General features: G+C 41.2%; 1 protein-coding gene, 1 non-coding gene and 2 pseudogenes across 3 annotated transcripts; 2 read left to right on the forward strand and 2 right to left on the reverse strand.

Moving 5' to 3' along the window:
* The first annotated feature begins 6141 nt into the window (after nt 1–6141).
* Nucleotides 6142–7875, forward strand: LOC118574727 (annotated as a pseudogene).
* Nucleotides 7876–19534: 11659 nt separating this feature from the next.
* On the reverse strand, nt 19535–100812 carry Snx12 (sorting nexin 12). 2 transcript variants are annotated; one of them, XM_036174228.1, is made up of 6 exons: nt 100516–100812; nt 94068–94163; nt 92431–92555; nt 91795–91885; nt 21062–21104; nt 19535–19565 (listed from the first exon to the last, which is right to left on the reverse strand). In XM_036174228.1, the coding sequence occupies exons 1-5, from the start codon at nt 100678–100680 to the stop codon at nt 21081–21083; spliced, it is 501 nt and encodes a 166-aa protein (XP_036030121.1). In that variant the 5' UTR covers nt 100681–100812; the 3' UTR covers nt 19535–19565; nt 21062–21080. The 2 variants fall into 2 exon arrangements, with proteins under 2 accessions (XP_036030121.1, XP_036030122.1); XM_036174229.1 differs by having other exon boundaries at nt 19549–19578.
* Nucleotides 21300–21430, reverse strand: LOC118574889. The gene has a single exon (XR_004943771.1). It is a non-coding gene; the product is annotated as a small nucleolar RNA SNORA72 (small nucleolar RNA).
* Nucleotides 100813–115710: 14898 nt separating the features above from the next.
* On the forward strand, nt 115711–116551 carry LOC118574728 (annotated as a pseudogene).
* The last annotated feature ends 2119 nt before the right edge of the window (nt 116552–118670 follow it).

Genomic DNA, 118670 nt, shown 5'->3' on the forward strand with positions numbered 1-118670 from the left:
CAGACTTCCCAGTGCAGCTTGTTTGGTGCCATGGAGCTCCACCCTCCTCTCATTAACCTCTTGCCTATGGAAGGAAGCCACTAGACACATTGGTTCCCCGGAGTGAACGCTGGTAGATTCACACCTCAGTTTGCTGTTGGGACCATAGGAGGAGGGGTAGGAAAGGAATTTTAGGAACAGGGGAGCTCCTGCCCAAAGGCAGCTTCATAAACTAAGTCAAAGGAGAAGTTACTTGGCACAAGGCCTGACCTGTTATGCAACCATCTTCATTAGACTTCCTGTTCAGGGAGAGACCCAGCAAACAAATAGATCTCCAGGCATAAAAGGATGAAATTTCTTCCCTCCCTCCCTTTCTCCCTCCCTCCCTCCCTCCCTCCCTCCCTCCCTTCCTCTCTTTCTTTCTTTAGATAGGGTCTTACTCAGTAGTCCAGGCTGGGATTTTTTTGTTTTTGTGTTTTTAGGATTTTATTTGTTTGTTTACAGTGTTCTGCCTGAATGTGTCCCTGCAGGCCAGAAGAGGGTACCAGATCTCATTACAAGTGGTTGTGAGCCACCATGTGGTTGCTGGGAATTGAACTCAGGACCTCTGGAAGAGCAGTCAGTGCTCTTAACCTCTCAGCCATCTCTCCAGCCCCTGGGCTGGTTTTGAACTCAGAGTGTTCCTTCTTCAGCATTCTGAGTGCTCCAATTGCAAGCCTTGTGTCACAAAGCCCAGTTCTTTCATTTTTAAATATAAAGTAACAGACCACCAGATATATAGTGGCAAACAGCATCATGGAAAGGACAAAGTAAGGAGAATTAACCACAGAAAGACTAGAGACTTTAGAAAAGAGACTAGTATTAGGGCCTACTAAGCAGACAGGGAGAGAAATGACCCATATGCAGATATATATTATACTACCAGTCAGCCACACTGTTCATGATAGCCAGGAAATGGAAGTAGCTTCAATGCCCATCAATAGATGAATGAATAAAGAAAATGTAGTACATATTCACAATGGAATTTTACTTAGCTATAGAGAAAAAAGAAATCATGATATTTGCAGGTAAATAGTGGAACTGGAGATTGTCATGTTTAGCAAAATAAGTCAAACTCAGAAAGATAAACATATCTGTTCTTTCACATGCAGAACTTGGATTGGTGTGTGTGTGTGTGTGTGTGTGTGTGTGTCCTGAAATTAAAAATCATGGGAGGGGAAGAAAGTATCTTAAGGGACAGATGAGGAGAGGGCAAGGAGAGCCAGGAGGGATAGGGAAAATGAGGACTAGCGCTGGGAAGGTGACAAATCAGAGCAAGGATAATTACAAACTTACTGTGTATGAAGATGCACTGTTGAAACCTGTCATGTTATATACTAACTTAAAAGTCAATTTTAAAAATACTTTTAAGGGCTGGAGAGATGCCTTAGAGTTAAGAATGCTTGCTGCCCAAGCCCTGCACCTCTCCTGAGCAAAACAGCAAAGTAGGCCCTGGTGGTGTGGGTGAGGGTGGCCTGGCCCTTAAGGGCATGAGAACAGGAGAAGTGGTCCTGCTCCTTGCTTCGGACTGCATTGGGTGAACTAGCCAGGTAGTGATGATGAGGGAAAGCTGGTGGGCTGACCAGTCCAGCAACTACCCAAGCCCAGAACCAGGTCTACGAGGTAGCCCACCCCAACACCCACTGAATATGAACTACTGGAGCATGTGAAGGGGCCAGACCTGCAGATCCAAAGCTGCAGGATCTCCATGACACAGGATATCCAAGAGGAGCCCCAGTGAGAGCCTATTATCAATAGTGTAGCAGAAGCCAGAGGCTTCGAGCCAGACCAATGAATCATGGCAATGAACACTTACAAGATGTATGGACTAAAGGGGAAACTGTGTGACTCATTGGGCCACACTACAGCTTCCATGCTGAGATAGTTTTGTTTTGTTTCATTTTTGTTTGGTTGTTTTTGTTTTTGTTTTATTTTATTTTGGGGGGAGGTTGCAAGGGCATAGGGCAGATATGAAGGGATGGGGAGATGAACGGCATCAGGATCCATGATGTGAAATCCAACACACACACACACACACACACACACACACACACACACACACACACATCAATAAAAAGTTTTTTTTAAAAAAAGCTTGCTGCTAATTTGTAAGCGTTTAGATCCTAGTACCCCTCAGGCAGCTCACAAATGCCTGTAATTCCAGCTCCAACTGACAATCTCTTTTGGCCTCCACAGATACCCATACAAACAGGTATACAGACTGACAGGCAGACAGGCAGAAATGAATGAATGAATGAATGAATGAATGAATGAATGAAAACAAAAATGCTTTTATGGGCTGGAGAGATGGCTTCCAAAGGTCCTAAGTTCAATTCCTAGCAACCACATGGGACCATCTGTAGTAAGATCTGATGCCCTCTTCTGGCCTGTAGGCAAACATGCAGGCAGAACACTATATACATAACCAATAAATAAATCTTTAAAAAAATGTTTTTAAATCAGGAAGAGGAAACTGTAACTACATTCAGAAATAAAAAAGTTGATTACCCCTAAAGAAACAAAAATTAAGGGCCGGGTATATGGCTCAATAGAATTCCTGCCTGGTGGAAGCCCAAGGCCCTGGGTTCAACCCTCAGCACAACAAAAAAAGAAACGAAATCAGAATTCTCACTAGCAAAATTGGATGTTAGACTATTTTAAAGCTGTGAGGAAAATTATTCTGAGCAGCTGCAATACTTTTTCCTAGGGAGACATGAACAGATGTCTGTTCCCTCCTACAGGTCACCAATGACAGACCAGAGTAACAGTTTCACAGAAGTCCAACTTGGTGAACCAGTCAGTTTCTTGGGGCTATTTAAAGGAGAGTGGGTGGTGGGTTACTTACCGGGGCATAGGTGACTCAAAAGCAGCTACCTCACTGAAAAGTCTCACCTCATCATGAGTGAGGACATCAAGAAAGCAACGACAGTTATGCTCCTGTCTTTAATCTTCTGCCTGTCTACTCTAGCACTCCCTTCTTCGGCTAACACGCAGCTAGGAGGCAGGATGGAAGTGTTAAAAGGCCATTACCATTACCACAGACCTAGTAATCATAATATTTGCTCTGTTTATGTCAGCCATGACTGTGGGTCTGAAGTTACCCCTGCTCCATGGTAGGATGGTCTTGCATGCCTAGAGTAAAAAGCTATGCTTGTGAAAACGGGCATTTTTACAGCAGGGACCTCAGAAACAGGCAGTACCATTCTTATGCTTGGCCAGAAGCCTAAAATATCTTTGTTCTGTACTGGCCATAGGCCAGAAATACCAGAAGTGTTGGGAGTGTCTAGTTTGTAGTCTGGTCACTTGTTATCTTTCTTCTCCTTTTACACAGTTACCCAGAAGCTGTGTGAGTGTGACCAAAACTCCAGTGTAGACATTCATCCCCTTGAAGAACTTTGGATCTGGCTATCTGAATTTTCATGGTGGAAATGGGCTATATCTATTATAATCTTAGTAGTTATGCTACTAATCTTTGAACCTTGTCTTTGTTAGGGTTTTCTATTGCTGTGAAGAGACATCATGACCATGGCAACTCTTACAAAGGAAAACATTTAATTGGGGTGGCTCTCTTATACTTCAGAGTTTTAGTCCATTATCGTCATGGTGGAAAGCAAGGCAGCTTGCAGGCAGACATGGTGTTGGAGCTGAGAATCCTTACATCTTGATCCAAAGGCAACAGGAAGTGAACTGAGACACAGTGTGGTTTGAGCATATAAGAGACCTCAAAGCCTGCCTCCACCCACAGTGACACACTTCTTCTAACAAAGCCACACTTACTCTAACAAAACCACACCTCCTAATAGTGCCACTCCCTTTGGGCCATTCTCTTTCAAACCACCACACTTGTGTACTCAACAGCTGTCTTAATTTTATGTCTTTTGATCTGGTGGTCCTGCTGCAATGTAACTCCTTGATCACCATCCAAGGCATAAAAGTTAGCCAGAGTGGAGACCCTAAGTCAGTGGTTCTCAACCTGTGGGTCGAGACTCTTTCACTGGGGTGTGGTGGGTATTGTGTTCCCTGAATTATTGTGTGTTCCCTGAAATAAACATATCTGGGGTCAGAGAACAGACAGCCACTAGAACAGAGCCAAAAATGGTGGCTAGAAAATGGGAAGAGTAAGCCATAGCAGAAGTTGGGCGGTGGTGGTGCACCACGCCTTTAATCCCAGCACTTGGGAGGCAGAGCTAGCCGGATCTCTGAGTTCAAGGCCACTTTAGAAACAGCTAAACATGGTGACCCACCCTTTAATTCCAGAAACCCAACCTTTAGTCCCAGGGAGTGGGGGCAGAAAGAGAAAGGTATATAAGGCGTGAGGACCAGGAACTAGAAGAGTAAAACATGCAGTTAGTTAAGCATTTGGTTGGTTAAGCGTTCAGGCTTTGGAGCAACACAGTTCAGCTGAGATTCATGTGGAGGAGGACTCAGAAGCTTCCAGCCTGAGGAAAAAGGATCACCTGAGGAACTAGCAAGGTGAGATAGCTGTGGCTTGTTCTGCTTCTCTGATCTTCCAGCATTCACCCCAATAACTGGCCTCGGGTTTGTTCTTATTAATAAGAACTCTTTAAGATTCATACTACACTGGGGTCACCTAAGACCATAAAAAAACACAGCTATTTACATTACAATTCATAACAGTAGCGAAATTACAGTTATGAAGTAGCAACAAAAGTAGTTTTATGGCTGTGGGTCACCACAATATGAGGAACTGTAGTAAAGGGTCACATCAACAGGAATGTTGAGAAGTGCTGGTATCATTGAGTCTTGAGGTAGATCTCATGGGAACTCACAAACTCTAGACCAACAGCTGTGGAGCTGGCATGGAACCAAACTAGACCCTCTGCATGTGTGAGACAGTTGTACAGCTTGGTCTGTTTGAGGGGACCCTGGCAATGGCATCAGGATCTATACCTGGTGTATGAGCTGGCTTTCTGGAGCCCATTCCCTATGGTGGGATGCCTTGCTCAGCCTCAGTGCAGAAAGGAGTGGCTTGGTCCTGCCCCAACTTGGTATGCCAGCCTTACCCTTTTGGAGGAGTGGATGGGGAGTAGGGATGGGAGGTGGGGGGGGAGCAAGAGGAGGGATGGGAAGGGGAACTGTGGTTAGAATACAAAATGAAAAAAATTTAATAAATTAGGGGCTGGAGAGATGGCTCAGAGGTTAAGAGCACTGGCTGCTCTTCCAGAGTTCAATTCCCAGTAACCACATGGTGGCTCACAACCATCTGTAATGAGATCTGGTTCCCTCTTCTGGTGTGCAGGCAGAACACTGTATACATAATAAATGAATAAATCTTTTAAAAAAATTTTTAATAAATTAAAAAATAAAGTAAAATACCATAAAAAATAGATGAAAGTATTGGAGCTTTGTTGAGGCCCATTAAGGGCAAGTGACTTCCTCCCGTTTGAAAATAAATGGAATCTGAGTTCTGTCTCTGCTCCAAAGATTAGAACATAATATATCATTGCCTCCACCCTTAAGTGTTAATCTAGCGGGGCCTGTCAATCAACTGTCCAAGAGACTGTCCCACAAGAAAGCCCATTCACCTGAAGATAAGCTAGGGAAATGGGAGGAAAAATTACCTTCCTTAATGATACAGTTGCTTGCTTACAGGGCTTCTTGTCACATGGCATTGCTAAGCCTGTCTGCCTTTCTGAGTTCTAACTAAAAAGAAACACAACTTTCCTTTCTTTTCAGTTTTATGTATTTATTTTTATGTATATGAGTGCTCCATTGACTTTTTGCCAGAAAAGGGCATAGATCTAATATAGATGGTTATTAGCCACCATGTGGTTGCTGGGAATTGAACTCAGGACCTCTGGAAGAACAGCTAGTGCTCTTAATTGCTGAGCTGTCTTTCCAGCCCATTTTCCTTCTTTCTATCTCTTATGGATACCAGCCAAAAGCCTAAGCATGCTCTAACATGCTAGCTTTCTGGACCCTAACTCAAAATATATAAAATACGACTCTCCTTTCTGAAACTCCCTCCCCCTAGAAGCTACCAAGATTTACAGCTTGCTTCATCTGTTGTTTTGCTTTCAAACTCTAGTAAAACAGTCCTCAAGCTTTCTTGTGAGTCCATTTAAAATGATTTTAACAAGATTAAGAACTTGCTGTGCGAAATCCACTGCTGCTGAGGAGAGGAGCGTCAACTGCAGCACCATGGTCTATTGGAATCTGGAACACTGGAATGATGGAAATGTTTCCATTACAAAGCAGCTGAACTGAAGAACCTTGAGGGCTATGTGGGATTTGCTAACCTCCCAAATCAAGTCTACAGAAAATCAGTGAAAAGAGGATTTGAATTCACACTTATGGTAGTAGGTGAATCTGGACTGAGAAAGTCAACATTAATCAACTCATTGTTCCTCACAGATTTATATTCTCCAGAGTATCCAGGGCTGTACAGGTGGAGCAATCCAAAGTCTTAATCAAAGAAGGTGGCGTTCAGTTGCTGCTGACAATAGTTGATACCCCAGGATTTGGAGATGCAGTGGATATTAGTAATTGCTGGCAGCCTGTCATCGACTACATTGATAGTAAATTTGAGGATTACTTAAATGCAGAATCTCGAATGAATAGACATCAGATGCCCAATAACAAGGTTCAATGTTGTTTATACTTCATCACTCCTTCAGGACATGGTCTTAAACCATTGAATATTGAATTTATGAAACGTTTGCATGAAAAAGTGAATATCACCCCACTAATTGTCAAAGCAGACACACTCACACCAGAGGAATGCCAACAGTTTAAAAAACAGATAATGAGCCGGGCGGTGGTGACGCATGCCTTTAATCCCAGCAGGCACATCTCTGTGAGTTCGAGGCCAGCCTGGTGTACAAAGCAAGATCCAGGACAGGCTATAGAGCTACACAGAGAAACCCTGTCTCGAAAAACAAACAAAAAACCCATATAATGAAAGAAATTTAAGAACATAAAATTAAAATATATGAATTTCCAGAAACAGATGATGAAGAAGAGAATAAGTTGTTTAAGAAGATAAAGGATCGGTTGGGGATTTAGTTCAGTGGTAGAACGCTTGCCTAGCAAGCGCAAGGCCCTGGGTTCAGTCCTAAGCTCTGACAAACAAAAGAAGATAAAGGATCATTTACCTCTTGCTGTGGTAGGTAGTAATACTATCATTGAAGTTAATAGCAAAGGAGTCAGAGGAAGGCAGTATCCCTAGGGTGTGGCTGAAGTTTAAAATGGTGAACATTGTGATTTTACAATTCTAAATATGTCAGGCTGGAGAGATGGCTCAGAGGTTAAGAGCACTGACTGTTCTTCCAGAGGTCCTGAGTTCAATTCCCAGACACCACATGGTGGCTCACAACCATCTGTAATGAGATCTGGCGCCCTCTTCTGTATACTAAATAAACAAATCTTTAAAAAAAAATTTACAAAATTAAAAAAGAAAAATAAATATGTTGATAAGAACACATATGCAGGATTTGAAAGATGTTACTAATAATGTATGCTAGAGAACTGCAGAAGCAGAAACCTAGCAGCAGTGACTTACAACGGGGTGGATAACAACAAGAATAAAGGACAATTTACTAAGAGCCCTCTGGCACAGATGGAAGAAGAAAGGAGGGAACACGTAGCCAAGATGAAGAAGATGGAGATGGAGCAGGTGTTTGAGATGACGGTCAAAGCAAAAGTTCAGAAACTGAAGGACTCTGAAGCAGAGCTCCAGCGGTGCCATGAGCAAATGAAATGAATTTAGAAGCACAACACAAAGAATCAGAGGGGAAATGTCGTCAGTTTGAAGAAGAGAAAGCAAACTGGGAAGCTCAACTATGCATTTTAGAGCAAAGAACAAGAAGAAAGGCAAGATCTCTTAAACTCTGTTGACCACCAGTTATGTATTAGTTGCCAATATGCCAGCTTGGACATCAGTGTTTGTTGGATCCGTTTGACCAATTTGTACCAATTTTATCCATAATGATGGATTTAACAGCATGACAAAAACTAACTTTTTGTTGTTGTTGTTCTCGAAGGCGATTAAGATGCCTTGAATTGTCTAGGATATTATGTACTTAGAAATTAACAGTTGTAAGTACCTTTCTACATTTTCTTTTTTCTCTTTTAAATTAAAAAGAAGTCTTCGGTTTAATGCAAGAAAGCATTGTACTGTTGTACAATCATGTTCTGGTGGGTTGATTGTTTACAGAATATTCTAAAATAAAAGGACTCGGGAAGGTTTTCAATGAGGATAAATTGCCATAATATTATGCAAGCTGTGATTCTCTATGATAATTATAATACAGAGGTTCCATTCGATGCAGCCTATACAATAATGTATTTAGTCTAACACAGTGGACCCTAGTTTTGGACACTTCCATTGTTTAAAAGTACACATGGAAAGACCTATACGCTCACAGTGCACCGAGAGCTTTTTACAGCAGCCTTTTTATTGTCGTTGTTTGTTTCGGATTCTTTAATGTATACCTATTATTCTCATTTAGTGCCCTTTAGCCAGAACCTCACTACTGCTTCATTTTTGTAGTAACATTTAATTTAGGTATTTTCCATATATTGTCCCTGCTAAATAGAATATAGCATCTTTCATATGGTAGGAACCAACAAGGAAACTTTCCTTTAACTCCCTTTTTACACTTTCTGGTAAGTAGCAGGAGGAGAAATGCATTTATAGATCATTTCTAGGCAAATCGTGACGCTAACGACCAACCTGTTTCTACCTATACTCAGTTTTTTGTTTTACTAGAAATGGGAATCATGGCCTCTTGAAATAAAAAGTCACTGTTCTGCATTTAGCTGTATCCATATATTGCATGCCTGTATTTTGTTTGTATTGTAAAAATATTCACATAATAAACAATGTTGTGATGTAACAAACAAAAAAAGAACCCACAAAAGGAAACCATAGGACCGGCAAGATGGTTGTCATGTAAGTCTGGCAACCTGAGTTTGAGCCTCAGAAGTCACACAAAGGTGAGTGGAAGAGCAACCCCACAAAGTTGTTCTCACTGCCATGTATGTGATGAAGCATGCAGGCAAACATGCCTCAAGCACACACACACACACACACACACACACACACACACACACACACGCACACGCACACGCACACACGCACACACAGTGACAATGACACCAAAAAGGAAACCCCAGAAGGCAGGGAGACAGCTTTGGAGCCTGCCCTGTCCCAGCCATCGAAATCGTGAATTCACACCAGCTCTGCCTCCGGGCTCTGGGCCCACACATAGGTCCCTACCACCTAGGGCTTATCTTTTGGCAACTAACAGATTCTGGGAAGGGGTGAGGCACATAATCCAGTTGTATACACAGTGTTCTGACAGTTAGTTCCAAAGCCTAGGTCACACAAACAGCCCTACTTAAACTCTGTGGAACACAAAATAAAGCAAAAACTAGTAAGTATGGAAAAAAAGATTTGTAAGGAAGAGTGGAGAGATGGCAGAAGCGGGAAGAGAAACCAGAATGCATTGTACAGACCTGTGAAATTATCAAAGAAAAATTAATAAAAACTTATTTAAGCCGGGCGGTGATGGTGCATGCCTATAATCCCAGTACACGGGAGGCAAACAAAAATGAATATAAAGAGGGACCACAAATTTCTTAGTGACAGTACTAAACTTGAACTTAGAATTTTTTTTCGAGACAGGGTTTCTCTGTGTAGCTTTGAGCCTTTCCTGGAACTCGATTGGTAGCCCAGGCTGGCCTCGAATTTACAGAGATCTGCCTGGTTCTGCCTCCTGAGTGTTGGGATTAAAGGTGTGCACCACTGCTGCTGCTGCTGCCGCCGCCACCACCATCACCCACCTTGAACTTAGAATTTAAATTTCAACCACATTATTAATCAAGTTGAGTACAAAAGGTTATTTTCTAAAATATAAAGACACAGCTGGGTGGCAGTGGTGCACGCCTTTAATCTAAACACTCCGGAGTCAGAGGCAGGTGAATCTCTGCGAGTTTGAGGACAGCCTGGTCTACTGGTCTACAGAGTTAGTTCTAGGACAGCCAGAGCTGTTATATAGAGAAAACTTGTCTGGAAAAAAAAAAAGTAAAGACACAAAGAGCATCTATTCTTTCTGAGTATGTTATTAAAAATGCACTATTTTGTTTTGTTTTTAGAGTCAAGGTCTCCTTGTATGACATTCCTGGCTGTCCTGGAACTCACTTTGCAGACCAGGCTGGCCTCAAACTCAGAGATTCACTGGCTTCTGTCTCCTGAGTGCTGGGATTAACGGTGTGTGCCACTATACCTGTTTAAAGATGTACTCTTACAAAAGCAGGGTAAATATCAGAAAGAAAAATATAGGGAACAAGAAAATGCAGACTTAACTCAAATCCAGTGAGAAAAACAAAATTTCAGGGCAACAGCTGTGAAGCAGGCTTGGAACACAACCAGAAAGATTGTATCCTAAGAACGAGATAGATTGGAGGCAGAAATGATGGTTCAGGCCTGTAAGACCAGTACTCAGGATGCTAAAGAAGGAGGACTGCCTTGGTTATAGTGAGTTCCAGGCCAGCCAGAGTCCAGTAAAACCCTATCTCAAAAATAGATGAACAAAAAGAAATGAAATAGATTTCAACCAACGGATACACTGAGTAGAAAATTAGAAGCATGTCCAAGGCTTGAGACTGAATGCTAGAGCTGCAAAAAGGAACTGAATACATATTCACCTTTTCTCAAAAAGAAAATACAAAAGGCAACCAAAAGCTTCAGTTAAAAAGAAGCAAACAAGCAGGCATGGTGGTGCATGCCTTTAATCCCAGCACTTGGGAGGCAGAGCCCACCACCAACAACAACAACCACCACCACCACCACCATCACCCACCATCACCCACCACCACCAACAACAACCACCACCACCACCACCATCACCCACCACTACCACCACCACCACCACCAACAACAACAACCATCACCACCACCATCACCCACCACCACCACCACCAACAACAACCACCATCACCACCACCACCATCACCCACCACTACCACCAACAACAACAACCATAACAACAACAACCACCACCACCACCACCACCACCACCATCACCCACCACTACCACCACCACCAACAACAACAACAACCATCACCACCACCACCACCACCACCACCACCACCATCACCCACCACCACCACCAACAACCACCACCACCACCACCATCACCCACCACTACCACCACCACCAACAACAACAACAACAACCATAACAACAACAACCACCATCACCACCACCACCATCACCCACCACCACCACCACCACCACCAAGGTTCAGGGATCAAAGCAGAGCTGAGGCAGAAAGACTGTGAGAGTCAGCTATGAAACAGTGTTTTCTGAACACAAGAGGCCTGTTGCACACATGCACTCACAGTGGCCGTGACAGCATGCACAAGATTATGCCAATCAAAATTCCAGCATGGACGTGGAAGGGTTTATAAAGTTCCACCCCTAGCCGAGGAGCTATTGCAGTGGCTGCTGGGGGAGGAAAAGTCAGTTTTCTTCAGGGATATGACTTAAGGGTATATGAACAGTACAGGGAGCTGGGAGAACTGGAGGATGGATTTGATCAAAGCACATTGTATGAAATTCTCAAAAAGATGAAGATGAGATGAAGGAGAAAGCAAGAGGGAGATTGGTTGCAATAATCCCTAAAACATTAAAAAATAAAATCAAAACAAAAATCTCCAACATATAAAGTGAAATTTCTTTTTTAAAATTGATTTATTTTTATTTTATGTGCATTGGTGGTTTGCCTGCATTATGTCCACGTGAGGGTGTCAGATCCCCTGGAACTGGAGCCACAGAGTTGTGAGCTGCCACGTGGTTGCTGGGAATGGAACCAGGATCCTTGGAAGAACAGCCAATGCTCTTAACCACTGAGCCATCTCTCCAGTGGTGTTTTTTGTTTGTTTGTTTCATTTTTTGTTTTGTTTTGGTTTTTTGCCTGCATGTGTGGGATGGGACTACATACAGGCAGTACCGAAAATGGCCAGAAGAGGGCGTCAGATTTCCTTGAATTGAGTTACACAGCAACTAGACTTACAGTCATCTCTCCAGAGATGAGCCATCTTTCCAGCTCCTACTTTCTCCATGGGGGAGGAGAGAGGCTGGAACTTGCTACTAGATCAGGCTAGCTTTGACTCACAAAGATCCATCTGCCTTTGCTTCCTGAGTACTGGAGTTAAAGGCATATACCACCAAAGGTGTGGACCACCAAGGCTGTCCCCTTTTTAAGAGAAGTTCTTGCTATGCAGCCCAGGCTAGCTTCAAATTCCTGACGCTTCTGCCTCTGTCTCCCAGGTGATGTGGTTACATTGTGCCTAACTTGCTTTCTGTTTTTATTAAGCTATTAAGGAGTGAGGATATTTTAAAAACTATAACACCTCCACAAACCTGCCAAGAACCTTCCTATCAATTAATTTTAATTGAAATATTATACTTTTAAAATATTTTAAAAATAAACTTTTAAAGTCAGGTGTAGTAGCTCATGTTTATAATCCCGGCAATTGTGAGGCAGAGGCAGGAGGATCAGAAGTTTAAGGCTATCCTCGACTACACAGTGAGTTTAAGGCTAGCCTAGGCTACATGATACCCTATCTCAAAAATTTAAAAAAAATACTAATACTAATACTACTAATAAAGAAAAAAATAAAGAGGTCCAAAACAGAATATCTGCTATAGAAAACCCCAAAACCCATGGACCATAACTGTCACAAAGCTAGGTAACAAGAGCATTTAGCCTAAATATGTGGAAGGGTACAAGGCATCAATAGCTGTAAAACAGATGTGATATTAGCCATGTGTGAAAGGAAACAGGAGGAAGCAAAGAACATGCCACAAATCCCAGGGGCTGAATTGAGGGGAATTTTGCATATTCCAGTAGCTGGTGTGACCTAAAGGGTTTCAAAAAAAAAATCCATGTCTGCATCAGTGTGGGCCCTGTGAACTCTCCACACTAACCAGCCAGGAGCAGAGGACACTGCTGGAAACAGAATCCAGATTCAGCAGTATAAAAAGTGGCCCAAATGCCTGGGAGAGGAGAGCTCCCAGGTCTCTGAGAAAGGAAGTCACATTTTTGAGAACTACACAAGAGCAACAGAAGAGGGAGCTAGAAACCACGAAAACGGAAAAGCTGTTGTGACCCTAGCCTCCATCCTTCTGAACATTTCAAAAAAGAGGTAATGGCACCGACCTCTAATTCTGGCACCCAGAAGGCAGAGACAGGAGAATTGCAAGGTCAAGGCAAGCCCGGACTTCATAAGAAGACCTTGTCTCAAAAGGTCAAAATAAATAAACACATAAATCTGTAAACTCATGTGAAAACAAGCAACAGTATTTATTAGAAGAGAAAAGATAATGAGGACAATTCACTTTGACAGTCAACAACATAGTGAAAGTACACGATTATGAGACATGAAAACTTTAGCCTGCCGTCTCAAACAAGTCCAAACTAGACAAAGGAAAGGGATAGAAGATGTGAAAGAAGTCAAGACCGAAAAACTAAAGCAGCAGGTAATCTATAGGGTTAAGGAAAGACTTGGAAAGAAGGGGAAATAGAAATGAATTCTGAGCCAGAAAGAAGAGCAAATTAACCCTGATGTAAACAGAAGCTAAGAAGACGGAACTGTATAAATCCAGAAGGAAGCAAATGAAGCGATGAAAAGGGCTTGGGACTCAAAGACCATCTTAGCACTTGGGACACTGGGGCTGCGTCCCAGACCCTACTGCCCCCTACAAAAATGAAGAGGAAAAAGGAAACCAAATATAGAGAGAAGAAAAGAAAAGCAGGAGGGTGGAACAAAGGAAGTCATGTATAGAAGAAGGACAAATACTGTGTTTTGTTTGTGGATCCTAGAACCCTTTATAGAGAATATGTGTGTGTGTTTATATTCTCTCTCTCTCTCTCTCTCTCTCTCTCTCTCTCTGTGTGTGTGTGTGTGTGTGTTTGTGTGCGTGCGCAGTCCTTGCTGTGGGTTTTTAGGGAATATATATATATGTATGTATGTATTTATATATAATATATATTTATATATGGCACAAAAGCAGGATGGAGAATAGGAAAAGGGAGAAAATGGATGCAAAGGGGTAAGGAGAAGGGAGCTTAAAGGGATGGAAAGGGAGGCTGAATATGATCAATGCACATGGTATAGTTGAAAGAAATAGTCTATACAAAACACAATATATGCACAATAAATGCACAGCCATAAAACATGAAAACAAAGCTGGTGTGGTAGCCCATGGCTGCAATTCCAGCACTTGGGAGGCTAAGGCAGGAGAATCAACACAAGTTTGAGGCCAGCCTGGGATATATGGGGAGTTCCGGGACAGCCTGGACAATAGAGTAATCCTGTCTCAAAACATAAAATTAAAAGTTTAAAAAGGCAGAAGAGTAGAGGCTACAAGAAAGCTTTCCTGAAATAACTTGGAACAAAGACTTGAAAACAAGTTTAAAAAGCAAGTATTTGATTTTTGGGGAGAGATTTTCTATGTAGGTGAGGAGAACAAAGAAAACCAGCCAGTTATCAGATATATTGACAATGATGTTTAACACTGGAAGAAACAGACAACAACAGATTCATCTTGGATAGGGAAGGGAGTCAAAAGCCCTCCCCGTGGCGGCTAATAGTTGCTTCTGTGATGCAACCACTGGTAAGTTGTTGGTGATCTAGTAAATAGCCCCATCCATGCTCCTGTGAGCAAGCCCAATTAGCCTCAGTAGGTCACACACACTAAATAAAACATAGCAGAAGAAAAAACATGGAAGTAGGAGGAGAATTTGTTGGGTAGAAGGAAGGGGATGAGAGGGATCATGCGGTGTGAAACTGACCAAAATACATTACACATATGCTTGACATTATCAAAGAGTAAAAAAGAAATTGTTGACCCGGAAGTTAAAAAAAAAAATAACAATTTTCATTTGGAGCCAAACTGTTATGAGCTGAATTGCATCCTCTCACCAAACCAAAAAAGTTCACATGTTGAAGCCTTAACCCCCAGCATCTCAGAATGAGCGAATATCTGAAGACAAGGCCTTTAAGCAGTGATTGAGTCTGAATGAGTCTCTTCCATCTGACAGCAGTCCCGAAGAGGAGGAGGGCTGAGGGTGGAGCTCAGTCTTGCAGCGCTGGCCTAGCATTCCAGAGGCTTTACGTTATATCCACATATGGTCAAAACAATTTTTAAAGGAGGTGATTCATACACATAAAGACACCACAAGCCTGCCAGGGCAGCATCTAGTTGAAATTGCAAGGCTAGCCTGGGCTACCCAGCAATGTTCAGTCTGAAACAATAAATAGACAAAATGTATCTGTCAGGGGGAAAGGCTGTGTGACACAGAGCAAGAAGGCAGCCATCTGCCAACCAAGGCTAGATGCCTCAGAGAAATCAAATCTGCCAACACCCGCCCTTGGTCTTCTAGCCTCCAGCCCTGAGAAACACATTCTGCTGTTTACGTCACCCAGTCTCTAGTGTTTTGTTTGTTTGTTTTTTTTTTTTATGACATCCCCAGCTAAATAATATTCGATGAGAGAGTCTACAAGCTTGTCAACATGCACTCACTCAGGAAATACTGCTCTAGTGACCCCTTCCTAAGCAATCTGCTACAGAACCAATTCTAGAAAAATAAAAACGGTGAGAAAACATAGACAAAGGACTGTTTGTGAGCATTAGATAAATTAGAAATAAAAACGCACATAGATCCACGTTGAACTGAGATTCAGTGATGGCTGTCGGTGTGAAAGCGCAGTTTGCAACAACTGCATATGGAGTTCAGGTGCAGACAGGGTGCAAACAGGTCCTGTGGTTTTGCTGGCCTGCTAGTGGTGGGAGCGTGAATATTCTGTTCTGAGACAGTTGTGCATGACATGGCATATGCAAGCGCATAACAATATGATCATTTAAGCCTATTATCTCCTATATTTGTGGATTCTCGAGTAGGAAAGAAAGGAGATTGAGAGGTGAGACATCTCAGAAAAACCCCCAAGACCTGACTTTGGAAAAAAAACCACTCATCAATATCTCCTGTACTATTTTTCCTTAAAAGGTTTGAAACACTGATCAACTCAGTACCTACGAGTATTGCTACTAGCATCCAGACAGACAGTGGCCTTGAGATGCCATTTCCCACAAAACAGAAATCAGGCCTTTTTAGAGAAGTGATTTTCAGGTCTATGCCAGGAAATGTATAAAATGAGCCTGAAGCATCAATTTTGTTCCATTTCTGAGTTCATTGTGACTGCTTTTTATATTATTGACATTTTTAGAATAGAAAAAAACAAGTAACTATTTTGAAAAAAAATTGAAGAGAAAAGGCAAACATTTACACTGCTTTCCCTTAATAAACTATACCCTTAGCCAACCAAATAATAGATGTTTTTCTTTTTCCTAGAAAATGAATGATGAGTAATAGAATTCCAATGTCACCATGCTACAACCCTTAATGACTAAATGGACTTAGGCTTTAAGCAGCAAATGGCTACTAATAGCCCAGAGAGAAGAGTAAACATTGTGTGCCTTCTGCTAAGAGAATACAAAGACCATCTTTGCACTAGTCTTCCAAAAGCCTCCTACCCGAACCTGATAAAATAAATTACAAATATAAAGACAAAAATACAAGTCAGCCATGACAGTGAGTGCCTGGAATCCTAACACTGGGGACATGGAGGCAGGAGGATCAGTTCAAGGTTCTCCTCGGCTACATGAGATCCTGTCTTAAAACAATAACAAAACAAGAAAATAAAGTAGAGGAGCTGGCACACTAGCTCAGCGGGTAAAGGCAGCTACCATGTGAGCCTGCTCACCTGAGTCTGAGTCCCCAGAACATGTAAAGGTAGGAGAAGAGATCTCATTCCACAAAGTTGTCCTCTGGCCTCCACAAGTGCCACGTGTGGCATGTATGCATCATTTGTACACACCATAATAATAACCTTTAAAAATATTTAAAGAAAATACAGTATGGAGAAAATATGGCAATTTAGATCATGAGGAGACAGTCAACAAAATCCAGACTTGGAGAAGGTTCTAGAGGTCAATTTCCCAGTTTCTTCAGTAAACAAGTTGTCAGAGAGAACAGCTGGAAAGGTATTGGGAGTGTGGCTCAGGGCTCTCTATGGAGCTTACCCAAGCACACGGGAGACACCGCTTCCATCCTCAGCACTGTGATTAAAGAAAAAGAAAGGCCAGTGTGGTGGTGCACACCTTTGATCCTAGCACTCAAGAGGCAGAGACAGTGGATCTCTGTGAGTTCGAGGCTAGCCAGGCCTACAGCGTGTGTTCTAGAACAGCCAAGGCTACACAGTGAGACTGTCTCAAAAATAGAGTTGGGGCTTAGGGGAAGAAAGACAAAAATATATTAGTAAGTGTACAGGCGATCAGAAGGCTAGGGCAAAGGACACTGCCCTGATTTGTTTGATATTTTAATTTAAAAATTAGATCTAGGCTGGAGACATGACTCAGCAGAGGACTAGAGTTTGGTTCCCAGGACCTATGTGGCAGTGTAATTCTAGCATTGATAACCTCTCCTGTCTCCATAAGCACCAGACACTCACATGGTGCACAGACATACATTCAGGCACTCAACTATACACATAAAAATTTTTTAAAAAATCAGTCTTTTAAAAATTAGATCCATATACACTGGTATTAGAAGATATCCAAATTCTATAGTTTGTTTGTTTTTTTAATCAGAACAGTATGTTCAGTATGCTCAAATTTTCATTTAATAAAATAAATAAAACTATGCATATTGGGATTATGCAAAGAGACTGCATATAAATATGCAGCAGTCAGCAGAGCTATTCTCAGGGCTGCCTTTACAGAGGAGTTCTTTTCGAAGTGTGACTTGCTATAATGCCTATTGGAAATCTAATGAGCACGTTTTACTTTTGTAATTAGCAAAAATGCTGAAGGAAGGGCAGATGGAGGAAGATGAGAAAGGGAGGGAGTGGAATAAGGAAAAAGAAAGTTTCTTAGCTCTTAAGAACCTTCCAGATTAATAGTCCGGTGTGGTGGCGCACGCCTTTAATCCCAGCACTAGGGAGACAGAGGCAGGCGGATTTCTGTGAGTTCGAGGCCAGCCTTGGTCTACAGAGCAAGATCCAGGAAAGGCGCAAAGCTACACACAGAAACCCTGTCTCAAAACAAACAAACAAAAGAACCAAAACAAAACCAAAAGAAAAAAAAAAGAAGCGCTCAGATTATAAAGTGAGGCGTTCCCCTGACTTGACCACACAACTCAATGAAACAGTGAGAAGCATGTCCTAAAGCAATCCTCAGTGCTTTGCTTCTATGTTTAAAATCCATCACCCATTAAAATTTACAACGTGACCTGGGAATTGCTGTCCTGTGAGAGGCGCTTGTCTAGCATGTGCATGGCCTGGCGCTACAAAAACTCTAAAAGCACTACAATTCAACCATCCTTCTTCACACATGGATTTCTGACTAGGGGTGTGTGTGTGAGAGAGAGAGAAAATCAGGACTCAAACCCAGCCACTGCTTCAAGTTTCAGCAGCTCTTTTCTTTACCTTTGATGCGCTGAGGGAGGAGACAACACCCTTATCTTTCTGTTTATCATATATGCCAGGGGCTCTCAAGAGTGCAGTCCCCAAACCCGCATAAACAAACTCTTAGGCCCCATCCAGATCCACCAAGTAGGAATTTCTCTTCTGATAAGCTCTCTAGCAGCATTGCCAGATAAGATACAGGACAGTGAAGTTGGAAATTCAAGTTTGTGATGAATTTCTACCAAAAATATCTGCAGCAATTGGAACACACTTATATTCAAATTTCATGGAACATCCTGTTTTTTTTTTTCTTTTTGGTTAGTTGTTTTTTTCAACTTGCCTTTCAGGGTACTGTGACCATGTTTAGGGGCTAGGGTAGAGGAAGGGCGAGATGCTTGCTTGTGTTCACACCGGCACAACTACATTTCGTTTGTTAAAAGAATGGAATTCCACAAATATGACTGTCATCTCCTTAAGACAGAAGACCCATGACAAGGAAGCAGAGATGTGGGGACAGAGCGAGTCAGCCTCAGGGCCTAGGGTAAAGTTTAGAAGCAGAAGGGACCTGGATTTTACCAGAAAATTAAAACATACTGAGTGACCAGCTCCAGACCTCATAAAGTTCTGTCTCCACACCAGGACAACTATGGATGATCTAGGTTAGACAATGGAGTTGGGGGGACACCAGAGAAAGGACAAAATATACTTTAAATTTCTGCTTGTTTGTTTATTCATTTGTTTCAGGAAGGGTCTTGATATGAACCCAAACTGGCTTCGAAGTCATTATGTAGTGCAGGCTAGCCTTAAACTGGAGAGCCTCCTGTTTCTACCTCCCAAGTGATGGCATTTCAAGCATGCATGAGTACACCTGTTTGGAAAACAGAACTTTTTAAAAAAATTTTATTTTATGTGCACTGATGTTTTGCCATGGGTGTCCGGTCCCCTGGAACTGGAATTACAGACAGTTGTGAGCTGCCAAGTAGTTGCTGGGAATTGAACCTGGGTCCTCTGGAACAGCCATCAGAGCTCTGAGCCATCTCTGCAGCCCCTGGAAAACAGAACTGTTAATAGAGTAAGAAGACTATATAAGACACAGGGAAAAGGCTGACTTAAAATTGGCCAAGGTCAATTGGTGCTCCCACCAGGCTGACCATCACTGACTCTGGGTAAAAACTAGAGAAGAGACACTCCTTAGAGGGCAGAGAGAGAGGCTCCTGGGCAGTCCTGTCCCTGTCTAAGGCAGTAGTTCCCAATCAGGGGAGATTTTAACCCTGGCAATGTCTGTAGACATTTTTGGTTGTCAAAGCGTGGAATGGGCATCTTAGAGACATCCTGAGATACTGTTCAACATTACCCCACAGCCCCAGACGGCCCCCTCTACAGAGAATTATCCAGTTGCAAATGTCAAGTTCCAAGTCCCGGAAACTACTCTAAAGCACGTTAACACAGACAAAGAGCCGCCGCCGCCTTCACACTGCCTGCCTCATCTCCCTCATCTCTCAGCCCAAGACCAGGCTGTCCTCTCCCGTGAGAATCAGCTATGTATGCACATTCCTGTAAATCAGAAGGCTGATAATGAGCTCTCTCTCTCTCTCTCTCTCTCTCTCTCTCTCTCTCTCTCTCTCTCTCTCTCAGTTCTAATCTGCAAAATGTGGGTAAAAATACTTAACTCATAGGGTTGTTGCAGAGATTAAATGAGTAATTTAACAGTTAAAATTCCGACATCTATTGAGCGCCTACACTGTGTGCCAGGTACTCAGAGCCCACACATAGTCGTTGCTAGTGAGGACTTTGGTGAGGTTTAGAGCACACAGCAGATTTTCAAATAGAAGCTAATCTCATCACCCATACTCTTCCTCTCCCTTATTAGACAGAGACCTAATCCTCTTGTTTCCTTCCCAGAGAGTAGACGGAACAGTAGAATTATACCTTATTTAGAAGAGCTACCTGAATCTGTGCTATTTGTTAAGGTCTCCCATCATTAGTTCCAAACACAGCACCAAAGCTACCATGCCATATGTATTTACTTCGCTTGACAATTTCATATATATGTATGTCTATAAATAAAATGAGTGGTTATACACATGTCTTTTTCACTCCCAGGACTCTTTCTCAATCTCTTCACTCCCAGGCTGAACCCCTTCTTCTTCCCAACAAGTCTCCCAGACATTGCTCTGATTTAAAAAAAATAATAATTTAATTTTAAAATTAGGTCTAGGCCAGAGAGCTGGCTCAGCAGTCAAGGGCACTGCTGCTCTTGCAGAGGACCAGAGTGTGGTTTCCCCCTCCTCCTCTCACGTCTTGTGGGGGAGGGGACTCAGTCACCAACACATTGTTCTTAATCATCAAAAGAAGCTGGGGTCTGGGAGGGCCGCTCAGTGACAGAGTGCCTGGCTCCGGTTTGTTTTATTTCGTTTGTGTAAACAGTGTACCCGCCAGAGCTCTTTTATCGAAGCACACGCTCCCTCTTTCTCCTTTATTTCTTTTTAAACAAGCCCTGGGAAGTTTTATCAAAGGCAAATTAACATTTTTTGCATGGTTTACCTTTTAGCAATCTGTTCTGTCATGCTTCTAATATCACAATCACCTAGAAAAAGAAAAACAGTCATTTTACAATTCACTCACCTGCAACTGGCATTCAAATTTCCTACAGTGGCTATACATTCTTTACTCAAGACAACTGATTCTACGCAAATCATTGCAGCAGCTGCATTGTCAATAACTTAGAATGTTAGCCACCATATGGTCGCAGGGGAGGTGATCAGACAATCAATCAGACCTGGTTTATCACCAGAATTTATAATACCGCACCTAGGGAAACAACTAGGTCTGGGGATTCTCCATGACCTTAGCACAGTCAATGTTCAGCCTGTCCTGATTTCTAGCAGATCAGAAGAGCGAGGATGTTTGCAGTCAGTATTTCAAATGAGCTAAAACTTTTCCCCCCTTGAGGATTCTGCTCACTGTTACTGTGTGCAGTGTCTGACTCCTCTTTAATGGCCCTCACTGCTTCAGCAGCCATGATTTCCTTGGCCTCATCCTCACATGAGCTTCTTTTCTGGGCAGTCCTTACCATAAACTCAGTATGTTCATAATTCAATTCCCAACAAGGTCCTTTACAGAACAAGGAAGTCAAGTTGCTATAAGTAAGGAAATCTGTTCTACTAAAGAAATAGAAATAATGGCCGGGTGGTGGTGGCACACACCTTTAATCCCAGCACTCCGGAGACAGAGCCAGGTGGATCTCTGAGTTCGAGGCCAGCCTGGGCTACCAAGTGAGTCCCAGGAAAAGCGCAAAGCTACACAGAGAAACCCTGTCTCGGAAAACCAAAAAAAAAAAAAAAAAGAAAAGAAAAGAAAAGAATAATGTGGTGTTTCTCATAAATTTAATGAAAACGATAATATCCAGTGTTGGTGAAAATTCGTGGAGACAGGCACTTTTACACTGTTGATAGAAATATGAGCCTCTGTAACCTTTTAAAAAATAATCTGGTAATGCCCATTAAAGTTTAAAATGCATACATATATCCCTTACATACTTGGACCTTAAGCACGCATGTACAAATATGTCTGTGGCAACAGGAAACTGAAGGTAAATAATACTATGCTATGAATTAAGAGATGTGATTGGGTTGGGATTTAACTCAGTGGTAGAGTGCTTGCCTAGCAAGCACAAGGCCCTGGGTTAGATCCTCAGCTCAAAAAAAAAAAAAAAAGGAGGAGGAGATGTGATTAACTCAGCCTGCATCACTGAGGAAATGCCCAAATTAACAGCACATTATTCTTGACCCTACAGTTTATTTCAAGTTTTGCCAGTAACAATACTGCTGCAATCAATATCCCTTCTATTGGTGATTTTCTTTCTATAGCATGTATGTTAAATTGTGGTATCTTTACCTATAATACAGTACACAATTATTAGAAAGCTCAGTTTATAGAGTGCTTGTCTAGCTTGCAGGAAGCCCTGGAGTTGATCCCTAGCATTACATAAACTGGTGATGGTGGTGCATAGCCCAAGACTCAGGAGGTGAAGGCAATAGGATCAGGAGTTCAAAGCCATCATTGGCTTGCTTCATAGTGAGTTTGAGGCCAGCCTGGGTTACACAAGAACTTGTCTCAAAAACAGAAACAACAAAGAGAGGTTGGAGATATGGGTTAGTTGGGAAGAGTGCTCATTGCACAATGGTGAGGACTGGTATTTGGATACCAGCACCCATCTAACAAGCCAGGCATTAGGTGTATGCTTGTAATCCCCACTATGAGGCAGCCAGAGACAGGAACATCACTGGGGCTTGTTGGATTCCAGCCCTAGGACAAAATGTGAGCCTTAGATTCAAGGAGAGACCCCACCTCAAAGAAATATGCAGAGTAATAGAAGAGAGCATCAATGTCCTCTTCTGGCCTTCATGGGCACACATTGGCTGAATGTCTGCAGACAAACACATATATACACTCACATAGACACATTTACATATACATAAAAATAAGTGAACGAAAGAATCTTTTTAAAGTCAATGTCAGGGGCTGCATGCAGGCAGGTATGTGTAAGTTTTAGGCCAGCTAGGGCTACATAGGGATACTCTATCTCTGAATAATAAATAAATAAATATCTTCTTAGATAAAGTTTTTATTACAGAGAAGCACATGTCAAGCCACATCACAATGAATCTTCATAACACAAAACAAAGACAAAGTCTTGAAGTGACTCAGAGAAATACTGCATCACTTACAGAGCTCCCCAGTCTGAATGAGAGTACATCTCTCATCTGAAGCTGTGCGGGACATAATGAAGTGGACCATTTTCCAAGTGCAGGAGCAAATGAACTTTCAGAAAACAGCAGAAGCCACGATGAACTTAGAACTGTGTCCAAATGTAGAAAACTGTAACTGTACCCTCAAAAAAAAAATGATAAGGGTAGGCGTAAAGGGTTAAGAGCAGGCTAAAAGGGCAAGAAAATGAAGGGGTGCTAAATTATAACCCAAAGTCCATGCTGATATAAAGAAATGATTGTTGTGCTGAACAGACAAAAGGACAGACAGACCAATACATTCATACACACATGCATGCATGGGGGAGAAAGAAGAGAGCAATGTTCCATTCTAATAGTATCTATAGACACTCCTCCCTCAAAGAAATCAAGTGTGACTCTGTTCCTTCACTTTGCATGTACATACTTGCTTCCAAAAGTTTAGTATTAGAGAGGAGTATCTGTGATGACAATAAAGTCTGACAAAACTTCCTCAGCCAGCTTACAAAGCTCAACACTGACAGTAGCAGGGTCTTTCGAAAGTAGGTATCCTTGACACGACATGGCGAAAATTTGTCTACCTCCGTAGTCTTCCCCAAGTCCATAACTCAGTCTAATGGTGACAAATGCATCAGACAAATTCCATTATTTTACAAAACAACTGACAAGTAGTCACTGAAAACATCAAAGTTTAAAAAATAAATGTGTGAGAAACGGTCACAATCCAGAGGCGCCAAGGAAACACAGTGACTAAATGTATGCATTGTTCTGGATAGTATGTCAGAACAGATAAAAAATAACAGATGAAAACTAAGGGACCCTAAGGGCTAAGGAGATGACTCTGTGGGGAGAAGCGCTCGTAACACACGTATGAGGACATGAGTTCAAGTCCTCTCTGTAAAAGGCCAGTCTGTACGTGCCTGTAACCCAGTGCTGTGCGTGCTGGAAACAGGACTGCTGGGTGGCCTCCAGCCTAGCTCTGAGTTCTGTGAGAGACCCTGTCTAAGGGAACAAGGTGGAGAATGATCATGACATCGGACAACCACTTCTAATCTCTACAGAAAGTTGTCCTCTGGCCTCTACTTCTGTCCTGTGGCTTGCACGCACCCTCACACCACAACACCGCTCCCCACAACACAATAATAATTTATTTTAAATTAAAATTTTAAAAACACCATAAATAGGTAAGATGTAGTGATGTAAGCCTAGAATCCAGCACTTGGAAAAAAAAAAAACCTAAAAAATCCACAGGAAAATAAGGAAAGAGAAACAGAAGAAACAGAAACAGGAAATGAGTACTAAAATGCCAGACTCCAGGAGTAACATACTAACAATTACCATTGTGAGTTTGTGTTCTCCCAAAATGGATGTTGAAGTCTTAACCTTAGAACCTTTCAAAGGGACCTCTTGTGGAAATAGAGTCTTTGCAGATACAGTCAAGTTACAGTGAAGCCATTATGGGGCTGGAGAAACGGCTCTACCATTAAGGGCACTTGCTGCTTTTGTAGAGGACACAGGTTCAGTTCCCAGCACTTGCATGGTGGTTCACAACCATCTTTAACTCCAGAAAAGGGATGCTATGCCCTCTTCTGATCTCCATTGACACCAGGTCCACTTGAGGTGTAAAAACACACATGCAGGCAAAACACACACACACACACACACACACACACACACACACACACACACACACACTTAGAAACTAAAATAAATGCTAATGGAGCTGTTAGGGTGAGTCCTAATCTAACAAAGCTGATTTCTTTACAAGAAGGTGGAAGTCTGAAGAAGTCGAAAGGACAGGAGAGTGCCATGTGAAGACAGATGCAGAGGAAAGATGGTCCTGTGAGGACAGGACAGAGGCTGCAATTAAGCTGCTGTAAGTTGGGGAACACCTGCGGCTAACCCACCAGAAGTAGGACCATGAAAAGAAAGGTCCTCCTCCAGAGGCTCTGGGCGGAGGATGGCCCTGCCCACAACTCAGGCTCCAGAACTGTGACAGGATAACCATCATTTTATGGCTCTTGTCACTGCAACCTTAGGTTACTGATACGATTACCTAAAATGCAAATGGCCTGATTAAAATACAGATATTGATAGACTAAATTTAAAAAGTCATAAGCCAAATATGCCATTTGCTGGAAAGTCACTTTAAATGTAGTATAGCCAGTTTGAAGAAAGAGAGGCAAAAAGCTGTCTCCTACAGAAAAGTGAGGTAAGTTGGTATAGAATGACCTAGAGCATATCCACTGCAGATGGTCAGCTGGGGAAATCAAGTCGCAGGGGATTTTACATGTCTGTATAAAAGAAATAACCTCAATTTTATATGAAAATATCCATTATTGGGGCTGGAGAGATGGCTCAGCAATTGAGAGCACTTGGCTGCTCTTGCAGAGGACCCAGGGTCAGTTCCCAGCACCCAGACAGTTCACCACTAATTGTTTATACCTCGAGCAGGGGAATCCTGCCTCAGGCCTCCATGGCCACCTACACTCACATGCACATACCCACATACAGGCACACACAAGCACATAAACAAAAATAAAGTAAATCTTAAAAAAAGAGAATACCCATTATCAAAACCACATACTTTTTTTTTTTTCCTGAGACAGAGTTTCTCTGTATCACAGTTCTGGCTATCCTGGAACTCACTCTGTAGACCAGGCTGGCCTTGAACTCACAGAGATCCACCTACCTCTGCCTCCCTAGTGGAGTGCTGGGATTAAAGGCGTGCACTATTACTACTGCCTGGCTTTTCAAAATCACATGCTTTTTACATATGCATATACACACTCATAAAGACTATGTCAAAGGCCATATATATTGGTTTCCTCAATGTTACAAGTGGACGGTAGGAGGATGCAAAAGAGGACACATCATGATGAAGATGGCAATTATGATTATTATTACTTTGTAACTAGGAGCACACTAGCCTTTTTTTTTTTTTTTGAGACAAGAACTTATGTAAATCGGGCTGCCTGGAGCTTGCAGCAATCCTCTTCCCCTGCCTCTTGAGTGCTGGAATTGCACGCATGTGCCGCCATGATGGGCAGATTTGAATAATGTTATGGTTTCCGGTGGCTTGTATCAGGACAAATAAGCATATAATGCCAAGGAGAAATACAGAAGTAGAGATTGTGTTTCTCAAGCTGCTGCTTTGCTGAACTTTCTGTTTGTTTGGTTGGTTGGTTCATTGGTTGTTGTTCTTTGGTTTGAGACAGGGTTTCTCTGTGTAGCTCTGGCTGTCCTGGAACTCACAGAGATCCGCCTGCCTCTGCCTCCCGAGTGCTGGGATTAAAGGCGTGCGCCACTAAACCAGTCTGCTTTGCTGAACTTTTGATAAAATTCTTTCTGTCCTTATGAAGATATTTTAAATTGTTAGTGAGGAGTTCAAAGTCACCAGGGCGATAGGACTTCTTGTTACAGCTGCTTAAGGAAGTCTATTCCAGCTGTGTTAGGCACCTGGTTATTTGCATATTTTCCCAGTTCCTGTCTCTTTTTTATATTGAAAAGATAACTGTGGGAGATCTTTTACACACAATCTGTCTTTTGCATGTCTCACGCTATATTTACAAGAAAGGGAAGAGACATTAACTTGATCATCTTGTATCTTTGGATTGTTTTAATTGTTACAGTGAGAATATACTGGAGTTTTAATCAGAAATAAAATTGAAGTTAACAAAAACAAATGAACAGAAAAGCCTGCCTTTCCTCATGCACGTACTTTTGCTCTTTTCCCTGTGTTAGTAATAGTGTCATCACCAGTGTCAAGAGAGACTATGACTCCAGGTCACTCCTGTGATCTTCCACCCTTCCTTATTAGTCACCAAATCCAGATTCTAGATATAAATATCCCTACTTCCTCTAATTAACCGTAAGTCCTAGCCTAAATCTCTTTTAAAATCCCTTCCATTCTTTACTGCCCTTGCCAATAAGGCTTTTTTCATTTAGAAGTTTGTCATCTCTGGGTATTTCAATAGCCTTTGATGTAATCTCCGTTACTCCTCTGCTTAATCTCTTTCAATAATGCACTCAGCAATGGCTTTCTAAAAGTGTCCATGTATACAAAGTACAGCAATACATATACTATTATTATTTTAATAGTTTCTCTTTAATGTTATAAATAAAATATATCACAAGTTCATGACGCCAAAGATAAGACATGAAGGCAAAATACAGTAAGTGAAGTTGGGAAAGCACTGCTTTACAGTGTAGGCTAAGAACTGTCTGGTAGTCCCAACTCACCTTCTCACTGCCACCTTCAGGAACATTCCTGAACATTCCTTTTAGTTAGAGAAGGCCTTTGGACTGCTCCTGAACATCCCATATTCTTTCTTCCTTCTCTTCCATTTGTCCTCATGTTCTTCACTCCAATTCCTGCCTACTAAACATTTCATTATGCTTTACTGTTCAGCCCAAAGCCAAGCCTGATGAGACAGCCCTGTTATCCTAGTTACCCAGGAAGCAGAGGCAGGAGGATCACAAGTACCCGGGGAACTTAATGATATCTGTCTTAAAGCTTTTTTTATTTTTTATTTTTTTAACTTTTTTTTTAAGGCTAAGGATATAGCTTGGTGGAAGGGTGCTTACCGAGTATGCATGAGACCCCAGGTTCTCTTCCCAGTACTGACTGTTCTCTCCTCCCAAAAAATTTAGCCCATATATTTTTTCCCCTGAGGATTTTTCTTCAGACACTGTCCAGCTCACATACTGTTTCCCCAAGACTTACACTTCATAACATGGTCATTATTTGTTTACATGTGTCCCCTCCCCACAAAATTATAAATTCCTCCTGGACAAGGACTGTACTTTACTCAACTTTTATCTTTAAAGTCTTGCAATATACCTGGCATAAATTATTACCACCATGCAGGGTAAAATGACATTTCAGTCAATGACAGATGCAGGTGTGATGGCTATGCTGTGCATCCCACCTACGCAATAGGCTCTGGGATGCAGGTTTGTGGAAGCACACAATGTTGACACAATGACGAAGCGTTTCTCAGATTGCACTCCCATTCACTGTCACCTGAGTATCCTCTCAAATGTTAAGTTGAACGAAAAGATCAAAGTCTGGAATCTAGAGCCAAAGACAGGTTGTTCCCCAAAGGCAACCTGTGTTGTGTGTTATTATATTGCCAAAAAAGGCAAATTTCAGTAGGGATTAACTGCAGGTCAGTATGAAGTTTCTTTTATGGATTATGAAAATTTTGGAAAGTGATGATACCTATGCATATACTAAAATACATTAAATTACGTATGTGAAGTGTATGAACTGTATAGTATACAGAGTGTATCTCAACAAGGCTGATATTTAAAAAATGGGGGGAGGGAATCAAGCGGGGCAGTGAGACAGGAGGATCCCTGTGAGTTTGAGGCCACCCTGGTCTACAGATTGAGTTCCAGGATAGTCAGGGTTACACAGAGAAACCCTATCTCCAAAAAAACTCTACAAATCACTTTAAAATGTTTAATTATGTATATGGGTGTAAATACGTGTACCTGAGTGCCAGTGCCTGAGTGAGGCATCAGATCCATTGGAACTGGAGTTACCAGCAGTTAGTTGTAGGCTGCTTAATGTGAGTGCTGGGAGCCAAACTCAGGTCCTCTGCAAGAGCTCTTAATCCATGAGTCATCCCTCAAGCTTCATAAAAAGATTTTTTTTTTAAAGCAATGTAGCTCCAGTGAGATGGCTCAGCAGATAAAGGCACTTGCCACCAACCTGATGGCCTAAATTCTGTCCCTGGAACCCACATGGTGGAAACAGAGAACCAACTCCTGCAAATTGTCTCCTGACCTCTACACATGTGCACCCCCCAAGAAATAAATAAGTGAAAATTTTAATTAAAAATACAATAAAGATCAATTACATAATAACAAAGAGGGGGTAAGTAATTTTAAAAGTAGAGCCTGGCCTGCTTGCTCAAGCCTGGAACCCTAGCTACTAAGGAGACTAAGGCAGGAGGACCACAAGTTGAAGGCTTGCCTGCCTGGATTACCTGAGTAAAAATTTCAGACCAGGCTGAGTAATGGAGAAGGATGCCATCTTAAAGTCAAAACTAAAACTATCTGAGGATGTAGGTCAGTGCTAGAGTACTTGCTTAGCATATACAAGTCCCTAACACACAAAACATTAGCATATAGGACTTGAGAGACGGCTTGACGAGTAAATGCTCTTGCCATCAAGGCTGAAGAGCACAATTTTGTCCCTGGGACCCACATGGTACAAGGAGAGAAGTGACTCCCACAAATTGTGGGACAAATTGTCTTCTGACTGCCACATGCATGTTCTTGCGTGCGCGTGCGCGCGCACACACACACACACACACACACACACACTAAATAAATGTAACAAATATCTTATAATATTAGCATATAATTATTATATAATTAAAATAATGGACTTCATTATTACATTATCATATATGCATATAATTCAATTTGATCATATTCACTCTGAGGACAACTCAAGACTCAAAGTGAGAGAAAGCATGTGATATCTGTTTTTCTGCATTTGGCTTATTTCATTTAACATGATGATCCACCCAATTTCCTAAAAGTAACAACTTTTTTCTCTGTAAAAAATTGATAATAATAATTTGGAGAGATGACCAAGAGCATTTGCTACTCTTGCAGGTTCTCAACACCCACTTGGTTACTCTGTAATTATGTAACTCCAGTTCCAGAACACCCAATGCCCTCTTCTGGACTATGGGGTGCACAGACATATCTACAGGCAAAATAATCATACACATAAAATAAAAAGTAAAACAATTTTAAAGGATTTATTTTATGTATGTAAGTACTTTGCCTGCATGTATGTCTGTGTATTATGTAATGCAGTCCCTATAGCAATCAGAAGAAAGTGTTGGAGTTATAGATGGTTGTGAGCTACCATGTGGGAGCCAGGAATCAAACTCATGTCCTCTGCCAGAGCAGCCAGTGTTCTTAACCACTGAGCCATTTCTCTAGCTCCATTAAAAATATGTTGAAATTAATTTAGTGTGCGTGTGCATGCATGTGAGTGTATGTGCCCATGTTCACAAGTGTACATATGTGTGCATATGCATGTAGAAACCAAAGGTCATCTTCAGCAATCATTCCTCAGGAGCTAGTCACCATATTTCTTGAGACAGGGTCTCTCACTGGAACCCGAGGCTTGCTGATTAGGTTAGGTTGGCTGGCCAGTGAGCCTCAAGGACCCTCCTGTCTCTTCCTTTCTAGGACAGAGACTACAAGCCTGTGCTGCCATGCCCAACTTTTTTTTACATGGGTGCTGTGGATGGAACTTGGGTTCTCATGTTTGTGTGGCAAGCACCTTACCAACTAAGTGATCTCCCCAGCCCCCTGTTTTTCTTCATAGCTGAATAAATTAAAACCCCATTGTGTATAGGTACCACATTTTTATTCATTCATTTGTTAATGTGTACCAAGGCTGATTTCATATATTGGTTATTGTGAATAATATCACAATAAACACAAATGTGAAGATAATTCTCTTGTGCATTGACCTGGATTCCTTTGGGTGTATTCTCAGTGATGGTGGACACTGAGTGGGCAATGCCATTAGGTAGTCCTTTCTGGAAGCTTGTGAAGAATCTCCATCCTCATTTTCATAGAGGTTAGACTAATTAGTAGTCCTATCCACCATGTATATAGTTCATTTTCTCTGCATCCTCCTCAGCACTTGTTTCTTGTTTTCTTGATGACAGCCAGTCTGACTGGGGTGACATAAATCTCAATGAAGTTTTGTTGTCCATTTCTCTGACAGCTAAACATGTTGAACACTTCCCCTGTGTTTTTTGGCTGTCTTTACTTTTTCATTTGAAAAGTTATTTTGCCCATTTGTTGATGGGACAACTTGGTTGGATTTTTAGTGTTTAAATTTTTAGAGTTCATTATAAACTCAAGATTTTTATTCTGTCAGATGTGTAGCTAGCAAAGATTTCCTCCTATTCTGCTGGCTGTCTCTTCACTGCTGACTGTTTCCTTTATTGTACAGAAGCCTTCAAATTTCATGCAATCCCATTTCGGCAATTCTTGCTAATATTTCCTGAGCTATCAGACTCCTATTCAGAAAGTCATTGCCTATGCCTATGTTTTCTTCCAGAAGTTTCAAATCCTTAGACATAGTTAGGAATGTCAATTTTGAGTTATTATTGTATGTGTGGTTTGCTTGCATGCATGTCTTTGCACTATGTGCATGCCTGGTGCTCATGGAAGCCAGAAGAAGGCATGAGATCCCCTACTTGGAGTTACGGATGGTTGTGAGTTGCCCATCGTGGTGCTGAGAATTGAACCCAGGTCCTGTGAAAGAGCGGCTAATGCTCTTAACCACTGAACTATCTCTCCAGACTCAGAAATTTCCATTTTAAAAGTATCATTTGGGAAAAAAAATCAACTGGAAAATATGATGATGTGTTATACATATTGTTTACATTTAACTCCATTTGCTATCATCTTAAACTGGCATGAATATTGGAAGTAAGAATAAACATCTATCTTTTTGTTATTTTCAGTGTGTCCTTATGAGTATAGATTGATATATCCTAAAATAAGAACTTAATAAAGAAAGGAAATCCCTTTTGTCTATGCATAAAACATTTCAAGCCTCACATTAAAGTATTCAATTTATTTTGAATTGAGTTTTGCACAGGCTGAAAAAATAGGGATCCGGTTTCAATTTTCTACATCAAGTCAATTTTTACAGGCAATTTTTTTCTCCAGAGAAGATATAAAAACATTCAAGAAATGCATGAAAAGATACTTAACACACCTAGCCATTAAGAAAATGCAAATCTGAGGCACAATTACAGACTTCTCAACTAGGGTTGCTATGACCAGACACATACCAAGTGAAAATGCAGAGAAATTGGACTCTAGAAGTTTCTGGTGGGGTATAAAGTGGTACAGCTGCCTGGGGAAAGACAAGTTACTCCAAGAATTAACATGAAGACCTGGCAATTCACCAGGTGGTGGTGGCGCACGCTTTTAATCCCAGGACTCAGGAGGCAGAGCCAGGCAGATCTCTGTGAGTTCGAGGCCAGCCTGGTCTACAGAGTGAGTTCCAGGAAAGGTGCAAAGCTACACAGAGAAACCCTGTCTCGAAAAACCAAAAGACCTGGCAATTCCATTTCATGTGTATAAAAGACTTGAAAGCAGGTATTCAAAGAAAACTTTAAGCAAATATGCTCAGAAACAATATTCACAATAGCTGAAAGGTGGAGACAACTCAAATGCTGATCAGTGGATAATTGGCATGTTATTCATCATGGGCTGGTTGATAGACACTATAACACAGATGAACTTTGAAAGCGCCATGCTAACAGAAAGAAGCAAATCAAAAGACCAGATACTGCATGATTCTATTTATACGAAATATCCAGAACAGGTAAATCCACAGAAACAGAAAACAGATCAGTGGTTGCTAGCGTCCAAGGGCAGGGTGAAATGAGGAATGATACAAAGTTTCCATTTGGAATGATAAAAAATGTTCCAGAACTAAACAGAGATAACGGTTCCACAGCACTGAATATATTTATATTTTTATGCTACTGGATTGTACCCTTAAATCAGTTAAAAAAAGAAAATCTGACCTGCAAGAACGTTATAAGAAAGCATTAGAAATAATCAAATGTAAATGAAATTTCGGCTTAATTATGGCACAGAGTGGAAAATAACTGCATGTAGGATCTAATTAGTTAGATCTGGTACTACATTCAGCATGATTATAAGGGGTGGAGTAGTGATGAGTGGGAAGGAGATAAGAGTGAATAGAATGCATTATGTTCATGTATGAAATTGTCAAAGAAGAACATTAGTCAAATATAAACTGTAAAAATCACTTCTACAGAGCCGGGCAGTGGTGGCACATGCCTTTAGTCCCAGCACTAGGAAGGCAGAGACACAGAGGCAAGCAGATCTCTAAATTCGAGGCCAGCCTGGTTTACAGAGTGAGTCCCAGGACTGCCAGGGCTATGCACAGAAACCCTGTCTCAAAACAAAAACCAAACAAACAATAAATTCACTTCTACAGATAGTTAATCTCAGTTCTTAGCCAACAGTTGTTATTAAAATGTCAGTAAGCGATTCTTTTTCCAAGTTCTTAGCTTCCTGCCATACTCATTAGGACACCAAGCAAAGCTCCATGCTATTCATTAATCAGTTCCCAGCAAAAAGTATTAGACACTCACATGGAGTAGCAAGAAGAAAAAAGTGAAATCCTTGAAACAGATAGCTATGGCTATGCTTTCAACCCTAGAAGGACAGACAATGAAAGTGTGAGACTTCTTGGTGATTCCCATGGTAAATGATATTAGTAGTCAGAAATCTACTGTTGGGATCACCAAACAAATGCTGTAAATGTTTGAGTTGGGAAACAGATATCAGCCTTTCTTTCTCCCCTCCCCCTCCCTCTTTCCCTCCCTTCCTTCCTTCCTTCCTTTTTTCCTTTTCTTCTGTGCCAGGGTTATCTGAAACCCAACCCAACGTCTTTGCCTCCCAATTGCTGGGATTACAGGCATGCCCACTAAACCTGAATTCTTTTCTGTTATGTTCCTTAAAATTTGTAAAATAAATGTGATAACTATTACAACAGGACAAATCTAAACAGTTAAAGTTATCAAAAATGGTTGTTTTTAATGGTACATAACATAGCTTCATTTTCCACTAGTCATGGAAGTCAACATCTTTTAAAACGCAAGGAAAGACTTCGTAGTTCACCAGAAGTAGTCTCTATTTGTTTGTATCTCCTTCCCTTTTGCCTGCTTCCTGGTTCCATTCCACTCTGGACAACCTAAGCCCTGGAAGAATCTATCAGGGATAGTCTTCCTGCAGTTTGATTCCATCCATCATCCTCTTTCTAGATCCTCCACACCTTTCCCCTACTACAGACATACTTAACCTCTTCCCATTTGAAACTTAAAATGTGAATTCCACACTATTTGATATTGGTGAAATTATTAAGGCCACTCCACGTAGTTAAAAGGGAGGTTTATCTTGTGGGGTAGCTTACAAATGAAGGGATAGGTTGCAGGGTCTGGGAAAGGTATGGAGCAGTCCAGCGGTGTTCTCTGGAGAACTCTGCTTGGTCTACCTCCAGCATCCAGGGTCCTGGAATCGAGATCCTTCCCCTTTGGATCCTGGCATGACCATTATCGAAGCCTCAATGGGGGTTGGAACTTCCAGATCAAAGCTGGAATAGCTACCTACTACATCTCCCCCTTTTGTCTAAATAAGAAGGTTCTAACCTAATACAAGACTATATACAAAGAAATGGTTATCAAATATTGTCCAGGAGTAATGAGGGATAATGACCTAGATAAGATGGATGAGATAAGATATATGGTTGTAACTATAACTGCTAGTCTTCAATCTTATCAAAGAACTGAGAAGGAATATAATACCTGAGAAATGGGAGAAGGACACAAGCAACTTTCAGGAGTCTTGCAAGAGTAGACAGAGACAGCTGGCAGCCTGGACAGTCACATAATGTTTCTCAGCATCATGGTGCATTCAAATTGGCTACAGGCCTAGAGTATCTGACAGACCATTTTCAGAAGCAGGAATTCTGAAAGACCATCTTACCCTGTCTTGGCAGAGTACAGTGGTCGCTTTCCTTGTGTCCTACTTGTCCAGAATGGACAGCATTTGTACTGTCAGCAGTTGAGGCAAGGGCAGTACTTTGCCCAATAGGCCATTTTGTGCCAAGAAGACAAACTTCCAAATGGAAATTTCTTAGAAGCCCAACATTCTCTCGGGATCAAATTGGTGTTGCCAGGAGCAATTGTGTCTCATGTCAACAGGATTCTAAGTTATTTAAATGCCATATTCTCTAGGTCCATGAAGTGTTTGAAGACTACCTGTCCATCCAACCTATGTATCTATAAATTTGGATAAGTCTTATCTACCTAAACAACCTAAGGACTAAGGCTTCATGTAAACAAGGCAAACAGTCTATAAGCAAATGTACAGTAAAAGGACAATGACTTTAAAATTGTGACAATACACAAAATATCTTTAAGAGGTAGGAATGTATAGTGCAATATGCAATATGATAATAATCCTAAACAGAATATCTTAAACAGAAGTAGAGCACACATACAGTATAACAGATATAAATTTCACTTCAAACTACTACTCTTTTTCCTTCCTTTTCTTCATAGTCAGATTTCTGGAGTGACTGGTCGGTATTCACTATCCTTTCCCTAATTTGTCCTTCTCCCTTTTCCATTGAGTCACTGCATCGCAGTCTGGTTCCTGCTGTAACATTATCAAACTATAACATAAGCCAGAAGTGGTGGCACACACACACACACACACACACACACACACACACACACACACACACACACACACACACCTGTAAGCTTAGCACTTGGTAGGCTGGGGCTGGAGGATCATTTTAAGTTCTAGGTCAAGCTGGACTGTAGGGCTGTAATAGTGAGTCTAGTATGGCCTGGACTACATTGTGAGACCCTGTCTAAAAAATTCAGAGAGAGAGAGAAAGAGACAGAGACACAGAAGAGAGAAAGAAGGAAGGGAGGGAGGGAGGAAGGGAGGAAGGGAAAGAAAAGAAAAGAAAGAAAGAAAGAAAGAAAGAAAGAAAGAAGGAAGGAAGGAAGGAAGGAAGGAAGGAAGGAAGGAAGGAAGGAAGGAAGGAAGGAAGGAAAGGAAAGGAAGGAAGGAAGGAAGGAAAGGAAAGGAAGGAAGGAAGGAAGGAAAGAAAGGAAGGAAGGAAAGAAGGAAAGAAAAAGAAAGAAGAGAGAAAGAGAAAGAAAGAAGGGAGGGAAGGAAGCAAAGAAGGAAGGAAGAAAAGAAAGAAAGGCAGGCAAAGACTTCTTAGGGCTGAACTCACTGGCCCACATTTATAGAGTCTAGGGCAGCTGGTTGACCTTGTTTCCTAAAAGTTCTTACTGTCTCCTCATTCTCCTATCTTTTCTCTCCCAGTCAGAAGGTCTCCCCTCAATTCTTACTCATTGGGATTCACCAGGATTATGCCCTGGTCTCTCTTATCTTCTCCAAACAAGTTCAACTGTCATCTAACACTGATGGATTGCAAACTGTTTAATAACAGCCCCAAACTCTTGCTTCACTTCCAGACATTCCCAAATAACTGTTAAGCATCTTGACGTACAGGCTACAAAGGTAGCTTAAGCTCCACCATTCCAAAATCACCTTTGTCTTCTCTCTCCACAAACCATCAGATTCCTAATTACATTCTTCTTTTCAAACTAGATTTTGGTTTTGCCTCTACTACCCTGTCTTTAGAACCCTGCACAAGTCAGCAGCATATCGTCCTAATTATTGTAACCCGTGTCATTCCATCAAGCCTGCCCTTCGCCCTGGTTGAAGCTCTTTGCTTGGACAACACCTGCTATCTAGCAGTCCCATCAATCTTTTCCCATTCAACTTCCACAACTGTTTTCAAAATTATCTTTGATTTACTTATTATAAAAGCAAATCCACCCTTTTGAGTCTTTGGTGCCCACCAGAAAACAGATGCCTTGGTTTAGCATATTGGGATTCAGCTATGTCTGTGAGCTTCAATCATAATGACTATCAGTCCCTGAATACTGACTTTCTCACTGGTCCACAAACACACCACACACTCTCTCATATGCCTCCCTGTCTTCACATACTGCATTCCCTCTTCTTTTCTTTTTTACTCATCCTTTAATATGTGCCTTCTTGACAAACAACCTAGCTATCATCAAGCAGTTTTTCTAAGCAAGTTATCTTCATTAACTTCTTTAATCTTCAACCAATACTGTGAGGTGATTACCATCATGGTGGCCATTTACAAATGGAACCATATAGTTGGGGGGGGGTAAAAGTTTCCATCTAGTAAGTGGAAGGATTTTGAAATACATCTTGAAAACTTGAACCTTTAACCAGGGTGCTACAGGCAACATGCACTACCTCCAGTTGACTACTGTTTTCTACTATCCCATAGACTCTGTTCACTCCTCTGTAATGAGTTACCACAGTGGGATATAATATCCCCACCCGCACTTTTTTTGATGCTAGGGATCAAAATCAAGGCCTTGTGTGTGCTAAACAAATACTCTGCCACTGAGTTACATTTGCAGCTGAGAATGTACTGTTTCTGTTCAAATGACATCAGCTCCCACTATACTGTAAGTAAGATATGGTAATACAAACAAAGTCTTACTAATGTTTGTATCCTAATGCATTTAATACATTATAGTACATGCAGTACATTCAATAAATGTTCATCGTGTAAATGAATTCTAAAACATTTCTCTGACAGTATGTTTGTTTTCTGCCTTGCTTTTGCCTCTGCTAGCTGTATCCTTTCAATATTCACTCAACTATAAACACTGAATGCTAACAAAACTGAGTTCCTATGAAGGGATCATCAGAAGAATGGATCAAGGTCTTTCCTTTAGAATCTTGCTTCTTGGATTAGCAGCCTATCTCACTGACATCTCTTCTTCAACCTATTTATGTTCACAAGCCTTTGCCCATCTTTTAAAAAATAGTGTTCTTTCAATCATGCCCTTTTGTCTAGGTAGTACCCGCTTTTTCTATTGACCTTTCCTTTTGCCAAACTTCTTCAAGGTTAATCTGTATTTCCATACCTCCCAATTGCTTTAAAAGTTGGAAACAGCTTATGAACAAAAAGGATAACAAAGAATATGATAAAAATCATGTTTATACAGCTCAGTTTACCAAATTTCATTCCTGTTTTTAAAAGATTTATTCTTATTTCATATGCATGGGTGCTTTGCCTGGACTATATATGGTGTGTTTGTGCACTGTGTATGCATGATGCCCACCCAAAGGGGCAAGAAGAGGCCTCCAGATCCCATGCAGCTGAAGTTACTGGCAGTTGTGAGCTGTCATGTGGGTGCTGGGAATTGAACCTGGGTCCTCTGGAAGAGCAGCCAGTGCTCTTAACCACTGAGCCATTTCTTCAGCCCCTTGCTGCTATTTTTATTTAAATTAAAACACAATTGAGGCTGCAGATATACTTCAATGGTAAAGTGCTTGCCTAGCATGTGCAAGGCTCTAGGTTCAATTCCCAGCACCACAAAAACACAACTGCCTCTGTGTACTTGTCCTTTCTGGTCCTCGTCCCTCCCTCCCCAGAGATTGTCACTCTCAGGCTTTGGTATTTTTTATTTAAGTCCATGTTCTGTATTTATACTTCACCTATAGTACATATGTCTAAAACAATACATAGTTATAGGAGATGTGGAAGGTCCCAATGAATTACGAGTCTTTGAATCCACACTTTTGAGTAGTCTAGTTCCTTGACAGCTCTGGAGTTGGTCATGTGATTTGCTTTGGCCAATGAGATGTCTGCAAATATGATGTACACTTAGGCTTGGAAAGCACTTGTGCATTAGGGCTTGCCCTTTTAAAACATTGCCATCCTATGTTTAGGTTCAAACTTTCTGGAGAGGCACCATAGCTGACAGCCTGTTAACTGTCGTATATACAAATGAGGTTATATTAAATCATTCAGCCTCCATCAAGCCTCCATCAGACTGTAATGGCATGAGCAAGCCTAGGCAAGACAACAGAAAGGCCCAAATGGGCCTATTGAAATTATCTGCAGAATTTTGAGCAAACAAATGTTTTATGTGGCTAAATCTGGAGGTGGTTCAGCTTTATCTTTAGAATCGTATTAAATATATCATGTTATGATTTATTTGTTGTTTTTTGTTGAGACAAGGTCTTTACTGTATAGCCTCAGCTAGCCTGGATCTCCCTATGTAGACCAAGCTGATAGCAAACAGAGATCAGCCTGTTGGGTTTAAAGGAAGGTGTGTGACATCACATCAAACATTTCATGATTTTATATACAACTATAGTTCACTTGAAACTAGCTTCCTCCATTTGAATACATCACAATTTGTCCACCTTCTAATGTACATTAGTGCTTCTAGTTTCTTCCTGGTGAAAGCAGTATTGTCATGGATACTTTTCTGTGGATTCTTTGGCACTAGGAATGGACTTAGTTGGTTGAGAGGTGAAGACATAGTCAACTTTTTCTCCGAGTAGGTGTCAAATTGCTTTCATAATTAGTTGTGCAGGTCCCCCAAAGTCCTTATCAGTAATTTAAGAAAACCAAAACTTTTCTGAAAAAAATCTAAAGTATTTTTCATAAGTTTGACCTTTTTACTTTGTTTAGAATGTTGAACATAGTCCAGGACTAGAGATGCAAGTAAGTGATAGAGCAGGCAGGAGGTCTTGAGCATGACTCCAGCATAGAAAAAATCCTTACCACAGTCAAAGCTGTCAGTCTCTTTCCTGGCTGATTTTCACCTTCCTCTCCAACCCACTATAAAGTAGGCTCTAAGTCACACCATTCTAATAAAACTTCTCCATAAAGTCCACAACTTGTTGTTGTTCATTTTTCTTATTCTTTTTATCAATAACTATTTAAAAGCCCAGTCTCTTAGGCATTTCCCAGCACAGCAGACTGACTGATTGGCCTCTATGGCAGCCATCCTATTCACTCTACCTACCCGAGCCACTGGTCTCCCTAGGTTTCTTCTCTTTTTAGTGTATGCATTGGGTATGGTGTGGGGAAGAGAAGGCATGTGCCTTAGCAACACAAGCAGAGCTTAGAGAACGACTCCGTGGAGTTTCTCTTTCCACATATACATGGGTTCCCAGAATCAACCTCAGCTCACCAAACTTCAAGACCAAGTGTCTTTATCTGAGGAGCTTTCCCCTGACCCTAGGGTTTTCTATTTCCTCGCCTTCAAGTTGTTCATCTAATCTAAATTGTTCAGTAGTGTCTAATCTGCTAATCCCAACAAGTATATCGCTTTCCTCAGGCATGGTATTCACTATCTCTAGAAGTTGGCTTTTGATTGTTTGGTGGGTTTTGATATTTTGAGACAAGGTTTCTTGTAGCCCACAGTGACCTTGAACTCATTTATGTAGCCAAGGTTAGCCCTGAGCTACTCATCTTTCTGCTTCTACAGGTGTGTACCAACATGCCCTTTTTAGAAGTTTGATTTATATTTTATATCCTCCATATGATCTCATGGTCACGTCTCCCTGTACTTTATTAACATAGGGAACACACTCATAATTAGTTCAATGTTATGGTCAGCTGATTCCATCATGAATTTTCTTCCTGGGTAATTTATTAATTCACTTTGCTTATAATTATGGAGAACATTCCCTTGATTTGCATACCTAATAATTTGTTCCTGGTTGTCAAACAGTGAATTTTATGGCTTTGGGTGCTTTTCATTACTATTCCTTTAAATATATTTGAGATTGGTTCTGAGATGCAGTTAGGTTCCTTGAAAACAATTTCTTGTGAGACTGTTTTTAAGTTTTGTTAAACAAGCCCAGAGCAACCTTTGACCTAGAGCAAACGTGTTCCTACTCTTCTAAGTACTCAAACTAATGCCCTGTGCACTGCACTCTCAGATCTGCTCCGTTCTGGTTCATTCCCTGCTCTCAGGTCATTACTTCATGTGTTGAGGCACTCCCTGCTGAATACTGTAGTAGCTCTTAGGAAGGTATATTTGATTTCCCTCCTTTATTTTATGCCCTTTGAATTCTAGCTCTCGAACTTACCTGAATGAATTCTGAAATCTGTCTCCCAATCATGAATGGTAGGTGTTAGCCAGGCTCCCCTTCCCTGAGTTGTGGCTTCATGTATTTTGTCCAGGTTTAGAGTTAAAGTCAAAGAGTAATTCAGTCTTTGTTACTTACTCCATCCTAAGTACAAGCATCAGTTCTTACCCTTCTGAAAAGATTATATTGACTGTGGAAAAACAAAGAATTGGAGAGGCAAAGGCAGAACCAGGAAGGGTAAGCTACAGTCATCATCCAGGGAAGAAAGGATTAGCTTGAACTAGACTGGTGACAGCAGAGATGTAAAGAAATGGATTTTAGATACATTTCTGTGTGCATCCCGAGAGTGCCAACTGTGCCCGTTATGTACCACATAATATATGGCCTCTGTCCATGGGAATTGACAATTTAGTCAATTGGGGCTAAGATCTGGTTGTGTTATCCTCAAGTCTTTTTGCAGCTTTTCATTGCTTAAAAATCAAGTTAAGCCACATTAATATATCATTCAAGATTCTCCATGTACTTTAAAAATATTTTATGTTGTTTTTCTTTAGGTATGTATACATGCATGTGTGTATGTGCATGCACACATACATGTGAAACCCAGAGGTTAACACTGGGTATCTTCCTCAGCTGCTCTTCACCTTCAATTTGTACTTTAAAAAATGTTGAAACTTTTTTCAGAATTTTAAAATTTATTTTTGATAAGGGACATATGGTAGTACATATCTTTCATCCCAACACTCAGGAGGCAGAGGAAGGCATATCTCTATTATAATTTCAATGCCATTCTACTTTAAATAGCAAATCCCCAGGCCAGTCAAGGCTATATAACGAGACCCTGTCTCAAAAGGACAAAAAGCAGTATTCTTTGACAATTTTATGCTCATTTTCTTTTCTCAACACCCCCTCAAGACAGGGTTTCTCTGTGTAGCTCTGGATGTCCTGGAACTCACTCTGTATATCAGGCTGGCCTTGAAATCACAGAGACCTGCCTGTCTCTGCCTCCTGAGTGCTGGGATTAAAGGTGTGTGCCACCACTGCCTGGCCTTCAAGCTGGTTTTCAGTGTATCTTTATCATATCCAACCCAAATATCCCTTCCCACTCTCCATACCCCCTCCCCAATATTTCCTCTCCCACCTTCATGTCTTCTTCTTTTTTTTTTTGTATTAATACTGCCTATATGTACATGGGCATGGGGCCATTCACCAGAGCATGAGCAACCTACAGCAGCCACACCCAAGGAAAAATAGTTTCTCTTCCCCAGCAGCCATCAACTGCTAATAGCTCCTCAGGGGTGGAGCCATACCTACAATGGAATGATCTTGTGCAGCTCTTGTAGGAACTTACAGATACTGTGTATTCCTAAACGCAACAGCCATGTTATGTTCGTAAGACAGCACACCTTTTCATCCTCTGGCTCTAATGTTCTTTCTTCCTTCTCTTCTGTGATGTTCCCTGAGTCTTGGAGGGTTGATATAAATGTCCCCCTTCAGAGCTGAGCACACAACTGTCACTTGTCTCAGCACTTTGACTAGTTCTGAGTCTTTACACTGACCATTGCCCACTTCTCTGACCAATGTTGAGAGCAGCACAAAATCTATAGGTGTGATGGTTTGAATCAGAATGCCCCCCCATAGGCTTGTGTATTTGAATGCTTGGTCACTAGGGAGTGGCACTATTTGAAAGGATTAGGAAGTGTGGCCTTATTGGAGGAAGTATGTCACTAGGAGTGGGCCTTGAGGTTTCAAAACCTTACAACAAACCCGGTGGCTCTCTTCTTCTGTTGCCATGCTTCCCACTATGATAATGGACTAAACTTCTGAAATTACAAGCAAGTCCCAATTAAATGCTTTCTTTTATAAGAGTTGCCTTGGTTATAGTGTCTCATCACAGCAATAGAACAATGACTAAGACAATGAGTATAAACATAAACATTTAAAAGGCAGTTTGACAACATGTCCATTTAGCAAAATAGAACAGGTTCTGTCCTAGGGACTGTAACCTCTGCAGCCACAGGCTTTTGATCAGGCTTACAGTACCAGATTTGAATTTCCTCCTGTTGATCAACTATCATATTCAACCAGAAAGTGGCTGATAACCCCCCTGTAACAGTCATGCCATACTGTGCCATTAGGCACATCCTGCCTGGCAGATCAGGACAGTAGCATGCATGGTCCACCACTGGACAACTCCACTGATGACTGCATTAGCTAAGATTTCTATTGCTGTAATAAACACCATGACCAAAAGCAAGTTGGGAAAGAAAGGGTTTATTTTACTTAGGTTTCCACATTGCTGTTCATCACTGTAGGAAGTCAGGGCAGGAACTCAAACAGGGCAGGAACCTGAAGGCAGGAGCTGATGAAGAGGCCATGGAGGAGTGCTACTTACTGGCTTGCTTCACATGGCTTGCTCAGCCTGCTTTCTTATACAACCCAGGATCACCAACCAAGGCTGGTAATGCCCACAATGGGCTAGGCCCTCCCACATCAATTACTAATTAAGACAACGCTCTACAAGCTTGGGTACAACCTGATCTTATAGCAGCACTTTCTCAATGGAGGTTCCTTCTCTCAGATGACTGCAGCTTGTGTCAAGTTGACACAAAACTAGCCAGCACAATGACTTTCTTCCCTAGGAGTTTGCATAGCAACTCCCAGCACTATGAAAGCTTGCCAGCAAGAAGGAAGGAGGCATGTTAATCCCGGTACTAGCAGTCTAGAACATGGGGCCTTAAGCATGGGGCAGAGGGTGGGTACACTGGACATTTTCTGTACATACTATCAACATTTGTGCTCTGACCAGGATGTCCATTTCCCTGAGCCTACCGCAGGAAAGATTTTGCCATTCCTATGGGTTGAAAGCATTGGGATCCTTGACATGGCCTTGGCCATGTCAGCACACATTCACTCAGGACTTTTCTCACTTAGAGCTTCATCTGTTCCCCACATCTGTGTTAATTTGGTGGTCTCTGGGACCTATCTAACTAATAACTCATACAAAGGTAATCCCACACTGCCACTGAAAATTTCATTTAATAACTCATGTATTCTGGGGGAAGCATTGCCCATGCATGTAGAGTACCTCCATTTGAACTCCATTAAAATATACTTTTTAAAAAAGATTATATATTTATTTATTTAGAAGAGAATATCAGATCTCATTACAGATGGTTGTGAGCCACCATGTGGGTGCTGGGAATTGAACTCAGGACCTCTGGAAGAGCAGCTAGTGCTCTTAACCTCTGAGTCATCTCTCCAGCCCTTAAAATATACTTTAAAGCATTTGTTATTTGTTATTTTATGTGAATGAGTGTTTTGCCTGAATGTATGTTTTTGGACCATGTGTGTGTGGCGCCCACAGAAGCTGGAAAAGAGTGACAGATCCCCTAGAACTGGAGTTACAGTTGGTTGTGAACCACCATGTGGGTGCTGGGAACAGATCCTGGATCCTCTGAAAGGGCAGCCCATGCTCTTAACTGCTGAGCCATCTCTCCAGCCCCACAACTCTCCTTCCAATTCACATTTTTAGAGATTTATTTTTCATTATGTGTAGGTGCTGTGTGTGCGTGTACGTGTAGGTGACCATGTAGGCCAGAGGCACTGCATTTCTTGGAGCTGAAGTCATAGTTATGAGCTACCTGATGTGGCTGCTGGATTCCAGGGTTCTCTGGAAAAGCAGCAAGTTCTTTTAACCACTGAAGCATCTCTCTAGCCCCTTTAGTTATATTTTTAAAATTAGCTTTTAAAGTATTGAGTTCCTTTCTTTTTCTTCTCTTTCATTTTTTGTTTTTTCAAGATATAGTTTCTTTTTAACTAGCTCTATAGACCAGGATGGCCTCAAACTCAGATATTCACCTGTCTCTGCTCCTCTGGGTGCTGAGATTAAAGGAGTGTGCCACCACCACCTAGCTTCTCTTTTTCTTTCTTTCCTTTTTGATAAATAAAATCACCTTATTCTAATTAGCTTACAAATAAAAACATCACATAGCTAGTTTAGTGAACCCACTCAAAAACTTGCCCGCTCCCAAATTCCATAGATCGCAGCAAATTTCCATACAGTTAGAATGGCCATTCTAAAGCAATGGAGCTTCGCTTCGAGTTTTACACTTTCATTATTAATTTTTATTCACTTATCCACCATAATAAAAGAAAAATACAATAGATTTGAAACTAGAAAAAGAAGTTTCTCTAAGGCCTTTTCATATATGTCTAGCTTGAGTTAATCAATCCTCTACTTCCTCCTCCCCCAACCTCATCCCTATCTAAACCTTGAGCCTCGAGTAGTCTCCCCTTTAATACCACGTGTTCTACTATCCTGTCTCCCAAGTCATGCCTCTCCCCATCATTTTCTAGTTCCCTGACCTCTACAGACACTCCAAATTAAGCACATAAATATAATCATTTGAAGCTAGGACCCACATATGAGAAAGAACATGTAGCATTTGTATTGATAGGCCTGGGTTACCCCACTCACGGTGACTTTTCTAGTTCTATCTATTTTCCTGCCTATTTCATTTTTCTTTATAGCTGAAGAAATTTCTGTTGTGTATATGTATGATATTTTCCTTATACATTCATCAGTTGACAGGCATCTAGGCTGACTCCATTTCCTTCCTCTTGTGAGTAGATAGAGCAGCAATGAATATGGATGTACAAATATCCCTGCTGTAAGACACAAAGTCCTTTGGGCATATGCCCAAGTACTTATCTGAGTCATATGGCAGTTCTGTTTGTAGCTTTTTGAGAAAGCTCTATGCTGATTTCCATAATGGCTACACTAGTTTACACTATCAACAAGAGTGTATAAGGGTTCCCCTTTCCCTGACCCCTTGTCAGCATTTTGTGTCATCTGGTTTTGTTTTGTTGTTGTTTTGTTTGATGATAGTCATTCTGACTGAGGTGAAATGGAAACTCAGAGCACTTTTAATTTACATTTCCCTGGTGACTACTGATGCTAAGCATTTGTTTGTTTGTTTTTTTCTTTTTCTTTCCTTTCTTTCTTTTTGTTTTTTTTGAGACAGGGTCTCTCTGTGTAGCTTTGGTGCCTGTCCTAGATCTCGATCTGTAGACCAGGCTGGCCTCAAACTCACAAAGATCTGCCTAGCTCTGCCTCCCGAGGGCTGGGATTAAAGGAAATGAGCCAGCGTATCAGGCTTGTTTGTTTTCTTGACGGTTAATTTCTTGAGTTCTTTCTTTATTTCAGATACTAATCCTCCTGTGGATGTACAGCTAGAAAAGATTTTCTTCCATTCTGTAGGCTGTTTCTTTATTGACAATTTCCTTTGGTGTTTAAAACTTTGGGGGGAGGGGCTAAAGAGATGGCTTAGCAGTTGAAGAGCACTGACTGTTCTTCCAAAGGACCTGGGTTCAATTCCCAGCACCCACATGACAACTGACAACTGTAACTCTAAGATCTGACACCCTCACACAGACATGCATGCAGGTGGAACACTAATGCACATAAAATAATAATAATAATAATAAATGAAAAATAAATAAAGCTTTTGTTTGTTTAGTTTCAAGACAGGGTTTCTCTATGTAGCCCTGGCTGGAACTTGCTTTGTAGACCAGGCTGGCCTAGAACTTACAAAGTTCCAATTGCCTCTGCTCCCAAGTGCTGGGACTAAAGGCATGCACCACCATGACCAGCTAAAAGCCTTTTTTTTTTTAAGAAAAAGATTTATTTTTATTATTTTAAAGTATGTGTGTGCACCTATGACTATGCATGGGTATGTGCATGTGAGAGCAGGTACCCTTAGAATCTTAAAGAGGGTATCAGATCTCCTGGAGTTGGAGTTACAAGCTATTATGAGTCACCTGACAGGGTGCTAAGAATTGAACTTGGGTCCTCTGTAAAAGCAGTATATGTCCTTAACTACCAAGCCATCTCTCCAGTCCCTGTTGAAAAGCTTTTTAATTTCATGAGTTCACATTTGTTGATTATTGGCCTTATTTCCTGAGTGACTGGAGTCATATCCAGAAAGTCCTTACCTATGCCTGTATCTTGACACATACTCCCTAGTTTTTCTTCTAGCAATTTCAGGGGTTCAGGCCCTTTGTTGAGACCTTTGATCCTTTTGGAGTTGAATTTCATGTATGGTGAAAGATAAAGGACCTAGTTCCTTTGTTTCTATATGCATATATCCAGGTTTCCCAACATCATTGTTTTGAAAATGTGCTTTTTTTCTCCAAAATCAGGTGGCTGTAATTGTGTGTCCCTGTATCTGGATCCATGATTTCTTTCTGAGCATGTCTGTCATTGGCATATAGGAAAAGTACTGACTTTTGTACATTAACTTTGCTCAGAGTGTTTATCAGTTCTAAGAGTTTCCTGGTGGAGTCTTCAGGGGCTCTTGAGTATAGAGTCCATATCATCTCCAAATAGAGATATTTTGACTTCTAACCTATTTATTTTTTGGTTTTGGTTTTTCAAGACAGGTTTCTCTGTGTAATCCTAGTTGTCCTAGAACTCGCTCTGTAGACCAGGTTGGCCTCAAACTCAGCGATCCACCTGCCTCTGCCTCCTGAGTGCTGGGATTAAAGGTGTGCACCACCACCACCAGGCTTCCTTTTCTATTTGAATACCTTTTGTTTGCCTATTGCTCTAGCATAGACTTCAAGCACTATATTGTATAGAAGTAGAGAGAGTAGACTCTCTGTCTTGTTTCTGATCCTTAGTAGGAATGCTTTGAGTTTTTCTCCATTCAGTATGATGTTGACTGTATGTCTGTCACATATAGCTTTTATTATGTTGAGATGTATTATTATTTACTCTGAGTTTCTGGGGAATTTTTTCTATGAAGGGATGTTAGACTATGTCAAAAAGCCTTTTCTTGGCAGGTCCATGAATCCCCAGGGGAGTCTTTGCCCTGGAGGAGATGGGAATGGAGGGCAGGGGCTGGGGGGAACGTAGGGGAGGGAGGGGGAGGACAGTGGAACCCATGGCTGATATGTAAAATTTTTTAAAACACAAATATAATTTTTAAAAAAGCCTTTTCTTGGACTATCAAAATGACCATGTGATTTCTGTCCTTGAGTTCATTTATGAAATTTATAACATTTATTAATTTACATATATTGAACTATACCTACATCTCTGAAATAAAGCAAACATGACTGTGGTGAATGCTCTTGTGGGTGTCTATTGTTTGAAACAGGGTCTCACTATGTGGCCTTGAACTCAGAGATCCACCTGGCTCTGCATCCCGAGTGCTGGGATTAAAGACATGCACCACCATGCTCAGCCTGTGAATAATCTTTTTTTTTTTTTTTTTTTTTTTTTTGGTTTTTTGAGACAGGGTTTCTCTATGTAGCTTTGCGCCTTTCCTGGAACTCACTTGGTATCCCAGGCTGGCCTCAAACTCACAGAGATCCACCTGGCTCTGCCTCCCGAGTGCTGGGATTAAAGGCGTGCACCACCACCGCCCGGCTGTGAATAATCTTTTTTAAATGTGTTCTTGAACTTTTTTTGCTCAGGGTATCTCATTAAACCTAAAACTCACTAATTCAGCTCTATAGGGTAGTCCATCTGTTTCTACTTCTCCAGCGCTGGGGTTACAGGGGCTCATTACCAAGCCTGGATTTTGACATGGATGCTGGAGATCCAAACTCGAGTCCTCATGCTTGCACTTCACCCACTGAGCCATATTCCCAGACACTAGAATATTTTAATAACATATTCTATTTAATATAAAATGCCCCCAAATACTGTAATTTTAACATGGAAGCAATATAAATAGTTACTTTCACATTTTAAAGGTCTTTGAAATGCTCTGCATTATAATTTTAAAATACAAGCAATGTGAAAAATAAGAATAAATTACTAATCTTGCATTCTCTTTTCTAGGTCATTGAAATGTTATATGTTATCAAGGAAACACTGCATGTAAATTATATATTAGTTATTCTAATGTTTTTCCTTCTAAATTGAAATACAGCATGTTATCACTAAAAATAGAAATAATAAAATAAATTATTTTACTAATTTTTGATTCTTTTCTTTAAGTCTCTATAGTTTTTCATTTCAATGAGTAAGCAACAGGAACAAAATTAAGTTAAATTACTCTTTAAATCATCCTGAAATATCATATTTTACCATTTCAATCTGGAAAATTATAAATATATTATTAATTACCTTTACATTATTCTTTCTTACTGTCTTCAAAATACAACCTTCACTTCAACAAGAGAAGACTATATACAAATTACCATTTGTTTTCAATTATTTTTTTGCCATTAAGTCATGGAAATACAGCATTGACAGCATTTAACATATAAGTGATAGTAACAATTTGGATTCTTTTACGTTGTTTTTAATGTATCATAACAATTCAATGCATAAATAGTATGTCAGTTAACTAGTGATTCTATAGCCTTTGTTTCTTACTAAGCCTTGCATATAGAATGTATCTCTATGCATTTGGGAGTGGACAGATTCTAGGGCTCCATGGTAAACAGGACAACAATCTAATGGAAGAACAAGTACACATAAAATGACTCATGCCATGAAGAAAATCCACAGAATGCATGCACTAAAAGGGAGCAGATGCAAGAAAAGAAAGAGAGCCGGGCAGTGGTGGCACATGCCTTTAGTCCCAGCACTCAGGAGGCAGAAGCAGGTGCATCTCTGTTGAGTTCAAAGCCAGCCTGGTCTACAGAGTGAGTTCCAGGACAGCTAGGGCAGTTACACAGAAAAACCAAAACCAACATTAAAAAAAAAAAGAAAAAAAAAAAAACAAGAACTAGGAGAGATAAAGGAAGTGTTAGTGTTAGACCATGATGCACTACTACTGTTTCTTCTTAACCCATCTGGTACCCTTACTCCCTTGCTCAAGGAACCACAACAGCTTTTTAGCTTCATTGGTGAGTCAAAAATCCTTAGCTTGTCTTTTAAAGGCTCCCATTATCTGCTCTACTATCATTCTCCCCTTATTTCCTGTTCTTCTCATGCTTGTAACTGTCATTACACTTAAACCAATTCCTCATTCTTCCTGGATCACACCAGATACATTCCCAACTCCAAGCCTTTCTGCTGTGAGATATTCTGTATGTTAAATGTGTTGCTCTGATTGGTTAATAAATAAAACACTGATTGGCCAGTGTCCAGGCAGGAAGTACAGGCAGGACAAGGAGAGAGGAGAATTCTGGGAAGTGGAAGGCTGAGGCAGAGAGATGCTGTCAGCCACCACCATAAAAAGCGAGATGTAAGGTACCAGTAAGCCACATGCCACATGGTAACTTATAGACTAATAGAAATGGGTTAATTTAAGATATAAGAACTAGATAACAAGAAGCCTGTCATGGCCATACAGTTTGTAAGCAATATAAGTCTCTGTGTGTTTACTTGGTTGGGTCTAAGCGGTTGTGGGACTGGCAGGTGAGAGATTTGTCCTGACCATAGGCCAGACAGGACTGGAGAAATCTCCAGCTACACCTTTCTCCATATTATTTATACTTCTGAGAATATCTTCCTATGATGGTCCTCTGGGTCTTAATAAAGTTCTAGCTATTTACTATCCTTCTAATTACTATAACCTTGAGAACAGAATATATCTCAAATTATAGAAGGCCCCAAATTACCTTGCTAAGCACTGTGCATAAAGAACCCAAATAAGTATTTTCCAAAACTGATGAGTATATAAATTCATATTATTTAATGAACATGATAACAATTTTCCTTTACTAGCTCCTTGTTCTGTGCCCATTTCTTCAGTTCTATTATAAAAATAGTGACCATTTACCTATCTCACTTAAAGTTGTTGTGAAAATAAGGTTCCCAGTTTTAGCACTGTTATCACTGTCCAAATTTGTTTTACTGCTGGTAATCTCATTATTAGTTAATAGTGTACTCACTGACCTATGCTCCTAACTAGAGCCCTTTAAGGTTTTAAGCATTTCAATGCCATCTAGTAGCTGTACGCTATTATTAACTCCCATTTACATTGTCCATGCTCACTTAGCAAACACCTATAGATTGTTCCGAAGAACTACCTCTCCAAGCTGGGCAGTAGTGATAATCCTAGCACTGAGGAGGCAGAGGCAGGCAGATCTCTGTGAGTTCAAAGCCAGCCTGGTCTACAGAGAGAGATCCAGGACAGGTTCCAAAGCTACACAAGAAACTCTGTTTCGGAAAATAAATAAATAAATAACTACCTCTCTAGATTAACCACCTGCTTTTTGTTGTTGTTCAAGCCCACCATTCTTCCTTGAGAAGCCAACTGTCTAAAATCTCTCCACCTCTGATATTTCTATTCCCATTCTTTCTTCACACTATACCTAAACATCTAAAATGCACTTTGTTTTTCCCTTTAAAACACCTCAATGGCGGGAGCTGGAGATGTGGCTTAGCAGTTAATAGTACTTGCTGCTCTTCCAAAGGACACAAGTTCCTAGCTCCCACATGACTGCTCACAATTGCCTTAGCTCCAGCTCCAGGGGATCTGACATCTTCTTTTGGCCCCCACGGTCATACACACACTCTTCAACAGCTACCAATTATACAGCACAGTACAGCATGTGAGGCTCTTTTGTGCTCTGACCTTTGGCTATCCAATTTTATCATCTATTAATTTCTTATTCTAGTCCTGTAGTGAGTTACAGCACTGTAATTTCACTTGCAAGGCTGTGGAGGTGTAGCATACTGATAGAATATTTGCCTAGCATGTACAAAGCCTTGGGTTCCATCCCAATCATGGCAAAAAATTATAGCCAGGTACTGATGGTACATGCCTTTAAGCACAGCAGAGGCAAAGGTAGAAAAATCTCTATGAGTTTGAGGCCAGCTTGGTCTACATAGAGAGTTCCAGGCCAGCCTAGGCTATATAGTGAAACCCTGCCTAAATAAAGTAAGATAAATAACATATTCATGTACATACATAATTTTTCCACAGGCACCAGTCATGCACATGGTGTATAGATGTGTATGCAAGCAAATCTCTCATCCACATAAAATAAATCTGTTTTAAAAAAATTAAGGCTGGGCATGATGGGGCATGCCTTTAATCCCAGCACTCAGGAGGCAGAGGCAGGCGGATCTCTGTGAGTTTGAGAAAAGGCTCCAAAGCTACACAGAGAAACCGTGTCTCAAAAAACAAAACAAAAACAAAAAACAAACAATAACAAAAAAAGATTCTTGCCTAATAAGCACTGGAGCCACACTGCTTAGGCTGAAATCTGGGCATAGTCACTTCATAGCTGTGTGGTTTCAAGCAAATTATTTACCTTTCTATGTGCCAATTTCCTCATCTGTAAAATGGAGGCTAACTATAGTAACACTTCATGAAAATAAATCAAAACATGTAAGCACTGAGAATAATGGCAAGCATATAACAGATGCTCAACAAATGGCATTTGCTGTATCTTGTCTTGTTGATGATGATATTTGAGTGTAGTGGCACACGCCTTTAATCCCCCAGCATGGGGGGGGGGCAGAGATCTCTGAGTTTGAAGACAGTCTGGTTTACAGATCTAGCCAGAGCTACACAGAGAAACCCTGTCTCAAAACAAAATAAAACAAACAGTGTGAATATTTAGGAAGCAAAACAGTCCAGTTGATCCTTAGAAATACTACACTGAGACTCTTTTTTGATACTGAAGCTGAACCCAGAGCCTTGCTCAGGCAAAGCAGGTACTCTACCACTAATTAATACCATGTACCCCTAAATTGAACCTTAAAAGAAAATACTCACCATGTGTTGGTGGCGCACGCCTTTAATCCCAGCACTCAGGAGGCAGAGGCAGGTGGATCTCTGTGAGTTCAAGGCCAGCCTGGTCTATGGAGTAAGTTCCAGGACAGGCTCCAATGCTACAGAGAAACAGTGTCTCGAAAAACAAAGAAACAAAAACAAACAAACAAAAATACTCAAAGCCATGAGTACAGAAAATCCTTCCTATAGAGAAGACATAAATGAGACAACAAAAGAAACAAAGATGGAAGTCTCCTTTAAATATTAACCTGGTATTCCAACCTTTGCCTTTTCCTTCAGGTAATCCTTAATCTCCCTAAGCAATCTCATATAGTCCCACCTTTTAAACCATCACCTAAATCCTGACCAGTATTACATTTCTGCTTTCTGCTTTCATCTCACTCCTGAGTTTCAGATTCTTATATCCAATGTCTGATTCGTATTTCTTCTGGGATATCTCTAAATATGTCTTAATTGAAATTATTATCACCATGATCACAAATCTGTTTCTCTGGTATTCCTTACTTCAGCTGATAGCACCATTTTCCCCTAAGTCAAGCCAGAAACCTAGAAGCCATCTTCTAGCAATCCACTGGCAAGGATGTGGAGGAGAGTCAATGCTTAAATATTGTTGTTAGTGAGAATACGATCTTGTACGGCCAGTGTGGAAAATAGTACGTATGCTCCTCCAATATTAAAAATACAAGTCTTGTATGATCCACTACTGAGTACAGATCACAAAGAACTGAAATCAGTATGCTGAAGAGATCATTTCTGTGTTCACTGTAGCGTTCTTTCACTGTGTCCAAGATGGGGAAATCACTGGAGTGTCCATCAGTGCATAAAAGGAAGATATGCTGTTTGCATATGCAATGGAATATTATTTAGCTTTTATAAAGAACAAAATCCTGTCATAAGCATCAACACAGATGGACTTAAAGGGTATTATGTGACCTGAAATAAACCAGGCATAGAAAGACAAATATAAGACAACTATTGAATGATCCCAATTATATGTCAAATCTAAATATGTTGAATCAAAGAAATAGAGTAAAATACATAATCTGGGGGTAGGTACACTGAGGAAGAGTTGGTCAAAGGACAAATAGGAATATGTTCAAGAGATCTATTGCATATCATGGTGGCTACTGTTAATAGTTCTTTATTGTATAACTATGCCTCAAACAGGTGGCAAGTGACAACTAACACCCAAGTCTGTCCTCCGGCCTCCAAAACTATATGTGGCACATGTGCTCATACTCACACACATGAGTATGTACACATATGTACTATACACACACACACACACACACACACACACACACACACCCCAAATGATACAAGTCAAAAAGGAATAGCTGGTGGAGAAAGATCATAAAGGAAAGAGAAAAATGACCATCAAGAGCAAAGACAAAAAGTGCTTTTCTCCCCAGACAGTGGTGGCACATGCCTTTAATCCCAGCACTCCAGAGGCAGAGGTAGACAGATCTCTATGAGTTCGAGTCTAGCCTGGTCTACAGAACGAGATCCAGGATAGCCAGGTATACAGAGAGAAACCCTGTCTCAAAAATAAAAAAAACAAAACAAAACAAAACAACAACAACAAAAAAAAACAGTTTTAAAATAATCAGATTCTTGTAACAACAAAAATCCTTGTAGGATTTTTCTTTCATCTTTATTATGTTTATTTATTTATCTCTTTGTGTATATATGTGTTTTTAGATGTGTGCGAGCAGGTGTACCATTGACCATATATGAAAGTCAGAGGACAAGCTATGGAAGTCAGTTCTATCCTTCTACCATGTGGACCCTGGGGGTCAAACTCAGGTCATCAGGCACCTTTATGCAATATATATATAATTTCACAAAAAAAAATGCAGTTCCGCCATGTGTTCATACCTGTAACCCCAGCACTTACTAGGCAGAAGCAGGGTTACAGCAAATTCAAGGCCACTGGTATACATAACGAGATTCTACCTCAAAACTAAAGAAGCCACATTTCACTTCCTCCTTTGCAATCTAGCTAGTGGAGTCTAGCTTTCCCCGCCCACGGAGCTTCTTGAGGATTTAATTATTTAGGTTCCCTATGATGATTTAAACAGCCTACACTCTGTTCAGATGTGTGGCCTAATGAATTCTAGCCAAAGAGTGATCTGCACTGACTACTGAGAAAACTTTCCTTTCATATTCTAATAATCATCTGTTTTCAATTAGTGTTATCTGTCTACTTAACCACTTTGTCATTTTCTCAAAATTCAAGCTCCAAGAAAAACAAAATCACCAAAAATACTCATAGTAAATGCTAACTAAAAATGTAAATGTTCAAATATGATTCTGGCCAGGCATGGTGGCACATGCTTTAATCCTATCATTCACGACACAGAAGCAGAAGGTTTAAGAGTTTATGCTAGCCTCAGATACACAATGTGTTTAAGGCCAGTCTCTGTTATATGAGGCCCTACCTAAAAAAAAAAAAATGCCATTCTGGGACCAGAAATGTAGCTCAGTAGTAGAGACTGTGCTTAACATACAAGAGACCCTGAGTTCAAGACACAGTATAAATGAATATTACCATATAAAGGATCTAATTTCTTTTTTGCTTGTTTGTTTTTTCAAGACAGGGTTTCTCTGTGTAGCCCAGATGTCCTGAAACTCACTTTGTAGACCAGGCAGGCCTTGAACTCACAGAGATCTGTCTGAGTCTGTGTCCTGCTGGGATTAGAGGTGTGGGCTATGCCTCTAATCTAATTTCTTACAAACTCAGGAAACAAATCTGATTGCCTTCCTTCAAATGGGCCAAATTCCCACTAACTGTAGACTGGTCTGCAAGAGGTTCTCTCCCTGAAAGCTCTCCAAGCTGCTCCGAGAAGATATGCTTATTGCATATCTACCTGTGAGTAGTTCATCACCCAACAGGACCACCATGTTCCCTCTTCTTTCCCCTGCCTGATGATAGTAGCAATGTGTTGAGCTCTGAGTGTGTGGCAGGCACCACGCTATGTGATTTACATGCTTTTTTATTTAATTATTACTACAACCATCTAAGCATGAGGGAATTTTCTTAAATCTTAGAGATATAATTATCATCTCTAGCTAGCATTTCATGAGAGAGACTTCATTACACTTATCAAGCTCTGCCCATTTTAACTTCAAAGCATATTTCCTTTCTATTTAACCTTGCCTTCACAGATATTTTTATTACTGTTCAACCTAGTTTTCTTCATTCTTGAAGTCCAGCCAGACTTCAAAACAGATTCAGTTCTCCCAGTTCTCGAAGTGCTTATACTGCATGAATACCACTCTCCTGGATTCCAGCACAAGCCTCAGGGCTCTCTCCCCTGCTGGACTCTGTGTCCCAGGCCTTTACTCCTCCTCTAGGCTCGAAGATTCCTATCTATAGTTTTCCATATTTTCCTTCTTTGCTGTTTTCTTTCACATTCTTTTTAGAGGCCAGGTCCTGTATAACTAGTCCATACAGACTACTCACCTGGCGCCAACAGAGCAAAACAGATTGCCTCACAAACTGGAATTCAAACTGCCCAAGAGCTCAGTATCACAGGTCACAAATAAGAGACAGATGCACAAGCCAGAGATTTTTGCTATTTCTTTTTCTGATGACTTCTAAACTAGAGAATGACTATTACATCAATTATTTTAACCCTCAAACGCCTCCATATTGTTTCAGAATAGAATTCAATTTAAGAAGTCCCTCCCCAACATAGTAATAAATAGTTGTTCTGCTGTTGTGAACCAGCATCAAATATACAGTATTAATATAGAAAGTTACAAAGCTCTTTTCCAGAAAATCTACTCCTCTCATACTCTCTAATGCTAACAGTCATGCACTTCAATATCAAATTATTCCAATGTTCATTCAGCCCATAGTCAATGGCAGCATGGAGAAAATGTTATCAGATTACCATCATGGCAATTTATCATCTTAAGGTTTTCATAGCTGGAGCTCTACATCAGTCTGATTATTGCTTTACATTTGGTCTTCTTGGCTTCTAGCTATGTACCTTATTTACATATCAATACCATTATAGAAAATATAGTTGGGGAGATTAAGATCCAAACCTACACACTGCAGCAAATCCTACACAGCCCTCTATATATTGTGAGTTGCAAACAGCCCTGGAAAAGAATAGTAAAAAAGATTATTCTAAAATGTCAATATATTTTAAAGTTCTAATTTTCCAATTAAAATAGATCAAAATCCATAGGTCTTGAAGACACGATCTAGGAATAACCAATTTTATACTAGACTTAATTCTTTCCAAAATTATATTAATTTTATGTTAGCATTAACAACATCAATTATATACTTTTTCCTACATATGATGGCATATGCCGGTAAACCCAATACTCATGAGGCTATGGCAAAAAGATCATCCACAAGTTTGAAGCTAGTCTGGGTTACATAGCCTAAGTTTCAGGTCAGCATAAGCTACACAGCAAGACCTTTTCTCAAAAGTCTGTGTGTGTGTGTGTGTGTGTGTGTGTGTGTGTGTGTGTGTGTGTGTGTATGTGTGTTTTCATGCTGGGAATTGAACTCCAGGTTCCACACAAGCTAGTCACATAGTCTAAAGCTAAACTACATCCAATCCATAGCTCTCAATTTGACACTTATCATAACCATAATATTCCAAAGTTGTCAAATTACTTTGTAGCCACCAACATCAGTAATTTTCTTGAGCTCTAAACAAAAATCTCATTATTCCATGTACCTAAACAAAGTTTTCGTTTTTGTTTGTTGGCTTTTGGGGTAGGGGGGTTGTTGTTTTTGGTTTTGGTTTTGGTTTTTTTGGTTTTTCAAGACAGGGTTTCTCTGTGTAACAGCCCTACCTGTCCTGGAGCTTGCTTTGTAGACCAGGCTAGCCTCAAACTCATAGAGATCTGTCTGCCTCTGCCTCTGGAGTGCTGGAATCAGAGGTGTGTGCCACCACCGCCCAGCACCTAAAAATATTTTAACAATAGTTAATTTAGTTATAATCTCAAATTCAAACCAATTACACAGATTTTAGTATTATTTTTTATAATATACCTAACTGTATCCTGTACTTAAGGGGAAAAAAAACAAACTATCTGCTATTTCCTGAATCCGGCTGGCCTTTGATCATCCTTGCTTCTTTTGGGGGGGCGATGTTTTGAGGGTTTTTTTGTTTGTTTTTTGAGACAGGGTTTCTCTGTGTGGCCCTGACTGTCCCGGAACTCAGTCTGTAGACCAAGCTGGGCTTCAACTCAGAGATCTGCCTGCCTCTGCTCCCGAGTGCTGGACGAAAGATGTGTGTCACCACCGACCAGCTCCAGCTTCTCTTCTTAACGGAACTGTCATCCCAAAGTATGCTGTTGCCCTTGCAAAGCTCTTAATTTGAGGCTTTTCCCTTTCCTTGGCTCACCCTGTCACATAAGTCAGGATCTGGTTATAGTATTTTTATACCTTCCTTCACTGAATCCCCAAAGTTACCATCTTAACTCAATAGCCCATTTCTCTGATGTTCCTACTACCTAATTGCATCATTCTCTGTGTTAAATGACAACCTCCAAAACTCCCCCCTATACTCACTGATGACTTTGGGACCAACTGTTTTCTTCCTTTTCTTCTCTAGTTCTGAGAGCTTTCATTACCCCTTGATGATCTAACTTATAAACCTTACATCTAGACATAGCCATGTCTAATGTATTCCTCTTCATTCTATTCTGATTATTAACTTCTGAAGGGACAGCATGGGATGGCTCTACACTCAAACTCAACACTGAGTACACTCTCAGAACTTCTTTTCTGTGTGCCTCTCCTATACTTCATACTCCTTAAATTCACTATTTAACTTCCTCAGGGTGCTTAATTCACTAACCATTTTACCTACTCTTTTTCCCCCTAGGGCTGGGATTACAGGCATGCACCTGGTTCCCCTCTTACCTATTCTCTGTAGCCAGCTGTCCTTAAACATGGATCTTCCTTTCTCAGCCTCCCAAAAAGTTCCCATTACAGGCCTGCACCATTGGGAACAACACCCACTAATTTATTCTATAGGTAGACTTCATTTCTTCATTTACCTAGGAAAGACTCCATGGGCTGTGGGACTTCAGCCCCTTCCCACCATACTATGCCAATTCCCATCCAAAAATCAATCCCTTGTGTTATCCATTCCTACAAACTATGATGTACTGCTAAATGAAATCTTACACTTGTGGCTCCCAGTTTTCCCTCCACACAATCTATCCTTCACTGCTATCAAAATGATCTTTTTCTGGGCACTGGTGAGATGGAGTACAAAGGTTTACCACAAATCCTGATGACCCAGGTTTAATCCTTGGGACCCACATGGTGGGAAAAAATGATTCCTGAAAGTTATCGTACAACAACCACACATGGATCATGGCATGCAAACATGCATACACACAATAAATCTACATTAAAAAATATTTTTAAAAACTGACTAAACTATATATTTATGGTATACAATACGATGTTTTGAAATATCATGGAATGTAGAATGGCAAAATCAAGCTAATTACCATGGCATTATCTCACATATTTATCATTTTTTCAGTAAGAACACTTAAGAACTGCCTTTCAAAACATAGATTAGGCAGGAATTCTGAAACTGAGAAAATCCTTTTCCTGAAAAATGATAAAGCTATACAAATGTGTCAAAAACAATTATTTTAGGGCCCAAAAACAGAACAATATTTAATTAAGAAAGGTTTAAGAGGACTTATGTTTTAAAAAGGTGAGACTACGGTGTTTTTATCCTGGAGGCAGCCCCCATCTACCTTCATAGGTTCCTAGAGCTAACTGCACAAGAACAAGGCAAGGCATCTAAAAAAAAAAAACAAACAAACAAACAAACAAAAAAACCAGCAACGTGGCTACCAGAGGGGAATTACTTGACCAGGAATGATCACAAAATGTTCCATTCCTGGGGAATTGAAAAACAGCAAACTTAGTGTCCTATAATCAGAAAAGGCCAACATCACACAGTTACCTGAAGTCACAATACTGGTTAGGATAAGCAACAGAAGAGCATACCTCCCCTAAGTCTGACAGGGATCCAGTTATCTGGAAGATTGTATGCATAATGCCAGGCTGCACTCAAGCTCGGGACAATGGAGGCAGACCTTGTTACCTGCATTTCCCTGACAACATGGGTGACCTTGCATGGGCACAGAGGAGACAGGGGAAGACATAACTAAAGGAGACTTTGAGTATGTTTCTCAATCTACATACTATCTCATCCAAAGACAGGGGAAGACATCTGGGCCCGAGGTGTTCAAGGACAACTTTTAACCAATCATTGGCCACCAAGCTATCCTGATATCCATTCTGCATCTAGGAAACTAGGTTTAGAAGTGAAAATAATCTGGGGGCCAGGGATGTAGCTTAATAGTCAAGCAATTAGCATGTGCAAGGCCCTAGTTTCAATCACAAACACTACAAAAGTAAAAATAATTTTTAAACTACTAAACAGAGGGACTATAGGTGTAACTCAGAGGTAGAATGAATGTTTAGCATATATGTGGCCTTAGGTTCACCCTCAACTCAAAATAAAGAATACCCAAGCTGGGGTCCAGCAGTGGTGGTACATATCTTTAATCTCAGAACTCAGCAGGTGGATCTCTGAGTTGGAGGCCAACCTGGTCTACAGGGCAAGTTCCAGGACAGCCAGGACTATGCAGAAAAACCTTGTCTCCAAGAAACAAAAAGAATATCCAAGCTGAAACATCATAGTCCACATACTTGAAAGGAGACAACTGCTACAGAATTCAGGCAAACCGCTAAACAATTTGTTTCAAGGCACAATTTCTGGGAGTGGGAGTTTCTTTTCTAAAAAGGTATATACCCAATTAGGATGTTTATTATTAAAAAAAATACACAATAAGCAAGTATTGGTCAGGATGTAGAAAACTGACATTCTCATTCCCTGCTAAAAGAAATGTAAATCAATATGATTGTTTTGAAAACAATACTGTAGTTCTTCAAAAGGTGAATCATAGTGGGGCTGGAGAGACTGCTCAGCGATTAAGACCACAGGCTGATCTTTCAGAGGAACCAGGTCCAACTCCCAACTGCCTGTAACTCCAGTTCCAGAGGATCCAATGTCCTCTTCTGGATTCTGCCAACACCAGGCACACAAATGGTGCACAGACATACAAGCAGGCAAAATACCCATACATACAAAATAAAATAAACTTTGGGGGTGGGGGTTGAAACAGGGTTTCTCCTTATAACAGGCTGTGGCTGTCCCAGAATTCACTTTGTAGACCAGGCTGGCCTGGAATTCACGGAGATCTGCCTGCCTCTGCCTCTGCCTCTGCCTCTGCCTCTGCCTCTGCCTCTGCCTCTGCCTCTGCCTCTGCCTCCTGAGTGCTGTGATTTTAGGCATGCACCACCACCACCTGGCTAAAATAAACACTTTTAATTAAAAAATTAAAGGTGACCTAAAAGGGTCACAATATGGAAGCAAACCACAATGTCCATTAATTGATTAGGAAAATATAGCCGGGCAGTGGTGGCGCATGCCTGTAATACCAGCACTCGGGAGGCAGAGGCAGGCAGATCTCTGTGAGTTTGAGGCCAGCCTGGTCTACAGAGCTAGTCCAGGACAGGCTCCAAAGCTACAGAGAAACCCTGTCTCAAAAAATAAGAAAATAAAAAAGAAAGAAAGAAAATATAGTATAAATCAGGGCTATTGAGATAGCTTAGTAGGTAAAGTCACTTGCTGTGTAAACCTGGCAACTTGCATTGGTCACCAGAACCCACCTAAACATGGAAGGAGAAAACTGACTTCACAAAGCTGTGCATTGTCCTCTGACTGTCATACATGTACCTTGGCACACACATCCACACACCTGCACATATACCCAATAATAACAATTTAAATATATATACAGTATATAGAAAATTATTCAACCATAAAGAAGGAATGATGTACTGATATGTACTATAGGATAGATGAACCTTGAAAACACTACACTATATGTAAGAAACTAGATACAAAAGACCACATATTACATGATCATAGTTTTGGGGTTTTGTTTGTTTGGTTTGGTTTTTCAAGACAGGGTTTCTCTGTGTAGCTTTGTGCCTTTCCTGGAACTCACTCTATAGCCCAAGCTGGCCTCGAACTCACAGAGATCCACCTGCCTCTGCCTCCTGAGTGCTGGGATTAAAGGCGTGTGCATCACCAACACCATCACCATCACCACCACCCAAAAAAAGGTGTACACAACAATGCCCAGCCTGAGTGAGTATTCTTGACCAAAACATAAAAAAGAAGCTGAATATCATCAAGCCTCCAAATCTAAGTTCCTCTACAAAAAATATGTGGCATAAAAGAATAAGTAAATGACAGCACAAGAATGAAAATTATCTAATCCAAAAGGAGGGTAACACTACAGTACATTTGACCCACTGTCTGAAAAAGGAAAAAATGAGGCACAGAGCACTCTAGATTAAGAGACAATAGTAAATACAATATATGGATCACATCTGGTTTGGAATGTGACCTAAATAAATCAACTACTAGATAATCTTTTAAGACAAACTAAGAAATTTAATAACTTTTGTATTAAATGCTATTAAGGAATTATTAAATGTTTGGCTATGTGTGTGCTAGTATATTTATATGTTCATATGTGTGACAGCAGGTGTGTGAGTAAGTGGGCACATGTATGTGTGTATGTGAAGGTCTAAGATCAACCTCAGATGTCCTCCTCAGGTGTTATCCATCTTATTAGCGAGGACAGTCTCCTCACTGGGACTTGGGGCTTACAACTTCAGCTAAGTCCAGTGAGCCCCAGGAATCCTCCTGTCTCCCCTTCCCCAGAACAAATGAGCACCGTTGACTCTGTGTGTAAGTGTGCATGTGCGTGTGTGTGAATGATGCATACATATGTGAGTGCAGGTGGGCAAATGGCATGCATGACACAGCAGTGGAGGTCTGAGTCCACTCTGTGGAGGCAGGGTCTCCCTTGTTTCTGCCACTCCAGGTACTCTAGGTTATTTGGCCCATAAGCTTCCAGGCAATTCACCTGTCTCTGCCTCCCAATTTGTTGTAGGAGTGCTCAGATTACAGATAGCTTCCACCACAGTCATTTAAAAAAAGCAAAACAAACTGAGTGATGGTAGCACATGCCTTTAATCCCAGCACTTGGGAGGCAGAGGCAGGTGGATCTCTGAGTTCCAAGCCAGCCTGGTCTACGGAGTGAGTTCCAGGACAGCTAGGGCTACACAGAGAAACCCTATCTCAAGAAACTATAATAATTAATTAATTAATTAATTAATTAATTAATAATAAAAGTATTAAAACCCCACAAGTTCCATGGATTCAGCTCAAGTCTTCAGGCTTTTATGGCAAGTGCTCTTGCTCTCTGACCCATCTCCTGGGCTTCACCTCCAGCTTTTAATATGGGTGCTGAGAATCAAGTTGCCCAGTATATTAGTTGCTTGTCTCATTTCCGTGACCAAATACCTGACAAAATAAACTTGAAGGAGAAAGGGTTTATTTTGTCTTATGGGTCCAAAGATTACAGTAGTCTATCACTGCAGGGAAAGTATGGTGACAGGAGTGAGGAGGCTGGTTACACTTTATCCACAGTTGGGAATCAGAGAGAGACAAACGCTTATTTTTCAGCCCCCTTTCTCCTTTTTAGTCAGAAGGGGACTCTCACTGATGGAATGGTCCATCACATATTTAAGATGGGCCATCCTACCTCACTAACCTAATCTAGTCAATCTCACAGACACAGTCAAATATTATTTCCATGGTGATTATAAATCTAACTGAGTTGACAATCAAAATTAACCACTACATGTGGCAAGCACATTATGACTGAGATATCTCTCAGCCCCAGAATTATTAATTTTTAAGACAGCATTGTAAGAGAGTGGTCATATGCAAAAATATTTGCACATTTTAGGCATGCTTATGGAGTATGCACAGATAAAAACAGTATGATGTCTAGAATTACTTTGAAGACACTTCAACAAGCTGGGTTTGATGGCACATACATGTTAGTCCTAGCACTAGGGAGGGGGAGACTGGAGGATCAAGAGCTCAAGGTCATCCTTATCTATTTACTGAGTTTAAGGCCAGCCTGGGCATGAGGCCCTGTCTCAAAAAAATATTTGAGCAAATATTTTCTAAAACAAAAGAATGAGCCGGGCATGGTGGTACACAATTATAACCTCAGCACTTGGCAGGCTGAGGCAGGAGGGAAGAAAGAGAGGGGGGAGTGGAAAGGAGGGATCCGAGGGGAAGGGGAGAGAAGGGAGTAAAGGGAGTTACGGAATGGGATTAATGAGCAGATAGGGGTTCATTATAAGATTGTCTTTATAGAGTATTGAGAAATGTGGAAATTATATTGTACAACTGTAGCTACATAACTCAAGCATAAAGTTCTTCAAATGGTTCCCCAAGACCCATAGAGAAAGCTTCCCAAACTCTAACCTGTCTTAAGAATTCTTCCACTCCCTAGATTCAGGCACTAACCCTCCTATTTTATACTTACATGTCTCTATACCTGTCTTTGCTACCAAACTTCTTCTTGCCACATGCTTTTGGCCTAGAAATTGTTTTGAGGCTTTTCATTCAGACTTCAACATGGTCTCTTTAGTAAGCCTTTCTTGATCTCCACTATTCACTCTATTCTGACTTTGATTTTGATTTTATAGAGATTCTTGATTCAAATCTACAGCCCCAAAGTCTTTGAACACATTGTAACTCCTGTGCTCAGGGCCTCCGTTACGTGAGCTCCTAGAAACTCAACATTTAGTTTTCCACAACTCTCACTGTCCTGTTTCACACAGACCCCAACCACTCGTTTATGGCATGAATTTCAAGGAGGCGTTCATCATATGGATCAGTCAAGTACAGGGTTAACACTAGGGCTAAGTGGATTTCTTCATGCTCTAACCCTAGTCCCTCCTCATACCTAATGTCCCAATGAGAACATTCTTCTTCCCCCTTCTTCTTATCTTGCACTACCTTGGGCTCAATTGATTTCACTCCACTCATCCACATCCACTTCTTTCATTTATAATGGGAAATATGCCTCTCTCCATTTGTGAGCCAAAGATTATCCTAATCATGGGCTCCAGCTGTTGAATATAAAAAGTGCTGGTACTAGCACACAGCAAAGAACTGGAAATAGCTTAAATTTGTAGTGGAATTAGACATAAGAACAGTGCCGTCAAACCCAGAAAGCCCTTAAAGACACTCAGCAGATCACTTCAAATCACCCTGAATAGCCATCCACTGCTTTCTCTAATTAAGACTGCTTTTTCTCTCAAGTGCTAGCACTCAAGTTGAACTTTAAATCTCAGTCTTCTTCTGTTTAATAACTAATATTACAAAATAGTTTTGATTTTTATAACTTATGTGTAATATTTCATTTAACCTGTGGGATTAGGGAGGTTTTTGTCTGCGATTCTGCAAGCACAACCACTACTTACAAGTGGTTTCTCTGACAAATTTGTCCAAAGCTCTGAATTACAAGTTTAAATAAACTTTTAAAGACATAATCACAAAAGAATTAAACATTTACCCAGATATTCGTGTACACGCTGTTATTTTAGGCAATCAAATAAGCCAAGCCAGTAACAGAAAACTCTTTACAAACACATTTCAGCTAATGGATGCAGAAGGAGGGGTGGAACTAGAAGGATCACCATTTGGGAGCATCTTATGTAATAAGTGATTTGAATAACGATGACTAAGGGGTGATAAAAACCAGCAGGAGAGACACAGTGAGGGATTTTTAAATGGGAGGATTAAGCTGTCACCAAGCTGTACTCACTGCTAAGTCATAACATCAGTAAAAGTAGAAAAGCCAGACATTGGAATAGCATGTGCGGAAGTCTGGATCACACAAAAAGAGAGCAAAGCATACTCCAAGAAGGGAAACTGAGGGACATAATTTGACATGATGAGTGACAGTAAATGACAATGGTGTGAGAGCAAGATACCTTGTAAGCCCCTGAAAGATCTAGAGCCAGGCATGGTGGCTTACACTTGTGATCTCAGTAGCATTCAGCTATATAAAAACAAAGAAGTAACGGACAGATTTGTGGCACCACAGCAGTTGAGAGTATGATGATTGGTGAACCAAGTTAGCTAATTCCTAATTGACATATAATTAGCTGAACTAGATGCCAAGGTATTGGGCTATAAAAGGAAACAAAGCTATCTAGGACTAGTGCCAGGCCATATATACATGGTAATCACTTGAGACATGCAGGCACACTCGGCAGGACAAAGTACATATTAAAAAGTCAGTTTGTGGACGTATTCTTAAGATAAAGACAGGGCTGGAGAGATGGCTCTATGGTTACTCTTGTTGAGGACCTGGGTTTGGTTCCCGGTACCCACATGGCAACTGTGCTGGGTACTTTTATGGCAACTTAACACAAACTAGAGTCATTAAAAAGAGGTAGCCACAACTGAGAAATATCCCCCCCACCAGATGCTGCCTCCAGGTTCCTGCCCTGACTTCTTTTTGTGATGAACTACACCTATAATTTGAGTTAAACTCTTTCCACCCAAGTGGCTTTTGGTCATGATGTTTCATCATGGAAATAGAAACCCTAAGATAGAAATCAATACCAGGTCATGGGGTGTTGCTGTGACAGACCTGACAGTGCGTTTTGGGTGGGGTTGTGGTGGCATTGAACTCTGGGCTGGCAAAGCCATTATGGGCTCAGAGTGTAGTAGACTATTCTTTGTGAGCTTAGATGATAAGAATATTGAGAAAAATGCAAACAGTGGAGGCCTGGCTTGTGAAGTTTCAGAGAAAACTTATTCTAGAGGGGCCATTTGTGTGATCTTTTGAATTAAGAACCAGCTGGCTCAGCAGGTAAGAGCACTGACTGTTCTTCCAGAGGTCCTGAGTTCAATTCCCAGCACCCACATGGCCACTCATAACTGCCTGTAACTATGGTTCCAGGGGATCCCACACCCTCATGCAGACATGGATGTGGCCAAAACACCAGCACATAAAAATAAAGTTAAAAAAAAAGAACCAGGAAGTGAAACCTTTGCTTTGCTGGGAAGACCGATAGAGGTTAGCTGGAGCTAAGAAGTTAGTGGGGATTAAGAAGAGACCAGCATCATTGAGATGAAATGTTCTGGAAGGATGTCCTCAGGGTCAGCACACAGAAGCAGTGGTTCAGAGCAGGTGAAAGCTGCACCTCATGCTGCCAGCTGAGCATGGTAATGTGTAAGATTTTCCTAGGTGGTACTGGCTTTGAAGGCTGGAAGGGGTCATGGAGAGCAGCTGAGGCTTGGCACTGCGAGGCCAGGAGAGGCCATTGGTGAGGGTGCAGCCTCTTTCCAGTAGAAACCCCAGGACTGAAGGGATCAAAGAAAGAATTTGAGGCTTGATGTAGTGTGGGAAGGTCAGAGTACCTGAAGAGAGTCCAGGAGAGGCTATTTGTAAAGGTGCATCTCAATAACATAAGAGACCCCAGCATTTTAAAGATGCCAGATCCATGGGATGACCACCAGAGGCAGAAGCAGTATGGAGTGGAGCAGGCCTGACCCTAGCAAACAAACTGAGGCCCTGGAGAAGTAGCACAGACCCCTTAGAGGAGCCCAGAAGATTGTGAGTGGGACTCAGACGTCAAGCACAGAACTTTGTATGTTAAATTTTGGTTTTTATTTGATTTGATTGTAACTATTTTCTGATTCTTGATTGGAATAAGAAGTGTGTAACCTTTTTTTTTATTATTTTATAGGAACCCACAGTTAAGAGACTTTGGGATTTTAGAGAGATGTTGGAATTTCCTAGAGGTTTTGAAATATTTTAGAGAGACTTTGAAAGAGACTAAACTTTTAACATGTTTCAATGTTTGAAAACTAGGGGGCATTTAAAAGGTTGAATGTTTCCTGTTTTGATGTTGATACTAACATGAGATCTTGGGGATGAACAAGAAAGGTATGCTTCTAGCTGAACAGTGATGTGTTTGTGTCAGGTTGACAAATGGTCAATTGTGCTGGCTAGTTTTATGTCAACTTAACACAAGCTAGAGTCATCTGGGAAAAGGGAACTTCACTTGAGAAAATGCCCTCACCAGACTGGCCTGCAGGTGAGCCTGGAGGGCATTTTTGTTAATGGTTGATGTGAGAGGGACCAGACCATTATGGGTGGTGCTACCTCTGGGCAGGTGATCATGGTGTATATAAAAAAAAGCAAGCTGAGCAGAGGCAAGCCATAAGGAGCAATCCAGTGAGCAGCATTCCTCCACAGTCTCTGCTTCAGCTTCTGCCTCCACTTTCTGCCTGTCTTCTTACATGATGGACTGTCATGTGGTGAAATAAAGCCTTTCCATCGAGGAAGTGGTGGCGCACACCTTTAATCCCAGCACTGGGGAGGCAGAGCCAGGTGGATATCTGTGAGTTCAAGGCCAGCCTGTGCTACAGCGTGAGTTCCAGGCCAGGCACCAAAACTACACAGAGAAACCCTGTCTTGGGAAAAAAAAACAAAAAAGAAGAAGAAGGAGGAGAAGAAGAAAAAAGAAAAAAGAGAAAAGAAAAAAGAGAAAAGAAAAGAAATAAAGCCTTTCCTACCAGCAGAAGCCCTAAGACAGCAGCTCACAACCATATGTAGTTCTGGGTTTCTGCACAAGCATGATGCACATATATTCAGGCACAGATACACATAAAAAGGGAGGCTAGAGAGATGGCCCAGTGGTAAAAAACATTTGTTGTTTTTTCTGAGGACCCTAGTTCCATTCCTATCATCCACATGGAGGCTTACAACCATCTGTAACTCCAGATCCTGAGTTCTAGAGGATTCAACACCTTCTTCTGACTTTCTGGGCACCACATAAACATGATGCAGGCCTATAGAAACATGCAGGCAAAACATTCATGTAGATAAAATATAATAAATAGCACTTTAGAATAATAAGTATTTTTAATGAAAAATAAAGGGAATTCATATCCACAAAGCATATGGTAATATCAGATCATGACCCTGGTAAACTCTCTCTACTAAGTATATTTCTATTAAAAGCCTACTAGTGGGGCTTGGGGATTTAGCTCAGTGGTAGAGTGCTTGCTTAGCAAGCACAAGGCCCTGGGTTCAGTCCTCAGGTCCAGGAAAAAAAAAAAAAGCCTACTTGTGTTGGGTTTTATGACATGTATATCTGTAATTCCAACACTCAAGAATTTTATACAGGAAGGAGGATTTGTGAGTTCAAAACCAGTTAAATGGTAAGAGAGAATTTATTCTTGGGGTCATGTTTCAACATTTTTATAATATTTATATATATTCAGATACATATTACCTATTAATTAAAAATAAACTGTAAAAAAAAAAACAGAAAAAGCTATTGAGACAAAATATTCTCGGGCCAGGTGATGGTGGTGCAAGCCTTTAATCCCAGCACTCAGGAGGCAGAGCCAGATGGATCTCTCTCTGAGTTTGAGGCCAGCCTGGTCTACAGAGCAAGATCCAGGACAGACCTAAAACAACATAGAAAAACCCTGTCTCGAAAAAAAATCTCCTTTCCATGCTCCTTGCAAAGGATCACCCTCCATCCTTCCTTTTATTAATAGATCACAATTTCAGATGGCCAAATTATAGGACAGCTGAATTAGGATTTCTTTGTATTTTAACATTTCATTCTCTCTTTTTTTTTTTTTTTTTTTGGAGATCATGCTCAGGGCTTTGATGGAAACTTGAAAAACATACTGGCTTCATTCTAAGACTCCAGTGTCTCTTAGAGTGTACTGGACATAGTCTGTTGGATAGCTGCTTTTATCTGTTAGGTTTTATTTTACTTCATTTACAGGCAATAGTTTTCCTATCTGCTGTGATTTGGATGTGGCTTGAACATCCCTAAAAGGTTCATGTATAGAAATGGGAATGTTGGGAAATGGTGTGGAGCCTTATAAGGCAGGGCCATAAAAGGTGAGAGGTCCTTAGATGATTGGGCTGTGCCTTGGAAGGAATCAGGTGTCTATCATGGATTCTCAAGTTCCTGAAAGAGTTGTTATAAAAGGATCAAGAGTGTCTTCTCTTGGCTTTCTGATTCAAGTTGTGCTTACTGTTCCACATGTTCTGTCATCTGCTGTGGGGACCTTGCCAGAGCTTGTACTATGCCACTTGGATTTGAAACCTCCAGAAATGTAACTAAATAAACCTATCTTTTAATGGTAGGCGGGTGCCATGTAGCCCAGGTTGGCCTCAAGCTTGCTATGTAAACTCCCTATCATTTTTTGGGTATTTAGTTAGTTGACGTTTAAAGGGAGAGAGAGAGAGAGAGAGAGAGAGAGAGAGAGAGAGAGAGAGAGAGAGAGAGAGAGAGAGAGAGAGAGAGAGAGAGAGAGAGAGAGAGAGAGTAGGGCATACACACCATAGATGTGAAATTCAGAGGACAACTTGTAGAAATGTTTTCTCCTTCCACTATGTGGGTTCTGGGTATCCAACTCAGGTCTTCAGGCTTGATGGCAAGCCCCCTCTATGCAGTGAGTCATCTTGCCACCACCTCCCCTCACTTTTATAATAATCTGACCTTCCTATTTATCTTAAAGCACTGACTCCATGAAAAGACTAGAAACTGGTTCAAAGTATATTCAACAGCAAAAGAGGGTAGAAGAACAGCAGCCACCCTTATCAGATGGGCTGATTTCAATGGAAGAAAGTTTATAATCAGGCTGGAAAGATTTGAGCTCCACACTGCCCTTTTTAGTATCTTTCAACATCTATCTGTATGAAAATACTGATGGCTTGGTAATCCAGTTTACAGATAAGCTGGAAAATAAGATAGTCCAACTGAGTGATATTGGGATTCAAATACATTGGATAAACAGGAATGATAGATAAATTTAGCAAAATTAAAAAAAAACAGATCAAAGTAAAGACTTGTACAAGATCCTAAGCCACAGATGTTCAAGTACTGAATGTATAAACATAGCAGAGTTAAAGTCTTAAAACTTTAACTATAGGCTCAACCTAAGTCCACAGAGCTTTTGATGTGGCACAGAGGGAGGGGGCTAATCTTTGTGTGCATGAGCATAGCAGAGGGTCTAGAACAAAAAGCATCAGTCCACTCCTCTCTGCTGATTAGAACAGGTACTTGAATGGTGCATTATGTTCTAGATGGCAATCTTCAAAGCAAGGTATCAATGAACTGAACTATGAACAGAACAGAATAACCAGAATGATGAGTTTAGTATCAAGAAGAGACAAATAGATAGAGGAAATGAATCAAACAGAAAGGCATGTCAAGGCTGCCCAAAATGGAGGAGACTGTCTCCAGGGCAGCTTCCTGAAATAATGAAGTGCTCAAGCACAGGCTGGGGATATAGCCCTGGGTCCTATCCCCAACACTGCATATACTGGGCACTGGTGCACACCATCGACTCAAGACGTGGAAGCAGGAGGATCAGAAGCTCAAGGTTATCCTTGGCTATATAGTGATTCTGAAGCCATCCCAGGCTACAGATATTGTCTAAAATAAAAGAAAACAGAGCCTGGTGGTGATGGTGGCACACACCTTTAATCCCAGCACTCAGGAAGCTGAGAGGCTGATCTCTGTGGGTTCAAGGCCAACTGGTCCACAGAGAGTTCCAGGATAGCCAGGGCTACATAAAGAAACTATCTAAAAAAAAAAAGGAAGAAATGAAGTATCAGTATTATGACAAACAAAAGAGGCTGCCTTCCTCACTTGCCACACAAGTGTGAAGGTTGGAGTTCAGATCCCTAGGCAAAATGGAAAAAAAAATGAGGCAGCCACTGCAGCCACCTGTAATCCCAGCAGTTCAGAGGCAGAGATGGGAGATCCCAGAGCAAGCCAGTTAGCTAGACCAATTAGAATTCGTGATTTCCCAGTTGAGAGACCTTGCTTCAACATAGAGAAAGCAATCAAGGGAGATGCCCAGTCAACCTTAGATGTTCACACCTATAGGTGCTCGTTCTCTCTCTCTCTCTCTCTCTCTCTCTCTCTCTCTCTCTCTCTCTCTCACACACACACACACACACACACACACACACACACACACACACACAAGCATGCACGAACTACATGGGAAAACATGTATCTTAATACTGCATACCCAAAAAAAGGCTTGTAAAAAGGCTCAGGCCAGGCAGTGGTGGTGGTGCACACCTTTAATCCCAGCACTTGGGAGAGAGAGACAGGTAGATCTCTGTGAGTTTGAGGCCAGCCTAGTCTACAGAGAGAGTTCCAGGACAGCCATGACTACACTGAGAAACATTGCCTCTAAAAACCAAAAAAAGAAAAATAAGAAAGAAAGGCTAATAAGGCACTAACAGGCTCTTCTGAGTAACAGAAACAAGATGGTATCTTGTGTCACAAAGACCAGAATTTCTTTGTCTCAAAAGAGCTTCTTGTTCTTCTTTATCTTTATTTTATGAGTGTGAGTGTATGTTTTAGACAGGGTTTCACATAGCCTAGACTGGCTTCAAAACTCTGTATAGCCAAAGATGAAAGGATGACCTTGAACTCCTCATCCTCTTATCTCTGCTTACCAGGAGATAGATGGGTTTACAAGTATTGCCACAGTCAGTTATTTTACATTAAAAATTGTGTGTGTGTATGTGTGTGTGTGTGTGTGTGTGTGTGAGAGAGAGAGAGAGAGAGAGAGAGAGAGAGAGAGAGAGAGAGAGAGACTGACAGAGAGAGAGAGAGACCATGGCACCTGTATGGAGGACAAAGGACAACCCATGGGAGCACTCATGTCAGCACTCAAAAGGCTGAAGCAAGAGAATTACTTGAAGTTCCAAAGCCAGTCTAGCACTGGAGATATGTTTCAGTGGTTGAAATCATTTGTTCTTGCAGAAGACCTGTGTTCAATTCCCAGCATCCACATGGTAATTCACAACCATCTGTAATGCCAGTTCCAGAGGATCCTGATTTCCACATATGGTACACACCCATATATGCAGGCAAAACATTCATATACAGAAAATAAATAATTTTTTTGTTCTTCAAAACAGCATTTCTCTGTGTAGCCCTGGCTATCCTGGAACTCACTCTGTAGATCAGGCTGACCTCAAACTCAGATCCACCTGCCTCTGCCTCCTGAGTGCTGGGATTAAAGGCGTGTGCCTCCATGCACGGCTTTAAAAGAAACAAATCTAAAACAAAATTAAAGTCAATCTAGGATACATAGTGAATTCCAGGCCAAGCCTACACTACATTAGTGAGACTGTGTCTTAAAAAACCAAAATATACATATATAGAAATGCAAAAGACTAGGCTAGAGAGCTTGCTCAGTGGTTAAGAGTGCTTCCTGCTCTTCCAGAGGACCTGAGTTGAATTCCTAGCACCCATGTCAGGCAGCTTACAACTGTCTGTAATTCCAGCTCCAGGGGACCTGATGCTATCCTTTGACTTCTGTGGGTACCACACACATGGCATACACTTACAAGGCACACACACACATAAATAAAAATAAAAACAAATGTTTTTTAGAAGTGTGAGCCACCAGGCCCTGCTCAACAAATCTTGTTTTTAACAAAAGAAATGCAAAGGACCCAAGATGTTGAAGACAATCTTGAAAAATGACAGTTGGTAGCGCATGCCTTTAATCCCAGCACTTGGGAGGCAGGAGAATCTTGGTGAGTTCGAGGCCAGCCTGGTCTACAGAGCGAGTTCCAAGACAGCCAGGGCTCCACAAAGAAACTTTGTCTTGGGAAAAAAAAGAAGAATGACAGCTGGAGGGTCTGGGCCCCTGACACCTGTATTCCTGACCTTAAGACTGTAAACCTAAGGAATCTGACAGGCGACGAGATCATCAAAACAGAATGGAGAACTCAGAAACAAATGTATACATACAGTCATTGGACTTTTAAAAAGCAATATTGGATAGAATAAAATGAAGTCTTTTAAACAAAGTGCTAGAACTTGATATTCAAATAGAAAAATACAAGCTTTGATCTATAGTATATGAGAAACTAAATGAAAATGGATTATGAAACTAAACATATAAATGCTAAGCCTACCAATTTCTAGAAGAAAGCCCAAAGGTAATCTTTAAGATTTGAGGACCAAGATGTTTTAAAACATAGAAAACAATAGTCATAAAAATGAGAGTCAGGGCCAGGTGGTGGTGGCGCACGCCTGTAATCCCAGCACTTGGGAGGCAGAAGCAGGTGGATCTCTGTGAGTTCAAGACCAGCCTGGTCTACAGAGCTAGTCCAGGACAGCCTCCAAAGCTACAGAGAAACCCTGTCTCGGGGGAAAAAAAAAAGAGAGTCAGGCATGGTGGAACATGCCTTTAATCCCAGAACCCAGGAGACACAGGTAGGCAGATCTCTGTGAGGTCAAGACCAGCCTGGTCTACAAAGTGAGTTCCAGAGCTTCTTACACAGAGAAACTGTGTCTCGAAAAACAAACAAACAAAAGATAAATTTGAAGTGGCAAGATAATTGAGCAGGTAAAGGCACCTGCTACCAAGTCTGATGATTTGAGTTCAATCCAAGGGACTAGGAGCCACATGGTATAAAGAATGTACAGGCCCATACCCATAATAAATGCATAACAAAATTAATTTGTTGGGCACACTCCTATAACCTCTGCATTTGGAAGGCTATAACAGGCAGGCTCTGGGCTACACAGCAGATCGTACCTTAAAATACACACACACACACACACACACACACACACACACACACACATACGTGTAACACATTAGATTTTATTAAATTTAAAGCCCAGTTCATGTTAAAAAAAAAACATTAAAAAAATGAACAGGGTACATGTCTTTAATCCCAGCACTTGGAAGACAGAGGAAGTCAGATTTTTGAGTTTGAGAATAACCTGGTCTACATAGTAAGTTCCAAGTCAGCCAAGACTATATAATGAAACCTTGTCTCAAAAAAAAAAATGAATGAATGGATGAAGTAAGGAAGTAAGGGGGGGGGGAGGGAGACAGAGAGAGAGGAACTGAATAGGCAAGTACAGAGTTGGAGAAAATATCTGCAAAACATGAATCTGACAAAGTACTTAAGACCAGAAAATATTTTTAAAATTCTTACAAATCATTGAAATATTTTGTAGTGCTAGGTATCAAACCTAGGGCCTCACACATATGTTTATAGTAAGACTTGTAAGGGTCTGGGAATTTGGCACAGTTAAAGTACTTGCCTGCCACGTACAAGGTCCTGGATTCAGTCTCCAGAACCACATGAACTGGATGTGGCAACACATGCCTATCATCCCAGCAAAATAAGCAGCAAAGGCAGGAGGATCAGAAGCTCAAGATCATCCTGTGGCCTGGGAGATGGTTCCCTAGTAAAAGCACTTACTTGAGGCAGAAACCTGAAGACCTGAGTTCCATCCCTGGAACCAACATAAAAAGCTGGATGCTATGATGTGCATCTGTAACCCCAGCACTCCCTAAGGCAGGGTGAGAGGCAGAGACAAAATCAGACAGAAGCTCATGGGCCAACAAGCCTGGAGTATGCTGGGCAGTGAGAGAAACAATAAGACCCTACTTTAACAATGTGGAACTGACTCCTGAAAAGTTGTCATCTGACTTCTATGTATGTACTATGGTGTACATGCAAATGCCCATGACAGGTCTAAGTGCTCTCTCTCGCTCTCTCTCTCTCTCTCTCTCTCTCTCTCTCTCTCTCTCTCTCTCTCTCTCTCACACACACACACACACACACACACACACACACACACACACACACATTCTCTCTCCCTCCTTTCTCCCTCCCTCTCCCCCCTCCTCTCCCTATAGATTAGGATGTAGGATGTAGCTCTCAGCTACTGCTCCAGCACCTGCCTGCACACCACGATTCCTGCCATGATGATAATGGACTAACTTATGAAACTGTCAGTCAGCCCCCAATTAAATGCTTTCTTTCATCAGAGTTGCGTTGGTCATGTCTCTTCACAGCAATACAAGAATGACTATTACATACTAAGTTAGAGGCTAGCCCTGACTGCATGAAACACTGTTGTTGTTGTTTTTAAAAAAGAGGGACCAGGCAGTGGTGGCACACACCTTTAATCCCAGCACTTGGGAGGCAGAGGCAGGCAGATCTCTGTGAGTTCGAGGCCAGCCTGGTCTACAGAGTGAGTTCCAGGATAGACAGGGCTACACAGAGAAACCCTGTCTCAAAAAACAAAAAGGGAGGAGGGGAAGGAAGGAGAAGGGAGTAGAAGGAAGGAATAAACAAAGAGAGGGAGGGAAGAAGAAACCAATGCAAAAGGAGAGATTTATAATCTGAGAGTTGAAAGCAAAAGCAATAAAATGAAAAACAAAAACTTTCCTTGTGAAACAAAACTTATCCAAGTTAATAAAGCTCCAGTATTGGTAAAGTATAAGAAAATGGACACTCATGTATGCTTGATAATAATATACATTAAAACAAACATCTAAGATAAAAATTGACAGCAGGTATCAAACACTTTTATTAATTAATATTGTTCTTTAACCATTCCATAAATTTATATAATATATCCTAACTATCCTCTCCCACCACCCTCTTTTATTCCTCTCATCCTTATTTATCAATTTTTAAATGTTCATGCATTAGATCCAGATGTTCAAATTCTACAAATCTATCCTATAAGCACATTTCATATACAAAACATACATTTATTTGGATGCTTACTGTGACATTGTTTGTAAACTAAAATGCTGAAAATCACCTAAATGTTTATTAGAAAAGAAGCAAGTTACATACACTTGTGCCATACACCTGTAGACATGGCTACTTGGAAGACTGAGGCAAGAGGACTGAGCTCACAAGTTTGAGATCAGAGATCAGTTAAGGCAACCTAGTGAGACCCCATATCTGAAAAGTGCCATAACAGTAGGGAGAGTATAACTCTTTGGGAGAAGCCAGGAGTGCTGGTTGGTTTTTATCAACTTGACACAAACCTAGAAATTGAGAAAATACCCTGACCAGACTGGCCTGTAAGCAAGTCTATAGGGCTTTTTTGTTTGTTTGTTTGTTTGTTTGTTTGTTTTTCAAGACAGGGTTTTTTCTGTGTAGCCCTGGCTGTCCTGGAACTTTCTCTGTATACCAGGCTGGCTTCAAACTCACAGACATCTGCCTGCCTCTGCCTCTCTGAGCCACCACAACATGGCAGGATATTTTCTTAATTAGTTATTGATGGTGAAGGGCCCAGCCCACTGTTGGTGGTGCCATACCTGGGCAGAGGGTTATAAGTTCTATCAAAAGCAAGCTGAGCAAGCCCTGGGGAGCAAGCCAGTAAGCAGTGGTTCCTTCATGGTCTTTGTTTCTGTTTCTGCTTCCAGGTTCCTGCCTTGAGTTCCTGCCCTGGCTTCATGATGGACTGATCGCGAAGTGTAAGATGAAACACAACCTTTCCTCCTCAAGTTGCCTTTGTTCATGATAGAATCCCTAAGACACCAGGTTTCTATTAAAGTAAGCAAGTAGAAAGAGTTGAAGAGGAAATTTAGGATACAGAAACTTATCTACAAGGCAATCGGCTTCCCAGTAAAAACAATGCAAATACTTGGCAAGGGATGCAACAGTGAGTGGATGATTGGCAGTGAGGGAAGACAGGAAAGGTAAGAGAAAGAAAGCCAAAGGAATTTAAGAAAGTTAACAACAATTTTAAAAATGGCCCCAAAATCTTGTAGAAAAAATGGCTTTCAGATGGTGGACCAGTCTACTAAATCTACTAAAATGCTCTTTTACTGCCCTTCAAAAATCTCCTAGTCGCCAAAGAGAGTATCTGTTACTATAAAGCTTTCCATGATAGTCTGTGGTTAAAGAATTAAATCTTTCCCTCAAGTTCCACAAAAACGTATTCAACTGCTATTATACAGCATCTCACTTTGGATTAGAGGCACTCAGACCTGACAGACAGAAGGAACAGTGTCTATTTATCCCTTGAAGTATTATTTAAAATTCTGTGCATACTTGTCCATTTTTCTATGGGGATGAGTCCACAGTTTTTAATCAAATTCTGGAACAACTGCTGTAGTGTAAAATGTTCATTGATCATTTACTAAGCTATTTTATGCCAGACACTGTAAATACACAAATGAAATAAAAAGATCCAAGAGCATTTTAGATGAGACAGACAGATGAGTAAATATGGTATTACAAAATATAGAAGCCTAAATGAAAGGAGAGACATATCATTACCAAGTCTTGATTAAACTGAGGACTCTACTACAGTCCTGTGGTCAGACAAACCCTACAATGTAAGGACAGCTACTTTCTCAAAATTAAGGTGACAACTCAATATAATCTTTAAAAATAAAAGGCTGGAGCCGGGCGGTGGTGGTGCATGACTTTAATTAATCCCAGCACTCGGGAGGCAGAGCCAGGCGGATCTCTGTGAGTTCGAGGCCTGCCTGGTCTACAGAGCGAGATCCAGGAAAGGTGCAAAGCTACACAGAGAAACCCTGTCTCAAAAAAAAAATAAAATAAAATAAAATAAAAATATAAAATAAAAGGCTGGGCAGTGGTGGCACACACCTTTGATCCCAGTACTCAGGATACAGAGGCAGGCAGATCTCAGTGAGTTCCATGCCAATCTGGTCCACAGAGCAAGTTCCAGGATGGTCAGGACTACACAGAGAAACCTATCTCAAAAACAAAACAAAACAAAACAAAAAACCCAAAACAGTATGATTTTCTGTGGAATATTTAGCTGTTTCTAAAAATTATTAAAGAAATGTCTGGCCGGGTGATGGTGGTGCATGCCTGTAATCCCAGCGCTCAGGAGGCAGAGGCAGGTGGATCTCTGTGAGTTCGAGGCCAGCCTGGTCTACAAAGTGAGTTCCAGTAAAGGCACAAAGCTACAGAGAAACCCTGTCTCAAAAAACAAAAAAAAAAAAAAAAAAAAAGGAAGGAAGGAAGGAAGGAAGGAAGGAAGGAAGGAAGGAAGGAAAGAAGGAAGGTCTGAAAAACAAAGGAAGACTATGCCATAGCAAGCTGGACATGGAGGTACATGCTCCTTTGAACATGGAACTTTGAGAAGACCCTAGTCAGCATACAAAGGCTATGGGTCAAAGAAAAAGTAACAAACCTAAGGTAGTCATTTGAAAAGTATGATGTTGGCAAAACAAAATAAGTGATCCAGAAACAGACTCAGGTATATAATAAGATTCAATATATGATATAGATGGAATTTCAAATCACTCAGAAAAAATGTTGGGACAATTAATTACCTATTTAGAAAAACATTTCAGGGCACAAATGTATCATTTATAAAACCCAATTCTAAAAAGTTTCAAGAACAGGATAAAACTTAGTAGGAGAGTAAATGTGACTGAACTGTATTATAGACATGTATAAAATCGTCAAAGAATACACTAAGTATAAAACTAAAAAAAAACACCCAGAACAACCTTGTATTGGATAAATACTTGATCCTCAGAACTACAAGAGTTTTTAAGCTAATTGGATTCAAAGACTATGGGAAAGCATTCATGCTTGTACTATAAACTTAGCCAAGAACGAATAGCTGGGGAGGTCATAGGCCCTAGGGGGTAAAGCTACTACTATTATTTTGCCAAATACACATAATATCAAAAACTGCCTTCGAAATCCTTTATACCACAGATGACTGCAGCTCTCAGCCCTCATCAAATTTTTCTTTTTGCTGTTGACAGCAGGTAATACAGACACAACTGATCAAAGTGCAGAAAATAAGTGGTTATGGAGTGATCAGCCTTACATAGACACACACACACACACACACACACACACACACACACACACACACACCCCTCAGGGACATGACAGGGCCATTATACACATAAACTCACAGCAGACGTGGCTACCTGTAGGACCTGCACATGACCAAGACAGTCAGCATTCCAGCATGAACAGGGGAGGCTGGAGAAGGCCCATCCCTACCTGAGGAGTTAATAGACTTCTGGGAGAGAAGAAGGGAGGGTCATTTTGGAGATATGGCCCTCAGTAGGTTGCCCGTGTTCCAGTGGATAGCCCTACATGCGCACGCATAAGAGCAACATTCACTGAACTCAGTGGGTTATTTTTTAAAAAAAAAGAATAAGGACTTAGACAGTGGATATTGGAGGGAGGTCCAAGATGAGCTAGAGAGGGGAGTGAATGGTGGTTATGACCAAAATACATTGTATACATGTATGAAATTCTCAAAGGATAAATACATTAAAAAGTTTTTAGTCCTATGTGGTAGCACACACCTTTAATTTCATCACTAGGGAAGCAGAGGCACACATTTCCATGAATTCAAGGCCATCCTGGTCTTCATGGTAATTTGCAGGCTACCAGGGCTACATATTAAGACCCTATATGAAAATAAGTTTTTAAATGCTTTTCCTCAGGGCTGGGGTATAGTATGGTTGATAGTATGCTTCTCAAAGCATATAGTGTGTGTATGAGGCCAGGTTCAACAGCCAAGACTGCATAAATCAGGTAGAGTTGCATGTACCTTGAATCCTAGCACTTGGTCAGTCACTACAAAGTGAGTTCAAGGTCAGACTGGGCTTCATAAGACCCTGTATCAAAAAATATTTTCATCAATTGTTTTATCTATCTCCTTGTAGTTGAGTCATAATGGCCCACAAATGGGAAAAAAGTCTGGGAAGATACTTCTGTCAGTAAAGTATTTACTTGCCTTGCAAGCATGAGGACCCATCTAAAAAAAAACCAGGCATGGTGGTGCACACTTGTAATTGCAGGGATGCGGGGGAGGGAACAGGAGGATCCCTTGGACCTGCTGGCCAGTTATTCTACCTTAATTGAGTTCTAGGCCAAATCGAGACCATATCTCAAAAGGATCATCAAGGAAACTTCTCTTTGCCAACAGACAGAAGCTACTACAGAAAACCACAACCAATCAAAATACAGAGTTGTGGAGCCAAGACCTAATGGATACATCTTCGAAACACTCCTGCACTTAAGGCTCAGGGAACACAATGGAAGAATGGGGAGGAAAGACTTTAGGAGCTAGAGAGTACTAGGTGTTTTGCCATAAGACTGTGTCTCCTAGTAATGGCAGAAGCTACATCTGTAAAGTCTTATCAACATGGCTGCCTAAACATGAGCTGAAAAAGGACAACAACAATAAACATGCCAAAGTAGAGGAAGGGGTCTGCTCACAAGGCCTCAACCCTACACAAAGAACTATAGACAATTAAGGAATTCTGGGAGCAGAAGAAATAGTCTTCCCCAGGGAAGAGCACACCAATTGGTTATCTGGTACCAATGGTCAGCCCTGAAAACATACATACAATACAGACTGAGCAGGTTGTATTTATGTATTTAGGAACATATGTATGTATGCATACATACATGTATGTAACAACTATTAATGAAAAAAGGCCATGAATTTCAAAGAAAGCAAAAAGGGGTGTATGGGAGGAAAGGCAAGGGAGAAATTTTGTAATTATAATTTCAAAAATTAAAAAATGGGGGAAAAAGAGGGAGGCAGCCTTGAAGTGCAGATTGACTCATGTAGATATTTTGAGAAGAATCCCTTGATAGTTAAGTGTGGAAAACAGGAATAAAATCTGAAGTCTCTGAGGGTTCCATTAACCCAGGTTTACTGCAAAGTGACAGAAAACACCATCACAGCTCTTTTTTCCCTTTGGATTTTCGAGACAGGGTTTCTCTGTATAGTCCTGGCGCTCACTCTGTGGACCAGGCTGGCCTCGAACTCACAGAGATCCACCTGACTCTGCCTCCCAAGGCTGCCACCACACCCAGCCCTCTAGCACAGCTTTTGACAGGAACATAAGAAGCCTGAAAACATAGGTGATTTATGTTAAAATTGAAGAAAGCTGAGAATCTAACATTTGAGTGGAAACTATAAATGTATGAGAGCAGAAAACTTCAGGCAAATCTTGCACTGAGTGTCTTTTGCAGTAGAGGCTGACTATAATAGAAGTCCTACCAGGCTTGAGTCTCCAACTGAAAGTATTGAAAACACTCTTGATTTGCAGAATAAGGGTTAAACGCCTTCTGAAGACACATATCTTCATCATCTAAAGTGTTTCTTTTAAGTTAAAGGGTGGTAACTTTGACATGGGACCTAACTTAGAGAAGGTAAGTCCACAGTTCAGTCAAATAGTCATATGTGCTTGGTAAAACAATGGGATACTTTGAAAGCAGCTTGTATTCTTTTTAATTATTTTTATGTTCACCATCACTTTTAAAACATAAACATATGTTAGGCAGAGGTCTTAAGGAAATATACTTATTTATTGAGCATTTTTAAAAAGGAGGGGGAAGAGTTCTTAAGGATGACACCTAAAGGTTGTTCTCTGATACCCCCCATATACATACATATGACACATGCATAAATTTTAAAAAATAGAGGTTGTGAGTCATCTTAGCAGGTTAAAGGTGCTTGCTGTCAAGCCTGACAATCTGAGTCCAATCCCCAGGATCCATATACTGGAACCAGAGAACCAACTTCACAAGTTGTCCTCTGACTTACATACACAACACTCCACAGCATGCACATTCATGTATACACACACCCACAGACAGATAGATAGATAGATAGATATAGTTACTTTTTAATTAAAATAAATGGAAACAATTTAAGTGTCCTCAGCATATGAATTAACAAAATGGGATGGGGAATGAATGGAAAATTATCCAGCCTTTAAAAGAAAAGGCATTCTGATATGTGCTGCAACATGGATGACCCTTGATTTTACGCTAAAGTGAAAGAAGCCAGTCCCAAAAAAGTTAAATAAGGGTGAGTGAGATGGCTCAGCATGTAAAGGCACTTGCCACCAAGCCTGACAACCTGAGTTCAATTCCAAGACCTACATGGTAGAAGGAGAGAACTGATTCCTGCAAGTTTCCCTCTGACCCCCACACATGTGCTATAGCACTTACAAGTGCACACATACACAAATAAAAATGCAATAACAAAAATCTAAGAAATATTCCATTTATGAGATACTTGTGATTGTCAAATTCAAAGAGACAGAAAGGATAATGTTTGTTCCCTTAGTAATGGGAAGTTACTAAGTTTAAAGTGGAAAAATGAAAAAAAGTATTGAGATATACGGTGGTAATGGTTGCACAACAATGCAGACATGCTTAATGCCACTTAGAAATGGTTAGAACAGCCAGGCATAATACACATATCTGTAATTCCAGCACCTGGAAGGCAGAGGCAGGAGAACTGCTGTATATTCAAGCCCAGCCTGGTCTACAGTGAGTTTGAACCACATAGGGTCATATAGTAATATCATGTTTCAAAACAAAAACAAAAACAAAACAAACAACAAAAAAAGTGTAGTGACACATGCCTGTAATCTAAGGGCTTGGAAGACTAAGACATCAGGAATGCCATGAGTTTGAGGCCAGCCTGGTTTATATAGCAAGTAGCAGGCCAGCCAAGGCTATACAGCATGACCTCATCTCAAAAAAAAGTTAAAACAGTAAATATTATTATACATAATATATGTGCACACACATATACATATTTTTGTAATAATATATGTGGTATATTTCAATGGAAACAATAGAAAAGATTAAAGGCAGAAGCAGATATAAGAACTTAGTTGTCTCTTACTATGGCAGATATCAATGTAACTTACAAAACAAATGTCAATTTTATTCTTCTAATTCTTGGCTTTGGAAAAGTTATTTTTCAATGGAGTCCTGCGATCACAGTTTGAGAAAATGAAGAGTCAAATAAAGAATGGCCACAACACTATTGATTGTAAAAATAATAAAGTTAAAACAATCCAGTTGTCTATCAATAAGAGAACAGTTAAATAACCATTTATAGATATACTATGGCATATTGTGTATATTGTCTTACATTTAATGAATCTAGTAAATAACATTTCCAAAACACTGACTGAGAACTTAAAGCATGGTAATTTGTAGAAATAAAAACGTAACACAATGGATTTTCTATGGTAAACTGATGTGTGTAGAAAGGTGCACAAAGTACAATCATATGACAAAAGACTGGCTGAAATGGTAGCACAGGAATGGACACTTTCTGGGTCAGACATCTGTTCTTCCCATGGACTTAGTACAAAGATCTTCAGTCTCCAGCTTTTGTGGCCTTTCCTGCTTCCATCGAGAATCCTGTTGTAGCAAGGAAGGTCAAATATGCCAGCAAATACCCCATTGCTCAGACCCAGGACCTCAGCAAACAAAAGGGAGAGCTCCAAGTTGGCCTTGATGTACAGCCTAGGGAGGACTTCATCTAACAGCCATAAAACCTATATGACCTGAGTCAACTGTGTCAAAACAGGTGATATCTCTGAGACACATGTAAAGTGTGAGACTGTGAAGCGTGTTCAGGCTGTGGGCAGGCCATTACTAATTCAGCCACACAAGTTAGGCAGGCCTTCACTTTCAAAAGCAGCATCACAGGGTTCCCACTGGTTTCCCATACCAGTGGCTTCCTGTGGTCCTTCCCTCCATTAAGAGACCAATCAGGAGAGGGAATGTGCTTCCACAGCATACAAATAACTACAGGCTTGCTCATTTCTGACTGACATACAGCCAACCAGAAGAGTGGGATCTTGTAATTTGGCCTTCTATTTAAATTAACATGTTGTTCTTGGTCCCCTCCCAGAATTTAAGGTTTGGATCTAGGAAAAATAACAAAAGAAGAGGTCCAAGCTGGATCCAAGAAGCAAATTACATTTCCATGTGGATCCATGGGAGTTGCTCTGGACTTGTCCTCAACTGGTGCTAATCTAAGACAGAATTGGTCTTAAGAGTACCTCATACAAGGTTGCATTGCCAATGGACTAATGAACTTCATTGTCCCCCAAACGCTAATGGGAAAAAATAGGAATATTCAGGGCCATTAACTTAAGAGTGATAACTAAATTTGTTAAAGTGGTAAGGATCTTTAACTGACAGAAAGATACTGCTTCTAGAATGATCAAAATTAAATGTGTGGGCAAAGTTGTAAGCTCCTAACAGTTAGGTATCATTACAACTAAATGCATCCAAATTAGAATTATGAAAACAACATTTTCACCAAATACCTTTGATAATTGTAGATTATTTAAATTTTTACCCTGTTTAGCAGGGAAAATTCTTGTGAGGAAACAATTTCCTTATTTAAGGGGAGCAACAGAAACAGTCATTTGATATTTGTGAAGGGAGTCTAAACTATACTCTATTTTTTTGTTTTTTCAAGACAGGATTTCTCTGTGTAGTTTCAGTACCTGTCCTGGATCTTGCTCTGTAGACCAGGCTGGCCTCAAACTCACAGAGATCCACCTGGCTCTGCCTCCCAACTGCTGGGATTAAAGGCATGCACCACCACAGCCCGGCTAAACTATTCTCTTTTTTTTGTTTGTTTGTTTGTTTGTTTGTTTGTTTGTTTTTGTTTTTGTTTTTAGAGACAAGGTTTCTCTGTATAGCTTTGCACCTTTCCTGGAACTCGCTTTGCACCACCATGACAAGGCCAGAGGCTAAATGATACTCTTAAAGAAAGTAATTTAGCACAGCTTGGTGGCCCATACCTTTAAAACCAGCACTTGGAAGGTAGGTAGATCCCTGTGAGTTCCCAGCCAGCCAGGACTTCACAGAGAGACCCCTGTCTCAAAAAAGTAATTTAGCTGTAGCTATCAAAGTACAAATTGCACACACTCTTTGACTTAGCAATTCCTTCTCTCAAAATCTATCCTACAGAAATACTTAGACACAGGAGAAAGATTAAATGTAGTATTTATAACAGTGAATGATTGGAGGCAAGTTCCCATCAATAGGTGAATTGTTAAATTGTAATAAAGCTATACTATTGAATGTTATACCATTGTTTTTCTTTTCAACTTTCTAAATGAAGTGTCCACGTATTAATGCAAGAAATACACAGTACATTCCATATTCATTTTCATAGTAGTAAAACAACATCCTATTTTTAAAAACTATACATATGTGCAAATGTTCCTCTATGTTTATGTATGAGGACAGAGGGGAGAGGGAGGAGGGAAAGGGAGCTTTAGGATACACCAATTCAAAGTAATTTTTAGAGAATGGGAATAGGAAAGAATGAGGAAAAAAATCTTTCACTTTTTACTTTAATACGCTTGTTTTGTTTAAATTTTGCCTATTTACATGAACTGCTTTTGAATTTTACAATATACTATTTTAACAAAAGTAGCTCTTTGGTAACCAAATCAAGAGAGTTATAATTTATATAATTTAAATAAGAATAACTCCATAGCTGGGTGTAGTGGCATATGCCTGTAATCACAGCCATGGAAAGGAGAATCACTCAAAGTTCAAGGGTATCATGGTCTCCATAGCATGACTCTGTCTCAAAAGACACGCAGACACACATGCAACTCCATGTAAGTTACTACTACCAAAATTTTTCATCTAGAAAATTTAAGTTAAATTTAGAACAACTATAAACTCAGTTAAATATCTGTGATCATTCAATCAAATATCTTCATTTTATAGTTGGAAAAAAAAGCTTGAAGTCGTGAAACAATTCACCTAAGGTCCTCTAGCCAACCACAGCCAGATCCAGAAGTCAGTTTCTATTCCAGCCCTGGTATTCTTTCTACTTCCTTTCAGATTTTCCTGAGTCTTCATTCTGATGACACAGTATGAAATATTCTTATCTCCTAAATATTAGATGTCACTGTATTTAAATGTTAGAACAAAAATACATAGGGAAATGAAAACGTAGCTAGATGTGGTGGTGTACCCCTTTAATCCCAGCACTGGGGAGGCATATCTCTGTGAGTTTGAGGTTAGCTTGGTCTACATAGGGAGTTCCAGACCATCCAGGGTTACATAGTGAGGTCCTATATCAAAAAATGTATACTATTACCACATCCTTGAAAAGCTGACTCTCAGCAAAAAGTTATTGTATTCTAGAATAAAAATATATAACAAACTAAAATGTGTATACCTGTTAGCAAAAATTTTAAGAGCTTACTACAACTAGACAAAAAAGCATTACTGATACATTTTCTTAAAAAGAAACACATGGATAAAATTTCTACCAATTATTTTGTTACCTAGTTTTCTCCTAATTTAAAAAGTATTTATTTATTTAAATTTATTTCTGTATGCCTTTGTGAGTGTACTACACCATGTGAAAGCAGTTAACAGTGGAAGCCAGAAGAGGATGCAGGATCCCCTGGGACTGGGGTTTTAGATGGTTGCAAGCCGCCATGTGGGTGCTGGGAATTGAACCAGGGTCCTCTGGAAGAGCAGCCAGTGCTCTTAACCTCTGAGCCATCTCTCCAGCCCAAAGATTTGTTTTCTCTTATGTGAATGTTTTGTCTGTATAAATGTGCCCCACAGGCATGCACAGGCGTGCCTGGTGCCCATGGAGGTCAGAAAAAGCATCAGGTCCCCTGGAACTGGGGTTACAGATAGTTGCAAGCCATCATATAGGTGCTGGGAACTAAATCAGGGTTCTCTGCAAGAGCAACAAATGCTTTTATCCACTGAGCCATCTCTCCAGCCCGCTTCTAATTTTTAATCTATCTTTAGCTGACAGTTCCTGTTAACCATCTTAACCCTTTACCTTCAGTTTCTCTAGGTAAAGGAACTTATATCTACATACAAACTTTTGAAACCACTAGAGAAGATCCAGACATGCTGGCATACAACAGTAAATGGCAGCACTCAAGAGGTTAAGCCAGAGGATTCTTAAGAGTTCAAGGCCAACCTGGGCTACATAATGAGTTTGAAGCTAGCCAATGTTACAGAGTAAGACAGTCAAAAACAGACAAATAAAGCCACCATAGAAACCACCTATTTAAAGGAGCCTTCAAAGGGTTTAAAGAATCCTTTCATGATATTGATAATTATTCCTACTTTGTATGTCTTATATAAGAATGAGTATCTATTTTTTAAAGCATAGACAGACAATTGAAATTATTCCTAATTTGTATGAATATCTTTTTTTTCCCCTGAGGACCGAACCCAGGGCCTTGCACTTGCTAGGCAAGCACTCTATCAATGAGCTAAATCCCCAAACCCAAATATCTTTTTTTTAAAAAGTATAGATAGACAGACAGACAGGGGAGTAGGAAAAGAAATCTAAAAATAAAATTAAACAATTTGTTGTATAAGCAAGTCAAAAAAAGAAAAGATGAATGATACGTGGTGGGTGGTCAGAAGGGGAGAAGCAAAGAACCACAAATTAAATTATTCATGAAGTTGGGCATGGTGACTTGAGTCCTGAAATCCTAGCATTCAGAAGCCTGAGGCAGGAGGATCACCCATGAGTTTGAGACTAACCTAAGTAAATAGTGAGTTATAGGTCATCCTGAGGTACAAAGTGAGACTCTGTCTAAAAAAATTAAAAAATAGGCTGGGCGGTGGTGGCGCACGCCTGTAATCCTAGCACTCGGGAGGCAGAGGCAGGTGGATCTCTATGAGTTCGAGGCCAGCCTGGTCTACAAAGCGAGTTCCAGGACAGGCTCCAAAGCTACAGAAACCCTGTCTCGAAAAAAATAAATAAATAAATAAAGCCAGGTGTGGCAGTACAAGCCTGTAATGGCAGCATTTGAGAATGGAATCAGATCAAGAGCTACATAGCAAGTTCAAGGCCAGCCTCAGCTACCTGACCCATCTCAAAAAAAAAAAAAAGTTTAATTGCTAGGATGTATAATCAGAGTAACAACCACCTAACTTTGAGCTATAATTAAAGGAGTGCTCAGTTTTAGACTCCCTGCTTAGGCACAAATGAAGACTTTGAAAATTTCAGAATTATAAAGATAAAAAGGTTAAAAAACCAAGTGAAGGAAAATCCGAATGGTTATTGTGCCTAAGAGAATACCAGTAGTGATTCAACAGCCTACAAGGCCATGAAGAAATAGCCATTTCAGTGAGCAGCTGGTCTGAATTACCACAGCAGGTGATTTTGTTGAAATTACTACACCAAGTATTTCAACATAGACAGACATGTCTCACCTAGGATACGTAGCATAGAAAATCCTGTGAAGCCTGTTGTTGTTCACCTCTCCCACCTTTACTAGCTCAACTTCTCATCTCCAATAGGTTAAAGGGCAGGTAAGGCATCTTTGGAATGTTAAGATGTAGGCTTCTTTTAGGTCTAGCTATGTGTAAGATTTGATCTTAGCCTCTGTCTCCTAGAAGCCAATATAAAGTTGAATCTGAGCAATGAAAAAAAAAGGGGATTGATGAGTCGTTGGATGGGAAAGAGGACTTGTATTTAAGGTTCTTAGAAGACCTAGTGACTGTGTTTAAAATGGCCAATTTTCCTCCAAAAAGAGGAAATTGAATTTGTTGAAAATTAAAATTAGTAATAAAAGGAAATCACCTATACAATGCTATCACCCAGAAGGCAGAGACAGGAGGATCACAAGTTCCAGGCAAGCATGGGCTACAAAATGGAACCTGTCTCTGATAAGAGAATAAGTAGGGAAAGGGGATAATTAATTAGCTAGCTCTCATTTTGTCTTATAGAGACTCTTGAATCGTGAAGTCTATGAAGAAATAGAATGTACTCATTCATCTTACTTGTACTTTGACTACCCTACCCTACACCTACCTAGCTGAATACTAGCTATCTAAAACATTGTTAGTTCTTTATTTTGTAGCTACCTTTTCTAGTTATTCTCCAGTTCATCCTGCAATACTGCTGCCTATGAAGGCTGTACCTCTTGATCACTCCTTTCCTTTATCTGACAGAAATACCTATTCTTCCTACTCCCTCAGAAATCTTTTATTCATCTCTCTAATGATCAAAATTTTCTTAACTTCTTTACTTCAGCTGACTCTTCTATTTAAAACCAAATATCACTCTTAGGTCTCTGTAATGTCCTCATCTTTTAAACACATCATTGTCTACCATTGTTTCATTTTAAAATAAATGAAAAGTAGGTTTTCTACCAGGTTGGCCTCAAATTCACCATGTAATGAAGGGTGGCCATGAACTCCTGATCCTCCTGCCTCCACCTCTCACATGCTGTGATTACGAGCATGTGCTATCATGTCCAGCTCTAAAACTATCTTTAATTTACCAAATGACAAGAGTCCTACCTCCTTCATTCCAACCTTCCTGGAACCCATTCTGTACAAGACCATATTAGTTAGATGAAAACACAGACCCATTACAAGTTCTCAGGATTTCACCCACCTATCTGTCTGCATCAAATCTGTTTGAAAAACAACACAATGCAGCAACATCAAATGAGGTAAAAGGACAATGAAAGAAACTGTTGTTGATATGTGGGTGTACCAGAGGATGGGTCTATATGTATGTTTCTGTTATAACACATTACATATGCGTATATAAACACACGTAATGTAAATACATTTAACTCAAATTAGCAAAACTCCACAAACATAAAAATCAGATCAGCTAAATCTGACCTAAACCACAGATATTATATGGCTACTTCCTGGAAGGAGATGCATTATCTATGTGACAAAGTCAGTTGTAAGTTACAAGAAACTATAGGTAAACTACTACAAACAGCCTGAATTCTGCTTTTCTGTAATGTAATATAAATGCAAAGCTTAGTCATCATTTCAGGACAATGGCCATGTTGCATGACTTCTACACAATACCCAGCATGCGCTCAACACTGGGAAATAGTAAATTTACAACTTAAGGAGGAAAACGGAGGCTTGCTTCACAGTGGTTTAATATGAACAGAGTTGAATATGACATTGTCTGACAGAAGAATGAACAGTTTGCTGAATAAAAGCCCCGAGTCAGGATATATACAGAGCAGAAATGGGGCCTCAGAGTCTCAGCACTTGTGCACAATGAAAGAAGAAATATTTTTAAAAATATCTGTAACAGAGGATACAAATCAAAAGGCAGCAAGGACATGGACACTGGTGAGGTGGGAAAGGGCTGCTCAGCCCCCAGCATGGGCTCAGCAGCTAGAGAGCTAATCTATCTCAAGGATCTTCAACATTGAGATGGGCTCCAAGACCCATGTCAAAATCTAATCCTGATCTCTCTGACCAGGAGCACACCAGGATCAGCAATCCTTTTCCCCAAGGACCTACATAGAAAACACAATTCTTTCCACAGCAGGAAGTCTAAGCCAAGAGTCCCAACTTTTACCTGGCACCAGAGTTAACTTGCTTTCATCCCACCATTTGGACTGGCAGCAGGTCCCAGCAAACCAACCACCACCTTCCAAACAATAGCCTAGGAGAGTTGGCAGCCTCAAGAAGCTGCTTTAGCCTCTAAGATCTGAGAACTCTACATCTAGCTGCTAGCCCCCCTATTTCAGTTTCTGGGAACAACACTGGAGTTCCATGGGAAACAAGTACAGGCAGTTCAATAACCCTGTGACCAAGCTGGGGAAGGCAGCAGACACCTCTTGCCTCTGAGCCCCATTCAACAGCTCAAAGTGTTTAGGAGCAATGAGAAACTGTGGTGTGTGTGCTTCTGCCCTTGGGACAACACTAAATGAGATGGGGAAGGAGGAATGGAAGGAGGAAAGTGATGTTGCTCTTCCTTACCACGTAGAGGAACCTAGAACATGACCCCCTCCACCATTCTGGAAGTCACCTGGCAGTGGTAAGTTGCTCTTATTCCTCAAAACCCACAAAGCTAACACATAAAGTCACAAGGGTTGAGGAGAGAGGATTGCTGGCCCATTCTGACTAATTAGCTAGTGAGAAAAATATAGACAGCCAGAGTAGGGAGCCATAAAGGGATAGGGGCTAGGCAATAAGGGCAGCCTACTACCCTATGGCTTTCTTGACTTTGCAGTAACCATGATGACGGGTCCATAAAACCCATACACCCTGCTCCACATATCAGACTACTTAACTCTATGAGGATTACTGCCATGAAAAGCAACAAGGGAGAGAAAAACCAACCAAAAAAGTTGCTGAGAAAACTGGGAGCAGGCCTAGAAGAAACAGTAAGTTTTGGGTCTCTTTACTACCTTCCCCCTTAAAGGAAAATATTCATGCAGGTAGGAAAAGCAGAGATTCTCCCTATTCAGTGTTCCTGGTGAAACCTAAGAATAAGAAAAAGCCCCTAGACTTACAGCATCAGTAATATATCCCAGTGCCTCACCAGCACAAACCCCCCCCCCCCCCAAGGTTAGCCTTCTGGCATGGGTAAAATACCCAAAAATTGCCTTCCAGTCCAATCCCTCCCCCACCCCAACCCCAAGCAAAGAGCATCTGCCTGTGGTTTCCCACCTCTCTTCAGAGAAGAGACACTAGCAGAGTGCCCACATGGTATAGTCTGGTACCAAGGGGCACAATGCAAGACGGTCTATCAGGCCAGGGTATGGGCAGCCAACTTCAGATCAAAAAGAGAGAGAGGCTTAGTGTAAAAATCAATGTCATTTCAGCAGATAAAGTAGAGGACAAGTTGTGAGAGGGACTCCTACTGGCGCACCTTCCCAGGGACGTAGTTCCTATCAATTGACTCCTCCTGCAGGAACATGTGTAGACAGCGTTCATTCTGAGCCAGTGGGTGCCCAGCAATTCTATAAAGAGACCAAAATGGTTATCAGTAGTTTCCAGGATCAGAGAGAATTGGCAGGGGAATAGGAATATGAAGAGAGGAAAAAGGGCATGATCAGCCTTAAGTTTGAGCCTCTAGGGGACAGCAATGGGGTATGACCTAAACTGTAACATTGTAGAAGAGAAATTGAACAGAAGGACAGGGTAGGGAAATTCTAATTAAAAGGGTTAACATGCATTACATTCTCAGGCTTTGACAGACAGGATCAGAATTTATTCACAGGAATGGAGTTTAACTATCCAGTTTGCCCACTACATCATACTACCTATTCCAAAAAGACAAAACAGAAAAAAATATAGAAAGATCATGATAGGTTGGGAGTATAATAGCTTAGAGGTAGAATGCTTGCCTAGCATACACAAGGCCCTGGAATCACTCCCCAGCAAAAAGGGAAAGAGGACAGTATGGAACAAAGGAGGAAGGGGGAGGGGAAGAAAAGTGGGGAGGGAGAGAAGAAAGTTCATGATGGCAAATAGAGTAAGCAGAGCAGACAGGAAATCAGCTTACTTGTTAATAAACTGTTCGAGGCCCTGTCTCCTTTCTTCAATGAAAGATTCCTCAAAGATCCCTTCATCTCCTCGAAAAGGAAGCTGCCGCTTCAAGGCTTTCCCAGGCAGTGGTGGTACTACAATCTGCAGTCCAATAGCAGCCCAGTTGGAGAGGGCAAGAAAGAAAAAAGCAAATGAGATGGTAAAAGGTTCTCCAGTGCCTGCTTGCTTGCACTCTCTCCCTTTCCCCCCTCCCTTCTTCCTTCCTTCCTTCCTTCCTTCCTTCCTTCCTTCCTTTCTTTCTTTCTTTCTTTCTCTCTCTTGCCTCCCTCTACCTCCCTTCCTCCCTCTCCCTTCCCCTCCCCTCCATGGCTGCACGGTGGCCTCCAACTGTGTATATAACCAAGGATGACCTTGAACTTCTCTGATCCTCCCGGCTTCACCTGCCAGGTAAACTGTGTATCTCAATTCTTTTAGGCCTGGGATCCACCATGCCAGGTTCAGCTAAGACCTTAGAACAGTAAAGATGGCTCATATGGATCCAACTTGATTTCTGTAGGACAGATTTACCATCTCAAAAGAAAGGAAGTAAAGTTCAAGCACTGGCAGGCAGTGGTGGCACACGCCTTTAATCCCAAATTTGGGAGGCAGAGCCAGGCAGATCTCAGTGAATTCGAGGCCAGCCTGGGCTACAGAGTTCCAGGACAGGCTCCAAAACTACATAGAGAAACCCTGTCTTGAAAAACCAAAAAAAAAAAAAAAAAGTTCAACCACTCTTCATTTTCTTTAACAATTCAGCACCATCCAAGCATTTAGCTAAGCTTTTCTTGACACATTTTTGCACTTACAGGAGTTTACTAACTTTACAAACAACAAAACAATGGTTAAAAATATTGTTCATGAGGCTGAGGAGATGGGTCATCAGGTAAGAGCATTGGCTGCACAAGCATGAGGACCTGAATATGGACTCCAGGACCCAAACAAAACAGTCCAGCTGGGGGTGGAGGGTAGAAACAGGAGGACTGCTGGAGATTGCTGGCCTAGCTCCAAATTCAGTAAGAAGCCCTGTAAAATGTGTGAGGTAGATAGAGCAGGACACACAACTTGCTCCTCTGTCCTGCATGTGCCCTTGTACCATATACCCGCCCCCCCACACACACACACACTTTTAAAAATAACATAGTCAGCCAAGCAGTGATGGTGCATGCCTTATAATCCCAGCACTTGGGAGGCAGAGGCAGATGTATCTCTGAGTTCAAGGCCAGCCTGGTCTACAGAGCGAGTTCCAGGACAGCCAAGGCTACAAAAAGAAATCATCTTAAAACAACAACAACAACAAAAAAAAAAAAACCTGTCCTACGAGGAGTAGATGGCAGAGGAAGGGGTAGAAAGGAGGTGGGGCAAAGGAACAGGAGGAGAAGAGGGGAGGGGAAACTATGGTTGGTGTGTAAAATAAATTTTAAAAATTTAATTAAAAAAACTATTCTAGATCTCTTTCAAGTTTCTTATCCCCTAGGGCCAATACATTGAGATTGAGTCTATAAGAATGTGTTCACCCTTCCTACCTACTTCAATACTTTATGAAATTGGATCTTATACCCTCTGAGCCTATGCAGATTGCTTCCTCGAATGGTACTAATTAGGGATGAGCTGTACCTTACTATCTCGCTCCAGTTCATTTTTCAGCCACTCAAAGTCACTGTAGCGTCGCCGTACACAGGATTCTTTCAGCTTGAAGATGGGTAGGTTTGTCTACAGGGAAGGAAGAGAAGCCAGGTGTTATGACACTTACTTTTAACACATACAAGGCTGAGGCAGGACGATCAGCAGTTTGAGGCCAACCTAGGCCACATAGGGAATTCCAGATCAGCCTGGGCTACATAGTGAGACCCTATCTCAAAAATAAAAACGAAAACAGGCAATAAGCTCTGTTCAACCAACCTGTGGGGACCACCTGTCAGAAACACTGGAAAAGTCTCAATGAAGAAATAGCTCCTCTGGGACTGAGGATATAACTCAGTGGTAGGACATTTACCTATTCTCTATGAGCACCAGAGTCTGACTCCCAGCATCACAAAAAAAAAAAAAAAAGAAAGAAAGAAAAAAAGAAAAGAAAACTTGTTCCTATGGACCATATACCTAAAACTCTTCGAAAACACCACCAGGTATATATTAACCCTTACCATACCCAATTATCAGAAGTCCCTTGCTGGAGCTGAAGGGTAGCTCAGTGGTAGAGCACTTGCCTAGCATGCTCAAGGCTCTTGGTTCCGGCCCACAAACCCACACATAAAATCCTTTGCTACTTAAAATTTATCTTACAGAGAAGACTCACAGTCATGTTCTAATGTACATTATATTGGTAAATCATGTTATTTGAGCTCAGATGGGTTCCCCACCCCTATTTCATGCCTACATGTTTGTCTCAAAGTGTTCTCAAAGGCCCCGTCTGGGGATCTGTTCCCTTCCTATCTCTGTGACACAGGGGGAAGAGAAGAACAAAACACTCCAACAGTAACAACAGTCTTTGAGAACAACTAGAAGGTAAACCATTTCCAACAGATGTTTATCCCATGATATAAAATTGCCTGCAGTGGAAAAGAAGCTGAAGCTTGGTCATGGGAAGCTCAGCCATGGAGAAAAAGCTCAATCAGGAATTCCAGCTGACTGCCTAACTTCCTGAGATGGTTTCTGCTGGACCTTAGGGATGCCTGATTTGATGATGTTACCTTTCTGTGGCTATTTGTTCCTTTACTTGGAAGCCTCAACCAAGGGGACATTCTGCTGTCTGGGACTCTGTTTGGGAAACTCCAGCTGGCTAAGGCACTTCTCCAGTCAATTTCTGCTGGATATGCTGAGTACCTGACTTGATAGTGTTTTGCTATCTGTCTATCTCTTGCTATTTATTCTTTTACTCTGACTTGTCAAAATCAAAAGTATGGCTATTTCAGATCATTCTCTAGATCTCCAAGACATGCTTCTCTCTGCTTTCTTATTCCAATCTTTTCTATAAGTCCTAGCTCAATTCTCACGTAATTCAGAAAACTTTTCCTGATAATATCAGCTGGGTATATTGCAGTCTACCTCCTCCTTGATCCCTTCTGACATTATACTTTTCTTGAGACCCTGTCTCTAGCCTAGGCTGGCTTCAAACTCCCTATGTAGCGGAGGATAACCTTCAACTTTTGTCTTCCTGCCTCCTTAGGAAATTACATGGGTATACCACCACACCCAGTTCATGAAGTGCCAGGCATCAAACCCAGGGCTTTAGACATGCTAGGCAAGTATTTACCAACTGAAATACACCCACATCCCCATTTCTAAGGATGATCTTGAACTTCTGATCCTTCCATCTCTACAGTTTATAAAGCGTCATATTACGAGGTTTTCTTCAGACGTTTTATGCATCCTGTATGTTGTCTACATGACTAAATGATGATCTTAAGATCAACCACCTGACTGTGCATGGTGGTTGTATCCCTTTAATCCCAGCACTCAGAAGGCAGACAGGCAGATCTCTGTTGAGTTTGAGGCCAAGTCACTACATAGAGAGTTCTAGACTAGCCAGGACAACATAGTGAAACAGTATCAAAAAATCAACAATCATGACAACTTTTGCTTCTCCCAAAATGTAAGGTACCAATACTCAGTTACTCAATAGAAACCAGAATGAATCTAGTTACCCCTTTTACCTAAAAACATGCATAAAGTTAGCTTTCTGTAGCTTACTCATTCCTACATCTTAATCATTGAGAACACTCCTTGGGCTCTGGTGGTAAGAGGAACTTATATTAACAAGCCCATTGAAAAACAAAAACAGGTTGGGGATTTAGCTCAGTGGTAGAGCACTTGCCTAGCAAGCGCAAGACCCTGGGTTCGGTCCTCAGCTCAAAAAAAAAAAAAAAGTGTGTGAAAAACAAACAAACAAAACAAAAAGCTCAAATCTTCATTCCTGTCCAAAAGTTCTAAATGAAAATGGTCAAATACATATATTAATCTAGACCATATTTCTTGCCAGCCAATTCAGAGCAATGGGTGGGTAATAATAGGCACCACCTCTTTCTTCTCAACACAACTGCCTCTAGGCAAAAAAGGAGTATCTTAGCCGGGCAGTGGTGGTGGTGGTGCACGCCTGTAATCCCAGCACTCGGGAGGCAGAGGCAGGTAGATCGCTGTGAGTTCGAGGCCAGCCTGGTCTACAGAGCTAGTCCAGGACAGGCTCCAAAGCTACAGAGAGAAACCCTGTCTCAAAAAATAAAAAAAATAAAAAAAAGGAGTATCTTGGAGTTCTGGTAGAGCCTCACACAGTCCTTACTACCTTAATTTTTATAGTCCCCAAGTCCTAAAGTTGCCTCCCCAGCCAAATAACTGGCCAATTCTACCCAAAAACTATCAATAGGTTTAAATGGAGTCTGATGTACGTAACATTTTGTCATCTAAACTAAAGAACGAGTTTTCTTTAGAGTGTGGCCCCAGGTATGTCTACAATGCTCCAGCGGATGGCCTCATACCCAGAAGTATATGGACAATACAAACTGGACTGGATGGATTGGTTTGGTTTTTAAAGAAGACTCAAAAGTTGGAGAGAGAGGTGGAAATGGATCAGGAAGGAATTAGGAGGGAGTAGGAGTGAATATGGTCAAAATTCATTGTATGAAATTCTCAAAGAACAAAAAAAAAATTTTTTTTTGTTTTTTTGGGTTTTCGAGACAGGGTTTCTCTGTGTAGTTTTGGTGCCTGTCCTGGATCTCGCTCTGTAAACCAAGCTGGCCTTGAACTCAGAGATCCACCTGGCCCTGCCTCCTGAGTGTTGGAATTAAAGGCATACGCCACCACCGCCCAGCACAAATATTTCTAAAAGGAATAAACAAGTAAACACGGTGGCAAAGATCTGTAATGCCAGCACTTGATAAGTGGAAATCGGATGGTCGGTCAGTAGTTCAAAGTCACCCTCAGCTACACAGTGAGACAGTGAGTTTTACGCCAGCCTAGGCTACATGAAACTCAGAAAACAACAACAAAAAATAAGAATAAATAAGAAACTGGAGGCTGGTGAGATGACTGGGCAAGTAAAGGTGCCTGAATCCAAGTCTGACAACCCGAGTTCCATCTCTAGGACCCATATAGTAAGAAAGAACCAAGTCCTGCAAGTTGTCCTCTGACATGTGCTGCAACCCTTCCCCTGAACACAAGATAAATAAATATAAATATAATTTCAGAAATTTTAAGGGCTGGGCAGTGGTAGCGAATGCTTTTAACTCCAGTACTCGGGAATCAGGAAAAGGTGGATCTCTGCGAGTTCAAGGCCAGCCTGGTCTACAGAATAAGTTCCAGGACATGCTCCAAAGCTACACAGAGAAACTGTGTCTCTGAAAATTCAAAAAAAAAAATTTTTAAGAGACTGGAGAGATGGCTCCATGTTTAAGAGCACTTGTTCTTACAGAGGACCCAGGTTCAATTCCTAGCACCCATGTAGCAGCTCACCACTATCCATAACTCCAGTTCCAGGATGCACATGATACACAGACATATATTTGAGCAAAATACTTATACACATAAAATAAATAAATCTTTTTTTTTAAGTTTTTAATTTAAAAACTGTCTTTTTATGGGCGTTGTTGGACTAAAAACAAGAAAAACTATTCCTTCCTTACCCCTAAAGGATGCTGAAAATATTGTCCTTCCATCTCAGCACTTAACCATCTAAGAAAAAAGCTACTACACAGAAGGCTAGTCCCTGGGCTCCAAACTACAAATCATATGAGGAAGCCAGAATTGTATAATACAGGATATTGTGCATGCCTTTAATCCCAGCACTTGAAGGCAGAGGCAGGCAGATTTCTGTGAGTTCAAGGACAGCCTGGTCTACAAATTGAGTTCCAGGACAGCCAGGGCTGTGTGGAGAAACCCTGTCTAGGAAAAAAAAAGAAACATCCATATGAGTATGTATAATGATGTGAGGCCACCATATCACCTCTCCAGACTCCTCAGGCAGGCAGGATCCATTTCTGAATAAAATTAAAGAGAATAGCTTCATCAATATTTATTATATGGAGCTGAAGCTGTAGATCAATGGAAAAGTGTGTGCTCAGCATGCATGAGGTCTAAATTAAATCCCCAGCACCAGAAAAAAATAAATACAAATGATTTTACATATTTTTACAAAAACTAGAGTTCAATAAAACAGTAAAAGCCTTAAATCAACTCAAACCCACAGAATGAAGAACCACCGTCAACTCTATCAACATTATATAGTTAGAACTGTGGAAGGGACTGACGGAAAAAAAAGCTCAGTATACATTTTGCATACTAAGTTTTGCAACTAAGCCTTAACAAAGTAGTGGAAAGAATATGGACTTTGGACTTAGAGACTTGGTTTCAAATCCCAGCCCTATCCAATACTGTTATATGCACTTGGGAAAATTACTTAAACTAAATGCTTTCCTGATTTCTACTTTTTAAAAATGCATACAGAAACTAAAACCTACTCAGGCGTACTGACACACACCTTTAATCCCAGCACTCAGGAGGCAGAGGCAGAAGCAGAGACAGGCAGATCTCTGAGTTTGAGGCCAGCCTTGTCTACAGAGTGAGTTCCAGGACAGCCAGGGCTACACAGAGAAACTGTCTCAGAAAAAAAAAAAATGAAAAGAAAGCTAAAACCTAGTTTGGTACCTGACTCATTGTAGGGACTAGATGGATGGTCTCTGTTATCAGAATACCTAAAGAAGAGAATTATTTCCTTACTAATCTTTAAGGCTCTTATGCATCTAGACAAAATCTCCAAAACCCTAAAAGTAGTCTTTATACTGAACAAGTTATACTTAGGTTCCCTTGAGTAATTAAGCCTTCCTCCATTAACACTTCTCTTTTATCATAGTTTAAAGAATGTAAATTCCATGCTTCTCCAAAGAGATCATTTCAAATAGTCTAGTCTCCACAAGACAAGCAAGGGTTCCTCATACTGCTATCACTTCCCCCCCCTCAGTTTGGAGAGTACCATTTCTCCCAAGACTGTCAAGCACAGGTAGAACAAACATTCTCATTCAATTCTTCTGAAACAAATGAGAGCACCATATGTCCCTTGGCCCTTCAGTGCTATTCAAGAGGGATGCTATTCACAAAGAATATCACGGATCTCCAAACTGAAAAGAAAACACAAGGAAAACTAAAAAGCAGTTCCTAATTTTTTTAACCTGTACCACTTCAACTTGGGAAAAAAAATATGTTTGAGCCATGTACTCTATCTGCACATCTGCACATTCCATCCTTGCACTATGGACTAAGTACTGTGGACTAAGAGAATAAAGTCCCCTGGGGTGCAAACTGGAAGAAGCCATTCCTAGAGCCGTTCTGAAATGTCATGTATTAAAGTAACTACAGACTAGGGACAGAAGAAGCAAATGGCCTTTTACAAAAAAAAAAAAAAAAAGTGAGAGCCAATAAAATCTGAAGTAAACATTCTGCATTCTGGATACTTCAAATCTAAAGGATCAGCAGAGGATGGGAGCAGCAACTGACAATCCACCAATCCCAGTGCAGGGCCGGGTTTCCCCCGCAAGACACGGCATTGTGGTACCTAAGAAACTTAAGCATAAAACATGTCTCTCTTTCAGATGTAAATCTTAGACAAGTCAGCTAAGCATTCAGTCTCAAGATTGCCTTTCTACTTCTGCTAGCTCTCACCAGCCCACTGGCTCTCTTTCCGGTAGTCTTTCCTGGAACTAAAGGTTTGCTTAACTCCATCATCCCAGAGAGCTCTCCTGAGGAATTCGCCGAGCCTGCCCACCGCCCCCTCCCCCTTTAGAAGGACTTCCATAACCTAGTTTAGTTGTGGGACCCAGCGATCCATCGCCCACACCCTGTCCAGCCATGCTTCACTTCTGCCTCGTGAGTACTTGTTTTCCTTCACCCCCGCCCGAAGTCCCCTCTGGAGTTTTCTGTACCCTCAGGCCACAACTGAGTCTGCAGCCTTCTCTCCAAGCCTTTCAAAGCCCTAACCCTCACATGACCCCTCCAGGCTTCCCCGCCTTTAGTCGTCCCCCATGCCCCCTCCCCTCCAGCGTCGTCCTCCCTCAGCTGTCTCCCTCACCCCGTGACTCACCCGCATGCGAACCTCATAGGTGGTGAAGCGCGCGCGGCCCACGCCCACCGTCTGTGGATTAAAGATGTCTATCTCCAGGAAGTTACTTGGCGGCCCGTAAGCATCGGTCAGGTCCTGAGGCTTCGAGTTAAGGCGCCGAGTGTCAGCCACTGCCGTGTCCGACATCTTTCCTAAGAAGAGACCGGTACCGGCGAAGGGGGTGGGGGGACAGAGGCCTGAGGCAAGAGCGCGCACGGCCCCTCCCGCTTGCAAAATAACCAGCCAACCCACAGACAGCGGCGACGCGCACGCGCGCACGCATGCGCGTACGCACACACCGCCTGAGTCTCGAGCCCGTCGGCCTGAATAGCCGCCATGCTGACTAGGGCTTGTACCTTATGGTGAAAGCGTCATTCAGACTTCCGGGTGGTACTGGTAGCTGCCCCGGAACCTGCATCTCTGATATTCCCTGTCCAATACTCCGCCAATCTGTGTTCCTCAATCCCAGAAATTCTCTCATCCCGTGCATCAGTCAGCAGTGGGCACTGCCCTGCTAGCTATTATCCTAAGGTGTTAGACTGAAACCCCAGGTCCCGAAGAAGTCCGGATTTTCCATGAAAATAGAATGGTTTCTGGAAGGTGAGGTTCCAACAACAGTACCAAAAACGTAGAATGCAGCCCCACTACTTGTGCCACGAATAGTTTCAGTTCAAGCTACACCCAACTGAGCATTCGGTAAGCAATACATTATACGTGCCAGGGAAGCAGCAAACTCGAATTGGGTAAACAATAATGGTTTCATGTTCTCGCTTTTCAGCAATAGTGGGTGGATCTTCATTTTCCACATGTTGCTTGATAAAAACTAATTCCAAGTGTACTCAATTCTTTAATTTCAGGACGTTTATTCCATAACTTTTGTCTATCTTCTGAAGAACCCCATCCATACTTGGCTATGCCCTGAGCTTGCTTGCAACCTATGATGAACACACATGTCTACATGAGAACATCTATAGAAAAACATATATACATATCTGTAAAATACATTTGCACATATGTCCATGCTGAGACAGAGTCTTATATTTATCCCAGCTGGCCAGGAACTTGCTTTGTAGGCCAGGCTAGCCTCAAACTTGTAACAATGCTCCTGCCAATGCCCCATGATTTCTGGTATTACTGGCCTCTGTCACTATGTCCAGCTAGAAATATTATTTGTGGTTGTTTGTATAGTTGTGAGACATTGTCTCTTGTATTCCAGGCTGTTTTCAAACTTGCTTTGTATCTGAGAATGACCTTGAACTTCTGACCCTCCTGCTTGTATCTCCCAAATGCTGGGATTACAGGCATGCTCCGCTACACCCAGTTTTGTGCAGTACTGGAGATCAAATCCAGGGTCTATCAAATAAGCTATATCCCCAGTCCTTAAACATACTTTTTTGTTTGTTTTCCAAGACAGGGTTTCTCTGTGCAGCTTTGTGCCTTTCCTGGAACTCTCTATGTAGACCAGACTGGCCTCAAACTCACAGAGATCCACCTGGCTCTGCCTCCCAAGTGCTAGGATCAAAGGCATGTGCCACCACCACCTAGCTAAATATACATTTTTAAAGACTGATTTTTATGCATGTCCCATATTTTTTAATTATTTATCTTATTGTTATTTTAATTTTTAAATAAGTATTTTTATGTGTCTGCATATTTGTCCATGAACCATGTGCATGCTTTGCCCAAGGAGTTCAGAAGAGGATTTCAGATCCCCTGGACCTTATGTTACAGATGGTTATGAACCACACCATCTGGGTGCTGGGAATTGCAGCCATTTCTCTTAACCACTGAGCCATCTCTCTAGACCTACATGTCCCATATTAAGGGGTAGACAAGTGGTAATTTTAGGTCATTTTCCCTTCTCCCTTCACCTAACCTCCTCTCCCAAAAAAAAAAATCTTATCACTGATGACTAAATTCTTTGAACAAAGCACAAGGGCTTACAATTTGAAAATTAAGTAGTTAGTGCCAAGCACTGTGCTAAATTTCCTTTTTTGTTTTGTTTTGTTTTGGGTTTTTATTTTTGTTTTTGTTTTTGTTTTTTTGGGGGTTTTTTGTTGGTTTGGTTTGGTTTGGTTTGGTTTGGTTTGGTTTGATGGTTTTTTGTTTTTTTTTTTGAAGGGACAGGGCTTCTGTGTAGCGCTGGCTGTCCTGGAACTGGCTTTGTAGCCCAGGCTGGCCTCAAACTCACAGATCCGCCTGCCTCTGCCTCCTGAGTGCTGGGATTAAAGGCATGCACAACCACAGCCAATGAGTTAGCTTCCTAAGCAGAGACAGGTAAACAAAACTAATGTGACAAATATAAACAAGCATTCAAAGTAGCAAACAGAGTCTATGTAATTAAACTGGGCATGCTGGTACATGCCTATGATCATAGCAACTGGGAAGTAGACACAGGAGCTTCAGGAATTCAAGGCCACCCTCTACTACACAGCAAGTTCAAGACCAGCCTGGGCTACAATGGGACCCTGTTTCAACAAAACAAAATAAAAAGATGGCCGGGCGGTGGTGGCGCACGCCTTTAATCCCAGCACTCGGGAGGCAGAGGCAGGAGGATCTCTGTGAGTTCAAGGCCAGCCTGGGCTACCAAGTGAGTTCCAGGAAAGGTGCAAAGCTACACAGAGAAACCCTGTCTCGAAAACCAAAAAAAAAAAAACAAAAAAACAAAAAAACTTTAAATAAAAATAAATAAAAAGACATATATATTTGGAAAAATTGGGGGAAACTTCCTAGAGGAGGACACATCAGAGTTTAACACATGAAAGGATGGGAGCTGGAGAGATAGCTCAAGAGTTAAGAGCACTTACTGTGCTTCCAGAGGACCTGAGTTTGATTGCCAACATCCACACAGTGGCTCCTAACTCCAGTTCCGGGAGATCCACTCCCCTCTTCTCACCTCCTCATGCACCAGGCATGCTTGTGATGCAACACGCAGACACATAACACTTTTAGGTCTCTTTTGAAAACTTTTAAAGGCATATAGGAGAAATAGTGGAAATGGGGAAAGGCAATTTCTGGCGCAGGAAATAGCATATTTAAAGCCATTGCAGGAAGAAACTCTACAGTATTTTTAGACATTTATCACCAATTCAGTTTGTGTCGTGGAAATGTTTTGCGATGGAAGGTGTCTGGGGTTGGGCAGAAGAGAGTGAGCCCTCTATATTAAGGGGAGTGGCTCTGACTTTCTGATAGGTGACAGGGAGCCACTGCAGAATCTTAAGAGAAAGGAAATGAGAAGGGTATGTGTTAGAGAGACTATTCTGTGAGTGACGAGGGAGATGGATTTCAGATGAATGTGACTAATTTTGAAGGAACCAACAGGGAGGAGAGCCGTGAGGGCCGGAGAGATGGCTCGATGTTCTGAGCAATTACTGCTCTTGCAGAGGACTTGGGTTAAGTTCCTAGCATCCACAGTGGGGAGCTCGCAACTTGAGGTAACTTGAGCTGCGGGGGTTCTGAGGTCTTCTTCCTGTCTCTGAGGGCACTTGCATGGTGCATATACAGAGAAGCAGGCACTTACACATACACATAAAAAAGGTAAAGGAAAACATTATGGGAGAATGAATTAGGGTTTGTATTAGATATGGTGATGATACAGTATAGGACTTAATTAAATGTGTGAGCCATGATTGAAACTGACTTGATTTAAATTCCTGCTCCCTCTCTGTGTAACCTTGAGTAAACTGTACAAAGTTTTTCTTATCTCTACAATGGAAATAAAATTAAAAGCTACCTTTGCAGCTGTTGTGAGAATTGAATGAAATAAAATACTATATGTGCACAAAGTAGTTGTTGGTACCTATTCACTATTGTTACTGTTTGGAGAGAGGAGAGAGAGGGAATTGGAAATGACCCCCGGTTTTCTGACCAGGCACCATCAATCAACATTGCAATTACAGAAAGAGGAGTACATGGAGGAGGAGAGAAAATGAGTTCAGTTAAAATAAATCAAAGTTGTTTGGAAGACATGCAGGTGTCGATGTCCAGCTGGCAGATGAAAATCCTTGCCTGGTGCTTGAGGGCATGATGAGGTTAGAGATAGAGGCTTAGGGATCATCAGGATATAGTGCAGATAGAGACTTAGGGATCATCAGAACATAGTGCAGATAGAGACTTAGGAATCATTCGGATATAGTGCAAATAGAAACTTAGGGATCATCAGAATACAGTGTAGAAAGAAATATGTGGGAGGAAAAAGGACAGATTTAAAAGCTAGTGAGATGATACTGTTTGGATGGGAGTGTGAATCCCTACAATCTTTCTGGGAAACAAATTGGTTATGTGGGTTTTTTTAATTCACTTTTTAAAAATTTATTTAAAAAAACAACAAGGAGTGGTCCCATGTGCAGTTTGAAAGAATAGTTTTTTGAAGCAGGGTCTAATGCAGCCCAAGTTGACTTTGAACTATTGATCTTCCTGCCTCTGCCTCCAAAGTGCTGGGATTTCAGGAACGAGCTACTACACCTGGATAAAAACTTTTTAAAGGAGCCAGTCAGTGGTGGCACACACCTTTAACCTCAGCACTCAGGAGGCAGAGACAGGTGGATCTCTGTGAGTTTGAGGCCAGCCTGGTCCACAGAGCGAGATCCAGGACAGCCAGGACTACAAGAGAAACTCTGTCTGGGGTGGGGGACTTTTTAAAGTAAAAAAATTACTAGCCAGGTATGGTGGTGTACTCCTATACTCTCAATGTTCAGAGAGGAGGAGACAATATTCAGAGGCAAGAGAATTATTGAAAGTTTAAGGCCAGCCTATGCTACTTAGCAAGTACAAGACCAACCAGGGCTACATAACCAAACTGTCTCAAACACACTAAAACTAAAAGAGATGGGAAGTGCATTTTGCTGGTCATGATGCCCATTATATGATGGTGGTACACCCCTATAATTCTAGCCCTTGGAAGATAGGAGCAGAAGGATAAAGAGTTTAAGAGCATAGCTGTGAATGTAGCTCAGTTGGTAGAGTGTGCTTGCCTAACATGAAAGAAACCCTCCCTGGGTTCTAACTCCAGCACAGCATTAAACTAGATGTGCTGCCCCATGCTTGTGATCCCAGAACTGAGGGTGTGAAAGCAAGAAAATCAGAAGTTCAAGATCAACCTTGTCTACACAGCAAGTTCCAGTTAGTCTTAGCCTTAGACACAAGCCCCTCACCCCTCAAAATAAAGATGGGGCTGGAGAGATGTTCAGCAGTTAAGAGCTTCTTGCAGAGAATCCCAGCTCAGTCTCCAGCACACATACCAAGAGGCTCACTCACACCCACCTGTAGCTTCAGCTCCTGGGGATCCTAGGCTCTCTTCTGGTCTGTGCAAGTTCTCTCTCTGTCTCTGTCTCTCTCTGTCTCTCTGTCTCTCTGTCTCTCTCTCATACACACACACACACACACACACATGAATGCACACACACATTCACATATGCACATACATACACATAAATAAAATATAAGTAAAATAAGTATTTTTAAATTTTTAAAGAGTTCAAAGTCAGCCTTGTCTAGAAAAAAAAAGGACAGGGCAGTGTATGGTGATACACATCTTTAATCTCAGCACTCGAGGAGGTAGAGAGGTAGAGGCAGGAGGATTTCTGTGAGTTTGAAGCCAATTTGGTCTAGGTCAGCTAGTGCTGCATAATAACACCCTGTCTGAAAACAAGCAACACAAAGTGTTATGATGGCTGAAGATAAGCCAGAATCTGAATCTGAGCTAAAGGGCACGGTTCAGTGGTAAAGTATGTGCTAAGCGTGTGTGAGCCCCTGTGCTTAATCCCCAACATCCCAAAACAAGATAAAATGGTCCATGCTTGTTGATATGGAAGGATACACTTAAAAATGTAAAAAGGGCACTTAAAGAGAAGGCTCAGTGGTTCAGAGCAGTTGCTCTTGCAGAGGGCCAGGGTTTGTTTCCCATGGCCCACATGACAGTTCACAACCATCTATAACTCCAGTTCCAGGGCATCCTATGCCCTCTCCTCATATCCATGGTACACTTACATACATACTGGTAAAAACACTTATACACATACAATAAAAATAAATCTTAAAAGATAAGGTAGAAAACGTTAGAGGATGTCGGCTTCTGGCCTTCACAAGCATAGGTATGTGCTCACCTTCCACACATACAATGTGAGAAAAATCCAGGCATGTCTGTAATCCTACCACTTATGGGGCAGAAACAGGATTGCACCAAGTTACAGACCAGAGCAGCCTGGATTACAGAGTGAGACCTTGTCTGAAAGCAACATCTCTGAAAATGATAAAACCTGGTGAAAATGTCATAGTATAATATCATTTGTACTAATGTATTAATATACATAATAATTTTTTAAAGTTTGGTATGTATGAGTATTATGCTGTATATTGTGTGTTGTGTGTGTGTAGGTGAGAGCGTGAGCTCTCCTGGAACTGGAGTTACAGATGGCTGTGAGTTACCATGTGGCTGCTGGGAATCAAACCCAGGGACTCCCAACCTCTCCAACCCCTACTAGTAAATGTTAAAGGATATAGACAAAACTAACAGTAGTAACTTCTGGGTAGTGCAATTTCAGTTGCTTATTTATCATTTTCTGGAAAATAAAGGGTCTGATTTTGGAAGTGTGATGAGATCAAATTCAGAGCCTTGTACGAGGTAGATGAGTGATTTGCTGCTCAGCAACACTTCAGGCCCTAGGAGCTGACTTTTAACAAATGGATTTCTTAGATTCCTTGTTTATTTGTTTTGTTTTTATAGTACTAGAGATTGTACATATATTTTTAAAAAGTTTTTTTTTCTTTTCTTCTTAATTTATTTATTTATTATGTATACAGAAGAGGGCACCAGATCTCATTACAGATGGTTGTGATCCACCACGTGGGTGCTGGGAATTGAACTCAGGACCCCTGGAAGAGCAGTCGGTGCTCTTAACCTCTGAGTCATCTCTCCAGCCACGTATATCTCTTATAAATGTTTTTGTACAATTTTACCTTTACATTTATGTGAGATATATATATCTCCAGTCCTAAAGATTAAACCCAGGACTTCAAACATCCTGGGAATGCTCTCTACTACTGAGCTATATCTTTGGCCTATATTTTTTTTTTTTTTTCTCATCTGGGAAAGTATTTTAGGGCAGGCAGACACAGGGAGAAAAGCCTGCGAAAAACAAGGGAGGAGTAAGTGGTCAAGAGAACTAAGAGATGATAATGATCTGAAGGCCAGGGATGAAACCGTCTCCAGAAGGAGTGACTAGGTGCTGAGCCATGTTTCCTCCAATAGAAACGTCAAATAAGATAAGCCCCAAGAATGTCCACTCGGCTTGGCAATTACCTAAAACAGAGCAGTTCCATAGAAAACCTGGAGTAGAAGCCAGATAACAGAGCCCGTGAACTATATCGAAAGAGAAGTAACGACATTTTGTGGAGAAAGTTTCTCAAAAAGCTTTCCCAAGAAGGAAGTGGGGTAGCTAGAGAATCATGTATCGCCAAAAGCCAGGAATGATGTAGCACCGAAGGAGAGGACTTTGGTTTTTATTGCTGTTGTTTGCTTGGGGGTTTTCTGGTGGTGGGGGTGGTGTTTGGGGATTTGTTTATTTGTTTGTTTGTTTGATTGATTTTCTTTTTGAGACCAGTCTCCTGTACTCTGGTCTGGCTTCAAATCTCAATGTAGCCAGACCTGGCCTTGAACCAACCCTGCTGCTTTCACTTCCAAAATGCTGAGATCCAGGCCTGTGCCACGAACACACACCAGTTTTGTTTTGTTTTGTTTTTCTTGGGAGGCACAGATGAGAGATAAGGCTTAAAAATCATAACCCTAGGACAATTGTGTAAGTTAAATTCATGATGAGATATAAATAGCTAATGCATAGCCTTTTCTGTCTGTCTTTAGGGTACTGACTCGAGGTATATATAACTAAGCAGTCCCCAGTCAACGTGTGGTCCCATCCATCACAGACTCCATCATTGCCTTGGCTCCACTCTGTCAAAAAAAAAAAAGTGGTCTAATACATTGTCCGAACTGAGTGAAATCTCTTCATGATACTGTTCTATTTATTTGTTTAGGGAACATGCATATTGCATGAATTTTTCATACCAAGTCTAGTATATGATCCCAAACCCCTCAAGATTAAGAGGTCTCAAAAATGAAGAGATAAGCCAGGCAAGGTTTGTGTACCTCTTTAGTCCCAGTGCTCAGGAGGCAGAGGCAGGTGGGCTTCAGAGTTCAAGGCCAGCCTGGTCTTCATAACAAATTCCAGAACAGCCAGGGATACTTAGAGAGACTCTGTCTCAAAATAAATAAATAAAATAAACCAGAGATGGAAAGTGTTACTCTCCTAGCAGCAGAAAAGATATTCAAAAGAGACATTAAAAACAATAGACCCCAAAGAATTACAAATTTCCCAGGAATCCCATGCTGGCTGAAGCCCTGGTCCCAGACAGAGGAGGAATTTACATGGTCTTTCTTCTTGTTGTATTTATTGGTGTGTGTGTGTGTTGTTGTTGTTGTTGTTGTTGTTGTTGTTGTTGTTTGAGAAGGGATATTACTATGTAGCCCAGGCCAGCCTCAAACTCATGTCCCCTTACTCCGGCCGGGATGACAAGCGTGTACCATCATGCCTGGCTAGCAGGGTCTTTTTTTTTTTTTTTTTAAGTTTTATGGGGTAGAAAGAGGAGAGTAAAGGGCACTAAACTAATTAAACCCTTTGTTGTAATAAATAAGATGATGACAGCTGTTAGCAGCTGGGTCCCATACATACACAAAGACACACAGAATGTATACCTTTTTTGTTTTTCCTGGGCGGCTAAGTTACCAAGTGATGTTGAACAAAAGATAATTATCCTCTGGAAAGCGCACGCATACACAAGTTGCTCTCTCTATAGGGTGTTCTGGACCTGAGGAACCAGGACTGGAGAAAAATGCAAAATCTCAGTTTAAAATCTCTAAATTATAAGGGTTTCACTCACGTACCATCTTGCCTACAGGCAGCATTATATCTTAAACAGATACCTATCCATCTTCGTGTCTCCAGACTTTTCTTCTGGAAGGTTTCAAAATCTCCTTTTCGGTGTTATGCAATCATAATGACAGGGATGTCTTTTTTTCTCTCTCTACAGACTGTCTGAAGGAAATGACAAATCAAAATCTCTGGGATTTGGGGTGCTTGTGTTCTCAGGAGCAGAAAGGAGGTCCTGGGTCTAAGTATAAAAAGAGTTAATACCGGGCAGTGGTGGCGCACGCCTTTAATCCCAGCACTCAGGCGGATCTCTGTGAGTTTGAGGCCAGCCTGGTCTACAGAGTGAGATCCAGGAAAGGTGTAAAGCTACACAGAGAAACCTTGTCTCAAAAAAACAAACAAACAAAAAAACCAATATATATATTTGATGTTCATTGGTGTTTTGCCATGGGGGTCAGGTCCCCTGAAACTGGAGTTATAGACAGTTGTGAGCTGCCATGTGGGTGGTGGGAATTGAACCAAAAGAGAGAGAGAGAGAGAGAGAGAGAGAGAGAGAGAGAGAGAGAGAGAGAGAGTTAATGAGAACTAAACAAAGTGCACTCATATGAATGATCTGTAATCCAAAAGAGTCTGGATTTGGAGATCAGCAACCTTTCCATGGACTCCCCCCCTCTTTACACAGTCTCCCATCCAGCAGTAATGTGCCTATTACTCTAGATGTTTCTCTGTCTTAGTAAGTTCATTTAGCCTTAATTTCACCTGGCACCTCCCTGGAGATAGTCTCTAGTTTCAACTAAATCCCTTCTGAAAGTTGTCAGTTCCCTCTATGTTGACAAAATGCTTTTAAATGTTCGACTTGTCTACTTAAGTTGTCCATTCTATTTACTTTACCAGAGCATCTGTGGATCACCTAAGGATAAGGACAGTCTGAGAAACAGCCTTGTGACTTAAGTGCGTGAATAAACTCTGCATGTTTATGGGGGTTGCTAAAGACTTTAGCCTACAAGAGTATGCCTTCCAGCTTCCAAAGAGGTGTCTGTTAATTATATAATTACCTATCAAGTGACAGGAAAGTCATGTCACAATTAACCAGCTGTCTCTTAATATGTGCATTATCATAGGCACTTCATATATTTTAACTCAGTTAATCTTCAAAATAATCCGACAAAAGCACTGTTTTTATATCTGCAGACCGCAATAAGACAAGCATTGAACAATGTGCCCCAAACCACCCAGTTAGGATTTGAACTTGGATTGTTCGAATTTTGAGTACAGCTTCAGTCTGTATGTTGCCTAAAAAGGGAAAGAGGAAAAATGATTGGAAGAGTGGCGGGGACAAAAAAGGTGCTTGGTTGCAGTGGGGAGCGAGTGGAATACCAGTCACACGCTGATAGAAACTGCCTTCCTCTGTGCCTTCTAGACCTTTGGCTAAGATCGACTGTAAACTGCTGCTTCCTGCCTGGATACTGTTCTCTTTGGTCTTTAGCCCGAATCTTGGGTTGAGTTTTGTCTTCTTAATAACTCTGAGAACTTCAAGCTTATTTAACTTCTGCCTATCCTTCCAAGTCCAGCAGTTTCTGCTCTTCCAACCTATCTGTCCTTTAAAATGTCGTCTATGTTTTGTGTGTAATGTTCATTTGCCTCTGACTCACATTCTTAGCCTTGTATGCACATATGTCTCATCTTACCAACTGTACTGTAAACTCCCCGAGGGGAAGGGACTTAGATTTCTATTTCTCTTACATCTTGTAGCCTCCACAATTCCTCGCATGGTGTACAGCAAATAATAGGCACTCCGTCAATATTTGTCAGTTGACTGATTGGCTGAAAAGGTCAGAGACTACATCTAATCTCAGTGAACCTCCACATCATTTGGTGGAGAACTATGAACTCAATGTGTACTCAATAAACAACAATATTGCAAAATCATTCCAAAAGGCTTTATGGAGTCTCCACAGTGTGCAGAGGAGAATGCTGGAGGGCCAGAAAGGAAAGCCAGGCCAGCCCCGAGGTCTGAAGAGTTTAGCTCAATTCTCTTCTTCTGAAGTCCTCGCCCACCACTCTCAGGCTGCTCTCTCTTTCTTCTGCATTCCTGCAGCATTTGAAATCACCTTGTCTACACAGCAAGTTCCAGTTAGTCTTAGCCTTAGACACAAGCCCCTCACTCCTCAAAATAAAGATGGGGCTGGAGAGATGTTCAGCAGTTAAGAGCTTCTTGCAGAGAATCCCAGCTCAGTCTCCAGCACACATACCAAGAGGCTCACTCACACCCACCTGTAGCTTCAGCTCCTGGGGATCCTAGGCTCTCTTCTGGTCTGTGCAAGTTCTCTCTCTGTCTCTGTCTCTGTCTCTCTCTGTCTCTCTGTCTCTCTCTCATACACACACACACACACACACACACACACACACACACACACACACACGAATGCACACACACATTCACATATGCACATACATACACATAAATAAAATATAAGTAAAATAAGTATTTTTAAATTTTTAAAGAGTTCAAAGTCAGCCTTGTCTCCCTCGATTTGGCTGTGAGCACCTCAAAGAAAATGGCTAACTGTCTGCTGGAAATGGCACGACATAAGAAGGACAGACACCTTGGAGCCTCCCTAGAGGGAAACTTCCTTCTCAGAGCCACAGCCCTGGTGCGGCTCTTATTAAACTTGGCTTCCATTATTCAGAATTAAGTGAAATAAGAAACACCGGAAAAACTGGGTGGTGGCGCACGCCTTTAATCCCAGCACTCGGGAGACAGAGGCAGGTGGATCTCTGTGAGTTTGAGGCCAGCCTGGTCTACAGACTGAGTTCCAGGACAACCAGGACTACGTTCATTTGTCAGAGAAGCCCGGTTTCAAAAAAAAACACAGGAAGAAGAGCAGGTTCAGAGGCAAAAAATAAGTTGATTTTTTTTTTTTACTGCACGTAGCTTAGAGAGCCAGGCAGAGACAAACAACTAAAATACAAGTTTCAATCTGAGGAGAGAGGTCAGGGCCAAAGATAAGCATTTGGGAGTCCTGGACATAGACAAGGCAGTTGGAACACTAAGATTAAGTCAGCCGAGGAGGTGTGGGGGTGTCGCTCAGTGACAGAGCACTTGTCTAGCGTTTTGATTTAAAAAAAAAAAAAAAAGACTGTCAAGGTCAAGAGAAGAATCGAGCCAAAGACATAGACTGAGAAAACTCAGTGAGGTTAGGAATACACAGGCAGACCAAAAAAATAAAGACCTGAGGGTGGACAACAGAGTCCACAGAGAACGAGGCAGGGAAAAGAATAAGGCTAAGATAAAGTTAGCTTATCTGGTGATTAAGAAGCCAATTGTCCAGTACTCTTTTGTGGGGCTTGAAGGCCTTGAATCTAGAAACGCCTGCATGCCAGACAAGCACTCTACTTCTGAGCCACACTTTTGCCACCAAATCCAGACCTCTGACGACCTAGCAGCATTCCCAATGAAGGTCTGATTTTGCTTATTCTTGTTGCCCCCAAGTCCCGCCACAGTCCCCACTCTGTACACACATTTTGAATAAATGCACAGATAGGTGAACTGCAAGTTCTACCCCAAACAGAAGCCCCAACAAGCTCAGCTTGGCCACCAGTCCCCAGGATACTACTTAAAAAGAAACAAAAGCAGAAGCGTGAGATTTAGTCAGTGTGGCCACATGGTAAGAGGAACAAATAGTGACACATTGAGTGCCCCTTAGGGCCACCTTCTAGGGTCCTGATGTGAGATTTAGAATTCAAAAGGAGGCAAGAGGTATGCATCACTAAGCAGTCCTGTTAAGGTATGGGCCTGCTCCTCCTCACAGACCATCATTGCCAGGGCTCCAGCCTGAGCCTGTCCTACAAGGTGGTCTGACCTGTGTGAAATTGCTTCCTGGGAGGCAAGTTCCTCCTCTGGCTGACACCAGGGCTGGAGCCTTACCACCTCAGCATAGGATTCTGGAGAAATCTTAATTCCTTAAGGCTTATTGTTTAAATGATCTAATGGTCAAAGAGAGGGACACAGTACCTTCTCCCCTGCCAGAAGAGTTCAAATGGGAAAAGGGAAAAGCTAAGCCAGTCAAGCACTTTTCTCTAAAACAGGAGGGAAACATAGGTGATGACACAGAGAATTGTAAGGTGAAGAAGAGAACAGTTGCGGCTGTTGTTTATTTCTTCCTGACAATGTAGAAAGTTCTGAGAAGAAAACACAAACAGGGACACCAAAGGACAGAGATAGAGACACAGACAGACAGACTACCTGGAGGCTCCTAAGAATGAGGAAAAACAGGCAGATTTCCTGAGGGCATTTACAATCTGAAATAAACAAGGGGGTGAGTTTCACATTTTATGGCTTTTGCCCTAGGGCAGGCCTGCAATACTAGAGCTTTGGAGTCCTGAAGAAAACCTTTCCTGCCTGAAGAACCAAAAAGAAAACAAAACAACAACAAAAACCCAGCCTGGGACAAGCTTTGGAGAATGAGGCTTATGAAGGCAAGAAACTCTAAATTAAATTATCTGGATACATTTTGCTCAAGATGTGTCCTGAACCGTGAGATGCATCGGACCACTCCAAGTTTGCTCCAGTGAACACTGACAGAACAGTACTAAGCTGACCTGGCCCTCAGAACAGACAAGAAGGGCGCAGTAGCTCTCTCACCAAGTTGAATGCCTGGTGTAATAAGGGCATCCACATCTTTGGAGAATGTAATAAAATCGACGGGCTCTGTAACACAGCGTTCAAAAGTCCAAGAAGACATCAATATTATTCACTAGATAGTCAAGAAAATGAGACCTAGTCTCACGGGAAAACCCAACTGAAGGAGGTCAATTTTGAGATGGTGATACTCAAAGAGGGAGAAATCCATTGGTAATAAGGTTTTGTTTTGTTTGTTTTTAAGAAAAAGAAATCGCAAGAGAGAAACAGAAAACATGAAACTGAGCTAAATGGAAATGCTAGAAGTGAAAAATGTAATATATAAAGTGAGAAATGAACCGGATGGACTTAATAGTATAAAGAAATAACCATGGGGTCGGGAAACTTGAAGGAAATAAAAAGTCTATAATCCAAGCCCATCCTGGTGGTTCATGCCTGTGATCTCAACACTGAAGAGGCAGAGCCGGGAGACTCAAGAGCATGAGGCCATCCAGGGCTCCTGAGAGGGACTGAGGCCAAATAAAAGAAGGAGAAGAGACTGAAGAAAAATGGATGAAGCTCTGAAATCTGTAGGACGATATCAAAAGTCTGGATATGGCTGTTACCCCTAAATTCCACCACAGTTCCCCCTTAGCGCGCGCGCGCACGCGCGCACACACACACACACACACACACACACACACACACACACACGTTAACTAAATGAATGAACAGATGAGTGAATGGCAGCAAGTGATGGGGTTACCAACATTTCCAGGATAAAAAAGCCTGCACTCTAGAAGCCCCAATAAACCAGGCTCAGCCACCAATCCCCAGGATGCCAACCCAAGAGGAAAGTAACTAGAAGACAGCAGAGAAGAAGGGAGTGAGTATTCAAGGTGTCCACATTGAGAAAAGAGTTGCTGGGGTTCTGACATGAGATTCAAATTTCAATAGAAGGCAAGAGGTATGAATAACTAAGCAGGTCCTGGACAGAACTGACCTGTAATTGTCTGGGTTGCAGTTGTCTGAGCTGTGAAATCTCTTCCATGGTTCCTTAAAAGACATTGATCATGACTTGAATGCACCATCCTTGTCTGGAGGCATTCAGAATTTTCTCTTTATCTTCAGTTCTCAGCAATTTGAGTATAGTGCAAATAAAGGTGGTTTTCTCCCTATTCCGTTTGAGCTTTGCAGAGCTGGAATTTGCAAATGGGTACTTTTTGCCAAGTTAGAGAAGTAGTAGTCAATCAGTATTTTTCTTCCAATAATGTGTTTTAATCTGGTAGTTCTGTCACGTATGTTTTGTTTTTGTAAAGTTGGAGAGTTGCCTACAGGGCCTTAAACATGCTAAGTAAGTGCTCTACTACCAAGACAGCCTTGTTTAGGGAGCTCCAGGCAGAGTGAGATTGTCTCAGAAAAAAGGAAAGGAAGGAAGGGAGGAAGGAAGGGAGGGAGGGAGGGAGGGAGGGAGGGAGGGAGGGAGGGAGAGAGGGAGGGAAGAGAAATAGTTGAAGGAGTGGAGGGGGAGGGTGACAGAGAGCAAAAGATAGACCCAGATGGTGAAGTGCTTGTCTATCACAGAATATACAATTTAATGGAGTTCACTAGTAGCCAACAAGTAATTTCAGCATGATAAGGAAATCTGGAACAAGGTGGGAGAATGTCAGGTCCAAAAGAAACTCTGGACAAATGGCTAACTGTGGTGTCTATTAGCATACCAAAGTTCATGCTGACCTCCAGGCTCACTCAGTACCTGTGGCTCTTCTTAGCTCTTCTCACCCCACCCCCTGCCCTAAACTTCTCCAGCTCAAGGGCTTCCCTCCCCCAGCTTCTCAGTCCCATATAACCCTGTCATTTCAGCCATGCTCTCTTGGCGCTCTCTTGTCTTCCTCTCTTGGCCCTAACCCCCTCCCCCCACTTAGTCTCCTTTGCCCATGCTGTCTTTGTCTTCCTCTCTGGCTCTTCCCCCAATCCCCACCCCACCCAGTCCTCTGACCCTGCTCAGTGTACTGCTTTCTGTCCCTGCCCTGGACTCTTCCAGAGGCCTCTGGCTGTACTCTCCCTCATACCTACAATAAAAACCTGTCCCACGACTGTACTTTGGAGTGGTCAGGTCCTCAAGTTATACGGAGAGTAAGGTATAGAAAAGAGGATCACTCAGTTGTTTGGAACGGGAAACTGGAAGTGAGAAGGTTTGTATCTCGAATGGACAAGTGTTGGACAGCTGCAATCAGTTCCCATGGAGACTGTCTTTTATAACAGATTTGTTCTGGGAAATAGCAGAATTTGTTTTATTTTGTTTTGTTTTCAAAACTCCGCTTCAGCAAGATGTGAAAGAAGGAAAAGTCTATGGAAGCTCATTTGATTCCAGATATGATGAGGGAAGAAGGCCAGCAGGAAACTATCCAGGAAGATAGGTTGGCTCAATCATCTTCATGGCCTCAACCTTCCTCCAAAGGCGGGTGGATGAGGAAGCGAAAGTCTGCTCTAAGCAGTGGACAGACATGCACATGCGCACATGCACACATGCTTAGAAGGAAAGCATCAAGAGGTGCTCAGTGGGACAAAATGAAGGTGTATGTCTGAACAAGTATTGCTCTGGGTCGTCTCAGATGAATGAGGTTATGCTGGGAATTCCAGCTTCAGGATCTGGCCTGACTGACAGGCACTTCAATAAATGTACGTATTTGTCTCCTTATCTTTTTTTTTTTTCCCCCTTGGGAGCTGAGGACTGGGCCTTGCGCTTGCTAGGCAAGCATTCTACCACTGAACTAAATCCTCAACTCCATCCTTATCTTTTGTGTATAGTTAGTTTAGTAAACTATTTGTATAAACTGTTTACTAAAGTGTTGTTATAGTTTTAATAAATACTTTTAGGTTGCAAACCTTGACTTGTCGTCTTTATTTGATTAAATGCAAAATGTTTGAGTTGGAAGAAATAAGGGTCACATATTCAGTCCTGGGGGAGAAAGAAAGAAAGAGAGAGAGAGAGAGAGAGAGAGAGAGAGAGAGAGAGAGAGAGAGAGAGAAAGAAAGAAAGAAAGAAAGAAAGAAAGAAAGAAAGAAAGAAGGATCCAATTCAAACTTAGGAAAATCTAGAAAGCTTCCTGGAAGAAGTGGCAGCTAAGCTTAGATGTGAAGGATGAGTAACAGTTAGAAAGCTGAAGATAGAGAAATGACTGGGGCGTCTGTTTGTTCCAGACACAGGGAACAGTAGATAAAAACTTCTAAGCGTGAGACAGATTCTTTTTATACAAGGTCTTACTATGTTGCTCAGATTAACTTCAAACTTCTGGGTTTAAGAGACCCTCTTGCCTCAACCTCCCAAGTACCTGGAAACAGAGGCACACATCATAAAACCTAGCAAGAAATTCATTTTTATCTGATGATGTCTTTATTTTGTTTATTTTTGTTTTGAGCTTTTTTGTTTGTTTGCTTGTTTGTTTTTCGGAACAGAGTTTCTTTGTGTAACACTCCTTCCTGGCTGTCTTGGAACTTACTCTGTAGACCACACTGGCCTCAAACTCAGAGATCTGTCTCTGTCTGCCTCTGCCTCCTCAGTGCTGGGATTGAAGGCATGAGCCACCACCGCCCGCCCGGTCTGTTTTTGGTCTTTGGGGACAGGATTTCACTATGTAGTTCTGGATGACCTTGTACTCATGGCAATCCTCTTGCCTCAGCTTTCCAAGGGCTGGCACTACAGACATGGACCACCATGTCTGACCTGTACTTTCTTATTAGTATATTTTATAGCCTTTGGCATATAACAGATACTCAATTATTGGGTGGATAAAAGAATGTCTGATTCCAAAGGACTTTTTCTCTTTCTACCACATCAGGCTACCATCATGGAAAGGAAATGCTCTGCTACCAAGCAGGTGCCCTACTGGTACATCATGGAGAGGAAGGGCCTGACTTGGCTACAAAACCCAGTGTTGTTGTACTTCTTTAACTTACAGAGAGGAGCCGGAGATGTGGCTGCATAGCAGTGTTTACTTACCATGTGCAAGGATCCTAGTCCAAATCCTCAGAACCCAAAATAAAATTACAAAGCTACACAGTGAAACCCTATCTCGAAAAACCAAAAATAAGTAAATAAATAAATAAAATTACAGAAAAACCTACTAGTCACTGAAAAACTGAAGACATTTTCACAGGTTCTCACTCTATAATTACTCTGGCCTGAAACTCATGGCCTTTGTGTCTCAAGTGTAGAGATTTCAGGGGGGCAATCTACATGTGCTTCATATCGAACATTGGCACTTAATACTTTACAGACTCTTCCATTTTTTGTTTTTTGGGTTTTGCTGTTTTTTGAAAACAGAGTTTCTCTGTATAGACCTGACTGTCCTGGATCTCACTCTGTAGACCAGGCTGGCCTCGAACTCACAAAGATCCGCCTGCCTCTGCCTCCTGAAAGCTGGGATTAAAGGCATGCACCACCACTGCCCAGCCACATTATAATTTTATCTTTAGTCAAGATGTACTACTTGTTCAATAGAGGAAGGGACTTTGATTTTTAAAAGTTTAAAACATAAAGTAGGAGGGCCCTGGTACACCAAACCACTATCACAAGTAAGTGGTACTGT

This window comes from Onychomys torridus, chromosome X (assembly GCF_903995425.1).
Source record: "Onychomys torridus chromosome X, mOncTor1.1, whole genome shotgun sequence".
Lineage (NCBI taxonomy): Eukaryota > Metazoa > Chordata > Mammalia > Rodentia > Cricetidae > Onychomys > Onychomys torridus.

Coding starts and splice junctions, on each gene's coding strand:
- Snx12 (XM_036174228.1), bottom strand. CDS start 100,680: ATGTCGGACACGGCAGTGGCTGACACTCGGCGCCTTAACTCGAAGCCT. Junction 91,886..92,430: donor CTCGAACAGTTTATTAACAA/GTAAGCTGATTT, acceptor GTCTCTTTATAG/AATTGCTGGGCACCCACTGG. Junction 21,105..91,794: donor GGAACTACGTCCCTGGGAAG/GTGCGCCAGTAG, acceptor TTCTTTTTCTAG/GTGATTGTGATATTAGAAGC.